Below are 144,179 nucleotides of genomic sequence, written 5' to 3' on the forward strand. Positions count from 1 at the left end.
AAACATGAGAATTAATAATACTTCACTATTTACTTCCAAATTGTTGTGAGACTTGAAGGAAATAAAGTCTGAAAAATATTTGGTAAGTCTTAAAGTGCTAGAGAGAGTCATAGGATCATAGCTAGAACTAGATGGGAAATTGGATATCATTGAATCCAATGGCTTCTTTTGACCTATGAGGAACTGAAGCTCTAGGTAGAGCAAATGACTTGACCAAGGTCACATAGGCAGTCATCAGCAGAGTTTAGATTTGAACCCATCTCTTCTGACTCCAACTCCAGGTCCCTTCCCATAATACCAAACCACCTCACTATATAGACTGCTGACCTCACAGGATACTAGCAATGGTCAAAGGAGATTGGGCACATAAACTATACTAAAGTGCTCTAATCATGGCTGTGTATGAGTTGAAAAGCCATATAAAGGTCTGACAATGATTTAGCTCTTTTCATCATTACCTCCAGACTGAACCTCACCATAGAAGAAATTGGAATGAATTAGAATTTCATCTTGTCCAGAAGTCAATACAAGATTTGGGGATGTGATGCACCTAGTGCCATTTTATCCCCAAATGGAGCACCTGGGAAGATGTCAGCACCGAAATGGAATTCTTCTGCCTCCCCACTATGATAAAGGTAAAAACTGTTTGTAAGTATGTATCTCCCTGATAATAATGATCAGAAGGTTGATTCAAATGGAGAACCCATTCTTTACATGTAATTGAGAAAAAATGTAATATATTTTTAAAAATTGAGCTCCCTTCAAAGTCTATGTTATTCTTTTTTGTCTTGAACCATGTGTCTCCCATCTGTATGGAATAAATTGGCAGGAATTAAATAATAGCAGTGCTGGACTAGGTACACAGATAAGTTTCAAAGAATTTTGTTCCTTTTCAGAAGCTCATGCCAAGTTCAAAAGAGTCCGTGGGTGGTCACCAGGGTCCATGATTTTATAACACAAAGAAAGAAATTTATCTCAGTTTGGATAGGTGCATAGTTCAGGTAGGATCTCAACTCTGCCTGACACTCATTTGTTATTTGACCTTGTGTAAACCAATCTCTGCCTCAAATTTCCTAATGTGTAAACTGGGGCAGGGTGGGAGGAGGACGGGGGATGAGATCACAAGATCACATCTCTGAAAGCTCTTGTCCCCAGAGTGGATCAGTTCCTTTGTGTGTGGCTGGAATTTCCAGTAGACTGCTGTTGGACAAAGTCACTGTTAGCCTTTTAGGTCAGTTCTGCATGTTTGAAGTGAATGAGCTGCTGATTCCCCTAAGTTTAAGACATCTCCTTTGGTTATTTGACTTCAGATTTCAAAGCTGGGCTAAAAGCTAGGACAAAATCCTTGCTTTTCTCCTGGGATCAGAAGCAAACAGTTATGTATGCAGAACATTTTTCTTGCTCAATAAATAGATAAGATCCATGTTTATATTCACTCCCTCCGCTCATCATCTTTGACCTAGAACCAGCTCTGAGATGAGAGAGGTATCAGATGGTGCATATTCCTGTACCCTCTGTTGCCTAAGACATCCCCTGAAGGGGAACTTCAATTTTGCAGGCGTCTGCTGGAGAACTCTCTGACAAAAGCAAAGCAGCTTGACTTCTCCCAGTGATTATTTCATCTTTCCAGAGGTGGAGGAACTAAAAACCAAAAAAAAATATTCCTTGCATGATTCTTCTTAACAAGTAGAAAAGGGCGATGGCTTCTGAAGCTTAGAATCATCCAAAACCAACTAGGGAAAATGAGAAGAACAAAAAGGATTGTTTGTGAAATTTTTATTTGAGGAAAAAGCATGATTAACCAAGGGAAAAGACACTTGATTGTGGTGTATGGGACCGTAATGCAAACAACAGAGAGGGGACAGAGATGGTCATTTCTTTCTTTTTTTTTATTTCCTCTGCCATAGAGAATGACACATGCCCTGAAAATGGTTGTACAAAATGACTGAGAGGTGATGCTCAAGGTAAGTAAGGAGATAGTAAAAGAACATCTGCCTTTACTTAATAATCTAAATCCATTTTTTCAATGAATAAAATGAATAATGAACAAAAATCTTTTTTTTCCCTCCCACCTCAACTCCTAAAGAAAAACAAAACTTTGTAACAACTATGCAATAAAGTAAAACAAGTTTCCACATAGGCCATGTCCAAAAATGTATTTCAGTCTGCACCTTGAGCATATCAGCTCTTTCTCAGGAGGTGGGTAGTATATTTCATCAAGAGTGCCCTGCAATGGTGTTTGTCAGTGTGCTGATCAAAGTTCTTAACTTTTTCAAAGCCAGCTGTTTTTACATTTTTATTATGTAAATTGATCTCTTTTGTTTTGCTCTTACTCTATATCAGTTTCACATCTTCCTATGCTTCTTTGAGACAAGCTCTCTCTTCTTTCCTTATAGGACAGCAATATTTCAACATATTCATATGCAGTCAGTCTTGTTTTAATGTGACACATGATTTTTCCTGAAATTATCCCAATATCTAAAATCATGCAATAAAACACACCAAATTCATTGGGCAAATGGAGCTATGGGCTCAATAACTTGCGCAGTAACCTTAAAAAAAGAATGAGTAAAGTAACAAAAATGGTAGTACACTTTAAATATGGTAAATTGCTAAGAAATTGATAAAAATTACAATAAATGGTCAGTGAGTCTACAGGCTCAGGCTGCTACTCACTCTGGGCCCCAGGCTGATCGGTGGGCCAAATCTCTGGACCTGGAGGCTGGAGACCTTAGGGAAGAAGTTGGAAGGAGAGACAGTAAGGACCAGGATTTTTCTGCTCAAAGCTCCTAAATGCACCATGAAATATACAACATATGCAGCACTTTCCCTTGCCAGAGACCTTGGTGTTGCTTGTGGACGAGGGCATGGCAAGAACTGCAGCTTGTAAGTCATTAGAAAGTAGTTCCATTTTCTGCATTCTTGCTGCTTCTCAGGGAAGAGATCACACAGAAGCAAACTCAGAATTCAAGTTATGCTCCCCATGCTCCCTAATGGACCGATCATATTGGAACAAATTCCAGTTTTCCAAACATGGATTATGAGACAAATGACTGTGCTGTAATTTGTCCAGCCACTCTCCTATTGAAGAACATTCCCTTATTTTCTAGTTCCTGCTACATAAAAAGGGCTGCTCTAAATATTGTTTTTTTGTTTATATGTGTCCTTGATCTCTTTCTTTGATCTCTTTGGGTATAGACCAAGTAGAGTTATTGCTTGGGGACAAGGTATGATTCATTTCCCAACTTTACAGGGAGAGTTGCAAGTCACTTTCTACAATATCTGGACAGCCCCATCAATAATTAACTTGCATCTTTTTCCTCCACAGCTCTTGCTGTGTTTGCATTATTCTTTTTTTGTCTATTTTACTTGGCACATAAACTCATATTACTGTGTCGTTGACCAGTTTGCCTTGGATTAAAAAACCCTAAAATTAGCAATAAATCTCTTATCATTTAGGTTATATAACAAGAGTCCTTCCCGCAATAGAGCATGAGCTTCCACAATTAGAATGTGAGCTTCTTCAGGACAGGGATCACGCACGTTTGCCTTTACATTCACTTCTAGTAGCACTTGCCACAATGTTTGGTATGTTGTAAATACTTAACAAATGCTTGTTGATTGATGCACTAAAGACCTTTATTATGTAATGGACAAGGAAAAGCAGAGGTTTGATGAGGATTTAGAGGATACAATTCAAAACACAAAACTGGTTCCAATGTTGATATCTGGATGCCTAGAAGAATATGATACTCTGGACAGAAATTTTTTAAGATGAAAAGCTAGTTTGGAAAAGGAAATTGAGATGACTGTAGATGTCTAAAAGATAATTAGAGAAATGGGACTAAAGCACCAAAGAGATGCAAGGCGTCAAGATAGAGATTTAAGAGTTATATAGCTAAAGGAAGGAGGCTTGAAGGAGATGAAATAATCAGATTTGATGACTTTCTCTTCTATGTAACTAAAAGAAGAGTTGAATCCAATGCACTTTGCATCAGTAATATCTTAAGAAGGCAAATTTGTAGAATTAAGAATTAAGAATCCTGTAGTCAAAAAATAATCATCAAAGTTCCATCATAAATATTTCAGTGCATAATGTTGGTCTGTAAAGTTATAAAAATATTTGAAAACTATTTCTATATAAGTAGTTTTCTTTGCAATTCTGTGGTTTTTATTGAATGCATATTTAAAATGTGATTCTGAGAAAGAAATCCATCCCTAGGCTTCACCAGATGCTGTAAGAAGGGGGCCATGTCACCAAGAATGTAAGTGACTAAATATCAGAAGAAGTCCTGGGCACATGGTGGGGAGCTTCTCCGTGGACACCTATCACAATCCCAACTTAGTTTAGAAGTTTAAACTTGGTTTAAACTATGGTTTAGAAGATAGCCTTTATGAGACTTTATGGCTAAGAGAATTCATCAGTTAATAGTACTCTGGTAATGTGCTTTCCCTTGTTAGTAACTCTGGTGAGGAACCTTTCAGTGTTGGCATTCTGGGGGTGAGCCTTTCCATGATGTTACTCTGGATATTAGCCTTTGCATGTCAGTGTTCTGGGAATGAGCCATCCCATGTTAGTAATTCTGGGGAGTAGTATTCTTTCCATATCAGTACACTGAGAAACAGGAATTGAGGAATGGGAGAAGGAACTGAACCTTGGTTAATTATGATTACCAAGTTTGGCTTTAGAGAAGTGGTGAGAAAATGTACACCTCTACCTGCTTTGCAGAAATGGGGGACTACAGGTGTTGAACATTCCATGTACTGACAAATGCAATCAATAATATGATGGTCAGTTTGGGGAAACTGCTTTTACTTATTGTTTGTTTTATTTTCTGTTGCAAGAGAAGACCTACTGGATGCCAATAAATTTAATAATTTAAGTGACATGGAATAATGTTTACAACAAAAATATAAACTGCCTATATTAATAGAGGAGGAAATATAATATCTAAATACATGTATTTTGGGAGAAGAAATTGAACAGGCCATAAATGAGCTTCCCAAGAAAAAAGAATCAGGATAAGAAACATTTACAAGTGAATTCTACCAAACATTTAGCAATCAGCTATTTCTGAATGAAATATAAAGATCCTATGAAAAAAAGATGTTGTCAACAACCAGAGAAAGAACCAATAAATTGAAGTATGTTATATGATCTACATCTATCTATCTATATATCTACATACATACACACACATGTATCTAACAATAGCCTTCTCTAGGATGGTTTGGGTAAGGAGGAAAAAGATAAAAGTGCACAACTCAGTACAAAAGGAAAATTAGAAGGAAGCACAGAAAAGTGGGTTAGCTTTGAAAATGATTTGTACCATTAATTGTACAGTTTTTCAAAACAAAAATTAAACAGTGTGAAAGGGAAATTTATAGTTTTGTATTGAACCCTCTTCTTATGTGCTGCTGTATACATGCAAATGTGCTTTTTTGTCTTCACATATTTAAGTTCAAAATGAATAGAAATTCAAAGAATGAAAGACGACTTGCTGGGCAAGGAAACAGGTAAAGATATATTTTGAAATGGAGGCATTATAAAAGTAAACAATATCAATCAAAAAAGTTTTAAAAGACTCAAGGGACAGCTAGATGGTGCAGTGGATAGAGAGCTGAGCCTGGAATCAGGAAGACCTGAATTCCAATCCAACCTCAGACACTTACTAGATGTGTGACCGTGGGCAAATCACTTAACCCTGTTTGCTTCACTTTCCTCATCTGTAAAATGAGCTGGAGAAGGGAAGGACAAACCATTCCAGTATCTTTGCAAAGAACACCCTATGCAGGGTCATGAAGAGTCAGACACAAAGGAACAACTGAACAACAAACAGCCAGTGGAAAAAGATGAACTTTGCTATTGACTGTTCTTGGTCACTTAAATAAAATATTTTCCATATGTAGCAGAATTAAAAATACCACTAACTTTTCAAAATATTTATTCACTTTTTCCTTTCATGGTTAAAATGATGAAAAGGCATTTCCAACATTCTTCAAAATACTAGATTTATCAGTGACTCCCCAGTCCACTCCTTTACTATGGGACAAAATAATCTTTGGGTATATGAGCTGGTACCTGTCATCTCTAGGCCCCAACAATGAGGCAATGGACCTGTGGGGATTTCCCACTCCTGGCCTAATGCCTTGTGTTTTCTTTCCTCATCATCCTGTTTGTGTGGAAAGACAGAAGCAGAGTGGAGGAAACTTCCTCCAGAACCACCTCCTCTGCCGGCCATTGGGAACTTCCTCCAGTTGATTCACAAAAGATCCCCAAATTCCTCTTCGAGGTAAGGGGGCTACAGGGCCTCTTTGATAAAAATCCATGACTACTCAGAAAAGAATAACTGTCTTACAATTCACACACAATACATTCCTCTTCCCTCAACCCCATCCCTTGCCAACTTAGGAAAAGAAATGCAAAAAATGAGAATATGTGGATTGGTTTCATAATGTAAATTGGACAGAGTACTCAGACTGATGAGATCACATGTCTATTAATTTATTGGTGTATACCTGGATACTTGCTCATCGTTCCCATATTGCACTTCTCAGAAGTCCTTGGGCCCAGAGATTGCACCTAACAAAGTGCAAGCCCGTAGGTGAGATGTTCTCTGTTCATCTGCAAAATCCAGGTGGCTTGTTGCAAGGCTGGGGAGCTAACTTTTCTATGGCCTTTAAATCATTCAAGGATTTAATGGAAGACATAAAAAAGAAATAAGACTCCTGAACAATCATGGCAGTACCCTGGTAGAGATGATACCCACCTCATGTTATGTGTGTTTTAGTCTGCACTACTCAAAGTAGTAGTCATGTAAATGAAGTCATGGAGTCATCTAAGGAAGTATAAGGATGTGTTGGCTTCTAGCACCAGTTCCATATAAATCATGTTTATTTGTGAAGAACTAAGTCATGTAAATTTCCTTATTTATGTAGTTGTGCTTCATGTTTCTGTTCTTGGCACCACCATCCTTCTAGTCACCTAGAAGTAAAACGTTAGAATCCCCTTTGGCTCATCCCTGCCTCTCACTCCCCAAATATAATGTGTGACCAAGATTTGTGGATTTTGATTCTTCCTTTCACCATCTGTCAATGGATTCCCTCTTCTTCTCAACCTAGAATGGGTTCTCGTAATGTCTGACTCAGGCTATTGCAGTAGCCCTGTAACTAGTCTCTCTCACCCCAGTTTCAACTATAACCAATCTCTCTTTACATGTGTCTGGAGGAATCTTCGTAATGTGCTGCTATGATGTTAGTTATAACTCCTCTACTCAACTACCAGCAGCAGGTGTGCATTGCCTAACTAGGAGAGACCAGGCAGGGAGTGTTTCAACAATTGGCCTAGCAGCTGCTGTGGGGATGAAAGACCAACACCAGTTCAACAATAAGAATGGTGCCAGCACAGGTTCTTTTGATCTGCTTTCCTAATGAAAGCAATCCTAAGTGGTTAACAATCTTATTTCAATCCAACATACAAAAATCATTCACTTAGTTCAGGGGAAAAAGCCAGCACCCTGAACATCAGAGCAAATATAACCAAATTACAAAGATACATTATAAACAGACCAAATACAATTCATACTTACCAAGAAGGCATCAACATCTGAGTTCACAAGCTGGAGGGCTCTTAACTACAGGTGCCCAGAGTCTCTACATCAATACTCCTCCAAGACTGAGAGCCCCAAGCAAATAGCTCTGTTCTCTCCTTTTATACAGTCTTTGGACATCATCAAACATTATCTGAGGGACCAGAACTTAGGTGCCTACTATTGGCTCTGGTCTTAACAACTCCCCTTAGGGCACTGGGGGCTTCAACCCTACATCTGCTTAGCACCTAATAATTAGGGCTTTGGGCCTGGGGCTTTGTACCTAGTAAGACTCAATCAAAGAGACTTAACTAATTTATTATTCTAAAATAGTAAGACAGTCCCACCTTAGTTACCAATGCAGGGAGGAAAAGACAAAGTCTCACAAAGGCTAACAGTAGTTCACCTTTTTAGCCAGTACTTGTATTGCTCCTTATAGGGAATAGAATGGCTGATTAGGTGAGGTTAAACTAGTTTCTTTATCACAGTCACTGAATTCCTTATCTGTCTGAGGACTCAATCAATCTACACACACTTATTAAATACCTACTATGTGCCGAACACAGTTGCTGGGGTGACAAAGATGAAAAATTAATCATTATTCTCAAGGAGCTTATATTCTCTTGAGGGAGACAACTGGCACATATATGTGCATATATGTATATGTATGGATACATGTATATAGATGTATGTATGTATATACATATGTGTATACATATTTGTATATACGCATATGCATATACAGACTAAATACAAAATGAATATAAGGTAGTTTGGGATCAAGGTTAATAGAAGTTGGGGAATCAGAAAAACCTTCATGTAGAAGGTGGTGCCTAGGCTGCATCTTGAAGCAACTGAGGGTGTTCCTTATGGCAGAGGTAAAGAGGGAAGGTATTTATGACATGGGGAATAGGCATTGCAAAGGCATGAAGATGGAGATGGAATGTCATGTGTGAGTGTATTGGTAATTAAGGTGGGACTTTTTTACTGTTTTAGAATGCTAAATTAAATGGCTTTGATTGAGTCTTACTAGGTACATACCATTGGCTCTGATCTTAGCAACTTCCCTTAGGGCCCTGAGGGCTTTCCCCCTCACCCTCAAACTAGGGGACTGGTTTGCTAACCAGCCTGGGGCTTTGCATGTAGTAAGACTCAATGGAGACATCTAATTAATTTAGCATTCTAAAACAATCAAAAAGTCCCACCTTAATTACCAATACCCTCCAATGAATGTAGACTTTTTTTCTAGTTTCATTGCATAATAAAGGAGAGATACTGGAGAGTATCTTAAGAGGTAGGTAAGATCAAGTGAAGAGTTTTCAAGATTGAGGGATATTTGACCAGGTTTATAAGCAGCAGGAAAGGAGATAGTGGATGAGGAGAAAATGGATAGTTAGATAGAGAGAGTGGATGATGAAAGCCATGAGCTCCCAGAAAAAAGGGAGGGGAAGGCATCAAGGGCACAAGTAAAGGGGTTGGTATTTAAAAAAAGGACACCTTTTCTGATTATGGCACAGAGAGGGGGCTAATGTGGAAGTCATTTGGAGTGTGGAGTTGTGGAGTAGAGAGATCTTGTGACAGATTGCCTCAATTGTATTGTAAAGTATTTAGTGAGGTTGTATCCTGAGCTCAAGGGGGAAATGTCCAGAGGTTTGAGGAGAGCAGAGGTTTGGAACAGCCACTGTGCAGAGTAGGACAGAGACTAGATTAGGTGAGAATAAAAGATGGGATGGCAGCACCATGTTTTAAGACACAGAGGTTGGAGGAAATCCAACTTGTAGTCTGCAGAGAGCTCAAGAAAAAAAAGCACTATTTTGTGGTCAGCACCAGAAGTGTAAAGTACAGAAGGCAGGTGGCAGCTTAGTCTAAGGCTGGGCTTTGGAGAGTGATGAGTATAGTATATAGGACAGGGAGACAAGTGACACACGGCTAGAAGACAGTGTAAAATTGGACTGGATGGCTACCCAGTTATCTGTCAGCATTTTGAAGGGAAGAAAGTGAGGTCAGAGCAGTTGTAAAAGCCTTGGAAAACAGGGAGGGATGGAATGATTAGAGGCTATCCTGAGGATGGCACATGGAGGGGGAGGGAGAGAGAAAGATGGCTGCATGGTAAAGTAGAGGGATAGAATCAGATTAAAGAATACACAGCTTCACATCTGTGCTCTAACACTTACAACCTGTTAAACCTGAAAATTTGGTTGAAGGAAACAACAAAGCTAGGTGATAGAAAAATCCATGTTGTTTATTATTTTCCCTTAAAGCATAACGGAGCTAGCTTACTTGTACGTACAAGGAGTCAGAGTATAAACTCTGGCTGCCTGAACAAAGCAATGAGAAAACTTATATACGTTATTTTAGCAGAGCTAGCAAGCCTGTATGACCTCATTTTTATGACCCCCATGTATGTTTAACCATGATACAAGAAGAGGATTTTCCTGAATGGAATAGATTGTAAATACAACAAATTAGATAGTTGTCAAAGTGTCAATTGGATTTGCAACCCCAGGATCTCTGTGTTTAATTGGCCATTAACATTCCACAACATAGTATATGCCCATAAAATATTAAGATAAGGAAAAGTCACATAATTCAAGATAGTGTCTTTGGTCAAGGTTTTCACCCTTAATGGCCATGGACAGAGCAAGAAATGCTCCATCTGGATTTGTTGATATAAGATAGAGATATCTCTGAGCTTACTCAGAGAACAAAGAGACTGTTAGGATCAGGCTTTTCTTCTGGTTAAGTAGTTCAGGCCCTGAGTCTTATTGAAATTACAAAAATGATATAAAATAGTATAATATTTTCCACAAACCCATGTGCCCATAGGTTTATAACCTCTCTGTGTTTCAGGCAACCCTCTAATCTTTTTTCTATTAAGTTCTAGATGATCCCTCATCTCTCTCAGTATCTTGGGCACAACTCTATTGGTCGCACATTATTCCAAGCTTCTGGCACTAGGGTTTTGGTGTTTAAGTAAAATCATACAGTTACACATACACACACATACACACACATACACACACAAACATACACAGACAGCTAACGTTTCTACTTGGTTTGTTAAGTGTTCTATATGTATGTATATATATATATACATATACATATATATATATACATACACACATACATATATATTATTCATTTTATCCTCAGAAGAAGCCTATGAAGTAAGTGCTATCACTCGCATTTTACAGATGGGGAAACTGAAGCAGGCACAGTTTAGTTCACTTGCCCAGGGTCCCATAGTTAAGCAGGTGTCTGAGAAAGGATTTCAATTCAGATATTTCTGACTCTAAATCCAGCACTCTCTCTAATAAGCCATCTAGCTGTCATGTGAGCACAAACACACTCTGAACCTTCTATAATAATAATAACATCAAATCTATATATATCTCTACAAATATTACAAAGTGCTTTAAATATGCTTAAAACACATAAGTAATTTAAAATTAAAAGAAATTCACAAATTTGAGCATATAATATGCATCCCTCTTGGGATGATATGTTATGTGTTATCCTAAAAGAATGTCTAGGTGAAATATAGCTTCATTCTTATCGAAATTCTCATACCGAGACTCTCAGAATCTCAGAGCATTAAAGGAATTATAGACCATCTGGAAAAATTGGTAGCTGAACAAGAAAACAGTTTCTTCTAAAAGATATCCTAAAGACCCTAAAGTGATCCTCAAGTTTTTCCTTGGAGATGTCCAGCGATAGGGCCTCCAAACACAGCTTATTTCACTTTGGCAAAGCTGTAAGTGTCAGAAAATAGTTTCCTTACACCATGTCTTTGACTCTTCACAATTTCACCATTGCCAGTTCTGTTTTATGGGGCCGACCTGAAAACAAGTCATTTTTTTCTCCTTCACCTAACACGTAGATCCCATAAAAGATGGTAGGTGGTGCAATGGCTAGAATCTTGTCATGAGGAAGACTTGATTTTAAATTCAGCCTCAGACACTTAGTAGCTCTATAAGTCTGGGCAAGTCAGTCAACTTCAGTCTGCTTCAGTTTCATTATCTGTAAAATGGCATTATGATACCACCTACCTTCCAGGGCTTTTATAAGGATATTATAATAATGTATATAAGGTTTTTTGGAAAAAATATACAAATAATATGTAAGGAACTCTATAAAGCCAACATATAAACTAACAAACTAATATATGAATATTATAAATATAAATAAATAATATATAGATAAATGATAGATTTTATAGGCATGGTGCGGCTAACCTCTCAGTAGGCTGCGTTATTGACACTTTGACCACTAAGGAGAGCCAAAAGGCTGATCATTAAGGCTAGCACTTTCTACTTTCATGTTTGGTGCCCAAAGTCTCATCAATCATTTCTCAAGTTACCTTTCCAGATTCCCAATCTAGAGAATAAAAATCACAATATTTAGAATATAGAAACTATTTCAATCACCTTGACTCTGGCTCCTACTCTTTGGGAGAATTCGCTCTCTGTATCCATTGCTTAGGCACACAATCTGAGGATCACTGCTGATTTCACGTTACTGAAATGCAGAAAAACTCTCTGAAGGGGGTAAAGGCAGGCATTTTAATATCTTTTCCCCCTTTATTGCTTTTTCCTTTCCCTTCTCCTCTTCAATTTGGGGGAAGCTCTGAGAACATGGGCAAATGGAAACGATTTTCACAACATCCCCCAGGAACAAAAGCATGGGCAGAATATGGAAGGAGTCTTTGTCTTACCAATCAGATCTTTAAGTAGTATTCAAAGAAGTTCTGCAGATTTTGGTGTCTTGGCATGGTGTGTGTGCGTGTGTGTCCCTCTCTCTTATCTTCCTCATTGGCTGTGTTTCTTTTTGTACATAATTATATTATGAGAGTTTTCCATCCTTCTTGGACAGAATGCTCCTATAGAATTTGAGTCTGGAGTATGTGACTTACCCTTTCTCCAAACTATGGAATCTGTTCTCCTCCGTCTCAGCTGTTTGTTACCTTATAACCTGCTCTCTTCTCCTCTGTCACAAATCCTAAGATGTCATGGTCAGCTCTCCAATGGCCCTTTCATTTCCACCTGAGTGGAAATAAGTAAGAATAAGATCCACAACTGACAGTTCACTTTTTGAAACATGAAATTTTCATTTAGGTAAGTTAAGACATTATGACATTTTGTGGGGGTGGGGGAGAGATAGACAGAGAGAAAGAGAGTCAGACATAGAAAGAGGAGAGACAGAATGTCAAGGGGATAGAGACAAGAGATAGGGAGGTAGAGAGACAGAGACAGATAGAAAGAAACAGAGAGAAAGAGACAGAGATAGAGCAGAGAGACAAAACTAATAGAAAGATAGAGGTAGAGAGACAAAGCAAGCAGAGATAATAATGACTAACACTTTTATAGTGCCTATTATATGCCAGACATTGTGTTAAGTGTCTTACCATTATTATTTCATTTGAGCCTCACAACAACCCTGGGAGGCAGGAGCTATTATTGTCCTCATTTTACAGATGAGAAAAGTGAGACAAACAGAAGTTAAATAAATTGCCCAGGGTCACACAGCTGGTAAGTGACTGAGGCTGAATTTGAACCCAGGACTTTCTTGTTCCAGGCCTACCACTCCACCCACTGTGTCACCTGGCCACTGAGAGATGGAGAGAGGGGAATTCCAGCAGATATCCAGATTTCAAATCTCCAGTCACTACTATCTCATACCTCCTCTTTCCAAACTTCATGGATGTTTCCTCTTTCCATCCAGGTAACTTTAATGACAACATTATTTCTCTTTTCCCCTCTATTGATCTTCACTTTAATTGTTTCCCCTTTGCTTTTCTCTTTTGTGGAACTTCCTCACATGCGGCTGCTCTTCTTCCCCTCCAACCTTACCTGTACTTTGTCCTTTTCTTTTTGAATACTGTATATTCTTATTCCACTCATCGTCTCATCCCACCAAAAAGATTAAATTTCCCTCCTTTAAGAGAATTTATAGTTCCCCTTGTTTGGTTCCCGTACTTTGTGAACAAGGTTTTAGAGATAATGGATTTATTGTGGGATCCTTCCAAAGACTTGACCTCCTGTCAATTTCAAGGTGTTTTTTGCTACTATTCTTCCCATACTGCAGTTACTCTCAGTGATAATGATATAAACAAAAACAAAAAAGGCAGTTTTCTTTCTCCATCTTCCTTTTCAATTTAAAGCTCTTTTAGTTATATTTCAAACTCTGTAGTCATATCAAGCCTTACCAGCCCAATCTGTAGCTTTTGCCCTAGTCACTTGCCAATGCACTAAATTCATGACCTTTGGCTACAAAAAATAACCACCATCCTGAGTAATCACTGAGTAAGCACAGAGATTGAACCTATGAGTTGATTGGTACAGGGAGCTCAAAGGGTAAAAGATTTCCTTTATCAATGCAGGTCTGATTCTTCTTTGCAATTCGTAGTCTTATGGAGCAACCTGAGATGAACTGAGAGGTTTTTCCTGGGCTCACACATTGTGTATATGCCAGAGAAAGGACTTAAATCCTGGGTCCTTCTGACTCTAAGACTAGATTCCTCTTTATTATGCCCACTGCCTCTTGTAATTTTTGCTGCTTGTTATGTGGTTTCTTTGGTGGTATTATTTCATTCTATACTTTATATGAAATTGTATGTTACCAGTCTTTCATTTCCCATAATTAAATTCCAAACTTACAGGACTACGACCTCTTTTCCAAACTCTGCTATCTTCTGCCTCTGGGCATTTGGGTCATCTGTCCCTCAAGCCTAGAATGCCCTCCCTGTTTATTTCAGGCTTGTCAAAAGCTTTTTCCCCCTCCAGGTTCAGTTGAGCCATCACCCTCTTCCTGGTCCTCTTAGCTTTAAGTTCTCTTCCGCCTAAATTTTTCCGAATCTCTTTGTATCTCAACCTTGCCCTCATCACAACCTCTTTAGCATTATGCATACTTTTGTTTCTGTAATAACTTGTAAATTCTATGAGGGCTGGGATTATATTTTTATCTTTCTAGTTGGTGCTTAATTAATAAGGCCGTGTCAAGAGCACTGTCCTTGATGCTGGACATACTGATAACAAAGGGAGACCTTCCTGGACCTCAAGGAGCTCATATTTCACTGGGTGTGTTGGTAACTAAAAATGGGCTCCTTAGCATTTAGTTCAACAAGTGCCCTTGAATAGTTTGGCTTTTGTTCCCTTTGAGTAATTCATTGAGCCTTATTAGGTGCTAAGCCCCAGGCCCAAAACCCTATTAGGTGTAAAACCTTAGTGGGTGTGGATTGGCAACTAAGGTAGGGCCCAAGGTGGGGCTAACTCCAGGGAGGGCCTAGTTTACAAGTCTGGGAGAGCAGAGGCTTTTAGACCACATGGGTTTAATTCCACCTCTTTGTGATGATTCTTGGTCACGTGGGTGAGTCGCATGTGTGACTCATCCCTGATGCTGAAAAAGATATAAAAACCAGGGGTTGGCTGTCTGTTCCTTGGAGCTCTCTTACCTACAGCAGTGGTGGCATGTGACTCTAGGCCGGTCCTTGTTCTGAGCTCCTGGGCTGAACCTAGATGTTGGTAACTATGAAAATAGTATTGGGTCTGTCTGTTGATATTTGTAATTTGTTTGTATTTTATTCTGAAGTTCAGGATACTGGCTTTTTCCCCTGAACTAAGTGAATGCTGTCTGCATGCTGGATTAAAGTAAACTTGTCAACCCCTTTAACCTTGCTTTCCTTATTAAAGCAGATCAAAAGAACCTGTGCTTTTCCAGCGTGGGGCAGCTTTCTGGGTGCTGGCTGTGGGTGGATCTTACACCCCCACAGAAGCTGCTGGCCGGATTCTTGAAACACTGGGGGAGGCAATGTATTCACAGATGAGTTAAGTTATACACACAATAAATACACAGTGATTTGGAGTGAGGCTATCAATTACAGGAAGCAGGAAAGACTACTTGAATGAAGAGGGTCTTCAGCTGTGACTTGAAGAATCATATAGCTTCAAGATATAGAGGTTGCAAGGGAGAGATTTCCAAATGGAGAATACAACCCGAATAAAGAAAGATGTTGGATATTATGAGAGACATTGCAATTTGAGAATATTGATCTTTAATTTTGGTTGCATTGATTTTGTTTGTGCAAAACTTTTTTAATATAATATGAAAAAAATTATTTATTTCATACCTTATAGAGCTCTGTACCTTTTGTTTGGTAATAAGTTCTTCCCTGATCCATAGGTAAAAAATTCCATGCTTCCTTAATTACTTTTTGCATCACCCTTTACTTCTAAATAATGTACCCATTTTGCACGGAATGTTTTACCTATGGATAAGGGAAGAACATTTTTATCTTTACAATATAATGTTTGCATAAAATTTCCTTTTGTTTCTGCTCATTTCGTTTGGAATCAGTTCATATATTTTTTTCTAATCTTCTCTGAATTCATTACTTTCATCACTTCTTTCAGTAAAATACCATTCCATTTCATTATTATACCATGATATTTCAACCATCACCAAATAAATGCCAATGCCCGTTTTCCAGTTCTTTGCCACTACAAAAAGGTACTATGAATATTTTACTCTATAATGTTTTCCTTTATCTCTGAGAATTGATTGTGAAGAATTGATGGTTAAAGGATATGCATAGTTTAGTGCCTTTTGAGTGAGTTCCAAAAGACTTTAGAGGATAACTCCACTAAAATCATATTAATGTGCCAGTTTTTGTGCAGTTACACCAGAATCTGCCATTTCCTTTTTAAAATCATCTTTGTCACTTTGATGAAAATGAGATGTGCTTTAATTTTCAGTTTTTTAATTATTAGTGATTTGTTACAATTTTTCATGTGGCTGTTTGTAATTCTGATGTTTTTCTTTGAAACATATTTGTTCATATCTTGTGTTCATTTGTCATTTCATAAATGGCTCTCATGAATTTGGATCAATTCTTTATAAATCTTGTCAATGATTTTTCAATACCTTTATTTCAAGGTTCTGAAAAATATTCCTGCTACTTTGATATGTCTTTTTATTGAGGGAAGGGATGGCGGTAGACAAAAGATGCTCATTTATCTGCAGAAACTACAGTTGTACTCTACGTTCCGTGTTGTTGTGTTTGTCCTTCCTTCTCAAAGAGGACCATGACATCAGAGAAATGATGACATGACTTGCAGCTGACTTTGAGTGAGGGAGCACTGTGGAAGGTCAGCAGCCTCACTTTCTCCTCCAAAGCTATCTGGTTCCAATGGCCTGATATTCACTAGGATGACTGGTGATGGCCCAGGATGCATTGGGATACCCTGGCCCTTTTAGGCTAAGGTATTTTTGAGTTCTCACTTTGAGTGAGGTAATGCCCTTTTAGCGAATAGGGCCTCTTCAAGAAGTTAATCAGGGGATGGCCCCTGTAATCAAAAACTCAAAAAAAAATCAAAGTGGGAGGGGAAGGCCCTCAATGTTCCTGGCCAAAAGAGAAACAGTTACCATTTAGTATTAATTCACTTAAATGATGTATTTGAAACTGAAGTTGTATCAGTAATCAGACTCTGAAGCAGTTTATTAATTCTATAGTTTTTAAGTGGAATTTCTCTTTCTATTTCTACTCATTTTTGTTAGTAACATACAGAATTTCTCATTATTTATGTAGATTTATTTTACATACTAAATATTTCTGAATTTGTTATTTGGAAAAGGTGTTCTCAGTTAAATGGTAATTGATATTCTCTCCACTAAAGACCTCCTGCTGCATCCTGTCCTGGTATGGAGGTGATCCTGGGTTTCCAAAGTATCTGGGAGGGTCTACCAATGTAGATAGCTTTCTAGAGAAGGATAGGGTATACCCTTGCTATCTATGTATGTTTGAGGAGAGGGGAGTCAGAGGGTAAACTGTATAATGAGCTTTCCTAATACAGGTTTAATTAATGAGTTTACCCCTGTCATTGTTCTCTCAGAACTCCCAAAGAGAATGGTGGAATGACTGATTCAATGTTGATGGAATAGTTTTATTGTTCAAATCTTAGCCAGCTTTTAAGCTTCAGTTTAGATGAGAGAAAGACAGTGGGATGCAGCTGGAAGTTTTCTGGAATTGAATCAGAGGATAGGGATTTCAATCCAAAGTGTGGTATTTGGTATCTCTTCAGTGTTAGGCATGTCACATTGTCTTTTAAATGTTAAAAAGAATTGCTGTGGTCATGTACTACTCCACTTAAGTCAATCCACTAAATCCTTATTAAGTTCCCAAGCACTGTAGAGCAGTGTTAGGTATTCAGAGAGATATAGAGTTTCTAAAAGAAACAATCCGTGCACATGCGGAATTTATATTCTATCAGGAAAACACAAACATATGGCTTTGACATAAATACTACATGATTGGTGCATCAGAAGGTTGCAGAGAAAATCCAACAGGAGGTTCAAGAGCATAGGATCATTAAAGATTTTTTGGAACATGGTAGGCTTCATGAAGTAGGTGACTTTTTAGTACAACTTTGATAGGTGTGTAGGGATTCAACAGGTAAAAAGTGTACCTGAAGAACATTCCAGGAATTGGGAGCAGAGTGAATAAGGCCCCAAGGACAGGGAACTTCAGGGTTTGACTGTGTGATATAGCCACCTTGGCTTGGTCATAAAATACATAGAGGGGAGTTGTATGGAGATCAAGTTGGAGAAATGAGGTGGTGCCAGATTGGAGGGCTTGAAATGCCAGTTATCAATTTCCTACTTCTAAGGAAAGCCTAGCTTGTTTATCTCTGCAGCCACAAACCAACACACTTCCATGTGCCAAATGGTATCGATGGCTATAAAATGAATGGGATGAAGTGGTAGGTGGGTAGGAGGACAGTCTCTGGCTCTTTTAAAATTGAAGAGGATAACTAAGCCCATATTTTTTATAAATGCACCAGCATCCACTCTCTTTTCCAAGAGTGAAAGTATTGGGCTGACTATGGTGCTGAAATTCACACTATCAGTAAAGAGACTTAAAGATGTTAAAGTTTTGTGTTTCTTGCTAAGATGTGTTCACAACCTTCATCACTTCATCATCATCATCATCATCATCATCATCATCTTCTTCTTCTTCTTCTTCTTCTTCTTCTTCTTCTTCTTCTTCTTCTTCTTCTTCTTCTTCTTTTTCTTGTTCTCCTCCTTCATATAAATATTTTTTTAAAAACCTGAGACAATTTACTTTTTTCCTGCAGGTTTCATTTTTGATTTCTTAAAATACAGCTCTGAAAAAAAAACAGAATTTTAAAAAGCCCATCGTGTTTTAAATGGAGCAACTTGACTACTGTCTTGACCTTTGTCTTGCCATTGGACTCTGATGACTCTGGAGGAGTGAGTCTAATGATTTTGTGCAGTTCTGCCTCAAATCCAATTCATGTAAAAGTCAAGACATCATGCTCCCAACGTCATTGGTCCTCTTCTTGAATGAAGGTGAACCACAACAACAAAAGCAGCAAGAACAACAAGAAAAAACAATAACAATGTAAGACCTCTAAGAATTGATGCAGAATGAAATAAACAAAAACAGGAGATCGTTGTACATAGTTGCCTCAATATTGTAATGATGGTCAACTGTGAAAGACTTAGCTACTCTGATCAATACAATGATCCAAGAAAATTCTGAAGAATTCATAATGAAAATTGCTATCTGCCTTGAGAGAGAACTTATGAACTCTGAGTGCAAATTGAAGGAAAATTTTTTTCACTTAATTTTTCTTGCTTTTTCATGACATGGCAAATATGTAAATATCTTTCACATGGCTTCAGGTGTATAATTGATATGTTTCTTGCCTTATCAATAGGTTGGAAGGGATTGAAAGGAAGGAGATAATTTGGAACTCAAAACAAATTTTAATGTTAAAAATAGTTTAAAAATTAAAACAACAAAAATAAAAAGAAACTAGAGCTAAGAGAGGTAAAAGGATGGGGCCAAAGTCCGACAAGTAATAATGTGAAAAGGCAAAATTTCAACCCAGGCCTTCTGACACTAGGCCCAGTGAGATTTGTACCACAAAACTTTACTGAATGACTGAGACTCTCCCCATGGGATTTAATGGCGATCAGATGAAAATTGTGTCAAAATTCAAGGTGCCCACTTCTTTCATTCCTAAACCCTTTGTAATCTAGCCTTTGATCCTATCAGTCAACTCAAACTGTTCTCTTAAAAGTCACTAATCATCTCACCTAAATGTGATGTTCTTTTCAGAGTCTTAACTCTTCTGTATTTATCTGCTGCTTTCAATGGTGCGGAAGATGCTTCCCTTTTGTATATTCTCTCCTCTCTAGGTCATGCTCCCCTCTCTTAGTTCTTTATTTGTCTGACTGATCCTTTGTCTCCTTTATTGGTTTATAATTCACATTTGTGGGGATAGTAACGTTAGCAACAATCATGTCAGCAATAGTTGCTAGAGGAGTTGCCCTAGATAAACATATAGGGAATATATGGTGTTCCCATTATTATGGCAAGTCAGTTTACCTCTCTGGCACTACAGGACCCGTCATGCTGCCTTCATGCTGTTCCCTTTTTGGATGCAGCCTCTCTACAAGGATGGCTGTTTGGCTAGGCTTCATCAGTAGGTCAAGTCATGACTGCCAGGGCTAATTCTGTTCTTTCATAGTTGGCTCTTTTCAGTAATGCCAGAAGTCACATTCCTCAAAGCTTGTTTGACTCCCTAAGGATGCTTCCTGCTGGGCACACTGTCTCCTACATATGTGGGTGTGATTTGTGTTTCATTCTTGAAGAGGACCATGACATCAGGTAGATAATGACATGACTTGCAATTGAATTGTATTTGAGTAAGGGAACAAAGTCAACAGCCTCACTTTCTCCTCCAGAACCATTTGGGTCTGTTGAGGGGGAAAAAAATACCCAAAGATGCAGGGATCCCAAACCAAAGTTCCCAGGGCAAGGCTGTCTGGAATGAGTTTGCAGATCCAAGCATTCTTTAAGTCAAGGAGGCAAAGATTTATTATCCTTTACAGTGGGCAAGGGTTCTTAGTGGACCTGCAACCATGAAGGATTAAAGGTGTGTGTGGGGGTGTTAGGTGTTTTTTGATGGGATTAGGGAGTGGTTAAGGTGTGGTTAAAGAGTGGTTGGTTCTTAAAGGAACATACATATTTGGTATCTACTGCATGGGTGTATTACCCAGAGTTCTCTAGGAAATAGCCCATAAGAGAAATTCCATTAAAATTACTGTAGACATTATAAAATATTCAGGAGTCAACCTGCCAAAATAAACACAAGAACTATATGAACACAATTATAAAACACTTTTCGCACAAATAAGGTCAGATGTAAATAATTGGAAAAACATCATTTGCTCGTGTTTGGGCCAAGCTAATATAATAAAAATGATAAGTTTACCTAAATTAATTTACTTTTTTAGTTCCATACCAATTAAAGTACAAAATTTAATTTATAGAGTTAGAATAAATAATAAGCAAATTCATCTGGAAGAACAAAAGCTCCAGAATATCAAGGGAATTAATGAAAAGAAATGCTAGGAAAGGTGCCCTAGCTATACCAGATCTTAAACTCTATTATAAAACAGCATTCATCAAAACTACTTGGCTCTTCTCAGCAATGCAAGGTTCTAAGACAACTCCAAAAGACTCATGATGGAAAAAGTGATTCACATCCAGAGAAAGAATTATGAAGTCTGAATGCAGATTGAAGCAAACTGTTTGCTCTCTGGTTTTGTTTCTGTTTTGTTTCTTCTTTCTCATGGTTCATTCCATCACTTGTAGTTCTTCTTTACAACTTGACTATTGTGAAAATATGTTTAGTGTGAAGGTATATGTAGAACTGATATAGGACTGCATACTATCTTGGGTGGGGTGGGGCGAGGAGAGGGAGGGGGACAAAACATGAAACTTAAAAACTTCAGGAACTGAATGTTGTAAATTATAAATAAAAATTAATTAATTAATAAAAAATAAAAGAAAACTAAGGTAACACTTGTCTTACTCACCTTACAGAATTTTCATGAGAATTAAGAAAAAACAAAGTCCTAAAGAGAGTCATAGGATCCTAGACCTAGAACTGGATGAGAAAGTGGATGTCATTGTGTTCAAAGGCTTCATTTGATCTATAAGGAACTGAAGCCCTAATTAGGGCAAATGAATTGACGAAAGTCAAATAGGGAATTATCAGCAAAGCTTGGATTTGAAACCAAATCCTATCAATCCAAGTCTAAGTCCCTTCCCAGTATACCAAGCCACCTCATTATGTGCACTGCTGGTCTCCCTGGAAACTTGTAATGGTCAAAGGAGATGGATTAGGTAAACAGAAAACTAATAAAGAAATGTAAACCTGTTCAGAAGTTCATACCAATTTCAAGAGTCACTGAGTGGTCACCAGGGTCCATTTGTTCTATAAACAAAGAAAGAAGTTCATCTCAGATTGAGTGAGTCCATAGTTCAGGCAGCATCTCAGCTCTCCCTGCCAGCCATTGCATACGTGGCCTTGTGTAAATTCTTTCATATCTCTCTGCTCAAATTTCCTAATCTTTGAACTGGGTGGGGAAGATTTGAGGTGGGGAGAATCACAGGATCACAAGGGTACACATTTGAGAACTAGGTCTTCTAGTCCAACACTTTGAGTAATCAGGGAAGGAAACTGAAGTCTAGGGATAGGAAAGGATTTTTTTTTAATTTTTTTTCTTTATTTATTTTTAGTTTACCACACATGGTTCTACATACTTTTGAGTTCCAGTTTTTCTCCCCTCCCTCCCCCCTCCCTCCCCAAGATGGCATGAAGTCTCATATAACTGTCATGTATAACTTCGCATTGAATTAATTTATGCTCTAGTCAAGTCGTGGAGAAGAATTTTGACCAATGGAATGAATCATGAGAAAGAAGAAACAGAACCAAAAAACAAAACAAAAAAAAAAACCCAAAAACAAAAACAAAAGAGAAGCAGAAAAGGCGAGCATGTAGTGTGCCTCAGTCTGTATTCAAACTTCGCAGTTCTTTCTCTGAATGAAGATAGCATTCTCCATCGTGTGTCTCCTGGAGTTGTCCTTGCCCCTTTAGGTTTCTGAGAGAAGCGCAGTATGTCAGCGTTGGTCCTCACGGAATCCACATATCTGTGGCTGTGCACAATGTTCTCCTGGCTCTGCTCCGCTCACTCAGCATTATGTCGTGTAGGTTTTTCCAGGTTGTTATGAAGTCTGCATCATTAGGGATAGGAAAGGATTTGATCAAGGTCAGCATGGTAAGAGGGGGAAAGCCAGGATGATATTTCTGCTATTATTCTGTAGTCACTTAACCACCATGTGGCTCAGTTTCCTCATCCATAAAATGGGGATAATAATACCATCCACCTATTAAGATTTATGAGATACTAAAAAAGGTTTTAGCACAGTGTCTGGAACATAGGAAATGTCACATACTAATAATAATTAATATTATCATCATTGCATATGTCAAAGGTTCTGTGATTGTATCAATGTAGGAACTACCTCTAGCAATGAAAAAGGTAAACCAATTATACTTTTAAAGGATAGGCAGCTCTTCTGTAAGTATTCCTAAAAATCCTCCAAAGAGACAGGATACAGGGGTGGCCTGGTAAATGTTTAAAAGCTGGCTTACCAAGAAAAAAATATACCTGTCACACGTGAATCTGTTGATTCAAGTTGAATCTGCCCTACTAACATTTTTTTTTTCCAGAAGTGTCCATTTTTTTTATTTTTTATTAATTTTTTTTTTATTTTTAGTTTACAACACACGGTTCTACATAATTTTGAGATCCAGATTTTCTCCCCTCCCTCCCCCCTCCCTCCCCAAGACGGCATGGAAACTCATATAACTACCATGTATAACTTCGCATTGAATTAATTTATACACTAGTCAAGTTGTGGAAAAGAATTATGACCAATGGGGTGAATCATGAGAAAGAAGAGACAGAACCAAAAAAAAACCCCAAAAACAAAAACAAAAGAGAAGAAAAAAGGCGAGCATGAAGTGTGCCTCAATCTGCATTCAAACTTCACAGTTCTTTCTCTGGATGAAGACAGCATTCTCCATCGTGAGTCCCCTGGAGTTGTCCTTGCACCTTACGTTGCTGAGAAGAGCACAGTTTGTCAGGGTTGGTCCTCACAGAATCCATATATCTGTGGTTGTGTACAATGTTCTACTGCCTCTGCTCCGCTCACTCAGCATTATATCGTGTAGGTTTTCCCAGATTGTTACGAAGACCGTATCATCCCCATTTCTTATGGCACAATAGTATTACATTACTTTCATATACCACAGTTTGTTCAGCCATTCCCCAATTGATGGGCATCCCTTTGATTTCCATTTCTTGGCTACCACAAAAAGAGCCGCTATAAATATCCTTGTACACATGGGTCCTTTTCCCGCTTGTGTGATTTCTTTGGGATACAACCCTAGAAGTGGTATTGCTGGGTCAAAGGGTATGAATATTTCTATAGCCCTTTGGGCATAATTCCAAATTGCTCTCCAAAATGGCTGGATCAGCTCACAACTCCACCAGCAATGTAGCAATGTTCCAATTTTCCCACATCCTCTCCAGCATTTGTCATCCTCTTGTTTTGTTATTGTAGCCAATCTGACAGGAGAGATGTGGTATCTAAGAGTTGTTTTGATTTGCATTTCTCTAATCAGTAGTGATCCAGAGCATTTTTTCATATGCCTATAGATAGCTTTAATTTCTTCCTCTGAAAACTGCCTGTTCATATCCTTTGACTATTTCTCAATTGGGGAATGGCTTTTATTCCTATATATTTGGCTCAGCTCCCTGTATATTTTAGAAATGAGGCCTTTATCAGAGAAACTAGTTGTAAAGATTTTCTCCCAATTTTCTGCTTCCCTCCTAATTCTTGTTGCATTGGCTTTTTTTGTACAAAAACCTTTCAATTTAACATAATCAAAATTATCTATTTTGCATTTTGTAATGCTCTCTATCTCTTGTTGGGTCATGAATTCTTTACTTTTCCATAAATCTGATAAGTAAACTATTCCTTGCTTTCCCAAATTACTTATAGTATCAGATTTTACTCCTAGATCATGAACCCATTTTGACTTTATTTTGGTGTATGGTGTGAGATATTGGACTATGCCCAGTTTCTGCCCTACCATTTTCCAATTTTCCCAACAGTTTTTGTGAAATAGTGAATTATTAGCCCAGAAGCTGGCCTCCTTTGGCTTATCAAAGAGTAGATTGCTAAACTTGTTGATTTCTCCTACTTGTGTGCCTATCCTATTCCACTGATCCACACCCCTATTTCTTAACCAGTAACAGGCAGTTTTGATGACTGCTGCTCTGTAGTACAGTTTAATATCTGGTATGGCAAGGCCACCTTCTCTAGCATTTCTTTTCATTAATACCCTAGATATTCTAGACCTCTTGTTTATCCAGATGAATTTTGTTATTATTTTGTCCACCTCAGTAAAATAATTTTTGGTAGTTCGATTGGTATGGCACTGAATAGATAGATTAATTTAGGTAAAATTGTCATTTTTATTATGTTAGTTGGGCCTAACCATGAGCAACTGATATTTTTCCATTTATTTACATCTGATTTTACTTACGTGAAAAGTGTGTCATAGTTATGCTCATATAGACCCTGGGTTTGTCTTGGGAAATAGACTCCCAAATATTTTATAGTGTCTATAGTAACATTGAATGGAATTTCTCTTTCTATCTCTTGCTGTTGGGATTTGTCAGTAATGTATAGGAATGCTGACGATTTATGTGGGTTTATTTTATATCCTGCAACTTTGCTAAAGTTGTTTATTATTTCAAGTAGTTTTTTACTTGATTCTCTAGGATTCTCTAAATCATCATATCATCTGCAAAAAGTGATAATTTAGTTTCTTCTTTTCCTATTCTAATTCCTTCAATTTCTTTTTCTCCTCTTATTGCTACAGCTAAAGTTTCGAGTACCAAATTCAATAATAGGGGTGATAATGGACATCCTTGTTTCACCCCCGATCTTATTGGGAATGCATCTAGCTTATCCCCATTACAGATAATGCTTGCCGATGGTTTTAGGTAGATACTATTTATAATTTTAAGGAAGGTTCCACTTATTCCGATGCTTTCTAGTGTTTTTAATAAGAATGGGTATTGTACTTTGTCAAAGGCTTTTTCTGCATCTATTGAGATGATCATATGGTTTCTGCTAGTTTTGTTGTTGATATGGTCAATTATGCTAATAGTTTTCCGAATATTGAACCAGCCTTGCATTCCTGGAATAAATCCTACCTGGTCATAGTGTATTATTCTCGTGATGATTTGCTGCAATCTTTTGCTAATATTTTATTTAAAATTTTTGCATCAATATTCATTAGAGAAATTGGTCTATAATTTTCTTTCTCTGTTTTGACTCTACCTGGTTTGGGTATTAGTACCATATTTGTGTCATAAAAAGAATTTGGTAGGACTCCTTCTTCACCTATTTTCCCAAATAGTCTACAAAGTATAGGAATTAGTTGTTCTTAAATGTTTGATAGAATTCACCTGTAAAACCATCTGGCCCTGGAGATTTTTTCCTAGGGAGTTCATTGACAGCATGCTCAATTTCTTTTTCTGAGATGGGGTCATTAAGAAATTTTACTTCCTTTTCTGTTTACCTGGGCAGTTTATGATTTTGTAGATATTCATCCATATCTCTAAGGTTGTCAAATTTATGGGCATACAGTTGGGCAAAATAATTCCTAATTGTTGTTTTGATTTCCTCTTCATTAGAGGTAACCTCACCCTTCTCATTTTTGATACTAGTAATTTGATTTTCTTCTTTCTTTTTTTTAATCAAATTGGCCAAAGGTTTATCAATTTTATTGGTTTTTTCATAAAACCAGCTCTTTGTTTTATTAATTAATTCAATAGTTTTCTTGGTTTCAATTTTATTAATCTCTCCTTTGATTTTCAGTATTTCTAATTTGGTATTTAATTCGGGGTTTTCAATTTGCTCTTTTTCTAGCTTTTTCAGCTGTATGCCCAGATCATTGATCTCTTTTTTCCCTATTTTATTCATGTAGGCATTTAGGGATATAAAACTTCCCCTGAGAACTGCTTTTGCTGCACCCCATAAGTTTTGGTATGTTGTTTCATTATTGTCATTCTCTTGAATGAAGTTATTGTTTCTCTGATTTGTTCTTTGGCCCACTCATTCTTTAGAATTAAATTATTTAGTTTCCGATTAGTTTTTAGCTTATTTTTCCATGGTTCTTTATTAAAAATTATTCTTATTGCATCATGATCTGAAAAGGATGCTTCGACTACTTCTGCTTTTCTGCACTGGATTGTGAGGTTTTTATGCCCTAGTACATGGTCAATTTTTGAGTATGTGCCATGTACTTTTGAGAAGAAAGTATATTCCTTTTTATCCCCATTCAGTTTTCTCCAGAGGTCTATCATATGTGCCTTTTCTAAAATTCTGTTTACCTCCTTAACTTTTTTCTTATTTATTTTGAGGTTAGATTTATCAAGTTCAGAAAGGGGGAGGTTGAGGTCTCCCAATATTATAGTTTTGCTGTCTATTTCTTCCTGTAACTCCCTTAACCTCTCCTCTAAGAATTTGTATGCCTTACCACTTGGTGCATATATGTTAAGCAATGATATTGCTTCATTGTTTATGGTGCCTTTTAGGAGGATGTAGTGACCTTCCTTATCTCTTTTAATTAAATCTATCTTTACTTTTGCTTTGTCTGAGATTAGGATTGCTACACCTGCTTTTTTTACTTTAGCTGAGGCACAATATATTTTAGTCCAGCCTTTTACTTTACCCTATGTGTATCCCCCCGTTTCAAATGCGTTTCTTGTAAACAGCATATTGTAGGATTATGGTTTTTAATCCATTCTGCTATCTGCTTCTGTTTTATGAGAATGTTCATCCCCTGCACGTTCAGAGTTATGATTTCTATCTGTGTCTTTTTCACCATCCTATTTCCCTCTGTTTATGCTTTTATTTCTCCCTTTCCCCTTCTCCTCCTCAACAAAGTTTTGCCTTTGACCACCGCCTTCCTCAGTTAACCCTCCCTCTTTATTCCCCTCCCTTATCTTACCGTTTCCCACTTGCTACTTCTCCTCTCCCTTCTGACCAGCCCCCTCCCTTTTTCCCCCCTTCCCCTCCTACTTCCTGTAGGACAAGTTAGATTTCTAAACTTATCAGGGTATGTTATTCCCTTCTTGAACTAGATCAGATGACAGTAAAACACAAATACTGCTCTTCTCCCTCCCTTCTTTCCCTCTACTATAATATGTTTTTGTGCCACTTCTTTTGGTGTAATTTACCCTTTTCTACAACCTCCTTACTGCTCCTCTCATAGCCCTCCCTTTATATCTCTTACTTATATTTTATATCTTTACATCAGTTAATTTATACAGGCATTCACAACCTATGTATATTCCTTTCAATTCTCAAAATAACTGTACCATTCTCAAGACTGACTTATATATGTGTATATATATATATATATATATATATATATATATATATATATATATATACAAATGCATACATGCGCATATATATATATATACACACATATACCTATATACACATATGTATACATATACATATATATATATATATACATATAAAACATACATAAGATGATATAATCCCACATAAAGATGTAAACAACCTGCCTTATTGTTTAATAAGGTTTGTGGGGTTTTTCCCCCAGGTTACCTTTTTATGTCTCTCTTGAGTTTTGTTTTTGGAGATCAAATTTTCCATTGAGTTCTGGCCTTTTCATCAGGAAGATCTGGAATTCCCTTATTTCATTGAATGTCCATCACCTTGCCTGAAAAATTATGCTTATTTTTGCTGGGTAGTTGATCCTTGGTTGTAGTCCCAGCTCCTTTGCCCTTCGGAATATCATATTCCAATTTCTCCTGTCTTTTAATGTGGAAGCTGAGAGATCCTGCGTGATCCTGACTGTAGTTCCACGATATTTGAATTGCTTCTTTTTGGCTGCTTGCAGTATTTTCTCCTTGAGTTTATAGTTCTGAAATTTGGCTATAATATTTCTTGGTGTTTTCAGTTTGGGATCTCTTTCAGGGGGTGATCGGTGAATTCTTTCAATGACTATTTTGCCCTCTGGTTCTAGGACCTCTGGGCAGTTGTCTTTGATAATTTCTTCGAAGATACTGTCAAGGCTCCTTTTTTCATCGTGGATTTCTGGTAGACCAATAACTCTTAAATTGTCTCTCCTGGATCTGTTTTCCAGGTCAGTTGTTTTGCCAATCAGATATTTCACATTATTTTCAATTTTTTATTCTTTACATTTTGTTTTACTACTTCCTGGTGCCTCATAGATTCATTAGCTTCCACTTGCTCAACTCTAATTTTTAATGAGTTAGTGTTTTCATGTTGTTTTTGAGTCTCCTTTTCCATTTGGTTGATTTTACCTCTCAGGGTGTCATTTTCTCTCTTTAGATTCTGTATCTCCATAGCCATTTCACCAATCTTATTCTTTAGGGACTTGATTTCGTCTTCTTTTAGCTCCCTAATTTGGTTTTTAAAATCCTCCTTTAGCTCTTCCAGGCGTGCTTTTTGGCCTGGAGACCAGTCCATATTACTTTTTGAGGTATCAAACACGTCTATAGTATCATTGCCGTCCTCTTCCGTATTGATATTTTGCTCCTGCCTGTCTCCATAAAAAGAATCTATTGTCCTCGGTTTTTTTGTGTTCTTCTTCATGTTGGTTTGCCTTTTGCTGGCTTTACCCCAAATTTCTAGCTTTGGGCTTTCTGTCCCAGCTTTCTTATTCTGGGGCTTGTGAGTGTAGAATTATAACCTTCAGTTTCCTGAGGTGTGGGGGAGGGGTCTGTCTCCCTGGCATCTCACTCCCTATGGGTGTTCTCCAGCACTTGCTTTTCAGCAATGGTCTCAGCTGTTTGTTGTTTGAGCTGATGACTGGCGCTTCCCCTGGGGGAGCAAGATTACGTCTGGGCTCCCGGTGTTGACCCCTGCCGACTCTGCCCCTCTGGGACTAATGAGCTTCTAGTATTTGTCCTGTGAGGCACCACTAGTTTCTCCTCTGTTTCAATTCTCTTTTATTTTCCCGAGGAATTCTCTGGGTGAGGGGGGGGAGGGATTAGAGCCTTTTACCTGGCCATTGAGTTTTCCGGGAGTTCAAGAAGCCGAGTTCTTGGGTTTTGCAAGCGTCAGGAGTGGGTGTTTTCACGGCCGGTGGCATTGAGCTGCCTCTCGTCGCTCCCACAGACTGCCGTCCTGTGTTGGGAGTCCTGGGGATCTCCGCCGGTTTCGGGCACCCAGCTTTCTCCCCGCCTGTCTCCCACATGGATTTCCCTGCTGGCCACTTCCGCTTTGGTCTGGAGTAGCTCCGCACCGAGCACTCTCCGAGCCTACAGGATCGTGTCTTCAGCCTTTCAGACTCTCCCGGCTTGGAAATTTGCCCCACTCAGACTGCTCGCAGTTTCTGACTCTCTCAAATCTGTTCAAATTCACTTTTTTACGGCAATCTGACAGACCTTGTGAGAGAGCTCCGGTAAGACACTGCCTTCATGCGGCCATCTTAGGAGTGTCCCTCTCCCTACTAACATTTTTATTATAACTTTTTTAGATCTATAAATAAAACCAGAAACAAAACACTGATTTGTGGCATTTGTCAGTTGTCCAAGGTGTAAATGGTCACACTTAGAATTTAACAACAAGCTCTCTTGAGATGAACAGAACTGGCTCTAGCACATCCTTGGGCAAGATCTTAATTTTTTTATCTTTTTACTTTATTTCTGAAACTCTCAGAATCTCCTTTGTTCCAATAGAGCAAGCAGCTTTGGTGGAATAGCACCTTTAGACAAACTTCCCAGGTAATGGACTTTCTGTGAATGGAAGAAAGGGGGATAAGTGAATGGTGACTAGCTGGGGCCCCACCCAGGTATACACAGTTCATCATGAAGTGCTCTCCATGTGCATTGATGTCACATTAGGTTATATTTGAAACTTTGAGGGTCTGTGGGAAAGTCAAACATGAGGCAAGGCATACATTCTGATGTGATGCTCAGTGTCTTGCACCTGACATGGAAGCAGAGGTCAGTATTAACAGAGAAATACATTCCATATAAGTCCAATGGGGAAGATCAGAAAGTTTAAAGCTACCTATGGCTACAGTCCCAATCTTAGATCCCTGGTTTTTCTCCAAACTAAAATGAGGCAGGTAATCCATAGAAGTCTGTGAGACAGATGGGTTCATGCTCTGTTTGAGGTATCAAATGTAGATGAAGGCATGTACTAAGGATGTTCAGAGGGTGAGTATCATCAAGGGCTGATACAGGAAAATGTACCAACATGAAAGATCACGGTCAGGAAGGCTAAAACTCAGAAGACAATCAAAGATCTAAAAATGTTGGGGACACCAAAGGTTCAAGTAAGAAGAAGCAGAAAAAGATAGATAGTAAGGAGAGATCCTGTGGCAAGTGGGCCACAGCTCAAAGAGGACAGAATGAAGGCAGGACATATTAATGCTTATTTTTGTTGCCATTTCTCTCAAGAAGAACATTCTTCAAGATGGAGAAAGAACAAGCATGGTTAAAGTGTCAATTAAGCCCAGTTTATGTTAGGACATAAGAAGATAGAAGATAACCTCTTAAATGTGAGGTCAAGTCTATAAGGATCTTGGAATCTGGATTCAATAATCACCCCCTCTCAGATTGAATTTGAATATTTACAATCTCCTAAGTTCAACAGACACCCATATGTCAAAAGAAATTTGATTGTTAACAGCCCCTCAGCCCCAAATGATGACCAGGACAAGATACTTGTATACAGCCACTTTCCCTGTGCAATTTAGGGCCTGGTTAGAGTCAGAAATGGATTGCAAAGCAAGAAATGCATAGTCATGTCCTTAATTATATCTTATTTGTTGAAGAAATCAAAGTTAATGAAAAACTAATCCTGTGTGCTACAAGGACTATCTGTTTATTATCTGGACATTTCTACCCCGTATTTTCTACCAATGATTACAAAAGTGCAAAAAAGCAATTCCTTAGTATAGTATCTGAGTCATTGCTCATGAAATATCATCATATGTAAAATAATATATAAAAATCATCTTCTCTCTCTCTCTCTCTCTCTCTCTCTCTCTCTCTCTCTCTCTCTCTCTGTCTCTCTCTCTCTCTTCTTGCCCCTCTCTTAAGAAAGAGACAGAGTAAACTAACAGTTTCACTGATGTACTTTGAAATTTCCCACCATGAGGGTCTTGGGCATACATTTCCATCTTTTTCAAATGCCATTATTTCTCATAATCTTCCTAGAGAAATCTTCCTTCAAAACTTTTGCTACTTTGATGAATATTTAATTGGATGTTTCAATCAGTCAAAACCATTGTTTAGGTAGCTACTACATGCCAGTAACAAACCAAGGTGATAATGATATAAACACACAATTGTTACAGTCTCTGCCCCATCTTCAATAATTTTTTTGTGTTTGAAAGGGGCAAAAACACACATGAAATATGAATATAGAAAATATGAAGCATAATAGCAGGGGCAGAGCCAAGATTGAGGCTTGAAAACAAAGACTCACTTAAGCTCTCCCCCAAATCCTTCTTAACAACTGTAAAAAATGACTATAAACAAATTCTAGAGCTACAGAATGCACTAATTAACAGATGCAAACAAGTCTCCAGCTCAAGATAGCCTGGATGGTCACTGGGACGGTTCTATTGCACCATGCTGGGAGTTGAGCCCAGCCCAATGTGGGTCATGCCAGGACAGACTAGGCCAGAGTAGACTGGACAGAACAGGCCTCAGGGCGCTGAATCACTGAGCTGTGACAGTTACCAGACTTCTCAACACACAAATGCCAAACACAACAGAGCAGGTCAGTAGGAACACTGCTGGATCTGGGTGAAAGAAGTGTATGTTCCAGCCCTAGCCCTGAGGGAGGTGGAGGTGGCTGTGGTGGCAGCAGCAAGAAGTTCCAGCAGCTGCTTCCAGAGCTCCAGTGGCAACAGCTTGTGGAGCTCCAGGCCTACAGAAAGTAGGAGGAATCAAGGGGCTGTTCAGAATGGGAGTGCATAGATCTCTTTGCTGGAGCAGAGTCAAGGTTCTCTTCCTTTGTCTGCTTGGATTGGGGTCATGGTTCTGGTGATTCCTTTTTTTTTCTGGGAGGGAGAAGGAAGGAGAACTGCTGTGGCAAAGTTTTCTGGTGGCTGTGGAGAGGGAGTCTTCCTAGTAGTTACGTGGCAGAAAGGAGTGCCTTCATTCACAGAGCACAGGCCAAGAGAGGAACATCATACCACCTGAGAATAGAAGTAGTTCTGAAAATAGCAGCACAAAAACCCTGAAGCTTGAGACAAAGCACTCTACACTTTGAAAGCAGTCATACCCTGACAAAGCTCAGAAGTCAAGTAATTGGCTGGGAAAATGAGCAAGCAGCGTAAAAGGACTCAAACTATAGAATCTTTCTTTGGTGACTAAGAAGATCAAAATGTACAGCCAAAAGAAGTCAACAAAGTCAAAGATCCTACATCAAAAGCACCCAAGAAAAATACAAATTGGTCTCACACCATGAAACAGCTCAAAAAGGATTTGGAAAATCAAGTAAAAGAAGTAGAGGAAAAATTGGGAAGAGAAATGATAGTGATGTAGGGAAATCATGAAAAACAAGTAAACAACTTGCTAAATGAAACCAAAAAGAAACCTGAATAAAATAAAAAATAGACTAACCCAAATGGCAAAAGAGCTCTGAAAATCCAATGAGGAGAAGAATGTCTTAAAATGCAGAATTAGCAAAATGGAAAAGGAGGTCCAAAAGACCACTGAAGAAAATACTTCCTTAAAAATTAGAATGGGGCAAGTGGAAGCTAGTGACTTTATGAGATATAAGAAATTATAAAACACAACCAAAGGATTGAAAAAATCAAAGACAATGTGAAATATCTCATTGGAGAAACCACTAACCTGGAAAATAGATCGAGGAGAGATAACTTAAAAATTATTGGACTACTCAAAAGCCATGATCAAAAAAGAGCCTAGAGGTTAACTTTCAAGAAATTATCAAGGAGAACTACCTTGATATTCTAGAGCCAGATTGTAAAATAGAAATTGAAAGAATACACTGATTGCTTTTTGAAAAAGATCCAAAAAAGAAAACTCCTAGGAATATTGAGACCAAATTTCAGAATACCCAGGTCAAGGAGGAAAAATTGCAAGCAGCATAAAGAAAAATTCAAGTATTGTGGAAACATGATCTTGATAACACAAGATCTAGCAGCTTCTACGCTAAGGGATTGAAGGCCTTGGAATATGATATTCCCAGAGCTCAAAGGAGCTAAGATTAAAGGCAAGATTCACCTACCCAGCAAAATTGAGTATAATACTACAAGGCAAAATATGGATTTTCAATAAAATAGAGATCTTTCTAGCATTCTTGATTAAAAAACCAGAGCTGGATAGAAAATTTGACTTTCAAATACAAGAATTAAGAGAAGCATGAAAAGGTAAACAGGAAAGAGAAATCATAAGGGACTTACTAGAGTTGAACTCTTTTTTTTTTTTTTAATTTCTTTATTTTTAGTTTACCACACACGGTTCTACATAGTTTTGAGCTCAGGTTTTTCTGCCCTTCCTTCCCCCCTCCCTCCCCCCTCCCTCCCCAAGATGGCATGGAATCTCATATAACTGTCATGTATAACTTTGCATTGAATTAATTTATGCACTAGTCAAGTCGTGGAGAAGAATTTTGACCAATGGAATGAATCATGAGAAAGAAGAAACAGAACCAAAAAAAAAAACTCAAAAACAAAAACAAAAAAGAAGCAAAAAAGGCGAGCATGTAGTGCGCCTCTATCTGTATTCAAACTTCGCAGTTCTTTCTCTGGATGAAGACAGCATTCTCCATCGTGAGAACCGTGGAGTTGTCCTTGCACCTTACGTTGCTGAGAAAAGCACAGTATGTCAGGGTTGGTCCTCACGGAATCCATATATCTGTGGCTGTGCACAACGTTCTCCTGGCTCTGCTCCACTCACTCAGCATTATGTCGTGTACGTTTTTCCAGGTTGTTATGAAGTCTGCATCATCCCCAATTCTTATGGCACAATAGTATTCCATCACCTTCATATACCACAGCTTGTTCAGCCATTCCCCAATTGATGGGTATCACTTTGATTTCCAATTCTTAGCTACCACAAAAAGAGCTGCTATAAATGTCCTTGTACATATGGGTCCTTTTCTCGCTTGTGTGATTTCTTTGGGATACAACCCTAGAAGTGGTATTGCTGGGTCAAAGGTTATGAATATTTCTATAGCCCTTTGGGCATAGTTCCCAACTGCTCTCCAAAATGGCCGGATCAGCTCACAACTCCACCAGCAATGCAACAATGTTCCAATTTCCCCACATCCTTTCCAGCATTTATCATTTTCCTGTTTTGTTATATTAGCCAATCTGACAGGAGAGATGTGATATCTAAGAGTTGTTTTGATTTGCATTTCTCTAATCAGTAGTGATCCAGAGCATTTTTTCATATGCCTATAGATAGCTTTAATTTCTTCCTCTGAAAACTGCCTTTTCATATCCTTTGACCATTTCTCAATTGGGGAATGGCTTGTATTCCTATATATTTGGCTCAGCTCCCTGTATATTTTAGAAATGAGGCCTTTATCAGAGATACTAGTTGCAAAGATTTTCTCCCAATTTTCTGCTTCCCTCCTAATTCTTGTTGCATTGGCTTTTTTTGTACAAAAACATTTCAATTTGACATAATCAAAATTATCCATTCTGCATTTTGTAATGCTCTCTATCTCTTGCTGGGTCATGAATTCTTTACTTTTCCACAAATCTGATAAGTAAACTATTCCTTGCTTTCCCAAATTACTTAGAGTATCAACTTTTACTCCTAAATCATGAACCCATTTTGACTTTATTTTGGTATATGGTGTAAGATATTGGTCTATGTCCAGTTTTTGCCCTACCATTTTCCTATTTTCCCAACAGTTTTTGTGAAATAGTGAATTATTAGCCCAGAAGCTGGCCTCTTTGGGTTTATCAAAGAGTAGATTGCTAAACTTGTTGATTTCACCTACTTGTGTACCTATCCTATTCCACTGATCCACACCCCTGTTTCTTAACCAGTACCAGGCAGTTTTGATGACTGCTGCTGTGTAGTACAGTATAATATCTGGTGTGGCTAAGCCACTATCTCTAGCATGTCTTTTCATTAATATCCAAAATACTCTAGACCTCTTGTTTTTCCAAATGAATTTTGTTATTATTTTGTCCAGCTCAGTAAAAAAAATTTTTGGTAGTTCGATTGGTATGGCACTGAATAGATAGATTAATTTAGGTAAAATTGTCATTTTTATTATATTAGCTCGGCCTAACCATGAGCAACTGATATTTCTCCATTTATTTAGATCTGATTTTATTCGCGTGAAAAGTGTTTCATAGTTATGTTCATATAGGTCCTGGGTTTGATGTAAAGATATAAAATATAAATAAGAGATATAAAGGGAGGGCTATGAGGGAAGTGGTAAGGAGGTAGTAGAAAAGGGTAAATTACACCAAACGAAGTGGCACAAAAACATATTATAGTAGAGGGAAAGAAGGGAGGGAGAAGAGCAGTATTTGAGCTTTACTGTCATCTGATCTAGTTCAAGAAGGGAATAACATACTCTGATAAGTTTAGAAATTTAACTTGTCCTACGGGAAGTGGGAGGGTAAGGGGGGAAAAAGGAGGGGGGTGGGCAGAAGGGAGAGGAGAAGTAGCAAGTGGGTAATGGTAAGACAAGGGAGGGGAATAAAGAGAGAGGGTTAACTGAGGAAAGTGGCGGTCAAAAGCAAAACTTTGTTGAGGAGGAGAAGGGGAAAGGGAGAAATAAAAGCATAAACAGGGGGAATTAGGATGGAGAAAAAGACACAGATAGAAATCATAACTCTGAACGTGCAGGGGATGAACATTCTCATAAAACAGAAGCAGATAGCAGAATGGATTAAAAACCATAATCCTACAATATGCTGTTTACAAGAAACGCATTTGAAATGCAGGGATACGCATAGGGTAAAGTAAAAGGCTGGACTAAAATATATTGTGCCTCAGCTAAAGTAAAAAAAGCAGGTGTAGCAATCCTAATCTCAGACAAAGAAAAAGTAAAGATAGATCTAATTAAAAGAGATAAGGAAGGACATTATATCCTGCTAAAAGGCACCATAAACAATGAAGCAATATCATTGCTTAACATATATGCACCAAGTGGTAAGGCATACAAATTCTTAGAGGAGAGGTTAAGGGAGTTACAGGAAGAAATAGACAGCAAAACTATAATATTGGGAGACCTCAACCTCCCCCTTTCTGAACTTGATAAATCTAACCTCAAAATAAATAAGAAAAAAGTTAAGGAGGTAAACAGAATTTTAGAAAAGGCACATATGATAGACCTCTGGAGAAAACTGAATGGGGATAAAAAGGAATATACTTTCTTCTCAAAAGTACATGGCACATACTCAAAAATTGACCATGTACTAGGGCATAAAAACCTCACAATCCAGTGCAGAAAAGCAGAAGTAGTCAATGCATCCTTTTCAGATCATGATACAATAAGAATCATTTTTAATAAAGTACCATGGAAAAATAAGCTAAAAACTAATTGGATTCCACAAAAAGTCACTAGCTTCCACTTGCTCCAATCTAATTTTTAAAGTAGTATTTTCTTCAGTGGTCTTTTGGACCTCCTTTTCCATTTGGCTAATTCTGCCTTTCAAGGCATTCTTCTCCTCATTGGCTTTTTGGAGCTCTTTTGACATTTGAGTTAGTCTGTTTTTTAAGGTGTTGTTTTCTTCAGTGTATTTTTTGGTATTTTTGGGGGTCTCCTTTAGCAAGTCATTAACTTGTTTTTCATGGTTTTCTCGCATCCTTCTCATTTCTCTTCCCAATTTTTCCTCTACTTCTCTAACTTGCTTTTCCAAATCCTTTTTGAGCTCTTCCATGGCCTGAGACCAGTTCATGTTTTTCTTGGAGTCTGTTGGTGTACGCTCTTGCACTTTATTGACTTCTTTAGGCTGTATGTTTTGGTCTTCTTTGTCAGTAAAGAAAGAATGTAAAGTCTGAGACTGAATCTTGGTGCGTTTTCACTGCCTGGCCATATTCCCAGCCAACTAACTTGACCTTTGAGTTTTTCAGTGGGGTATGACTGCTTGTAGACTAGAGAGTTCTATGTTCCATGTTTGGGGGGGAGGTGCCAGCTCTGCCACACCAGCACTGCTCCTTACCCAAACCCCGACCCGGACTGGGCTTAGATCTTCTGCAGGCCATGCACTCCTGCTCTGATCTGCCACTTCATTACTCCCACCAGGTGGGCCTGGAGCCAGAAGTAACAAGCGCTGTAGCTGCCCCACCTCCGCTGCCCCTGGGGCTGGAAGCCGAACCTTGAACTCTTTCTACTCCCACAGCTTTTCCCCCTAACCTTCTCCGCAGTCTTTGGTGTTTGTGGGTTAAGGAGTCTGGTAACTGCCACAGCTCACTGATTCAGGGCTCTAGGGCCCCCTCTGCCCAGCTTCTGGTCTGGATGGTCCACGCCACCCATGCTGGGCTCTGCTCCACTCCGTTCCCAGCTCCCAGCTCCCAGCTCCCAGCTCCGTGTGGGATAGACCTCACCCAGAGACCATGCAGGCTGTCCTGGGCTAGAGCCCTGCTTCCCTGGGCTGGAGCCCTGCTTCCCTCTGCTGTTTTGTGGGTTCTGCCGGTCTAGAATTGGTTCAGAGCCATTTTTTATAGGTTTTTGGAGGGACTCGGTATGGAGCTCATACTAGTTCCTGCTTAACAGCCGCCATCTTGGCTCCGCCCCCATAACTTGATAAATTTAACCTCAAATTAAACAAGAAGAAAGTTAAGCAGTTCAGTAGAATTTTAGAGAAAGGGAGATATAATAGACCTCTGGAGAAAACTGAATGGGGACAGAAAGGAATATATCTTTTTCTGAGCAGTTAATTATACATACACAAAAATTCACCATGTACTAGGGCATTAAGACCTCACCATCCAGTGCAGAAAATCAATTCTTCCTTTCCAGATCATGATGCAATAAAATTATATGTAGCAAAAGGCTATGGAAAACAGACAAAAATTATTTGGAAACTAAATAATATAACCTTAAAGAATGAGTGAGTCAAACAATAAATCAAAGAAACAATCAATAACTTCATTCAAGGGAATGACAATAATGAGACAACATACCAAACCTCATGGGATGCAACAAAACAGTTCTTATGGGAAGCTTTATATCTCTGAATGCTTGCATGAATAAAATAGAGATCAAGGAGATCAATGAATTGAGAACCCAACTAAAAAGTCTAGAAAAAGAACAAATTGAAAATCTCCAATTAAATACCAAATTAGAAATATTGAAAACCAAAAGAGACATTAATAAAATTGAAATTGAGAAAAATATTGAAATAATGAATAAAACTAAGTATGGTTTAATAAAATAAAACAAGAAAATTGATAAATATTTGGTCAATTTGATTAAAAAAAGAGGAAACTCAAATTAGCAATATCAAAAATGAGAAGGGTGAATTCACCTCCAATGAAGAGGAAATTAAAACAATAATTAGAAATTATTTTGTCCAATTGTACACCCATAAGTTTGACAATTTTAGGGAAATGCATAAATATTTACAAAAATATAAATTGCCCAGATTAACAGAAGATGAAGAAAAATACTTACATAACACTATCTCAAAAAATGCAATGAAACAATCCGTCAATGAAACTCACCAGGAAAAAAACCTCCAGGGCCAGATGTATTTGCAAGTGAATTCTATCAAACATTTAAAGAATAATTAATCCTAAAACTTTATAGGCTATTTGGGAAAATAAGTGAATGAGGAGTCCTACCAAATTCTTTTTTTTGACACAAATATCGTACTAATTCCTAAACCAGGAATGGCCAAAACAGAGAATGAAAATCATAGACCAATTTCCCTAATGAATATAGCAGCAAAAAATTTTAAAAAATATCAGCAAAAAGATTGCAGCAACTTATCTTGAGAATAATACACTAGGACCAGGTGGGATTTATTCCAGGAATGCAATGCTAGTTCAATACAAAGAAAACTATTAGAATAATTGATCATAATAACAACAAAACTAACAGAAATCATATGATTATCTTCATAGATGTAGTAAAAGCTTTTGACAAAATACAATACCCATTGCTATTAAAAACACTAGAAACCATTGGAAGAAATGGAACCTTCCTTAAAATGCTAAATAGCAACTACCTAAAACCATCAGCAAGCATTATATGTAATGTGGATAAGCTAGACGCATTTCCAATACGATAGGGAGTGAAACAAGGATGTCCATTATTACCACTATTATTCAATATGGTGCTAGAAACATTAGCTTCAGCAATAAGTGAAGAGAAAATTGAAGGAATTAGAATAGGTGAAGAAGAAACTAAGTTAGTTCTCTTTGCAGATGATATGATATATATTTAGAGAATCCTAGAGAATCAAGTTAAAAACTACTTGAAATAGTAAATAATTTTAGCAAACTTGTAGTATATAAAATAAACCAACAGAAATCCTCAGCATTCCTATATATCACCTACAAAGCCCAACAGCAAGAGATAGAAGGAGACATTCCATTTAAAATTACTGTAGACATTATAAAATATTTGGGAGTCAACCTGCCAAAATAAACACAGGAACTATATGAACACAATTATAAAACACTTTTCACACAAATGAAGTCAGATCTAAATAATTGGCAAAACATCATTTGCTCATGGTTGGGCCGAGCTAATATAATAAAAATGACAATTTTATCTAAATTAACTTACATTTTTAGTTCCATACCAATTAAAGTATAAAAAATATTTTATAGAGCTAGAAAAAATAATAACCAAGTTCATCTGGAAAAACAAAAGCTCCAGAATATCAAGGAAATTAATGAAAAATAATGCTAGGAAAGGTGCCCAAGCTATACCAGATCTTAAACTCTATTATAAAGCAGCATTCATTAAAAATACTTGCCTCTTCTCAGCAGCGCAAGGTTCTAAGACAACTCCAAAAGACTCATGATGGCAAAAGTGATTCACATCCAGAGAAAGAATTATGGAGTCTGAATGCAGACTGAAGCAAACTATTTGCTCTCCATTTTTGTTTCTGTTTTGTTTCTTCTTTCTCATGGTTCATTCCATTGCTTATAATTCTTCTTTGCAACTTGACTGTTGTGAAAATATGCTTAGTGTGAAAGTATATGTAGAACTGATATCGGATTGCATTCTGTCTTGGGTGTGGGGGCTGAGGAGAGGGAGGGGGAGAAAACATGAAACTTAAAAACTTCAGGAACTGAATGTTGTAAACTAAAAATAAAAATTAATTAATAAAAAAAGAAAAAAATGAGGTGAGTAATGCTTGTCTTACACAACTTACAGAATTTTCGTGAGAATTAAGAAAAAACAATGTCTCTAAAGAGCTGGTAAGCCATAAAATCCTAAAGACAGTTATAGGATCCTAGATCTAGAGATGGTTGAGAAACTGGATGTCATTGTGTTCAAAGGCTTCATTTGACCTATAAGGAACTGAAGCCCTCATTAGGGCAAGTGAATTGACCAAGGTCAAACAGGGAATTATCAGCAGAGCTTGTATTTGAAACCAAATCCTACCAATCCAAGTCTAAGTCCCTTCCCAGTATACCAAGCCACCTCATTATGTGCACTGCTGGTCTCTCAGGAAAGTTGTGATGATCAAAGGAGATTGATTAGGTAAACAGAGAAGCAATAAAGAATGTAAACCTGTTCAGAAGCTCATGCCAAGTTCAAAAGAGTCTGTGAGTGGTCACCAGGGTCCATGTGTTCTATAAACCAAGCAAGAAGTTCATCTCAGATTAAGTGAGTCCATAGTTCAGGCAGGATCCCAGCTCTCCCTGCCAGCCATTGCAGGTGTGGCCTTGTGTAAATTCTTTCATATCTCTCTACTCAAATTTCCTAATCTTTGAACTGGGTGGGGAAGATTTGAGGTGGGGAGAATCATCGGATCACAAGAGTTCACATTTGAGAACTAGGTCTTCCAGTCCAACACTCTGAGTAATCAGGGAAGGAAACTGAAGTCTAGGGATAGGAAAGGATTTGACTGAGGTCAGAATGGTAAGAGGGGGAAAGCCAGGATGGTATTTCTGCTATTATTTTCTAGTCACTTAACCACCATGTGGCTCAGTTTCCTCATCCATAAAATGGGGATAATAATAGCATCTACTTCTTCAGATTGTTGAGATACTAACAGCTTTTAGCACAGTGTCTGGGACATAGGAAATGTCACATACTGATAATAATTAATATTCTTATCATTACATATATCAAAGGTTCTGTGATTGCATCAATGAAGGAACTCCCTCTAACAAGGGAAAAGATGAACCAATTATACTTTTTAAAGGAAAGGTAGCTCTTGTGTAAGTACTCCTAATAATCTTCCAAAGAGACAGGATACAGGGATGGCCTGGTGAATGTTTAACACGAGGCTCACCAAGAAAAAATATACCTGTCACACGTGAATCTGTTGATTCAAGTTGAATCTGCCCTACTAACATTTTTCTTAATCACTTTTTTTAACTCTAGAAATAAAACGAGAAACAAAACACTGATTTGTGGTATTTGTCAGTTGTCCAAGATGTAAATGGTCACACTTAGAATTTAATAACAAGCTCCCTTGAGATGAACAGAGCTGGCTCTAGCACATCCTTGGGCAAGATATTAATTTTTTATCTATTTTATTTCTGAAACTCTCAGAATCTCCCTTGTTCCAATAGAGCAAGCAGCTTTGGTGGAATAACACCTTTAGACAAACTTCCCAGGTGATGGACTTTCTGTGAATGGAAGAGAGGGGAATAAGTGAATGGTGACTAGTTGAGGCCCCACCCAGGTATTCACAGTTCATCATGAAGTAAAGTGCTCTCCGTGTTCATTGATGGCACATTAGATTATATTTGAAACTTTAAATGTCTGTGGGAAAGTCAAGCATGAGGCAAGGCATATTTTTCACCTGACATGGAAGTATTAACAGAGAAATGCATTCCATAGCAATCCAATGGGGAAGACCAGAAAGGATAAAGCTACCTATGGCTACAGTCTAAATCTTAGATCCCTGGGTTTTCTTCAAACTAGATTGAGGCAGGTAATGCATAGAAGTCTCTGAGACAGATGAGTTCATGCTCTGCATGAGGTGTCATAAGTAGATGAAGGCATGTACCAAGGATGTTTGGAGGGTGAGTATCATCAAGGACTGATACAGGAAAAGGCACCAACATGAAAGATCATGGTCAGGAAGGCTAAAACACAGAAGACAATCAAAGATCTAAAAATGTTGGGGACACCAAAGATTCAAGTAAGAAGATGCAGAAAAAGATAGATAGTAAGGAGAGCCCCCAGGGCAAGTGGGCCACATCTCAAAGAGGACAGAATGAAGGCAGGACACATTAGTGCCTATTTTGTTGCCATTTCTCTCAAAAAGAAGGTTCTTCAAGATGGAGAAAGAACAAGCATGGTTAAGGAGTCAATTAAGCCCAGTTTATCTTAGGACTTAAGAAGATAGCAGATAACCTCTTAAATGTGAGGTCAGGTCTATAAGGATCTTCGAATCTGGACTCAATAATCACCCCCTCTCAGGTTGAATTTGAATATTTGCAATCTCCTAAGTTCAGCAGACACCCATAGGTCAAAATAAATTTGATTGCTGACAGCCCATAAGCCCCAAAAATATATTTGCATATCTCCACTTTCCCTGTGCAATTTAGGGCCTGGTTAGAGTCAGGAATAGATTGCAAAGTAAGAAATCCATAGTCATGTCATTAACTACCTCTTATTTGCTGAAGTAATCAAAGTTAATGAAAAACTAAGCCTGTTTGCTACAAGGCTGAGCTGTTTTTTATCTGGACATTTCCACCCCTTGTTTTCTACCAATGGTTATAAAAGTACAAAAGTACAAAAAGAAAACTCATCTGGTACCCCTGAGATTGGTGGTACCATTTCCAAGGGCAATGGATCCTTGGGGGCTCACCACTACTGCCTTCCTGGCTTGTGCCCTTTTCCTGACCTTCTTGTCTATATGGGGTCAAGGTTTCAAAACAGGGAAGCTTCTACCAGGTCCTACTCCTCCTCCATTTGTTGGCAACATCCTGCAATTGAATTCAAAGAACATTACTGCATCATTCTCATGTGTAAAGGGATTGGATTTGGCTTTTGGGTCCTCGCTGCTTGGAGTGTGGGGGGAGACATTAAGGCTTCAGATGTATAATTGTATCAGGAATCATGGTGATTTAGAGTCTTAGGCCATGGATGGTATAAGTTAAGGGTTCTATACCTAATATCTCCATTCACAATGATGTCCAGCATGCATTTACTGTTTCTGTCAAAATTTCAGTAACAGAAGAAATTCGGCAAGAGGACCAAATCTTTACCTTTTGTAATGCATCATACTAGGGTCTGAGGTCACAAAACCAAAAATAAATCAGTCAATTCATAAGAACTTCAGTACCTACTATGTGTTAAGCATTGTGCCAGAAATAGGAGAGAAACATATGGTGAATGAAATAATCTCTCCTTGAAAAGAAATAGTTCCTGTCTTCCAGAATCTTGTGTTCTACTAGAGGGATACAACAAATTCATAGATAAGAAACCAGAAGGTAATTAAAGGACAGAGAAAGCACTTGTAATTGCGGGACTTGAAAAAGTTTCAAGTACGACAGAGCACCTGAGCTGAACCTTCAAGTAAGGAACAGATTCTGATTGGAAGAGAGGGTGGGAATGAACTCCAAGAATGAGAGACAATCTAGGAAAAAGCAAGGAGTTGAGAGATAATACAGTCATCAAAAGAGTTTGGCAAGAATGTTAATTTTGGGATAAGAGGCAACAAAAAGCAAATCTGGAAAATTAAGTTGGATCCAGGTGTGGAGGCATTTAATGTCATATTAAGGAGGCCGTAGGGAGCCCCTATAGACTTTTGAGTAGAGGACTGACAGAGTCAGAACTATGCCACAAGAATATTAAGTTGTTAGTTGTATGGATTGTTCATTGCAAAGGAAAAGTACTAGAAGTACTCTCTTTTTTCTTTTTTTTTCTCTTTCTTTTTTTATTTAATATATTTAGTTTTCCTCATTGATTTTCACAAAAGTATGAATTACAAATTTTCTCCCCATTTCTATCCACCCCCCACTCCAAGATGGAGTATATTCTGGTTGCTCTGTTCCCCAGTCAGCCCTCCGTTCTGTCACCCCACTCCCCTCTCATCCCCTTTTCCCTTCCTTTCTTGTAGGGTAAGATAAATTTCTATGCCCCATTGCCTGTGTAGCTTATTTTCTAGTTGCATGCAAAAACATTTTTTTGAATATCTGTTTTTAAAACTTTGAGTTCCAAATTCTTTCCCCTCTTCCCTTTCCACCCACCCTCACCAAGAAGTCAAGTAATTCAACATAGGCCACATGCTTATCATTACGTATAACCCTTCCACAATACTCATGTTGTGAAAGAATAAATATATTTTGCTCCTTCCTAACTTATCCCCCTTTATTGAATTTTCTCCCTTGACCCTGTTCCCTTTCGAAAGTGTTTGTTTTTGGTTACCTCCACCCCCATCTGCCCTCCCTTCTATCACCTCCCCCTTTTTTTATCTTCTTCCTCTTTTTTTCCTGTGGAGTAAGATACCCAATTGAGTATGTATGGTATTCCCTCCTCAGGTCAAATCTGATGAGAGCAAGATTCACTCATTCCCCCTCACCTGCATTCTCTTCTCTTCCTACAGAATTGCTCTTTTCTTGCCACTTTTATGTGAGATAATTTACCCCATTCTATCTCTCCCTATCTCTCTCTCTCATTAAATTTCCTCTCTCATCCCTTAATTTGATTTTAATTCTTTTAGATATCTTCCCTTCATTTCAACTCACCCTGTGCCCTCTCTCAATCTCTCTCTCTCTTCTCTCTCTCTCTCTCTCTCTCTGTATATATATATATATATATATATATATATATATATATATATATACACACACACATACATATATACATACATACATACACATTAACATACCGATATATATATACATAAACATATATATATATATATATATATATATGTATATGCATATTCCCTTCAGCTACCCTAATACTGAGGTCTTGTGAATCATACACATCATCTTTCCATGTAGGAATGTAAACAAAACAGTTCAACTTTAGTAAGTCCCTTGCAATTTCTTTTTCTTGTTCTTTTTCTTGATTACCTTTTCATGCTTCTCTTGACCCTTGTGTTTGAAAGTCAAATTTTCTATTCAGCTCTGGTCTTTTCACTGAGAAAGCTTCAAAGTCCTCTATTTTATTGAAAATCCATATTTTGCCTTGGAGCATGATACCCAGTTTTGCTGCGTAGGTGATTCTTGATTTTAATCCTAGCTCCATTGACCTCCGGAATATTGTATTCCAAGCCCTTCGATCTCTTAATGTAGAAGCTGCCAGATCTTGGGTTATTCTGATTGGGTGTTTCCACAATACTCAAATTGTTTCCTTTTGGGATCAATTTGAGGAGGAGATCAATGGATTCTTTCAATTTCTATTTTGCCCTGTGGCTCTAAAATATCAGGCAGTTCTCCTTGTTAATTTCTTGAAAGATGATATCTAGGCTCTTTTTTTGATCATGGCTTTCAGGTAGTCCAATAATTTTTAAATTATCTCTCCTGGATCTATTTTACAGGTCAGTGGTTTTTGCAATGAAATATTTCACATTGTCTTCCATTTTTTCGTTCCTTTGGTTCTGTTTTATAATATCTTAATTTCTCACAAAGTCACTAGCTTCCACTTGCTCTAATCTCATTTTTAAGATAGTATTTTCTTCAGTGGTCTTTTGGACCTCCTTTTCCATTTGGCTAATTCTGCCTTTCAAGGCATTCTTCTCCTCATTAGCTTTTTGGAGCTCTTTTGACATTTGAGTTAGTCTATTTTTTAAGGTGTTGTTTTCTTCAGTATATTTTTCAGTATTTTTTGGGTCTTCTTTAGGAAGTCATTGACTTGTTTTTCATGGTTTTCTCGCATGCTTCTCATTTCTCTTCCCAATTTTTCCTCTACTTCTCTAACTTGCTTTTCCCGCTCCTTTTTGAGCTCTTCCATGGCCTGAGACCGGTTCATGTTTTTCTTGGCGGCTTTAGTTGTAAGCTCTCTGACTTTGTTAACTTCTTCTGTCTGTATGTTTTGGTCTTCTTTGTCACCAAAGAAAGATTCCAAAGTCTCTGACTGAATCTGGGTGTGTTTTCGCTGCCTGGCAATATTCCCAGCCAACTGACTTATGTTATGAAGCAGTTTGGGGGGTAAATTCCAACTTTCTACAGTTTAACATTGAACCTCTTCTATTTCTTGGCCTTCTTTTCACAGCTAGCTGAAAAAATATGGCCCCATCTATACTCTTTATATTGGAACCCTGTGTGTCATGGTGCTACATGGATATAATAACATTATGAAGGAAGCTCTAACTGATCAAGTTAATGCATTTACAGACAGAGGAATTGTACCAATAATTGAAGATGTAGTCAAAGGAAAAGGTAAATATAGTTTATTAAAAAGAGTCACTGAAAGGCAAAAGAGAATGTCAGAGTATGTCCTCTCCCACCCCCATCAGAGCATAGTTACTGGTTTCATCTTTATTGTTCTACTCTCAACACCTAGAATAAGACCTGCATGTGTTTCAACAATCCAGCTAGCAGCTGTTGTGGGGGTGAGAGACCAACCCAATCCCAACAACAAGCACACTGCCAAAGCCCAGGTTCTTTTGATCTCCTTTACTAAGGAAAGCAATGTTAAGGGGTTGACAAGCTTACTTTAATTCAGCATACAAATACCATTCACTTAGTTCAGGGGAAAAAGCACTGTGAACTTCGGAGCAAAATACAAAGAAATTACAAATATCGACAGACCTTGTCTGATTCAAATCCCAATAAATAGTTACCAGAGTTTAACAAAGTCCCAACATCCGGGTTTATGAGCTGGAGGGCTCTTAGCTACTGCTGCCCAGAGTCTCCACACCACCAAGAGTGAGAGCCCTGGGCAAAATAGCTGTGTCTTCTCCTCTTATACCATTTCAGATGTCATCAAACATCATCTTAATGACCAGAACGTAGGCTGCTATGATCTTCTCTGGAGTCAGTACCTCCCCCTAGGACCCTGGGAGCTTCACACCCACATAGGTTTAGCATCTAATAGGGGTTAGGGCTTGGGGCTTACCACCTAGTAAGTCTCAATGAAATACACTGAATTAATCAAAAGAATCAAAAGCCAAACACTTTCAGGGCACTTGGTTGAACTGAGTCCTAAGAGCCCATTTTGCTTACCAATGCAGCATGTGGTAGGTACTTCATACCTACCATGCTGCATTGCATTTGGGTTTGAATTGAGTAAAATTAAACTGGATCAATGAATTAAGCCAAAAACCCATAACCATCATGCACACCCTCTCCCATCTCCAGTGTTGGAATGATCAATGTCCTGTTTTTCTCCTTTGTCTAGGAGTTTTTTCTAGTCATGGAGAGAGGTGGAAACAAATCCATAGATTTTAACTCATGATCCTAAGGAATTTTGGGATCAGGAAAAGAAACATTGAAGAGAGAGTACAAGAAAAAGCTCAATGCCTGGTGGAGGAGCTCAAGAAAACAGAATTGGTTTTCAGTTCTTTACACTGAGGCATGTGGGGTCCAATTGCTCAGCCTTCCCCTGTCCTAAATAATACTTGATTTAGGAGTCATTCTAAAATTCTCTGCATTCTTAATCTTCTGGGAGGCATGATGACCAGGTAAAACAACTCTCATCCATCCCTTGAATGAACGCAGAGAATACTGCATTAGGAGAAACCTGGAAAAGAGGAGCTGGAAGTTTCAGTAATCTTATAGCTTGGGCAGTTGGGGAAACAGCCTCTCTCATGGTGGCAGAAGGAGACCAGTACAAGGAGACATCCCAGCAGGCCCCACCTTGGCAGACCAGTAGGAGTTTCTGAGCTCTAAGGGGGTAGAGCTGGCAAACACCAACCCCAGACCTGGTGTGACTTTGCACAGCCAGGTAAATTGGCAGACACCAGCCCAGACAATGACTGAGACCACCCATGCTATAGCGCAGCCCTAGGGGAAGAGACTTCCAGCAGTCTGACCACCAGTCCCCCACACCTTACATGGTGAAATCCCAGGGAAATGCAGAAAGACCTCATTGGACCTTGATTCTTAGCACACACCAGCCAACTCTAGCTCAGCACCAGATGAGTGGCAGCATTACAGCCTCTAGCTGACAAAACCAAAGGCCACAACACCCAAAGCCAGTAACCAGGCTCTAAGTCCCCAGCACAAGAAGTTGCAACAGAGCCCCCTGCACCCCAAAAGCAGAGATCCACTTAAAAAGCCTGGAAAATGGCAACCACCATGAAAAAGGAATCTAGAAAATTAAAAAAAAGACCTTGGAAAACTATTATGGGGACCCAGAACATCAAAATACAAATTCAGCAGAGGACAGCATTAACACTATACCCAAACTTGAAACCTCAAAATGGACTATGAACTGGTCTCAAACCCAAAACATTCCTAGATAAGGTCAAAGAGGATTTTAAAAACCAAATTAGAGAGGTAAAAGAAAAAAAGGAAAAAAAAATCAATGATGATAACAAATCTGTAACAAGTAAAGTTGGCAAAATACTTAAGGAGGTTCAGAATCTCACTGTGGAAATGACTCTTTGAAAAGTAAAATTAGGCAAATGGAAAAAGAGGTACAGAAGCTAAATGAAGAAAACAATTTGTTAAAAATTACAATTGGGGAAGTAGAAGCTAATGACTCTATGAGGCATCAGGAATCAATCAACCAAAATTTATATAAAGAGTGAAAAAAAAATAGAAGACAACGTGAAATATCTGATTGGAAAAACAACTGACCTGGAAAATAGATCCAGGAGAGACAACCAAGAATTATTGGTCTACTGGAAAGCCACGATGAAAAAAAAGAGAGTAGACAGTATCTTCCAAGAAATCATCAAAGAAAATTGCCCCAAGGTCCTAGAACCAGAAGGCAAAATAGTCATAGAAAGAATCCACCAATCACCCCCTGAAAGAGATCTCAAATTGAATAATCCAGGAAATACTTTAGCCAAATTACAGAATTATCAGATCAAGGGGAAAATACTGCAAGCAGCCAGAAAGAAGCAATTCAAATATTGCAGAACTACAGTGAGGATCACACAGGATATTGCAGCTTCTACCTTAAAGAGAGGAAAGATTGTAATATGTTATTCCATAAGGCAAAGGAGCTTGGACGACAACCAAAGATCAACTACCCAGCAAAACTCAGCATAACTTTTCAGGCAAAGAGACATTTATTCAATGAAATAAGAGAATTCCAGACCTTCCTGATGAAAAGACCAGAGTTCAACTGAAAATTTTACCTTCAAATACAAAACTCAAGAGAGACATTAAAAAGGTAAACAGGGAGGGAAAAAAACACCTTGTTATTCAATAAGGACAAAATGTTTACATCCTCCTACAGGATATAGGGTTACATTTTTAAAATATGTTATACATATATGTATATATATATGTTAATCATGAGAATGGTATAGTTATTATGACAATCCAAAGAAATAGACATAGACAGAGAATGTGAGTATAAATTAATTGATGTGATGATAAAATATAATTAAGGGATGCAAAAGAATTGTTCTGGGAGAAGAGGTAAGGAGGAGGTAGAAAAGGATAAATTAAATCACATGAAGAGGCATAAAAACAGATTGTGGTAGAGGGAGAAGAGGAGTGCTAGAGTTTTACTCTCATTGGATTTTGTTCAAGGAGGGAATAACATTCTCTTCTAAGTATAGAAATCAAATTTGTCCTACAAGCAGGAGGAGGGGATAGAAGAAAGAAAGGTAGGTGGTTATAAGGGATGGAAGAAGTAGTAAGAGGAAAAGAGTAAGATAGGAGAGGGGACTAAACAGGAGGAAACATGGAGGGAGGCAGCAGTCACAAGCAAAACTGTTTTGAGGATACGGGAAGGGAGAAGGGAGAAATAAAAACCTAAATGGGGGAATAAAATGGAAAAAAGACACAGATAGTAATCATAATTATGAATGTGAATGTGGTGCACTCTCCCATAAATGGAGGCCGATAGCGGGACGGATTAAAAACCATAATCCTACAATGTGTTGTTTATAAGAAACATATCTGAAGCAAGAGGATACACACAGGGTAAAGGTAAAAGGGTGGAGTAGAATATGCAAAAGCAAAGATAGATCTAATTAAAAGAGATAAGGAAGGAAACTATATCCTGCTAAAAGGTGGCATAGACAATGAAGTAATATCATCACTTAAAGTCTATGAACCAAGTGGCACAGCATCCATATTCTTAGAGGAGAACTTAAGAGAGTTACAGGAAGAAATAGAGAGCAAAACTATACAAGTGGGGGACCTCAACCTCCCCCTCCCTGAATGTGATAAATCTATCCTCAAAATAAACAAGAAGTAGTTAAGGAGGTGAATAGAATTTATAAAAGGTAGATATGATAGACCTCTGGATAAAACTGAATGAGGATAGAAAAGAATATATATTTTTTTTTCTCAGCAGTACATGGGATGTATACTAAAATTGACCATGTACTAGGGCATAAAAACCCCACAATCCTGTGCAGAAAGGCAGAAATAGTCAATGCGTCCCTTTCATATCATGATGCAATAAAATTATTTGTAATAAAGGGCCATAGAAAGATAGACTAAAAACAAATTGAAAACTAAATAATCTAATCCTAAGGAATGAGTGGGTCAAACAACAAATCATAGAAACAGTCAGTAATTTCATTCAAAAGAATCACAATAATGAGACAACATTCCAAAACTTATGGGATGCAGCAAAAGCAGCTCTTAGGGGAAGTTTTATATCTCTGAATGCTTACATGAATAAAATATAGAAGGAGAATAATGAATTGGGCATGCAACCAGAAAAGCTAGAAGAAGAGCATATTGAAAATCCCCAATTAAATAGCAAATTAGAAATATTGCAAACAAAAGGAGAAATTAATAAAATTGAAATCAAGAAACTATTTGAACTGATAAATAAAACTAAGGGCTGGTTATATGAAAAAAAAAACAATAAAATTAGCAAACCTTTAGTAAATTTGATTTTAAAAAAAGAGAGAAGAAAACCAAATTACCAGTATCAAAAATGGAAAGGGTGAATTCACCTCCAATGAAGAAGAAATTAAAACAATAATTAAGAAAATATTTTGCCTAATATATGCCAAGGAATTGGATAATCTTAGAGAAATGGACAAATATCTACAAAAATATGAACTGATCAGATAAACAGAAGAGGAAGAAAAATGTTTGAATAACCCTATCTCAGAAGAAGAAATTGAACAAGCCATCAATGAAACTCCCTAGAAATAAAATCTCCAGGGTTAGATGGTTTTACATGTGAATGCTCTCAGATGTTTAAAGAATAATTAATTCCAATACTTTGTAGACTATTTGGGAAAATAGGTGAAGAAGGAGCCCTATCAAATTCTTTTTATGACACAAATATGGTACTAATTCCTGAACCAGGAAGGGCCAAAACAGAGAAAGAAAGTTACAGACCAATTTTGCTAATGAGTATAGAAGCAAAAAATTTAAATGAAATATTAGCAAAAAGATTACAGGAAATTATTATGGGAATAATACACTATGACCAAGTAGGATTTATTCCAAGAATCCAAGGCTGGTTCAATATTAGGAAAACTATCAACATATTTGATCACATCAACCACAAAACTAGCAGAAAACATATGATTATCTCAATAGATTCAGAAAAAGCTTTTGATAAAGTGCAACACCTATTCCCCTTAAAAACACTAGAAAGCACAGGAATAAACAGAGTCTTCCTTAAAATGAAAAATAGTATCTCCCTCAAATCATCAGCAAGCATTATATATAATGGGAATAAGCTAGATGCATTTCCAATAAAGTCAGGGATGAAACAAGGATGTCCATTATCATCGTTATTATTCAATTTGGTACTAGAAATATCAGCTTTAACAATAAGAGAAGAAAAAGAAATCGAAGGAACTTGAATGGGCAAAGAAGACACATAGTCATCACTTTTTAAGATGATATGATGATATACTTAGACAATCCTAGAAAATCAAGTAAAAAGCTACTTGATATAATAAATAACTTTAGCATAGTTGAAGGATATAAAATAAACCCACATAAATCCTTGGCATTTTTATATGTTACTAACAAAGCCCAACAGCAAGAGATAGAAAGAGAAATTCCTGGGGCAGCTAGGTGGTACAGTGAGTAGAGCACCAGCCCTGGAATCAGGAGGACCTGAGTTCAAATCTGGCCCAGACACTTGACACACTTACTAGCTATGTGACCTTGGGCAAGTCACTTGACCCCAATTGCCCTGCTTTCCCCCCTCCAAAAAAACAAACAAAAAAAACCATAAAAGTAAAAAAAAGAAAGAGAAATTCCATTTAAAGTTACTGCTGACAATATAAATATTTGGAAGTCTACCTGCCAAGAAAAACCAAGGAACTATATGGACACAATTACAAAACACTTCTCACACAAATAAAGTCAGATCTAAATAAGTGGAAAAACATCACTTGCTCATGGCTAGGCCTAGCTAACATAATAAAAATGTCAATTTCCCCTAAATTAATTTACTTATTTAGAGCCATACCAATCAAACTACCAAAAATTATTATAACGAGTTAGATAAAATAATAACAAAATTTGTTTGGAAGAACAAAAGATCCAGAATTTTAAAGGAATTGATGACAAAGCAGCAATAATGAAAACTACTTGATACTGGCTAAGAAATACTTTGGTGGATCAGTGGAATAGGTTAAGTACACAAGACACAGTAGTCAATTACTATAGTAATCTATTCTTTGATAAACCCAAAGACTCCAGCTTCTGGGATAAGAACTCATTATTTGAAAAAATCTGCTGGGAAAACTATAAAATAGCATGGCAGAAACTGGGCATAGACCAATATCTCACATCATATACAAAAATAAAGTCAAAATGGATTCGTGATTTAGATATAAAGGCTGAAACTATAAGCAATTTGAGAGGGAAGGGAATAGTTTACCTGTCAAACTCATGGAGAAGGGAAGAATTCATGTCTAAACAAGAAATAGTGAGCATTATGAAATGCAAAGTGGATAATTCTGATTAAATTAAAAATGAATTTTTTTTTTACAACAAAGCCAATGAAACCAAGATTAGGAGGGAAGTGGAAAACTGGGGAAAGAATTTTTACAGCCAGTGTCTCTGACAAAGGTTTCATCTCTAAAACATACAGAGAGCTGAGTCAAATTTATGAGAATACAAGTCATTACCCAATTGAGAAATGGTCAAATCATACGAACAGGAAATTTTCAGAGGAAGAAATTAAAGATATCTATAGTCATACAAAAATGTTTCCTAAATCTCTATTGATTAGAGAAATGCAAATCAAAACAACTCTTAGGTACCACATCTCTCCTGTCAGATTGACTAACATGTCAAATCAGGAAATGATAAGTGCTGGGGAAGACATGGGAAAATTGGAATATTGTTGCATTGTTGGTGGAGTTGTGAACCTTTCTGGAGAGCAATTTGCAACTATCCCCAAAGGGATTCAAAAATGTGCATGCCCTTTGACCCAGCAATACCACTTCTAGGGCTATATCCCCAAAAGATCATACAAGGGAGACAAGGACCCGTATTTACTAAAATATTTATGGCAGCTCTTTTTGTGGTGGCAAAGAATTGGAAATCGAGGGGATGTCCATCAATTGTGGAATGGCTAAACAAATTGTGGTATATGAATGTAATGGAATACTATTGTGCTATAAGAAATGAGGAGCAGATGGACATTATAAGAACCTGGAGAAACTTATATGATCTGATAATGAGTGAAGGGAGCAGAACCAGGAGAACATTGTACACAACCACAGACACATTGCTCCTATGATGACTAATTTCAATAGACTAGGCTCTTCTCAACAATGCAAGGTACTAAGACAACTCCAAAAGACTCATGATGGAAAAAGTAATTCACATCCAGAGAAAGGATTTCAGAGTCTGAATGCAGATTGAAGCATAGTATTTGCTCCTTCTTTTTATTTTATTTTATTTTTTATTTTGTTTCATATTTCTCATGATTCACTCCATTGGTTATAATTCTTCTTTACAACTTGATTTTTGGGAAAATAAGTTTAATTTGAGGGTATATGTAGAACAAATATCAAATCACATGGCATCCTGCAGGGAAGGGGAAAAAGGGGGAGGAGAAAATTTGGAACTCAAAAACTTGTGGAACTGAATGTTGTAAACTAAAAATAAAATAAGCAGTATATATCTTAAAAGTAAAAAGAATAAAACCCCCTGCCTTGATCTACTGATCAGGTTATTACTCTGTTGGGGTGGAGAACTCCCTTCTCTCTTCTCATTGTCAGGTATTATAAGCTTACTTAGTCTCCTTATTAAGGGTAAAGGAAGTTGTCCAGGACAACATTCAGTAGCCTTAGAGGAATTAAACGCCATATCCAGGTATGGACAGAAGATATGTCTAGTACCTATGCGATTGGAAACATTTCTGTTAAAGTTGTTTATTCCCTCTTTGGAAACTTTTCTCTCCTTTAGGTCAACCCACTGATCCCACCTTCATCCTTGGCTGTGTCGCATGCAATGTGATCTGCTCTATCCTCTTCCATGACTGATTAAAGTACAGTGATGAGAAATTTCAAAGTCTGATGAACTTGTTAACGGATAACTTTCAGCTGCTTAACTCACCATGGGCACAGGTAAGGCCATAGCTCTCTTATTCTGTGGCTGTTTGCTGAGTTTCAGCAACAGCATCAGTGCAGCATAGCCTCTCATCTCTTAGCAAGGTCCCCAATACACATAAACACATACTATCAGGTGCTGAAGGACCTTAACATTATGCAGTATTTTTGGCTCTCAAATAAGATCCAGGTATATATTCTGTTCCCAACAGGCATCGGAACTAGTCATAGGTCATACAAATGTTTAAGTTATATGGAGAAAGGTCTGATTGGTTCCTGTGATATCCCAAGTAGGAGAGTGTTCATAGATATGGCCAAGCAAAATAGTTATCAACAAAAGGCCTGCTCAGGCCATTCTGGAGGAATTAGGGAGATCAGCCAAAACCAAATAAGGAAGTTACTGAAGCCAATAGCCTACACTGATTTTAGAACTATTATAGCCTAAACTCCACAATGCATGGACATGGCAGATCAAGGCCTTCATTCACTGAAGACAGAATTAAGGATCCTCATCAGCCAAAAACATTTGGAGTTTGACTAAAACATTCCTTAGAGTTTGCATTTTGGGATCTCTTTCAGGAGCTGATTAGTGGATCTTTGAATGACCATGTTATCCTCTGGTTCTAGAACCTCAGGGCAATTTTCCCCCATAATTTCTTGAAAGATGCTATCTAGGTTCTTTTTTATTTTATCATGGCTTTCAGGTAGTCAAATAATTCTTACATTATCTCTCCTGGATCTATTCTCCAGGTCAGTTATTTTTTTTCCAATGAGGTATCTTACATTTTCTTCTATTTTATCACTCTTTTTATTTTGTTTGAGTGATTCTTGATGTCTCATGGAGTCATTAGCTAATAACAATGATAAATTGATAAAAGTTATGAACAAATGTTTCTTGAAGAAAAATGTGAACCTACAAACAGCCATATGAAAAATTGTTGCAAATAACTAACAGTAAGAGAAGGAAAACTAAAGGAAATCTCACTCTCATTTGGCAAAGATGATAAAAGAACAAAATGACAAATACTTGTGGAGCTGCAGAAAAACTGGCACCTTAGTATTATGTTGGTGAAGTCTTTTCAGAAAGCTATTTGGAACTGTGCCTCAAAAATAAGTAAACTGTGTGCCCATTCAAATGGCAATTTTTCTCTGAGTTTTAGTGGCAATAAACATCAGGAGAAAATGAAAAGGACTGATATATACAAAAATAGTTACAGGAGATTTGTGGTGTGGTAGAGAAACTGGAACTGAGGGGAATACTCTTCACTTTGGGAATTGTTGGGAAATGTTACATTAATTGGATGGAAGACTATTTTACAGGAAGAAATAATGAAAGGGATAAGTTCAGAGAAGCCTGGGAGGAATTGTATTAAGTGACGCGGAATGAAATTAGTAGAAACAGGAGATCATTTTATACCATTACTACCACACCAGAAAGACAAAAAACTTCTGAAATGCTGAATTATTTTGATCAAAGCTATGGCCAACACTGATTCCAGAGGACCAATGATGAAATGTGCTACACCTTTTCTGACTGAGAGGTAACAGATTGAATATGCAGAATGAGAAATACATTTAAAGAAATAAACAATGTGTGATTTCTGTTTTGCTTGATGATTCTTATTTGTTAAAAGAATTTTTAAAATTTTTAATTCAAGAGGAAGGGAGAGACAAAGTTTGTCCTTTGAAAAACAAAATAAAATATTGAGAAGTTAATTTTACACTTTCTTCTCTAAAGAGAATCTTTCTCTACCTCTCATTTCAAGGGCTGAGCTTCCCTGTTTCTTAGAGTTTTCCTTTTTCTGAAGTTTCTAATTAATTTCTCCTCACAATCCTAATCATTGCCCTTACTAGAACTTGGCAGTACTATACTCTGCTAATGTTCCCTCTCTGGAGGACAAAGAAGCATTGCCTTCTATCCATGTTCCTCTGTCTGTTCAATGCCCATTTCTATCAAATAAATGAGATTCTTACTCTCTAAAGTTCAACAAGGTGAAAGGCTTCTAAGTTCCCTAGTGGGCATTTAGAACAGGCTCGGGATTTGGCTTTGGTTCCAAGATAGAGGGGAAGAACTGAAGAATTGAGGCCAGAGGCACCATCCCTATACTGCAGGACTAGAGGTTATTACAAAAAATAAGCTATTACTACCAAAAAATTGTACAGGCGAAGAAGAAAGAATCCAAACATAGAAAGTTATTAGGGGAATAGAGAAAACCAGGGTTCATCTTCAGAGGAGGATATTGAAGCAAAAAAAAAATCTTCTTCCGTTCCAAAGAGTAAAGTTGAATTATTACCTGCCCAAAAAGAATTTATAGAACTGTAAAAATATTTTACATAGGGAGGAGGAGCCAAGACGGCAGCTGGAAAGCAGTGAGCTCCCTGCCGAGTTCCTCCAAAAACCTATAAAAAATGGCTCTGAACCAATTCTAAAACTGCAGAACCCATAAAACAGCAGAGGGAAGCAGGGCTCCAGCCCAGAACAGCCTGGATGGTCTCTGGGTGAGGTCTATCCCACACGGAGGTGGGAGCTGGGAGCTGGGAGCTGAGAGCAGAGCAGATCCCGGCATGAGCTGCTGGGACCAACCAGACCAGGAGCCGGGCAGAGCTTGCCCTAGCGCCCTGAATCAGTGAGCTGCGGCAGTTACCGGACTTCTCAACCCACAAACATCAAAAACAGCAGGGAAGGCTAGTGGGAAATGCTGCAGGAGTGCAAGGAGTTCACAGGTTGGCCATCGCCCAAGGGGCAGCAGAGGTGGGGCAGCTACAGCTGTTGTTGCTTCCAGCCCCAGGCCCACCTGGTGGGAGGAATTAAGTGGCGGATCAGAGCAGGAGTGCACTGCCTGCTAAAGATCTAAGCCCAGTTCGGGTTAAGGGTTCTTGGGGAAGGAGGAGTGCTGGCATGGCAGAGCTGGCCCATCCCCCCCTAAATGTGGAACATAGAACTCTTTAGTCTACAAGCAGTCATACCCCGCTGAAAAACTCAAGGGTCAAGTTAGTTGGTTGGGAATATGGCCAGGCAGCAAAAACGCACCAAGATTCAGTCTCAGACTTTGCATTCTTTCTTTGCTGACAAAGAGGACCAAAACATACAGCCTAAAGAAGTCAATAAAATGCAAGAGCCTACACCAGAAGCCTCCAAGAAAAACATGAACTGGTCCCAGGCCATGGAAGAGCTCAAAAAGGATTTGGAAAAGTAAGTTAGAGAAGTAGAGGAAAAATTGGGAAGAGAAATGAGAAGGATGCGAGAAAACCATGAAAAACAAGTCAATGATTTCCTAAAGGAGAACCAAAATAATACTGAAAAATACAGTGAAGAAAACAACACCTTAAAAAATAGACTAACTCCAATGGCAAAAGAGCTCCAAAAAGCCAATGAGGAGAAGAATGCCTTGAAAGGCAGAATTAGCCAAATGGAAAAGGAGGTCCAAAAGACCACTGAAGAAAATCCTACCTTAAAAATTAGACTGGAGCAAGTGGAAACTAGTGATTTTATGAGAAATCGAGATATTATAAAACAGAATCAAAGGAATGAAGAAATGGAAGACATTGTGAAATATCTCATTGGAAAAACCACTGACCTGGAAAATAGATCCAGGAGAGATAATTTAAAAATTATTGGACTACCTGAAAGCCATGATCAAAAAAAGAGCATAGATATCATCTTTCAATAAATTATCAAGGAGAACTGCCATGATATTTTAGAGCCACAGGGCAAAATAGAAATTGAAAGAATCCATCGATTGCCTCCTCAAATACATCCCAAAAAGAAATCTCCAAGGAATATTGTCACCAAATTCCAGAGCTCCCAGATCAAGGAGAAAATACTGCAAGCAGCCAGAAAGAAACAATTTGAATTTTGTGGAAACTCAATCAGAATAACCCAACATGTGGCAGCTTCTACATTAAGAGATCGAAGGGCTTGGAATATGATATTCTGGAGGTCAATGGAGCTAGGATTAAAACGTAGAATCACCTGCCCAGCAAAACTGAGTATCATGCTCCAAGGCAAAATATGGATTTTCAATAAAATAGAGGACTTTCAAGCTTTCTCAGTGAAAAGACCAGAGCTGAATAGAAAATTTGACTTTCAAGCGCAAGAATCAGGAAAAGCATGAAAAGGTAAACAAGAAAAAGAAATCATAAGGGACTTACTATATTTGAACTGCTTTGTTTACATTCCTACATAGAAAGATGATGTGTATGATTCATGAGACCTCAATATCATAGTAGCTGAAAGGAATATGCATATATATGTATATTATATATATATATATGCACATTTATGTATATATATATAAGTGAATGTGCATGTATGTATGTATGTATGTGTGTGTGTGTGTGTGTATATATATATATATATATATATATATATAGAGAGAGAGAGAGAGAGAGAGAGAGAGAGAAAGAGAGAGAGAGAGAGCGTACACAGGGTCAGTTGAAGATGAAGGGAAGATATCTAAAAGAAATAAAATCAAATTAAGGGATGAGAGAAGAATATATTGAGGGAGGGAGATAGGGAGAGATAGAATGGGGTGGATTATCTCGCATGAAGTTGTCAAGAGGAAGCAGTTCTGTGGGAGGAGGGGACAGGGCAGGTGAGGGGGGAATGAGTGAATCTTGCTCTCATCAAATTTGGTCTGAGGAGGTTATACCATACATACTCAATTGGGTATCTTACCCCACAGGAAAGAAGAAGGAAGAAGATAAAAAAGGGGGCAGATGACAGAGGAGAGGACAGATGGGGGTCGAGGTAATCAAAAACAAAAACTTTGGAAAGGGGACAGGGTCAAGGGAGAAAATTCAATAAAGCGGGATGGGTTGGGAAGGAGTAAAATATAGTTAGTCTGTCACAACATGAGTATTGTAGAAGGGTTATACATAATGATACACATGTGGCCTATGTTGAATTGCTTGACCTCTTAGGGAGGGTGTGTGGGAAGGGAAGAGGGGAGAGAATGTGGAGCTCAAAGTTTTAAAAACAGATGTCCAAAAACAAAAAAAAAAAAGTTTTTGCATGCAACTAGAAAATAAGATACGCAGGCAATGGGGCATAGAAATTTATCTTGCCCTACAAGAAAGGAATGGAAAAGTGGATGGGAGGGGAGTGGGGTGACAGAAGGGAGGGCTGAATGGGCAACAGGGCAACCAGAATATACATCATCGTGGAGTTGGGGGGAGGGTAGAAATGGGGAGAAAATTTGTAATTCAAACTCTTGTGAAAATCAATGCTGAAAAATAAATATGTTAAATAAATAAATTTTTAAAAATTACAAAAAATATTTTAAATATAAAATGAGAGAGATTGAGGAAAAACTAAAACAAAGTGAGAACAGTCCAAGAAAACAAGAAGATTATGAAAAGAAAGTCAGCCAATTAGAAGAGGACATCTAGAATCTTAAGGAAGAAAATGACACCTTAAAAAGTTGAATTGGGCAATGGGAACTGAGTGAAGTTATAAGAGATCAAGAAATAACGAAACAAATTATAAAGGATGAAAAAAAATAGAAAGGAAAGTGAAACATAAGAAAAAGAACTGATCTGGTAAACAGATCAAAAAGCGAAAATATAAGAATAACCACACTGCCTAAAAGCTATGATAAAAAAGGAATCTCGATACAATAATGCAAGAACTAATTAAAGAAAATTCTCCTGAAGCATTAGAATGAGGGAGGAAGTATAAACAGTAAAAATCTATCGATCACCATTTGAAAGAGATCTATGAAGAAAATTCATAAGAACATTATACTCAAATTCTGAAAGCCCAACTCAAGGATGAAATATTAAAAACAACAAGACAAAAACAATTTAAACATGATGGTGCCACAATTACAATCACATGAGACTTAGCTGCAGATACCCTAAAGGAGTACAGGTCTTGGAACACTATATATTGAAGAACAAAAGGACTCCTATTCTGGCTGAAAACATCATACTTAGCAAAGTTAAGCATAATCTGTAATGGAAAAAAATGGACACTTGATCAACTGTCAGACTTTCACGACTTTGTTTAAAAAAAATAAACTCTAAACTTAATAGAAGATTTGACATAAAAAAGCCAAGAGGAACATAAGACATATGCCAAAGACTAATTACAAGGGCTTCAATAAGGACAGACCATTTTCTTTTTACGTATGAAAATGTAAAATGTACATCTAAAATTGTCAGTAGTAATTGGGTAGTTCATTAGCATGACTGGGGTAGATCTGTCTATGATATGACTTTAAAAAGTAAAACCATTTAGGAACAGCTAAAAAGAGTAATTATTTTATACAAATGAGGTACAAGAGGAAGAATTGACACAGGAATTAGATGGGGGAGGAGGGCTGGTAGTTCTGGTAACCTACTGGTATTGGGAATGGGTTTAAGAAGGAACAACACATATATATGTAGCAGAGTATAAAAGTCTTCTAAAGTTAGAAGAAATAAAATGGTAAGAGAATACACAAGATGGCAGCTGGAAAGCAGGGACTTGTGTGAGCTCCCCCCAGGTCCCTCCAAAAAACTATCAAAATCGCTCTGAACAAATTCTAGAATTGCAGAACCCACAAAATAACAGACAGAAGCAGGGCTCCAGCCCAGGACAGCCTGGATGGTTGCTGGGTAAGGTGGGTCACACAGAGCTGGGAGAGGAGTGGAGCAGAGCCCAGGATGAGCAGTGCCTGAACCACCCAGACAAGGAGCCAGGCAGAACAGGCCACAGCACCCTGAATCAGTGAGCTGTGGCAGTTACCAGACTTCTCAATCCACAAACACCAAAGACAACAGAGAAGAACAGCAGAACGCATGAAAGAGCAGAGGGAAGCAGGGCTCCAGCCCAGGACAGCCTGGATGATTGCTGGGTAAGGCCTATCATGCACAGCACTGGGAGCAGAGCAGAGCAGAGTTCAGCGTGGGCTGTGCCTGACCAACCAGACCAGTAGCCAGGCAGAACAAGCCCTAGCACCCTGAATCAGTGAGCTGTGTCAGTTACCAGACTTCTCAACCCACAAACAAAAAGGACAAAAGAGAAGGTTAGTGGGAAAAGCTGCCTGGGACATAAAGAAAGGAGTTCAGGTTCAGCCAATGCCCCAGGGACAGTGGGGGGTGGTGCAGCTACAGAACCACAGCTGCAGTTACTTCTGGCCCCAGGCCGACCTGGTGGGAGGAATTCAGTGGCAGATCAGAGCAGGAGGGCAGAGCCTACTTAAGATCTGAGTCCTGTCCAGGGTTGGTGGTCCTTGGGGGAGGAGGAGTACTGGTGTGACAAGACTTGCTCTATAGAAATAGCTCTGAAAACAACAGCACATCCCCTCAAGCTTGGAACAAAGTACTCTCTACTCTACAAGCAATCATACCCTGCCAAAAAACTCAAGGGTCAAGTAGTTGGCTGGAACATGGCTAGGCAATGAAAACCCACTAATATTCAATTTTAGATTTTGGAATCTTTCTTTGGTAACAAAGAAAACCAAAACATATGGCCAGAAGAAGTCAGCAAAGTCAAAGAGCCTACATCAAAAGCCTCCAAGAAAAAGATGAACTGGTGTCAGGCCACGGAAGACCTCAAAAAGGATGTGGAAAAGCAAGTTAGAGAAGTAGATGAAAAATTGGGAAGAGAAATGAGAATGATGTGAGAAAACCATGAAAAACAAGCCAATGAATTGCTAAAGGAGACCCAAAAAATACTGAAGAAAACAACACCATAAAAAATTGACTAAATCAAATGACAAAAGAGCTACAAAAAAGCCAATGAGGAGAAGACTGACTTGAAAGGCAGAATTAGTCACATGAAAAAGGAGGTCCAAAAGACCACTGAAGAAAACACTACCTTAAAAATTAGATTGGAGCAAGGTAGAAACAAGTGACTTTATGAGAAATCAAGATATTATAAACCAGAACCAAAGGAATGAAAAAGTTGAAGATAATGTGAAATATTCCATTGGAAAAACTACTGACCTAGAAAATAGATCCAGGAGAGATAATTTAAAAATTATTGGACTACCTGAAAGCCATGATCATAAAAAGACCCTAGATATCATCTTTCAAGAAATTATTAAGGAAAACTGCCCTGATATTCTGGAGACAGAGGGTAAAATAGAAATTGAAACAATCTACCTATCACCTCCTCAAATAGATCCCAAAGAGAAAACTCCTAGGCATATTGTCACCAAATTCCAGAGCTCCCAGATCAAGGAGAAAATAGTGAAAGCAGCCAGAAAGAAACAATTTGAGTATTGTCGAAACATAATCAGGATAACACAAGATCTAGCAGCTTCTACATTAAGGGATCAAAGGGCTTGGAATAGGACATTCCGGAGGTCAATGGAGCTAGAATTAAAACCTAGAATCACCTACCCAGCAAAACTGAGTATCATGCTCCAAGGCAAAATATGTATTTTCAATAAAATAGAGAACTTTCAAGCTTTCTCAGTGAAAAGACCAGAGCTGAATAGAAAATTTCACTTTCAAACACAAGAATCAAGAGAAGCTTAAGAGGTAAACAAGAAAGAGAAATCATAAAGGACTTACTAAAGTGGAAGTGTTTTGTTTACATTCTTACATGGAAAGATCATGTGCATGATTCATTAGGCCTCAGTATTAGGGTAGCTGAAGGGAATATGCATATATATATATATATATACATATATATATATATGTATATATATATATACATAGACAGAAGGCACAGGGTGAGTTGTATATGAAGGGATGATATCTAAAAAAGTAAAATCAAATTAAGGGACGAGAGATATATGTTGAGGAAGGGAGAAAGGGAGAGATAGAATAGGATAAATTATCTCACATAAAAGTGGCAAGAAAAAGCAGTTCCATTGGGAGGGAAGAGGGAGCAGGTGAGTGGGAATGAGTGAATCTTGCCCTCATCAGATTTGACCTTAGGAGGGAATAACATACACACTGAATTGGGTATCTTACCCCACAGGAAATAAGGAGGAAGAAGATAAAAAATGGGGTACAGTAGAAGGGAGGGCAGATGGGGGAGGAGGTAATCAAAAACAAACACTTTCAAAAAAGGACAGGGTCAAGGGAGAAAATTGAATAAAGGGTGATAGGTTAGGAAGGAGCAAAATATAGTTAGTTTTTCACAACATGAGTATTGTGAAAGGGTTTTGCATAATGATCTGCATGTGGCCTATGTTGAATTGCTTGACTTCTTAAGGAGGGTTGGTGGGGAGGGAAGAGGGGAGAGAATTTGGAACTCAAAGTTTTAAAAACAGATCTTCACAAAAAAAAGTTTTTGCATGCAAATAGGAAATAAGATACACAGGAAATGGGGTGTAGAAATTTATCTTGCCCTACAAGTAAGTAAGGGAAAAGGGGATGGGAGGGGAGTGGGGTGACAGAAGTGAGGGCTTACTGGGGAACAGGGCAACCAGAATATATGCCATCTTGGAGTGTGGGGGAGGGTAGAAATGGGGAGAAAATTTGTAATTCAAACTCTTGTGAAAATCAATCCTGAAAACAAAATATATTAAATAAATTAAATAAATCACTTAGAAAAAAAAAACTTTGAAAAAAAAGAAGTAACAATACATATATATCTAGCAGAGTATAAAAGTCTTCTAAAGTCAGAAGAAATCAGGTGGTACGGTCATAAGGTGTGGGGAGAAAATAAGGGAGCAATCTCTGGAGGGGAGGGTGAAGGAATAGGTCACAGAAGGCTATACAAGCATGTTTCGATTTATGGGAATGGGAGGATAGGGAAGGGATCCTGGGAGGGACAAGTGATAGGAGGGCAAGGTATTGGGTAGAAATAAAGTAGAAGAGTCAGGAGGGATAGGAAATAAGAGATTTGTGCAAACAAAAACAAATATGAGGAGGAGAAATTGTTAGGGAAAGAATATGTCAATATATGTATGTATTTATGTGTATATATGTATATGTGTATGTATATATCTCTACCTATATACAAATATATGTGCACTTAATTGTAGCCATGTGGGAGGTGGTGGAGGAAGGGGCAGGGAAAAACAAAGGAAAAAGTTCACATCGGAGAACAAAAGAAAACTTAGAAGGAAGCTAAGAAAATATGGATCGCTCTCAACACAATGCGTAGTATTTTTCATACAGGCTTTCTTGAAATAGGAATGTATTACTACAAATTTTGAATCCTCTCTTATGTTCCACTGTGCAAATTAAATGCTTTTTTTCTTCTTTTCTGACTCTGTATTTGTTTTAATATTCAAGTTTATGATATGTTTCTTTTTTTTTTCTTTTCTCTATTCTGTATTTCAGTTCTGGTGTTTAAATTAAATTTAAAAATAGACAGGTCTTGATTTTATCTTCCAAATGTTTCAAAAAAATTTAAACAAAAGTAAATATTGTATGTTGAATTGACTATGGGAAAACCAGTATATTGTCAAATTGTTGATGTAGGCGTGAATTGTCCAGGCAACCTGGAAAGCCATTTGGATCTATCACTCCCAAATTAGTAAATCATATATGTCCTTTGAAACATCAATGCTATTATTTGACCAGTGCCTCCAAAAAAAAATAAAAAATTCACAATTAGAAGTCATATGCAAAAAAATTGAAATTAGTTTTTTTTTTTTCCTTCGGAGGGAGAGACTGCAAAGTACTGGAATCTAAGGGACTGCTCATCAATTGGGAGATTATCTGAACAAATTACCATAGGTGAATATATTTTAATTCCACTGTGTTTTGAGAAATGATAAAAGTGAGAGCTTTGCAACTAGGAAGACTTTATAAATGGATGCAAAGCAGAAGCAATTTGTACTATTTTGATGCCAATTACTGATTAAAGAACTTTCCTGTCCATTCAATATGCCACAGGTAGGGCCAATTAAGGGAGTCTTGATTAGATGCAGGCCTACACCCTTGTGATTCCAGTCAATGATTAAAGACCTTTCCAGCCCATTCAATAGGCCTGGGTGGGGAGGGGCTAGTTAAGGGAAGCTCAATTACAGGTTTGTTTGTAGGCAGGCCTACACCCTTTATGTGTTAGGCACTAAGCCCCAGGCTTACACTGTTTATTTGCTAAGTACTAAGCCCTGAGCCTATACCCTTTTTCTTATTGGGTATGAAGCCCTCAGGCCTTAAAAAGAGTATACATACCCAGAAGGTAGTCATTAAGGGTAGAATTTGAAATTCAGCCCAAGGAGAAGAAGTAAGAACTCCAAGATGACAGAGCTGCACAGAGAGTGCAGAACAAAGAGTGAAGACCAGAGAGCTGCAGAGATGAGAGGACTGAGGGGGGAGAGAACACAGGCAAGCAGACAGTTAATATTAGTGAGTGATTACTGGAAGGGCCCAGTGGGAACAGAGAAGGGGGAAGATTAGAGGATGACTTGGTTCTTTGCTGTAATACTGTGTATAATTTCATGTTGTTACATTGAGGTGGACTTACTGGCTTTGGAGTAGGACTATTGCTATGTTAGGTTGGAGTTATTGGTCTTGTGGTTTGATCCTCTGGTGTCTAAATAAATGATATACTTCCTCTGCCTTCTACCTAGAGAATCTCTTATACTTTGCGATTTCAAACTGTATCGGAATATTCATGGTCATCGTCAAGATCAGGAAACTGATACAACTATAACAAAAATGGTGGAAAGACAAACACTATATAAGGCTCAAGTACTCTGATCAGTGTAAGGACCCACCATGATTCCAGAAGAACCAGGATGAAATATACTGCTCTCCTTCTGACAGAGAGGGGATGGATTCAAGATGTAGAATGTGACACACATTTCTGGCTATTGCCAAGGTGGGGATTTGTTTTGCTTGGCTATGTATACATATTTCAAGGATTTTTTTTCTTTTTTCCCCAATGTATAATGAAGATGAGAGAGAAACATTTTTGTTTAAAATATCTAGTTAAACTTGAAAAGAAATGCAATGCTTTTGAATAGAACATAATAATTTATAAGTAGAGATATAAAGTTGTGTCTTTATGACAATAAGCTCACATGTGTTTGTTTGGATTTGTGGGGGTGTAGTTCTACAATTTTTTACTAGCATTCAGAATGTACCTCCCTGGGAAGCATAAAATATTTTCTAGAAATGCTGAAGAAATGAAACGTTTTGTTTTGGAAAGAGAGAAGGAGCATCTAAAGATACTGGACCCCAGCAATCCTCAAGACTACATTGACTGTTACCCTTTTGAAATGCAGCAGGTAGGATGCATGGGGGTAGCACCTTGCTCTCTGATCAAGGCTGATATTCCAAGGATTCTTACATGCCACTCTCTTCAAAGCAAAGGAAGGGACATATAAGTATCTATGTCCCCCAAGGATACCATCAGTTTTTTAGTAACTGGGCTTTATTTCTTCCCACCCAATGAAGAAAAGATAAACAAAACCTATGTTAATATGTAAGCATAATCAAGAAAAATAAATTTCCATACTGGCCATGTCGAAAAATAAGTGTCTCATTCTGCATACCAGTCCATCGACTCTCTCTAAGAAGGCAGGTAGCATTTTTCATCACTGATCTTTTGTACTCTTGATTGATAATTGAATGTATGTTGGCTCATTAATTTTTCAAAATCGTTCACTTTTATAACATTGATGGCTGTAAGTCCATCTTATTTCATGAATGACTAAGCTCATAGTATTAGGATTACTTATTTAGGTCTATAACCTAAGCTCCTTTGATTTTAATATTGTTGTTTTCCAATCTCCTCTTTGAATTTTTCAGAGAAAAGGAGTAGTTCTAACCTACCCAAATATCTTTTCCTTGATAAGTGATGGGCTCTATCTTCATTGCCCAAAATACTTGTTTAGCACTGAAGATTTAATGTTTGCTTACTACAGTTTTTCATATTTTAAACTTGATGCTTTTTTCTGTTGGATAGTCTCTGAAGTCTATATATTTTGTTCTTAGTTTTAACAATTGTTCATTTTCATTAGTGAGGTATTACATTCAGTATTTAACATTAATTATGTATTTTTAAAATATGAAAGATCCTTGAATTATTTCATGTTTTATCTTGAAGATCACTTTGGCTTGTAGAAAGTCAATGTGGCCCAAATATTGTTCTCTCTTCATTTCGTCAAAATTTCTGTATTTTCTAGTACTAAATCTACTAGTTTCACTTTAAAAGAATCTATTAAACTTTAGACATATTGTTCATCAAACGTTCTACATTGTCTATTCACAATTTCACTTTAAAGACCTGTTATTTCTGCCCACTCTTCATACTTATTTTTTTCTTTTTATTCTTTTTTGTTTTGAAACAATCTAATAATCAAAGCTGTAGCATTTACATCATGCTTTAAAAATTTCAAAGCACATTACAAATATTACCTCATGTGTACTTCACAACCCAGGAGGTAAATGCTATTAACATCCATTAATATCCCCATTTTAGAAATGAGGAAACAAGGCAGACAGACTTGCTGAGGGTCAAAGGCTAGAAAAGCTTGAAGCTGGATTTGAACTCATGTCTTCCTAACTCCAAGTCCAACACTCCATCCATTTGGCCACCTAGCTCCCTCTAGGCTATTGTTCCTTTATTTCTGAGAGTCATATAATAATTGTTCATTGTTCTCTCATTTATTAGAGATGTCTCAATAAATGTTCTTAATTGTATAGTCCATATTCATTGTTTTATATCCTGGTCTAGATTATTTGCTCTTTTTTCCTCTTCATGAGTGTCCCTGCCAGTCCATTTTAGTAGAAAATGAGCTTCTACTCAAACTTTGCTTCAACCATCCCTCTTTTTAAATCATAGACAGCTTCATTTCTGTTACAGGTAGCACAGTATTAGGTCTTCGTCTATTTGGGCCATTCATCATCCACCCCATTTGTTTTCCCCTGTTTTTAAACCATAGATAAGCTTAATTTCTGTTCTAGGTAAATAATATTAGGCCTTCTCCCATTTGGGGCCATTATGTTATCTACTCCTTTTCATTTTACCCTATGTGACCTTGAAAAATAAATGAATGCTCCTCTCTCGGGCACAATTTTTTTCTATAAAATGAGTGTGTTGGGCCAAGTGGTCTCCAAGGTTCTTTCAAGTTCTAAAACCTATGAGCTTGCATATTTCACAGAATTGCACAGAATTTGTGAGTTAGAAAGGACATCAGCAGCCACCTAACTTTAAGGGCTGTTGCAAAAATGGATTAGAATGCTTTTGGTTCTTCACTCCCCAGAGATAGAACTCATAACAAATGTTTGAAATTATAGAGACACATTTCATTTCCACATGAGGTGAATAATGTCTAAGACTAGATTGAAATTCTTCATTAAGTAATAAATTTCCCATCTGTGGAAGCCTTGAATCTGAAGTTGGATGATCACTTAAGGGAGATTTTGAAAAGGAAATGTTTGATCAGTCACAGTTTGCCTGGATGAAGTTCATTTCCCTTCCGAGATTTAAAATTCTGCATTCTCCACCGCAAAGTATTTCTCTCACCTCCCCACTCTGAAATTGGAAATTCCCTGTTGTTGTTCTTTACTAAGATGCTGCCATGTTTTATGGTGAAAATATCAGTATAAAAGTTCACTTCCCAGGTTATTAAGGTTTCAATTGAATTACTTGATCAAGTCCCCTCTGTACCATACATATTGGTAGTAAATAGAGAGCTCAAAGGATTCCAGCCATATCTTGTTACATGTGAGGAAAAAAGGTGCCCTAAGGAGTTAAATGACTTCCCCATGGACACAAATATATATCTTGGCTAAGGCTAAATATGAATCCAGGTCTTCCAGATTTAAAGTCTAGTGCTCTGTGCCATGTTGTTTGAGAGGAAGAAGGTTGCCGGGGAAGGGCAAACCTATGTTTGAACAGTGGAAGCCTAAGGGCATTAGGAAGGTTCTTGTCTCTTAGAGTAGGGAAATGAAGGTGAGGGAGGATTCCTAGGACAAACTTTATGTACTTCATATGGTTTCAAATGGCTTTCCCTGCTATCTCATTATTTCATCAATTTTGTATTTCTCATTTAGGAAAAAGATAATGCCCAGTTTGAATTTGACTTAGAAAATCTGTTAATGACTGCAGCAGACTTAGTTGGTGCAGGAACAGAGACAACAAGACTTTCTCTGAGATATGGCCTGCTGCTCATACTGAAACTTCCTGAGATACTAGGTAAAGTAGAAGTGCCATGTTTATGGACCAGACTTGCATTCCCAGCCCTGTGTCTTGCTTAGCAGCTGGCCCCACTTTCCCACTTTTTGAATTTACATGACTTCCACACAGATCAGAAACACGTCAGACAGTAGCATATTTAATACAAAACACTTGAACAAAATGGGATAGTTATTTAAGTATGTGAAGGTCTGTCATGTGGAATGTGATTAACTTTAGCAAACATGTATGAAGTTCCCACTGCACACCTTCAGTTCTATGCTTATGATGGAAAGGCTCAGATAAAACGTGCCCTTTCCCCAAATGGCTTACATTCTACCAGGGCTAGTTCTACTGGATCCAAAGAGGCAGAACTAGAAGCCATGGAAAGAAGTTGCAAACTGACCAGTGGAGATTTCAGTAAGGAAAGACTTGCCAACTATTAGAAATCTCCCAAAGCCAACTCGTTTGCCCTGGACATGATGGATTCTTGCTTGCTGGAAGTCTTCAAGCCAAGGCTGGATGACCATTTGTTCACTCCATTAGAAACAGGAGTCCTGTTCAACTATGTATGGCCCTGGGTGAAAAATGTCATTTCTAATGCTGAGATTCTACGCTGCAGCAACTTAGGATATTGATGGAGGAGCTGAGATACATAGCCGGTAAATGGTTTAAATCAAGAATGATAATGTCATAGCCACTATCATATTCAAATGAAGACATCTGCTTTCCTTGACAATAACAGTTGGTATCAATATAAAGGATGTAAGATTTACAAATCACTTGACATAGTTTTTCATTTCATGTCTTCTAAATGAGGTGGAGTTATTAGCCCTATTTTACAAACCATAGTCTCATAGATTTAGAGGTGTAGGGAACATTACAGGATGGATAATTTATTGTCCTCATTTTTCAGATGTTAAAAAAGAGGCTTATTTAGGTTTAATGACTTGCCTGAATTTATACAGATGGTGTTTAAGGAGGAATGTAAACAAAGTTCTTCCTGACGTGTATCCACTAAGCCACAGAAAATTATCCCATTGCTGATGCAAAGACCTTTGCTTCCTGAACTGTATAGAAGTAGGACACTGAGCAAAAGTGTGAAATATTTTAGGTCATATGATCAGGCAGATACTCCACACAAGCTCTGTTGGACATTCCCAAGAGAACAGGAAGCTGAGTGGTTATTCTTGTTTTTGTCTCTGCAGCAAAAATTCATGAGAAAATTGTTCATGTGATTGGACATAATCTAGTTCCTTCTAAAAAGGGCACACAAGATATGCCCTATATGGATGCAGTGGTCTATGAAGCGCAAAGATTCATTGACCTCACACCTCTCAATGTGCCCCATGCAGTGACCAAAGAGATGCAGTTCCAAAAATATGTCCTCCTCAAGGTAAACACTTATGGGGCCATGGAATCTAGTGTTGGAAGACATCATAAATATCATCTGGTCTTTTGATCTCATTTTAGAAATGAGAAAAGCAAGTCCCATTGTCATGATCTCATAGAAAGTTCCTCTTAAGGCAGTCTTTTGTTACATATAATTAACTTGAATGTGGTGATGAATGAAGAATGAGAGAAAAGGGTATATTTATTTTGGTTCATCCTAATTCTCATTCACCATAGCAACAGTGGAAAGATAATGCACAGGGACAATAATAAAATGATGTTGCTAAAGAGAAATTTTTGATTATGCCATTTTCTCTTACGAGACAGTGAAGTAGATAGTGTAAATACTCTTTTCTTTCCCTTTGTGTGGATGGATATACTGAATTTCCAGTCTAATGGCATGCCCAATTTTATTTAAAATGTTGGAGCTGAGACAAGAACCTAGGCCTTTACACTCTAAAATCTTACTTTCTGGGGGGGTACTACATAAACTTTGAATTAAATTGAATTGGACTGAAGGTTCCTAGCAATGGCTGAGCAGAACTATTCCCCCTCACACAAAGAAGAAGGGAGAATTCCAATTTCACAGTTAATATGCCCCATTTCAAATCATCAAGGCTTCAGCAACAACCAACTATGTGAAAATTCCCAGGCCAAGTATTGTCAACAAAAGGCAATAATAGAAGGGTATTTGATGACTGAGAACTTTAATCTCCTGGAGGGAGCTCAATTTGGAACCAAACAAGTCCACTGAAAGTATTATTTCTTGCCTTCAGACCCAAGCCGTGATTTGGTTGGTAGAGTGCCTTACTGCTGAAGAAGCTCCCCCAGGAGGAAGTCTGGTCTGCCACTAGAGGCTTTAATCATTGTCTCGGCCACTGAAAATTCATGTCTTGCCAGGAATCACACAGGCAACAGATATAGACATGAAGTATAGACCAAGAAACTAAGGGAAGAAAGAACACAAAGAGCTCAGGGCCTTAGCCAAGAATTCATGTAGGAAGGAGTTCCCAAGCCAATCCTTAAAGAAAGCTAGGGATTCTAAAAAGCTGAAGAGTGCAAGAAGTGCCTTCCGTGTGTGGGACATGGCCATTCTAAAACCACCAAGACCACAGAGGGAGCCTTGTGAACGGGGAACACCAGTTGAATCAGTTTAGCTGGAACCCCAAGGACGACATGATGGGTTCAATAACTGGTACATCAACCTAGAAAGCTAGACAAGAGTCCATGTAGATTCTCAATGCCCAGACATCCCAGCCTATACCACACACAAAGAAGTATGTGTTTTGTATTAGGGATGATAGGGAGCCACTGAAGATTCTTCGGACTGGCATACAAAGGTTATTCATGATGATAACTGATTCTCCCCTGGAATTTCTTTCCTCTAGGGAACAACAATCCTCCCACTGCTCTCCCTAGTCTTATATGACAGCAAAGAGTCTCCCAACCCTGACCAGTTAGACCCACCTCACTTCCCGGATAAGAATGGGGAATTCAAGAAAAATGACTACTTCATGCCATTTTCCATTGGTAAAAAGAAACCCTTCCCATCTCTCCCTCTCCCTCTAAGAGGATAATTCTGTTCCCCCTCCCACTCTTCTCTGGCTGAGACTTCTCCTGGCAGTTCTTCTGAGGACACATCATCATGCTGAGGCATGTGATACAATGTCTTTTCTAGTATTCTTATGTCTTGGCTTCTTCTCAGACCCCTCAATAGATGAGTTGATCCTCTTGCTGGTCTACCTGCCTCCTTACTTTAGTGGAACTCTGACTCCATTGCCAGATCCACTACACAAGGGGTCACCATGAGAAGAAAGGCGTGAAGAGGCCATTCCTTTCTTCCCTAAATGGCTGAAATATAGCTCACAATAATGGAACTCACCATTTCTGCCCATCTGCATCCTTCTCTTTTGCTCCTTTCCCAACTCTTGTCCTTGTTCAGTGAGGCCATTTCATCTTGTCTGACACTGTGATAGTCTGTGAAGATTTCAAAGCACAATTTAATTTCTTTCCAGGAAAACAGTCATGTCTTGGAGAAGGCCTGGCAAGGAAGGAGTTGCTTTTGTTCTTTTTCATCATTCTACAGACCTTCACCCTCAAGCCTGTTGAAAATCCAAATGAAATTAGCATCAAGACCAATCATGTTGGAACCAATATTCTACCATATTACCAAATATGCTTTCTTCCTCAGGAAGGAATAAGATCAAGTTGATTAGTTAAATTATACAGCTGGTTTCATCTTTTGCACTCAATTCTTTCAGGTTTTTACTGGAATGCTCTCGATGGAAAGAAAAATTCCCACTTAATGATTAAAATGTGTCTTAATTTCCAGAGAAAAGTCAGGCTAACAGAGTATCTTGTATATCTTTATGTAATAGGGGCTATCTTTTGGATATTCACGTGCCACCCTCTTACCAATGTCTCCAACCATACTCTAATTCACACCTTCAATTCCAGTTTTAGGGAATGGTAGAAGATCTGTAAACTATCCCTCCAAGAAAACATATATTAATTGGGAATTTTCAAACATTCTCATGTATTATCTTATTTTCCATTGCATATATCTTGTTTGTGAATGCAGAGTACAATAAACACAGTTGTGTTGCTAATAATTCCTAATGTGCAAATGTGTACCTGCACTTCCACACATTGAGGATTCATGACTTCAGAAACAGCATGGTAATATGTAAGGAGGCCTGACTTTGGGGGCAGAGGACCTGGGACCAGTCTTGCCTCTAATGCTAACAATTTGTGTAGCCTTGGACAAGTCACTTCCTAATTATTATCATGTCAGATTCTTTGTCTCTATAATGAATGGATTGGACTACATGGACTTAGAGTTCCCTCCTGACTCTCCATCTATGGTACCTTAATCAGTGGAGATAGTCAGTCCACCCATCCTTGCTTTAGTGGACCATTTTCAAAGGTTTAATTCAAAGAAGAAGCAACCCCTGGTGACAGCCACATTAGTGATGGACTTCTCTGTTATTAGATAGGACGGTCACCAGATGACTAAGTCACTGTCCATTGATGGACCCCAAACCTTTCTAGTGTTCCTTAAGTCCTAACCACCCAAGATCTCTTCCATGCTATAACATAACACAATACATTAAACTGTCAAGAAGCTATGCTTTTGTTGGTAAAGTGCCAGAACAGTAAGAACTCAGCTGTAACTCACTAGCTAAATCTCAGAGGGTTACCTGAAGTTCTTAGACTATATGGGATTTATTCATGGCCACACAGCTCTAAAGAGTTATTTGAAGAATTCAGATCATATTTTCAGACTCCAAATCCAGCATTCTGTCCACTATAACACACTATCATCTTTTCCTGTGGCTCACACTTTCTGCATCCATCCTTTTTCCTTCACTTCCATGACTCCCTGTTTTCCTAGGTCCTCCCTTCATCTCTTGCCTCACTTTCTTCCTTTCAGTCTCTTGACCCCATGGTGAACCAGTTCCATTTTCAGTTGACCTCCATGTCAAAATTCCTTGCTCTCTTGCCCTATGGAGACATACATCCCTTACCAAGTTCCAGCAAGGAATTACTCCTACCACATACCTTCTCTGTTACCATAGGCTTGCTAAACACAGAACTCTTCTCTGGCTCACTACATAACCTCTTCAGCATCTTTTTTTAAGATTTCTCTTTTATACTTAGTCCTCTCACAACCCCTTTTCCTCTCACAAGAAAAGTGAACTAAATATTTCACTAAAAGTAAGAATATACTTTTTCTGTACACTTGTATAATCTAAATCACTTCTCCATTACACATAAATTTCTTTTCTTTTGTTCCAGTATGGCAGATGGAGGTGGAGGAATAGAAAAAGATGTTAACATTTCTCCTTGTAACCACCAGCCCCTCTACTTGGGCCCTAAATCAAAGCTCTTCCTTTCTCCTCTGAGTCTTGTGCTTTCTATCCACCCTAGTCTTTCCCTAATTTTCAGTGTCTCTATGTCAACTACTTTCTTCCCTACCGCATATACACAGGCATAACTCCCTCATTCTTAGAAGAAAACATAAAAAAACACATCTAATTCCGGAGACTCGCTGGCTGCCTCTTACTGTCTCTGTGTTACTCAACATTCTTGGCCCTTCAAAATGACAAAACATCCTTTTTTGAATATGTGCTTAGTTAAAAACAGCTCTTCCGGCTAATGGGAGGAGGAGGGTTTGCTTTAACTTCTGGGAGGCACAGGACATCCAGGTCCTTTTTGACTGGCTTTTCATCTTAAAAATACAGAGGTGCTGGGTTACACATGGCCAGTAGGAAAGCCACCTGGGAATCCCTCTACATGCTCTGTTCAATGCCAACTATATTGCCCCTTTCTGTCTCTCCTCATTTTCATGGTCAATCTCCTAGAAAAAAATGATCTTTCCATTAGTCTCTACTTTTTTACTTCCTACTTAACTCCCTGCCCTGCAATCTGGCTTCCATTTTCGTTACTCAAAAGAAACTGCTCTCTCTCTCTCTCTCTCTGTCTCTCAGATTGAAGTGTCTTTTTTTATTACTGATTATTAAATACACAATAAGAAAAAAGAAACATATTATAAACTTAAATATTGAAACTTAAATGCAGAATAAGAAAAGGGGGGAAAGCATGTCAAGTTTCTTTTCTTTGCTTCTCTGTTACTTTATTTTCTTCTCTCACTTCTTACTTTGTCCTTTTTCCCTCTCCTTTGCCCAGAAGAGTACAATTAAGTGCAGATATATTAATATATAGATATGGATATATTGATACAAATACATTTGTATACATATATGTACATTCATATATTGACATATATTTTTGTTAAAAAATAATCTAGTTGCCTTCTTGCTTTTGTTTCTGCATGTCTCTTTGGGGGAAAAAAAGGGAGGGGGGTGGTCAGAAGGGAGAAGAGAAGTAGCAAGTGGGAAACGGTAAGATAAGGGAGGGGAATAAAGAGAGAGGGCAAACTGAGGAAGGTGGCAGTCAAAAGCAAAACTTGAGGAGGAGAAGGGGAAAGGGAGAAATAAAAGCCTAAACAGGGGGAAAAAAGGATGGAGAAAAAGACACAGAAATCATAGCTCTGAATGTGAATGGGATGAAATCTCCCATAAAACAGAAGTGGATAGCAGAATGTATTAAAAACCATAATCCTACAATATGCTGTTTACAAGAAACACATTTGAAACAGGGGGATACACACAGGGTAAAGGTAAAAGGCCGGAGTGAAATATATTGCTCCTCAGGTAAAGTAAAAAAAGCTGGTGTAGCAATCCTAATCTCAGACAAAGTAAAAGTAAGGTTAGATTTAAATAAGAGATAAGGAAGGACAGTATATCCTGCTAAAAGGCACCATCAACAATGAAGCAAAATCATTGCTTAACATATATGCACCAAGTGGTAAGACATACAAATTCTTAGAGGAGAGGTTAAGGGAGTTACAGGAAGAAATAGAGAGCAAAACTATAATATTGGGAGACCTCAACCACCCCCTTTCTAAAATTGATAAATCTAACCTCAAAATAAATAAGAAAAAGTTAAGGAGGTAAACAGAATTTTAGAAAAGGCAGATATGATTGACCTCTGGAGAAAACTGAATGGGGATAAAAAGGAATATACTTTCTTCTCAGAGGTACATGGCACATACTCAAAAATCGACCATGTACTAGCACATAAAAACCTCACAATCCAGTGCAGAAAGGCAGAAGTAGTCACACCGCACTTTTCAGATCACGATGCAATAGGAATTATTTGTAACAAAGAACCATGGAAAAACAAGCTAAAAATTAATTGGAAACTAAATAATCTAATTCTAAAGAATGAGTGGGCCAAAGAATAAATCAGAGAAACAATTAATAACTTCATTCAAGAGAATGACAATAATGAGACAACACAACAAAACTTATGGGATGCAGCAAAAGCAGTTCTCAGGGGATGTTTCATATCCCTAAATGCTTACATGAATAAATTAGGGAAAAAGGAGATCAATGATCTGGGCATGCAGCTGAAAAATTTAGAAAAAGAGCAAATTGAAAATCCCCGATTAAGTACCAAATTGAAATGCTGAAAATCAAAGGGGAGATTAATAAAATTGAAACCAAGAAAACTATTGAATTAATAAAGAAAAGAAATAGCTGGTTTTATGAAAAAACCAATGAAATTGATAAACCTATGGTCAATTTGATTAAAAACAAAAGAAAGAAGAAAATCAAATTACCAGTATCAAAAATGAAACGGGTGAGTTCACCTCTAACGAAGAGGAAATCAAAACAATACTTAAGAATTATTTTGCCCAATTGTATGCCCATAAATTTGACAACCTTAGAAATATGGATAAATATCTACAAAAACATACACTGCCCAGGTTAACAGGAAAGAAAGTAAAATTTCTAAATAAACCCATCTCAGAAAAAAGAAACTGAGCATGCCATCAATGAACTCCCTAAGAAAAAAATCTCCAGGGCCAGATGGTTTTGCATGTGAAATCTATCAAACATTTAAAGAAAAAATAATTCCAATACTTTGCAAACTATTTGGGAAAATAGGTGAAGAAGGAGTCCTACCAAATTCTTTTTATGACACAAATATGGTACTAATACCCAAACCAGGTAGAGTCAAAACAGAGAAAGAAAATTGCAGACCAATTTATCTAATTAATATTGATGCAAAAATTTTAATTAAATATTAGCAAAAAGATTGCAGCAACTTATCACAAGAATAATACACTATGACCAGGTAGGATTTATTCCAGGAATGCAAGGCTCTTTCAATATTAGGAAAACTATTAGCATAATAGACCATATCAACAACAAAACTAGCAATAACCGTATGATCATCTCAATAGATGCAGAAAAACCTTTGACAAAATACAACACCCATTCCTATTAAAAACACTAGAAAGCATAGGAATAAATGGAACCTTCCTTAAAATAATAAAAAAGCATCTACCTAAAACCACCAACAAGCATTATTTGTAATGGGGATAAGGTAGATGCATTCCCAATAAGATCAGGGGTGAAACAAGGCTGTCCATTATCACCCCTACTATTCAATTTGGTACTAGAAAGGTTAGCTGTAGCAATAAGAGAAGAAAAAGAAATTGTAGAAATTAGAATAGGAAAAGAAGAAACTAAATTATCACTTTTTGCAGATGATATGATGATTTATTTAGAGAATCCTAGTGAATCAACTAAAAAACTACTTGAAATAATAAACAACTTTAGCAAAGTTGCAGGATATAAAATAAAACCACATAAATCCTCAGCATTCCTATACATTACTGACAAAGCCCAACAGCAAGAGATAGAAAGAGAAATTCCATTCAGAGTTACTGTAGACACCATAAAATATTTGGGAGTCTACTTGCCAAGAAAAACCCAGGGCCTATATGAACATAACTACCGAACACTTTTCACGCAAATAAAGTCAGACCTAAATATATGGAAAAATATCAATTGCTCATGGTTAGGCTGAGCTAATATAATAAAAATGACAATTTTGCCTAAATTAATCTATCTATTCAGTGCCATAGCCATCAAACTACCAAAAAATTATTTTACTGAGCTGCACAAAATAATCACAAAATTCATCTGGAAAAACAAGAGGTCTAGAATATCTAGGGTATTAATGAAAAGAAATGCTAGAGAAGGTGGCCTATCCATACCGGATATTAAACTGTACTACAGAGCAGCAGTCATCAAAACTACCTGGTGCTGGCTAAGAAACAGAGGTGTGGATCAGTGGAATAGGATAGGAATACAAGATGGAGAAGTCAACAAATATAGCAATCTACTCTTTGATAAACCCAAAGAGGCCAGCTTCTGGGCTAATAATTCACTCTTTCACAAAAACTGTTGGGAAAATTGGAAAATGGTAGGGCAGAAACTGGGCATAGACCAATATCTTACACCATATACCAAAATAAAGTCAAAATGTGTTCATGACTTAGAAGTAAAGGCTGATACTATAAGGAATTTGGGAGAGGAAAGAATAGTTTACTTATCAGATTTATGGAAAAGTAAAGAATTCATGACCCAACAAGAGACAGAGCGCATTACAAAATGCAAGATGGCTAATTTTGTTTATGTTAAATTGAAATATTTTGTACAAAAAAAAGCCAATGCAGCAAAAATTAGGAGGGAAGCAGAAAATTGGGAGAAAATCTTTACAACTAGTATCTCTGATAAAGGCCTCATTTCTAAAATATACAGGGAACTGAGCCAAATATATAGGAATACAAGCCATTCCCCAATTGAGAAATGGTCAAAGGATATGGACAGGCAGTTTTCAGAGGAAGAAATTAAAGTTATCTATAGGCATATGAAAAAATGCTCTGGATCACTACTGATTAGAGAAATGCAAATCAAAACAACTCTTAGATACCACATCTCTCCTGTCAGATTGGCTAAAATAACAAAACGGGAAAATGATAAATGCTGGAAAGGATGTGGGGAAATTGGAACATTGTTACATTGCTGGTGGAGTTGTGAGCTGATCCAGTCATTTTGGAGAGTAATTTGGAACTATGCCCAAAGGGCTATAAAAATACCCTTTGACCCAGCAATACCACTTCTAGGGTTGTATCCCAAAGAAACCACACAAGCAGGAAAAGGACCCATATGTACAAGGATATTTATAGCGGCTCTTTTTGTGGTAGCCAAGAATTGGAAAGCAAAGGGATGCCCATCGATTGGGGAATGGCTGAACAAGCTGTGGTATATGAAGGTGATGGAATACTATTGTGACATAAGAAATGGGGATGATGCAGACTTCGGAACAACCTGGAAAAACCTACACGACATAAAGCTGAGTGAGCGGAGCAGAGCCAGGAGAACGTTGTGCACAGCCACAGATATATGGATTCTGTGAGGACCCTGACAGAATTCGCTCTTCTCAGCAACACAAGGTGCAAGCACAACTCCAAAGGACTCATGATGGAGAATGCTATCTACATCCAGAGAAAGAAGTATGATGTTAGAATGCAGATTGAGGCACACTTCATGCTTGCCTTTTTTTCTTCTCTTTTGTTTTTGTTTTTGGGGTTTTTTTTGTTCTGTTTCTTCTTTCTCATGATTCATTCCATTGGTCATAATTCTTCTCCCCAACTTGACTAGTGTATAAATTAATTTAATGAGAAGTTATACGTGGTATTTTATGAGATTCCATGCTGTCTTTGAGAGGGAGGGCGGAGGGAGGGGAGAAAATTTGAAACTCAAAATTATGTAGAACCATGTGTTGTAAACTAAAAAAAATAAAAATAAAAATAAAAAAAGAAAAACTCCTAAGAATATTGTAGCCAAATTCAGATTTCCCTGGTCAAGGAGAAAATATTAAACGCATCCAGAAACAGATTCATTATTGTGGAAACACAATTAGAATAATACAAGATCTAGCAGCTTCTGCATTAAGGGATCAAAATGCTTGGAATATGATATTCTCGAGGTAAAACGAGCTAGGATTAAAATCAAGTTTCACCCAGCCAGCAAAACTGAGTATAATACTTCAGGGGGAAAATTGGACATTCAGTGAAATAGAGGACTTTAAAACATTCCTAATCGAAAGACCAGAGCTGAACAGAAAATTCGACTTTCTCATACAAGAATCAAGAGAAGCATGAAAAGGTAAACAGGAAAGAGAAAACATAAGAGACTTATTAAAGTTAAACTATTTATGTTCCTACATGGAAAGATGATATTTGTAACTCCTGAGACCTTTGTCAGTATCAGGGTAGTTGAAGAGAATATATATATATATATATATATATATATATATATATATATATATATATATATATACATACATACATATATATCCTCAGTGGGCACAGGGTGAGTTGAATATGAAGGAATGATATTTAAAAAAATTAAAATTAAAGTGTGAGAGAGGAATATATTGGGAGAAGTAGAAAGGGAGCAATAGAATGGAGTAAATTATCTCACAGAAAAGAGGCAAGCCATTATAATGAAAGGGAAGTAGGAGAAAATGAAAGGGAATGAGTGAACCTTACTGTTGTCAGATTTAGCTTAAGGTGGGAATAAGATACATGCTCAACTGGGTATCTTATCCTACAGGAAAGTATGGTGAAAGAACTAAAGGGGGTGATGATAGAAGGCAGGGCGGATAGGTGGAGGGGGTAATCACAATCAAATAGTTTTGCAAAGAGACAAAGTCAAAGAAGAAAACAGAGTATACTGAGGGGCAGATTAGGATGGAGGAAAATAAGGTTAGCTTTTCACAACAAGATTATTTTAGAAGTTTTTTTTTTTTGCATAACAACACATGTATGACCTATGCTTAATTGCCTGCCTTCTCAATGAAGGTGGGTGGGGAGTGAAGAAGGGATAGAATTTGGATCTCAAAGTTTAAAACCAAATGGTAAAATCTGTTTTTAGAGGCACCTGGGAAACAAAATATACAGACAATGGGGTAAATCTCTCTTGTCCTACAAGAAAGTAAGGGGGAATGGGATAAGGAAGGGGTGGTAACAGAAGGGAGGGAAGACTGGGGAAAGGGGTAATCAGAATGCTTGTCATCTTGGGGTGAGGTGAGGGGAGAGATGGGGAGAAAATTTGTAACTCAAAATCTTGTGGAAATGAATGTTGAAAAAAGAAGAAGAAGAAGAAGAAGAAGAAGAAGAAGAAGAAGAAGAAGAAGAAGAAGAAGAAGAAGAAGAAGAAGAAGAAGAAGAAGAAGAAGAAGAAGAAGAAGAAGAAGAAGAAGAAGAAGAAGGAGAAGAAGAACAAGAAGAACAAGAACAAGAACAAGAAGAACAAGAAAAAGAACAGGAAAAAGAAGAACAAGAACAAGAAGAACAAGAACAAGAAGGACAAGAAGAACAAGAACAAGAAGAAGAACAAGAGCAAGAACAAGAACAAAAAGAAGAAGAACAACAAGAAGAAGTAGAAGAAGAAGAACAAGAACAAGAAGAGGAACAAGAAGAAGAACAAGAAGAAGAACAAGACCAAGAAGAACAACAAGAAGAAAGGGATAGATACTGGAGAGGGTACTTAGGGCAATTGAGCCACTACTCAAAGAGGACAGAAAGAACGCAGAGCATGTCAATGTTTGTTTTGCTGCCATCTTCTCTCTCAATAAGAATGCCAAAGATGTAAAAAAACAAGCAGGTGAAGAAGTCAATTAAGCCCACTGTAGCTTAGGAGATAAAAAGATAACACCTAACCTCTTTAATGTGAGGTCGAGCCTGCAGAATCTGATAATGTGATATCCACCATGCCCTCCTCTGAGGCTCGATTTGGATATTTGCTCTGTCTTTAGTTCAACAAATATGCATTGGTGAACAGAAATTTGATTATTGACAGTCTGAAATCCAAACAAGATGAGCTGGACAAAATCTGTCCCTTCCCTTGCTTTTTCTGTGCAGGTTAGGAACAGATTATTTAGGAACTGATTTCAAAACAAATCTGTAAACTTTGCCTTCCTTGGTTGTTAAGCTAATCAATGTTAATGGAAAACTAATCCTGCTTACCTACAAGGACAACCTGTTTGTTGACTGGGGTTCCCTCTCCCTTGTTTTCTAGCAATGATTACAAAAGTTTGCCATCTGAGCTTGTACCTCTGAGAGCTGTAAGACCATCTCTCAGGGTAATGGATCTTTGAGGACTCACCACAGATGCCCTCCTGGCTTGTGTTCTTTTCCTAATCTTCTTTACTCTATGGAGCCAAAAATTCAAAACAGGAAAACTGCCACCAGGTCCAACTCCTCTTCCTTTTATTGGCCACGTCCTGCAGTTGGATTTCAAAAACATACCTGCATCATTTTCACAGGTAAAGGGTCTATATTTGGGGTTTGACTTGTGGGGTGACTCACAAAGTCTTCAAATGAATAATTGAATCAAGACTCATGGAGATTTAGAGTCCTAGGTCATGGGTAATGTGAGGTAAGGGCTCTTTGAGTGATATCTCCATTAGTAATGAGGTCATGCAAGCAGGATTGTTTTGTCAAAACTTTGGTAGCAGAAGAAATTCAACAACAGGATCAAATCTTTGTCTTTTGTAATGCATCATATTGGACTCTGTGAATACAAAGACAAAAAGCAACCATTCAGTTAATGAAACTTTCTCTACTGACCATGTGCCAGGTACTGTACCAGACACAGGAAAGAAAAATGGTGAATAAAACAATCTCTCCGTGAAACGGGATAGTTCCTGTCCTCCAGGAACTCCTACTCTACTAGAAGGCTACAACAAATCCATAGATAAGTAAGTAGAAGATACTGAGAGAACAGAGAAAGCACTTGTAATTGGAGAACCCCAAAAAAGTGTCAAGTAGGAAGCTGAGCTTGACCTTGAAGGAAGGAACAGATTCTGATTGGAAGAGAGGATGGTAATGAGTTCCAGGCATAGGAGACAGTCTGGACAAAAGCAAAGAGTAGGGAGGTAATATAGCAAGGATTTGAGTTGCACAAGAATTTAAAGTTGGGGATGGGGGTGTGAGAAACGTGGTTTTGGGGATCACTGAACTTCCCCAAATTGTGAGAACACGCGGCTTTGGAGATCACTGGACTTCCTAGGCAGGGCCATAGTCCTGAAGAAGAAACCCATGATTATCCCTAAGAAGGCTGTGCAGACCACATGACTCCCAGGGGGAGGTCAAGTGGCAACACCCCTTCTTAATTCTGCGGGGATCACAGAGCCTCCTGGGTCAGACCCTAGGAGGACCCAAGTGATGGCCCCTTTGAACGGTTGTGGGGAAATCACAGGACTTCCTAGGGTTGGACCCTGAGAAAGAACCACGTGATGACCCCTAAGGAAGGCCGTGCAGACCACAGGACTCCCCAGAGGAAGACCAGGTGGTAGCCCCCCTTAGTTCTGTGGGGATCACAGGGCTTCCTAGGGTCAGACCCTAAGAGGACCCAAGTGATGGCCCCTTTGAACGGTGGTGGGGAAATCACAGGACTTCCTAGGGTTGGACCCTGAGAAAGAACCACGTGATGACCCCTAAGAAAGGCCATGCAGACCACAGGACTCCCCGGAGGAAGACCAGGTGGTAGCCCCCCTTAATTCTGCGGGGATCACAGGGCTTCCTAGGGTCAGACCCCAAGAGGACCCAAGTGATGGCCCCTTTGAACAGCAGTAAAATCACAAGGCTCCCGAGACAGGGCCGGAAGACCCAAGTGATGTCCCCTTAAGAAGGCTGTGCAGACCACAAGGTTTCCCAAGGGAACCCAGAGTGCTAGCCCTCTTAACACCGCAGTGGGGATCACAGGATACCCCAAGGCTAGATCCAGGAGTAAGCCCGGGACGAGCTGCCGCTGCTCATTGCTTCCCTTCACTTGACCTTAGGGAGGTCCATGTGATATGCCCCCTTCTCACCCAAAGAACTCAGGACCAGAGTGGGCAGAGGAAGGCGTTTATTACACTTCTCGCGAGAGTGGGTGTAGTGCTCATGGGAACACTCACACCGATACAGCTGCAGGAGCAGGGGTAACCATTCCCTCCACTCCTGCTAGAGTTATGGTTAGTTTACAATCTTTGTTTTTTTACACAGTTTTCCTAGGTTATGCAGTTTATACAGGTAGGATAATAAGGATACAGAAACAAAAGTAAAGTTAATTAGATTTTCCTTGTCTTAATTTAGGATTAAACGATATTCTTTTTCTTCCCCTACTTTCCCCTTTTTAACATATGCAAATCAGTAGGCCTGGACGTTTCTGAGTTTAGGACATCTACATTCCTTACTCCCCTGAGTTCCCTCCTTAACATATGCAAATCAGTAGGCCTGGACTCTTGACCAAGGCCAGAACCTAGATAAGCTTGAACTGGTTCAACCTGGTTCCTCTGACTGCCTTCTTCAAAAGGCAGGCGTATAAGCCTCTAACCTTCACCTGACTGACCTTGAGGCCTGATTTATGCTAAAGCTAGGGTGGAGGAAGCTAGGATGGAGGAGGAGGAGGAAGTATACCTTCAGTTCTGTGGAAACAAAAAACTTCTCCTTCCATTTCTTACAGGGGGTAATACAAAATAAATCTGGACAGTTAGATTAGAGGCAGTTGAGTGTCTTGTTATGAAAGCAGTAGGGAACCCTTGTTGACTTTTCAGTAGAGAAATGAAATGGACAAAACTGTGCCTCAGGAATATTTAGTTGTTAGTTGTGCATATTATTGATGGAAAAAGAGAAATACTAAAAGCAGGTGACTGAACTTGGAGGCCATTGAAAGAAGAGATGAAAATATCATTTATTAAGTAGTTGCTAATATATCAGTATTATGAAGATAACAGAGAGTAAGAGGTTTCAGCTGCATATTGTTTGGAAAGGCCTTGTTCTCTTTAGGGCGAATTAACAAAACTGAAGGGGGCTTTTCAGGGTAAGTATAATGAAACCTATTTAGTTTAGGATTTATAAGGATGTGTAAGAATGATAATAAGCCAAGATGGATAGATCTGCTTGTTATCTCCATAGGGATTATTAGGTCACCAAGAATAATAGTGCAGAAAAAGAAGAGAAGATGGCCTAGGACAGAACCATGGGGAAAAGTCATGGATGTCTGGTTTGATGTGGACTATGATCCAGCAAAGAAGATTGATAAGGACCAATCTGACAGGTAAAAAGGTGGAGAGGAGAGAGAGAGAGAGAGAGAGAGAGAGAGAGAGAGAGAGAGAGAGAGAGAGAGAGAGAGAGAGAGAGATTAGAGAAACACAGAAGAAGAGAATATATGAGAGGAGAGGGTAGACGCCAGTGTCAAATGCTGTAAAGAGGTCTACAAGAATGTGGACTGAGATTAGGCCAGCAGATTTGGCTCTTAAGAGACTTTTAGTAACTTTCTAGAGATCAGATGAAGTTGAGTGTTGATGACTGAATAAATGCGGCAAATATTTCAGAAATAAGAGGGGAAGTTGAAATAGTAATTAAAGTTGGACTTTTTGCTGTTCTTCTAAGTGCCTTTGATGATTCAGGCCTTTGAATGGGGCAGAAAAAGTGAGATTTTTTTGTTTTGGAGTATTTCTCAGCACTGAGACAATTGGGAGCCATTGATTTGTATATGATGTGATACTGGGGTTGGGGAACTTTCCCACACCCAGCCTGGGTGGGGTCAGAGCCCTGAGGGCTCTGAACAGGATATAGTTAAGGAGAGTTTGGCATTTTACTTTTGGGGCAAACTTATGGAAGGGGTGTTGAGACCCTGGGCAAGCTGCAAACTTCGGAGCTTTGCAACCCAGAAGTTGGCACTGGTAAGTATGCATTATGATTTGAATCAGACAAGGTCTGTCTGTTGATGTTTGTAATTTCTGTTTGTATGTGTCTTGAAGTTCAGAGGGCTGATCTTTTCCACCTGAACTGTGAGTGCTATTTGTATATTTGATTAAGCTGAGATTGTTAACCCCTTAAAGTTACTTTCCTTAGTAAATCAGATTGAAGAACCTGTGTTGGCAGCTTTCTGGGTGCTGGTTGTTGGTTGATCTTACAAAGCTGCTAGCAAGATTGTTACTACAGAGGCAACAAGAGGAGACAGCAATCCCCTCTGCATCCTGTGTGGCTTTTTCCATATCCTCCTATAAATCTTCTGTGAGTCATCTAGTCAACATGAATTACTGGCCCTTTTTTATAATCCCTTTGTACAAGATGGGTACCAATGGAGCACATAGCAAAACAGCCTGAGATAAATACTATTCCAGGTAGGGACAGGGATTCCCAAGGAGAAAACTAAAAGAACTGAGAATACTATTTCATTTCTTTGTCCCACAGCTTATGCCTTTGTATACCCCAAATTCATTGACAATATATGATTCCATTTATGCACATATACACATGGACATGGTATATTATGAGGTAATTTTGAGAATAAATTCACCTTCCTAAAGTTTAACACTGTGCTTCTTCATATTTCTTGACATTTTTTTCACAGCTGGCTAAAAAAATATGGACCCATCTATACACTTTATTTTGGAACACAGTAGGTTGTGGTGTTACATGGATATAGCATTATGAAGGAAGCTTTACTTTGTCAAGGAAACGCATTTAAAGACAGAGGAATTATTCCAATGGTTGAAGATGTTCTTAAAGGACAAGGCAAGTTTAGTATATTCAAAACAGTCACTAGGAAGTGAAAGGTATGGCAGAATATATCCAGCAAATGTATTGCGCTATTCTCAGTATCTAGTAAAAGACCTTCATTAGATAAATACTTAATACCTACATGCTGCATTTTATTTTGGTTTGAATTAAATAAAATAAAAATTGATCATTGATTTAAGACCGAAAGCCGGTGGCCACCATGCAAACTATGCCCTCCATTACTACCAGTGTTAGGGTGTTCTCCTTTTCCAAGAGTGCTTTTTGGTCATGGAGAGAGGTGGAATTAACTATGCATATTTTCCATTATTTTTTATGTTTAATTTAATTTATTTAATATATCTAGTTTTCAGCATTGATTTTCACAAGAGTTTGAATTATAAATTTTCTCCCCATTTCTACCCTCCCCCCCACTTCAAGATGGCATATATTCTGGTTGCCCTGTTCCCCAGTCAGCCATCTCTTCTCTCACCCCACACCCCTCCCATCCCCTTTTCCCTTCCTTTCTTTTAGGGCAAGATAAATTTCTACACCCCATTGCCTGTGTATCTTATCTTCTAGTTACATACAAAAACTTTTTTTTTTTATTTTGAACATCTGTTTTTAAAACTTTGAGTTCCAAATTCTCTCCTCTCTTCTCTTCCCACCCACCCTCCCTAAGAAGTCAAGCAATTCAATATAGGCCACATGCATATCATTATGTATAACCCTTCCACAATACTCATGTTGTGAAAGACTAACTATATTTTCCTCCTTCCTAATCTATTCCCCTTTATCCAATTTTCTCCCTTGACCCTGTCCCTTTATGAAAGTGTTTGTTTTTAATTACCTCCACCCCCATCTGCCCTCCCTTCTATCATCCCCCCCTTTTTATCTTCTTCCTCCTTCTTTCCTGTGGGTTAAGATACCCAATTGATTGTGTATGGAATTCCCTCCTCAGCTCACATCTGATGAGAGCAAGATTCACTCATTCCCCCCTCACCTGCCTTCTCTTCTCTTCCTACAGAACTGCTTTTTCTTGTCAATTTTATGTGAGATAATTTACCCCATTCTATCTCTCCCTTTCTCCCTGTCTCAATATATTCCTCTCTCATCCCTTAATTTGATTTTATTTCTTTTAGATATCATCCCTTCATCTTCAACTCACCCTGCGCCATCTCTCTCTCTCTCTCTCTCTCTCTCTCTCTCTCTCTCTCTCTCTATATATATATATATATATATATATATATATGTATATATATATATATACATATATATATACATACACACATACATATATACATACATACACACACACACACACACACACACACACACACACACACACACACATATATATATATATATATATATATATATATATATATATATATATATATATACAAACACACATATATATGCATATTCCCTTCAGCTACCTTAATGCTGAGGTCTCAAGAATCAAACCCATCATCTTTCCATGTAGGAATGTAAACAAAACAGTTCAAGTTTAGTAAGTCCCTTGCAATTTCTTTTTATTGTTCTTTTTCTTGATTAACTTTTCATACTTCTCTTGATTCTTGTGTTTGAAAGTCAAATTTTCTATTCAACTCTTGTCTTTTCACTGAGAAATCTTGAAAGTCCTCTATTTTATTGGAAATCCATATTTTGCCTTGGAGCATGATACTCAGTTTTGCTGGGTAGGTGATTCTTGGTTTTAATCCTAGCTCTTTTGGCCTCTGGAATATCGTATTCCAAGCCTTGTGATGTCTTAATGTAGAAGCTGCTAGATCTTGGGTAATTCTGATCGTGTTTCCACAATACTCGAGTTATTTCTTTCTGGCTGCTTACTGTATATTCTTCTTGATCTGGGAGCTCTGGAATTTGGCGACAATATTCTTAGGAGATTTTTTGGGGGGATTTATTTAAGGAGGCGATCTGTGGATTCTTTCGATTTCTATTTTGCCCTGTGGATCTATAATATCGGGGCAGTTATCATTGATAATTTCTTGAAAGATGATATCTAGGCTCTTTTTTTGATCGTGGCTTTCAGGTAGTCCAATAATTTTTAAATTATCTCTCCTGGGTCTATTTTCCAGGTCAGTGGTTTTTCCAAGGAGATATTTCACATTGTCTTCCATTTTTTCATTCCTTTGGTTCTGTTTTATAATATCCTGATTTCTCATAAAGTCACTAGCTTCCACTTGCTCCCATCGAAATTTTAAGGTAGTCTTTTCTTCAGTGGTCTTTTGGACCTCCTTTTCCATTTGGCTAATTCTCCCTTTCATGGCATTCTTCTCCTCATTGGCTTTTTGGAGCTCTTTCGCCATTTGAGTTCGTCTATTTTTTAAGGTGTTGTTTTCTTCAGTATATTTTTCAGTATTTTTTGAGTCTCCTTTAGGAAGTCATTGACTTCTTTTTCATGATTTTCTCACATTCTTCTCATTTCTCTTCCCAATTTTTCCTCTACTTCTCTAACTTGCTTTTCCAAATCCTTTTTGAGCTCTTCCATGGCCTGAGACCAGTTCATGTTTTTCTTGGAGGCTTTAGTTGTAGGCTCTTTGACTTTGTTGACTTCTTTAGGCTGTATGTTTTGGTCTTCTTTGTCACCAAAGAAAGATTCCAAAATCTGAGAATGAATCTGCGTGCATTTTTGCTGCCTTGCCATGCTCCCGGGCAACTTACTTGACCCTTGAGTTTTTCAGTGGGGTATGACTGCTTGTAGAGTAGAGAGTACTATGTTCTAAGCTTGGGGGGATGCACTGTTGATTTCAGAGCTATTACAGACAGCTCTGCCACACCAGTATTCCTCTTTCCCCAAGGACCCCCAACCTGGACTGGACTTAGATCTTCAGCAGGCTCTACACTCCTGCTCTGATTCACCACTTAATTCCTCCCACCAGGTGGACCTGGGGCCGGAAGCAACTGCAGCTGTAATTCTGTAGCTGCCCGACCTCTGCTGCTCCCAGGACAGTGGCTGAACCATGAACTCCTTCCACTCCCCGCAGCTTTTCCCATTAAAGTTCTCTGTTGTGTTTGTTGTTTGTGGGTTGAGAAGTCTGGTAACTGCTGCAGCTCACTGATTCAGGCTGCTAGGGCACGCTCTGCCCGGCTCCTGGTCTGGTTGGTCTGCACGACCCACGCTGGGCTCTGCTCTGCTCTGCTCCGCTCCCAGCTCCGTGTGTGAAAGACCTCACCCAGCCACCATCCAGGCTGTCTTGGGCTGGAGCCCTGCTTCCCTCTGCTATTTTGTGGGTTCTGCAGTTCTAGAATCAGTTCAGAGCCATTTTTTATAGGTTTTTAGAGGGACTTGGCAGGTAACTCACATTAGTCCCTGCTTTCCAGCCGCCATCTTGTCTCCACTCCCCCAGATTTTCCTTTATGACCCTAAGGAACTTTGGAATTGGAAGAGAAGCATTGAAGAGTGAGTTCAAGAAGAAGCCCAACGCCTGGTTGAAGAGCTCAAGAAAACAAAGGATTGATTTTCACTTCTGTCTTCCTAGACATGAGGGGTCCACTGGCTCACCCAGGCCCAGTCCTAAATACTGCTTACTTTGGGAGTCATTTTAAAGTCTCTGTCTTGTCACACAGACAAACTATTCATTCTCCAGGGGAAGAGAACTCCCATCTTTCTTTTGATACTCAGGTATTATAAGTGTATCTAGTTTCCTTATTAAGGGGAAAAGAAATAGTACAAGAGAACAGCATTCACTCACCTTAGAAGAATTAAACACCATATCCAGGAATGGACAGAAGAGATGTACAGTTCTTACGTGATTGGAGACATTTCTGTTAAAGCTTGTTTTTCATACTTTGGTAACTTTTGTCTGCCTTAGATCAGGCCACTGATCCCACCTTCATCCTTGGGTGTGCCCCATGGAATGTGATCTGCTCTATCCTCTTCCATGATCGATTCAAGTACAATGATGAGAAATTTCTATATCTGATGAAGTTGTTAAAAGAAAACTTTTGGGGGCAGAGCCAAGATGGTGGCTGGAAAGCAGGGACTTGCATAAGCCCCCCCACCCAGACCTCTCCAAACCGTATAAAAATGGCTCTGAACAAATTCTGGAACTGCAGAAACCAGAAAATAGCCCAGGACATCCTGGATGGTCATGGGATAAGGTCTATCACATGGAACTGGGAGCAGAGCAGAGCAGAGCAGGAGCCATGCCCAGACCAAACAGACCAGGAGCCGAGTGGAACAGGCCCTAGAGCCCTGAATCAGTGAGCTGTGGCAGTTAGCGGACTTCTCAACCCACAAACACAAAAGACATCAGAGAAGATTAATGGGAAAAGCTGCTGGGAAAGAGTGAAAGGAGCTTGCAGGTTCAGCCATCAACCCAGAGCAGCAGAGGTGATGCAACCCTTAGGCTGCTTACAGAGCTACAGCTGAAGTTGCTTCCCACCCTAGGCCCTCCTGGTGGGAAGAATTAAGTGGCAGATCTGAGCGGGAGTGCAGGGCCAGTTAAGATCTGAGTCCCATCCCAGTTGGCAGTTCTTGGGGGAGGAGTAGCTCTGATGTGGCAGAGCTTGCTGTGTAGAAATAACTCTGGAAACAACAGTGCAGCCCCTCAAGCTTGGGAGAAAGTATTCTTTACTCTACAAGCAGTCATACCCCAAAGAAAAATTCAAGCGTCAAGTAGATGGCTGGGAACATGGCCAGGCAGTGAAAACCCACTCAGATTCAGACTCAGACTTTGGAATCTTTCTTTGGTGACAAAGAACACCAAAGCATACAGCAAGAAGAAGGCAACAAAGTCAAAGAGCCTATATGAAAGGCTGCAAGAAAAACATCAACTGGTCTCAGGCCATGGAAGAGCTCAAAAAGGATTTGAAAAAGTGAGTTAGAGAAGTGGAGGTAAAATTGGGAAGAGAAATTAGAGTGATGTGAGAAAACCATGAAAAAACAAGTCAGTGACTTGCTAAAGGAGATCCCCCAAAAATATAAAAAAATAACTCCTTAAAAATAGACTAACTCGAATAACAAAAGAGCTCCAAAAAGCCAATGAGGAGAAGAATGCCTTGAAAGGCAGAATTATCTAAATGGAAAAGGACATTCCAAAGACCACTGAAGAAAATACCACCTTAAAAATAAGACTGGAGCAAGTGGAAGCAAGTGACTTTATGAGAAATCAAGATATTATAAAACAGAACTAAAGGAATGAAAAAATGAAAGACAATGTGAAATATCTCATTGGAAAAACCATTGACCTGGAAAATAGATCCAGGAGAGATAATTTAAAAATTATTGGACTACCTGAAAGCCATGATCAAAAGAAAAGCCTAGATATCACCTTTCAAAAAATTATCAAGGAGAACTGCCCTGATATTCTAGGCCCAGAGGGTCAAATAGAAATTGAATGAATCCACCAATCTCCTCTTGAAAAAGATCCCAAAAAGAGAACTCCTAGGAATATTGTCGCCAAACTCCAGAGCTCCTAAATCAAGGAGAAAATATTGCCAGCAGCCAGAAAGAAACAATTTAAGTAATGTGGAAACACAATCAGAAGAACATAAGATCTAGCAGCTTCTACATTAAAGGATTGAGGGGCTTGGAATATGATATTACATTGGTCAAAGGAGCTAGGATTACAACCAAGAATCACCTACCCAGCAAAACTGAGTATCATGCTCCAAGGCAAAATACAGATTTTCAATAAAATAGAGGACTTTCAAGCTTTCTCAGTGAAAAAATCAGAGGTGAATAGAAAATTTGACTTTCAAACACGAGAATTAAGAGAAGCATTAAAAGGTAAACAAGAAATAGAAATCATAATGGACTTAATAAAGTTGAACTGTTTTGTTTACATTCCTACATGGAAAGATAATGTGTAAAAGCTTCCATTAACTAACTCCACCTGAGGCTTATTAAGGGGATTAATGCACAGGGAAGATTTTTTAACCACCACATATGTGTGTGCATATATATATATATATATATATATATATATATATATATATACATATATATATATATACACACACACACATATAAAAATATACATGTATATACATATTTACATATGTACAGAGAGAGAGAGCATAGTGTGAGTGGAATATTATGAAGGGATGATATCTAAAAAAACAAAATCAAATTAAGGGATGTAAGAGGAATATATTGAGAGAGGGAGAAAGGGAGAGATAAAATGGGGCAAATTTTGTCACATACAAGTGGCAAGAAAAAGCAGTTCTGTAGGAAGGGAAGAGGGGGCAGGTGAGGGGGAATGAGTGAATCTTGCTCTCATCAGATTTGACCTGAGATGGGAATAACATACACACTCAGTTCGGTATCTTACCACACAGGAAAGAAGGAGAAGGAGATAAAAAGTGGGATTGAGAGAAAGGAGGGTAGATAAGGGGAGGACGTAATAAAAAACAAACGCTTTCCAAAAGGGACAGGGTCAAGGGAGAAAGTTGAATAAAGGGGTATTGGATAGGAAGGAGAAACATATAGTCAGACTTTCACAACATGAGTATTGTGGAAGGGTTTTACATAATGATACACATGTGGCCTATGTTGAATTGCTTTCCTTTTTAGGGAGGGTGGATGGGGAGGGAAGAGGGGAGAAAATTTGGAGCTCAAAGTTTTAAAAACAGATGTTCAAAAAAAAGTTCTTGCATGCAACTAGGGAATAAGACATACAGGCAATGAGGCATAGAGATTTATCTTGCCCTATAAAAAGTAAGAGAAAAGCGGATGGGGAGACTGGAGTGACAGAAGTGAGGGCTGACTGGGGAACAGGGCAATCAGAATATATGCCATCTTGGAGTGGGGGTAGGGCAGAAATGAGGAGAAATTTTTAATCCAAACTCTTATGAAAATCAATGCTGAAAACTAAAAATATTAAATAAATAAAAAAAATTAAAGGAAACATTCAACTATTTAACATACCATTGTCACAGGTAAGGCCAGTGTAGTGTTCTTATTCTGTGGTCATTTACTCAGTTTCAGCAATAGAATCAGAGTAGCATAGCCTATCATCTCTTAGCAAGGTCCCCAACACTTATGAACATACAACACACATTCACATATCATAGCCTCAAGGACAATAATGTCATACAATATATTTGGTTATCAAATAAGGACTGCCTCGATTTTTTGTTCCCTATAGGCCCTGAAACTAATCCTAGGTCATACAAATATTTAAGTTACATGGAAAAATGTATGAATGTGGCCTGAGATAGCCTAAGTAGGATGGTGTTAATAGATGTGCCCAAGGAAAAAAAACTAATTATCAACAAAGAGCCTGCTGAGACCACATTGGAGTGATTAGGGAGGACTGCTGCCCAAATCTAAGTCAACAAGTCATTTAGGCCAATAGCTTACACTGATCCTGGGAGTGTTATGGCCTAATCTCTGTGGTGGATGTACATGTAGGATTAAAATCTTCATTCTCTGAAGCCATAAATAAAGATCCTCATCCAGCCAAAAACAAGCTTTCTTTTCTTTAACCCATGTTCTGTTCCACTTACAGTCCAAACCCTTCTCTAGTAGAATGTAAGAATTTTGAGACTGAGGATTACTTCATTGTCTATATCGACATGGACTAGCACATGACTTGGTTCATAGTGACTCTTAAATAAAAGCCTAATGGATTTTATTAATGTAATGTCAATTAAATTGAAGTTATTGAATGCCTTAGTGTCTCTGTCTTCTTTTTTATATGTTGGCTTTTCCAAGAATCTATTAATGACTGGAGCAAACTTATTTGCTGCAGGAACAGAGACAACTAGCAGCACTCTAAAATATGGGCTGCTGCTCATTGTGAAACATCCTGAGGTCCAAGGTAAAGTACAAGATTAACCATGCTTACAGACCAGACTTGCTTTTCCAGCCCTGTACCTTGCTCAGGAACCAGCACCATATTTTCACACCTTGGATATTCATTACTCCCACACAGATCAACAACAGGTCAGACAATAGCATATTTAAGAAGATATAGCACTTCTGCAAGATGTAATGGTTATTAAAGTATGTGAAAGACTGTCTTTGGGAATACAATCCATTTTAACAAACTTGTATAGAGCTCCCAGTATGTGCCTCAGTTCTAAGTATAGGATGCAAGGACTTAAATGAAACATCCCCTGTACTCAGATGTCTTACATTCTACCAAGGCAGGTTCTGCAGGATCCAAAGAGGCAGAACCAGCAACCATGGATAGAAGCTGAAATTGACAACTGGGGACTTCATGTAAGGAAGGACGTACCAGCCATTCAAATTCTCCACAAGGACTATTCAGCTGTTCTGGAGTTTCTAAAGCAAAGGTTGAATGGGTTCTCACTTACTGGAGGTTCTCAGGCACAGACTGGACGACCATTTGTTCATTCCCTTAGAAACAGGATTCCTGTTCAACTATGGATGGTCCCAGGTGAAAATCATGCCATTTCCAGGGCTGAGCATCTATGGCTCAGCAACTTAGGATATTGAGACAGGAGATGAGACACATACCTGGTGAATGATTTAAATCAAGATGATAATATCACCAACAGCACTACCAAATCCAAATTAAGACATCTGCTTTCTTTGACAATAACAACTGGCCTAAACATAAAGGTTGTAAGGTTTGCAAATCACCTAACACTGATAATTTCATTTGATACCCTTTAAGGGAGGTACAGACATCATCTCCATTTTAGGAATCATAGGATAATAAATTTAGAGGTGTAGAGAATGTAAGAAGACAGACAATATATGATTCCCATTTCTTAGATGAGGAAAATAAGGCTTAGCTAGATTTAATGACCTGCCTGAATTTATACAGTAGTGTCCAAAGAGGAATGTAAGCAAAGTTCTTCCTGACTCCTATCCACTAGGCCACAGAAAAATATCCCATTGCTCCTCATCTGAGAAACATCTTAGGTCATGTGATCAGGCAAATACTCCACAAAGGCTCTGTTGGGCATTCCCAGACCAGGAACGCCAGTGGACATTCCTGTTCTCCTCCCTGTAGCAAAAATTCATGAGGAAATTGATCATGTAACTGGACATAATCGAGTTCCTTTCATAAGGGACAGACAAGATATGCCCTATCTCGATGTTATGGTGCATGAAGTGCAAAGATTCATTGATCTCCTACCTCTCAGCCTGCACCATGCCGTGAACCACGGCATCCAGTTCCAACAATATTTCCTCCCAAAGGTCAGCATTTGTGGAGCCATGGAATCTAGTGTTGGAAGACATCTCAAATGTCATCTGGTCCAGTGATCACATTTTAGACATGAGAAAATCAAGTCCCATTTTCATGATCTCATAGGAAGTTATCACTTAAGGCTACATACATACAAGCTATTTTGCATGTGGAGTTGAATGAAGAAAGAGTGGAAAGTGTATACTTGTCTCGGTGCTCCCTGCTTCAAATTCACCATGGCAACACTGAAAGGAAAATGTGCAGGGAAATGACAGAGTACGATTGCTCAGGGGAAATTTTTCTTTATGTCATTTCCATTTACTAGACAGTGAAGTAGACTGTGTGTGTAATATTATCTGTCTCACCACACAGATGGAGACATTGCCTATCAGGTTAAATAACTTGCCAAGGTCATTTTAAAATGTTGGACCTGAAACTAAACCCAAGGTCTTCAGATTCTACAATATTGATTTCTGGGGTTGCTAAATAAACATTAATTGAATTAGATTGAAGTTTCCTAGCAATGGCTCAGCAGAACTATTCTACTGCAAAGAAAGAAGGGAGCATTCCACTTAATTTCATTCTTACTAAACCCCTTTGAGTGCATTGTTGAGTTCAAATTAGCCATGCTTTAGCAAAAACCTGCTATGTGAGAATTTCTGAGCCAAGTGCTGTCGACAAGAGGCAAGAATAGAAGGGTATCTGACTAAAGAGGACATTGGTTTCTCCTGGATGGAGCACAATTTGGAGCCAGAAAAGTCAGCCCCAACTATTATTTCTTTCATTACCAGAGTGACTTCCTGCTGAAGTCTACCCCTAGAGGCCTTAAGTATTGCTTCAGGCACTGAAAATTCACATATCCTGCCTGTCCAGAGTCCCACAGGTAGCATGTGTGGATGTGAAATATAGACCAAGGAAATGGGGGGAGAGAGAGCACAAATTGCTCAGGGCCTTAGCCAAGGCTTCCTATAGGAGGGAGTACCCAAGGAGTACTGGGGATTCTAAAAGGCTGAAGTGAGCAAGCAGTGCATTCTAGGCACAGGATATGGCCATTTTAAAGGCACAAAGACCATTGAGGGAGCCAAGTGGATGGAGAAGATCACTTGAACCAGTGTAGCTGGAAACCCAAGGATGGCATGATGGTGATATTAATGGGGACATCAACTTGGAGAGCTAGACTGGGCTCTATGCAGATTCTTCATGGCTTGATCTTCCAGTATATACCATACATAATGAAGAGTGTCTTTAGGACTAGAGACAATAGGGAGCCACTGGACTGTCCTACCAAGGATATTCAGGATAATAACTGAATTTCCCCTGGAATTTCTTCCCTCTAGAGCACAACAATCTTCCTCCTGGACTCTGCACTCTTGAATGAAAGCAAAGAATTTCTCAACCCTGACTAGTTTGACCCCCAGCACTTCCTGGATGTGAATGGGAAATTCAAGAAAAGTGACTACTTTATGCCGTTTTCCACTGGTAAAAAGAAACCCTTCCCATCTCTACTTCTCCCTCTAAAAAGAGAATCCTATTCCCCCTCCCATCCTCCTATGCCCTCATCTCTTCCTAGTAGATCTTCTGGAGAAATACTTCTCCATTGTGGCATATGACACACTGCTTTTCTAGTATTCGCATAGCTTTTCTTCTCCTCAAACCCCTCAACAGATCATCTGAGCCTCTCAGCTGGCTCACCTGCCCCCTTATTTACTGGAAGTCTCACTCCATTGCAGTATCGATTGTACAAGGGCTCACCACGGGAAGAAGGGTATGAAGAGGGAATTCCTTCCTGCCACTAATGGCCATTAATGGCAGAAATATAACTCATAATAAGAGATCTCATCAGTTCTGCCAATCTGCATCCTTTTCTTTTGCTCCTTTTCTTCACTATTGTTGTGGTTCACTGAGTCTGTTTCACTTTGGCTGACACTCTAATATTCCATGAATATTTCTAAGCACAATTTTTGTTTCTTTCTAGGAAAACCATCTTTTCTTGGAGAGGGCCTGGCAAGGATGGAGTTGTTTTTGTTCTTTATCGCCATTCTACAGAACTTCACCCTCAAATGTGGTGGAGATCCAAATGAAATTAACATGAAGCCCAATAGTGTTGGATTCACCAATGTTCCACTATATTACTAACTATGCTTTCTTCTTCACTAAGGAAGAAGACAAAGCTGATTTGCAGAACTATCCAGCTGGTTTAATCTTCTGTTTTTCACTGGAATCCCCTTGATGGAAAGAAATATTCCCTCCTCATGATTAAAGTGGGCCTTAATTTCTGGAGACAAGTCAGTCTAGCAGAGTACACTGTATGTCATTATGTAATAGGGCTTGGTTTGTCAATATTCTTTGCAACCATATCACTAGTGTCTCCAGCCATGCTCCAATTAACACCCTCAATTCCAGTTTTAGGGTGTAGAGGAAGTTCTGCAAACTATTCACATATAAAACCCATATTAGTTTGTACTTTCCTTTTCAAATATCTTTAAATATAATCTTTTTTTATTGTACAGATCTTTTTGTTAATTTGTGGCATAATACACATAGCTGTGTTGCTAATACCTCCTGACACAATAATATGTGCCTGTACTTCCATACAGTGAGGACTCATGATGTCAGAAGCATCATGGTAATGTGGAAACACCCTGACTTCAGGGGCAGAGGACCTGGAACTAGTCCTGCTACTCACACTGACAACTTGCGTAGCCTTGGACAAATCACTTCACTATTTATTCTGACATCTGATTCTTCCTCTCTATAATGAATGGGTTGGATGACATGGGCTCAGAATTCCCTACTGACAAATTATCTATGATAATTTGATGAGTGGAAATAGCCATTCCACCCATCCATGCTTTAGTGGAACATTTTCAAAAGTTATACTCAAAGCATAGCTATCCCCTGGTGACAGCCACACTAGTGATGGACTTCCCTGCTATTGGCTAGGATGGTCAACAGGTGACTAAGTCACCATCCATTTATGGCACATAACTTTCTAGTGCTGTAGAATCTTTTAGAGTTTAGGTCCTAACCACCCGAAATCACTTCCATACTATGACACAACACAACACAACACATCAATCTGTCAAGAATCTATGATTTTGCTGCTAAAATCCTAGAGCAGGTAAGAATTCAACTATAACTCAGCAGTTAATCTTTGAGAGTTGCCTAAAAATCATATACATCATGGAAATTGCCTATGGCCACAAAGATTTAAAATGTTATAAGCAGTACAGAGACGCATATTTTTCAGACTCCAGGTCCAGCATTCTATACACTTTAACACACTGAAATGGAGGTATTATAAAAACAAACAATGTCAATGAAAAAAATTAAAAAACCCAATGGGCATCCTGGCAGTGTAGTGGACAGAGAGTGTTGCCTGGAGTCAGGCAGACCTGAGTTCATAGTAGCTGTGTGACCTTGGGCAAGGCCTTTTGGTTTCTTCATCTTTAAAATGAGCTGGAGAAGGGAAGGACAAACCATTCAAGTATCTTTGCCAAGAAAACCCCAAATAGGGTCATGAGGAGTTAGTCACAGCAGAAACAACTGAAGAACAAACAACAAATGAAAATGTTTGGTCAGTTAAATAAAATAATATTAACCATATGTAGCGTGTTTTTAAAAAACACTTTTTAAAATGTGTATTCACCTTTTAACTTCACAACTAAAAGGATGAGAGAGCATTTCCAGCTTCCTTCAAAATACCAGATTTATCATTGACTCTTCAGTCCCACCCCTTTCCTACAAGATATTATAAACATTGGACATATGAGTTGGCACCCATCAAGTATAGGCCCCACTCATGGAGCAATGGACCTGTGGGGATTTTTCATTCCTTGTCTAGTAGCCAGTGTGTATATAGTGTACATAAATGATTTTTAAAACATAAAGAACCCTAGAAATATTCTCTCTATTTGTTATGCCATCTTTGCCAATGGTGTTCCTTACTGCAGGAATGCTAGTGAGGTGGTAGCTAATCTGAGAGCATAAATTGCTATTAAGTCCTGGGGTACCTGAAATCATGTTGCAGTAACTCTGCTGAAATATCATCCTTTACTTCTCAAGAACTGTCAGGAGCTGATTTTGTCCTGTCCCAGGCAGGAGAGAAGGATAGTAGAGGAAGGAATTAAATAGAGGAAAAACCTGCTAGAGTCAGCAGCAATAATGAGCTTGTTAAAAGCAGGACTGAAAATACAACTGAGCTCAGTCCTGCTACCCTACCCCAGAGGCTAATCTGGGCAAGGACACAGGTCAGCAACTGCCCATATACTCCAACACAAGGATGCTGAGTTAACCTTTGGCTTCAAGGGTCTGCTCAAAAGTGAAGGGGAAAGTTTGACAGAGTGACTGATAGTGGAACAGAAAGAAATCACTGAAACACCAAGGATAATAAGCAAAAGAGACACAGTGAAGTCCTGCTCCATTGCCTCCTCAGGACATGGAGATGACTTCTGACTGCTAAAATAGAAAAATAAACAAAATAAATTTTAAATTTCAGCAGATCATTACAACCAGGAAAAAATTTTTAAGCATGTTCCTACTACTGATTGAGAACCAGATGAGCTCGGTTTAAAGAGGTTTAGCAGCAAGTTGGCCAGGGAGTCATGAATGTTTTGGCTACAGTAAATCAAAGACCACCTGCTAAATTATAGGAGGGTCAGGGTGGTGTTAGTTCTTGCTGGTGGATGAAAGATTTACCTGGAGGAAATTATAGATTGCCAAATATTGAGGCATTTCAGATGTCAGAAGACAAGCCATAGTGGTCTCAAACCATCCCCAGTATTTTGTGCTTTCAGCTAAGATCCTACCAATCAGAAATAACCTTGTGCATGGTCAGAGGTGCTTACCAACTGTCCAAGGTCTTAATGATGTGGGGGTGATTAGGGTTTCTCTTTGCAGCTGTTTGAACAAGAGGTGTCTGAGAAAGTTCAAGGAATTTGAAAATGAGGAGTAAATGATCAGTTTCTCCTATCTAATTTGATATTTACATTTTGGCAGGAAACGGCTCTCTGAATGAGGGATTATGTGGTAATTCTGCATCCCTACTTGGGAAGAGAAGAAGAGAATATCAAGACTTAGTGGGTCCAAATAAGATTTAGTAAAGAATTATCTGTTTAACCAGGTGTCTGAAGCCCCAGAAGGGCTGTAGTGGGGGTGCTTTGCCATCTAAATGGGCACCCAGATTGGGGTGGTGGTGTGGCTGCCCCAAAGCTGACTTCTTGCCTTTCCCTTTTGTGCAGAAGTAGTCCCCTCTCTGATATATATTAGTGAAGATCCCTAGCCTTGGGGGCCTCTGGGATCTATGTGGTTATTTCTTACCTGGGCTCTGTGATCTGTTTGATCTGTTCCATGAGCTTTTGTTGCTGTTGTTGTTGTTGTTGTTGTTGTTAGCATTGAAAAAATTGAAGAAACAGCAAAAAGAGAAAGGGAAGAGAGGAGAGAACTTGGATCACTTTGTGAATGCCCGTGGGACTGTTCTTTGTGCCTTGACTAGCCCCACTACCCTCACCTGCACAGATGATCATGAACTTATATGAAAAGCAAAAGTGCTTGGCCGGAATTTCTCTTTTAACTCCTAACTGTCAATAAACAGTGATCACTCAGAGCCTTTAGAATGGCCAAGTCCCAGTTAATTCAAATAGTGAATTCATTTGAAGCCTTCACAGGCATTTAAATTTGTGCTGCATATTTCCACTGGGTTGGACACAACAACCAGATTTTACATGATTATAACTTGAAATAAGGAGAATTTGAATGCATGTGATCATTTCAGGTGACTGAATGTAATAATCAGTATGTTGCTACAATTCATATATTGGTTTGTTTTCCATCTAAGAAATGAGCCAGCAGGCCATGTCAAAGTTTAGCATATCCCCTAACCCACTGTACATCCAAATTTTTGATCTCAAAGTCCAACCATCTCAACCATTACATTCAGTTGTCGGGGACTGGGTGACAGGGTGGAAAACTGCAGCAAACTTCTATGGGAGGCTATGTTTTTATTTTTTTTAAATTCTCTTTGTTGTTACAAACTGATTCTCCTCCTACCTGCATTACTATTACTTCTCAGTCTACTTTGCTGATACTTACTATGCCATGCGGACAGCTTGTCCCAAGGCACTAATCTTCTTTGCTCTTATCCTTGTCTCTATGTTCTCTCACTGGGAAATCTTATCAGCTCCCATGGATTTTTATCATTGGATCAATATATCCAGCTCTAACCTCCTTTCTGAACTCCAGTGCCACATCACTAACTGCTTATTGGACATTTTGGAACTGTATAAGCTCAATTTCACTGAGGCAAAATTTACTTTCCCCTGAACCCACCCACTTCTGAACTTTCCTATTTATATTAAGGGGACCATTATATTTCTAGCTCATAGTTTCAATATTTATAATTTTGGTGTCATCTCTTCCCTTTCTTTCCACATATCCAATAAGTCACCAAATCTTATTATTCTTCCCCTCCAACATCTCCAGCTTCCTTTAAGACTCAGCTCAAATCCCACATTCTGCAGCAAGCTCTTCTTTGTGCTCCTCCTTCCTCCACCCCCACCTCCACTATAGTATCTTTTCCTTTGAGACTTCCTTCCATTTACTCTGTATTCACTCTGTTATTTGTATACTGATTTAGGTAAATATGGTCTCCTCCATTAGAACAAAAACTTGTTGAAGGCGGGACCCATTTTTCTCTTTTCTTGTATCCTCAGTATTTAACACAGGTATTTAATAAATGTTTATCAATGAACTTATCATTATTTAGCACCAATAGTATGGGAGGTATAGTGTTAGGCCCCAAAGAGTTAGAGCCAAAACTACAACTGTACCAGCCTTAAAAAGACCTTACATTCAGAATTTCCAAATTGCCTACAGAGTAAACCCAAGATTCTCACCCAGGAAATCAAAGCTTATCATAGTAGGGCTCCAATCTAACTTCCTAGCTTTGTCTCATACTTACTCCCTCCAGAAAATCTATGAAACACCCAAACTGGACAGCTCTCCAAGGCCACATGTCCCACTTTTATCTGCTATTTGCTCATTTTCCCAGCCTATTACTGGACTTTTAATTTTGTTAAAGTAGGGCACTCCTTTTAAGGTGGAGGGCATATTGTCCCAAGCTTCAGGGTGCTTGTGAAGCTGTTTTTGGAGATACTTCCAGGGACCTATAAGTTTTCAGTTCTTCCAAGGTAGTGGTGGGATCTAAGGAGAGGTGTTTACTAAACTCCTGGCCTGTGCTCTGGTCTGTGACTGAACACAAACACTCTTTTCTGTCCTGGAACTGTGAGAAGAGTGCCCCCCACTGTGGCACCAAAGTATGCTGTGCTAGTGCTCCTCCTCACCCTGGGACTGCCACCTAGGACAAGACCTAGATCCAAGTATGGGCAAAGCAACAGAGTCCTGCCTCAGTGCTAGCCTAAGACTGGTCCTCCTAACCAGGTGTTTGACCTCCTTACTGTCTACAGGCTGAGAGCTCCAGAATCAGCCACTGCCAACACCACCAATTCAGTCACTCCCAAGGCCTCCTTCTGGTTTGCTGAGGCCGGGGCTCTTCTGGGGTGGCTTGTGCTGGACTGTGCTCTGCTTTCACCCAGTAGAGAGAGAGAGCTTTCCTGCTGAACATCTAAGTTGTCTTGGGTGTCCCTGGGCCAAGACATTGAGAAACCACCACTGATGCCAGGGACTCAGTGCCTTGAGGCCTATTCCAGGTTTGTTGGGGACCACTCTGCCCTGGTCTCCTTGCTTTTATTTTGTTCAATCTTTTTACATCAATATTAAAGCGGGAAATTCATCTATAGTCTTCTTTCTTTGTTTTTACTTTTCCTGGTTTAGGTGCCAGCTTCATATTTGCATCATAAAAAGGAATTTGGTAGGACTCCATCTTTGCCTTTGAGGAGAGGTGTGGTTACTGCTCTCCTCACTGAACTCTTGTCTGACCACTAGAGGAAGATCATTCTCTCTTTTGCATGGAGGTTAGCACTTTTCACTTTCATGTTTGGTGTCCAAACTCTCATTAATACCTCCTCAAGCAACCACTTCTAAATTCCTAATCTTGGGAATAAAAATCATAGCATTAAAAAGATAGAAATTGTTGCAATTATCCAGACTCTGGCTCTTACTCCTAGAGAGAATTCACTTTCTGTATCTGTTGCTTACTCAGACAATAAGAGGATCACTGATAATTTTATATTAATGATATGTAAAAAAAGCTTTCTTAAGGAGTTAAAGGCACATATTTTTATACCTGTCTTTTTCCCTTCTTTGTTTTTCCCGTGTTGTTCCTATCTTCAGTCTGGGATAAGCTCAAAGAAGATGAAGGAAGGAAAAGTATTTTCACAGTATTTCTAAGGAACCAAAGTATAAGACTCTTTGGCTCACCAGACAGAAATTTAAGTAGCATTCCAAATAATTCTGCACGTTATGTGTAGGGATCTTGGCATGGTGTGCATGTATTAGTGTACCTACGCCTCTGTCTTATCTTGCTGACTGGCTTTGTTTTTTTTTCTTTTTTTTTCTACACAATTCAATGCCAAAGCAATTCAATCCCTCTTGTACTGAATGTTCCTATAGGATTTGAGATCACAGGATATTACAGACCCATTCCCCAAACATTATAAAGTGCTATAGTTATGGCTGTGTATGAGATTAAAAGCTAACTCTTCTCATTAGTACCTTCAAAATGAACCTCAGCATAGAAATGGAATGAAATAGAATCCTGTCTTGTCCACAATGATATGCAAAGTTTGAGTGGGTAGTGCACCCAGGGACATTTTTTTTCCCAAATTGGGGCACTAGGAAGACTTCACCATCCAAAAGGAATCATTCTGACTCCCCACTATGGCAGGGTTAAAAACTGTTCATGAGCATGTTTCTCCCTGATAGTAATGACAATAATGATAAAAAGGTTGATTCCAAGTGAACTCCCTCCAGAATCCACATCACTTTCTCTTGTCTTTGCACCATGTATCTTCCATTTGTTTGAAATCAATTAGCAGAAATTAAATAATCGCATTGCTGGAATAGGTACAGAAAAGCTTTAAAGAAATGTAATCCTGCTCAGATGGTCATGCCAAGTTCAAAAGAGGCCATGAGTGGTCACCAGGCTCTATGTCTCCTGTAAACAAAGAAAGAATTTCATCTCAGTTTGGATGAGTCCACAGTTCAGGCATAATCCCAGTTTTAGCTGCTGCTCCTTGAGTTTCTGGCCTTTTGTAAATCCCTTCAGATCACTGTGTTCAAATTTTCTGATCTTTAAATTGGGTTGGTTTTTTATACAGGTGTAGGGTATAATCACAGGATCACAAGAGTTTCATGGTTGAGAACTAGGTCTTTAAGTAATACACTGTCAATAATCAGGGAAGGGAATAGAGGTCTAGAGATAGGAAAGGTCTTGACCAAGATTAGAATGGTAACAGGGGGTAGAGCTATGAAGGTATTTCTGCTATTATTGTCACATCACTTAAGTACCATTTGACTCAGTTTCCATGTGTATAAAATAGAGATAATAATAACAATTATTTACTCAGGTTTGTTGTGAGGATTAAATGAGATAATATTTATAAAGCTTTTACCACACTGCCTGGGATGTAGCAGTGTCATATCAATATTATTATTGTTATTATTACAAATATTATATAAATCAAGGGTTCTGTGATTTTATCAATGAAGGACCTCTCTCTAACAATAGAAAACATGAACCAGTCATACCTTTGGGGGAGAGGCAACTCTTATTTATGTACCCTGAAAAATACTCCACAGGGACAGGGTGCAGGTGTCATCTGGTAAATGTTTAAGAGTCAGCTTCCCAGGGGAAAAGCATATATATCACTATCACACTTCTAATTTGAATCTATAATATTAACATTATCTTCATTGTTTCTTTTAAGTCTAGAAAGAAAACAAAAAATCAAATCCTGATTTGTGGTATTTGTCAGATGTCCAAGATGTAAATGTTCACACAACATTTAACAACCAGCTCTCTGGAGATGGAGTGAGCTGGCTCTAGCACAACACTGGGCAAGAACCTTATTTTTTTCCTTCTTTCTGAAACTCTCAGAATCTCCTTTGTTCCAACATAGCAAGAAATTTTGATGGAATAGCACATTTAGACAAATTTTGCAGGCAATGGACTTTATCTGAATGGAAAAGGGGGTGACAAATGTAGGGTAACTAGCTGCACATTAGATTATCTTTAAAACTTTAAAGATCTGTTAGCAAATCCAACCTGGGGAAAGGCATGCATTCTGATGAGATGCTCACAGCCTCGAATGTGACATGAAAGCAGTGGTCAGTATGAACAGAAAAATGTGTTCCATATTAATCAAAGGGAAAAGACCAGAAAGAATAAAAGTATCTATAGCCATGTTCTCAATCTTAAGTCTGCGGTTTTTCTCCAGTCCATAATGGGGCAGGTAATCCATGGAGGTCTGTTAGAGACCTGGCTTCAATCTCTGCTTGAGGTGTCATTACTAGTTGACTACATATGCCAAGGATGGTTGGAGGGTGAGTATCATAAATGACTGATAATACAAAAGGGACCAGCCTCAAAGATCAGGGTCAGGAAGACCAAGGCTCAGAATACATTCAGGGATGTAAAACTGTTGGAGACACCAAAGGTACAAGCAAGAAGAATAAGAAAGGGAACAGAGGCAAGATGGCAGAATAAAGCCAGGGACTTGCTTGAACTCTCCCCTAAATCCCTCCAAATACCAGCAAAAATGAATCTAAACAAATTCTACAAGTACAGAACTCAAAAATGACAGAGGGAAACAGGTGTCCTGCCCAAAACAGCATTAAACGTCATTGGGAAGGGTCTGTCGCACCATGCTGGGAGCAGAGTGTAGCCTAGTGTAGGCTGTGCCAGAATAGACCAGGCCAGAACAGACAAGGCAGAGCAGAACTCAGAGCATGGAATCACTGGCAGCTGTGGCCTTTTCCAAACTGCTCAACCCACCAACACCAAGGATATCATAAAAGGTCAGTGGGAAAACTCTGTCAGACCTGGGTGAGAGAAGAGTGCTGGCCAGCTTCAGCAATGGGGAGGAAGGAGCAGCTGCTTCTGGAGCTCCAGGCTCACAGATAGTGAAGGGATCAAGCACTTGATCAGAGCGGGAGGGCAGGAATCTCTTTGCTGCCTTTGAGTTAGAATTCCCTTACTTTATCCTGCTTGGATCAGAGTCGCAGTTTCCTAGGTGGCAGTTCTGAGGTGAGGAGGAGCGCTGGTGTGGGAGAGCTTGTTGTAGCTGTATAGAGGGAATCCTCCTTGCAGTTCCAGGGCAGAAAAGAGTGCTTGAGGTCACTCACAAACAACATCATAGGCCAGGAGATGAGTAAACACCTCTCCTTGGATCATGACACCTCAGAAGAAGTGAAAATTTACAGGTGCCTAGAAGTAGCTCTGAAAACAGCTGCACAAGACCCCTGAAGCTTGGGACAAAGCACTCTCTGCTCTGGAAGCAGAATCAGACCTTGAAAAAAAGCTCAAAAGTAAAGTAATTGGCTGGGAAAATGAGCAAGCAATGTAAAAGAACTCGGACTATAGAGTCTTCCTTTGGTGATAAAGAAGATCAAAACATACAACCAGAAAAAGAGAACAAAACCAAAGATCTTACTTCCAAAGCCTCTAAGAAAAATATGAATTGGTCACAACCCATGGAAGAGCTCAAAAATGATTTTGACACTTAAGTGAGAGAAGTAGAGGAAAAATGGGAAGCGAAAAGAGATTGATGCAAGACAATTACGAAAAATGAGTCAACAGCTTGCTAAAGGAAACCCCCCAAAATGCTGAAGAAAATAACACTTTAAAAATTGACTAACCCAAATGACAAAAGAGGTCCAAAAAGCCAATGAGGAGAAGAATGCTTTAAAAAGCAAGGCTGGGCAAATGGAAAAGGAGGTCCAAAAGCTCACTGAAGAAAATAATTCCTTAAAATTAGAGTACAGCAAATGGAAGCTAATCACTGGGAAATCAAGAAATTATAAAACAGAAACAAAAGAACAAAAAAAATAGAAGATAAGGTGAAATATCTCATTGGAAAATCCACTGAACTGGAAAATACATCCAAGAGAGATAATTTAAAAATTATTGGACTTCTTGAAATCCATGATCAAAAAAGAGCCTAGAGATGATGTTTCAAGAACTTACCAAGGAAAACTGACCTGATATTCTATAGCCTGAGGGTAAAAAAGAAAGAATCCATCGATCACTTCTTGAAAAAGATCCCAAAAAGAAAACTCCTAGGAATATTGTAGACAAATTGCAGAGTTCCCACATCAAGGAGAAAACATTACAAGCATCCAGAAAGAAACAATTTGATTATTTTGGAAACATAATCAGAATAATACAAGATCTAGCAGTCTTTACATTAAGGGATCAAAAGGTTGGAATATGGTGTTCCAGAGATTAAGGGAGCTAGGATTAAAACCAAGAAGCACCTATCCAGCAAAACTGAGTATAATACTTCAGAGGGCAAAAAGGGAATTCAATGAAATACAGAACTTTCAAGCATTCTTGATGAAAAACCTAGGGCTAAATAGAAAATTTGTCTTTCAAATACAAGAATCCAGAGAAGCATGAAAAGGTAAACAAGAAAAAGAAATCATAAGAGACTTATTAAAGTTGAAGTCTTTACATTCCTACATGGAAAGATGATATTTGTAACTCATGAGGCCTTTCTCAGTATCAGGATAGACGAAGAGGATATTCATATATATGAACAGAGGGCACAGTTGAATATGAAAGGATGACATCTGAAAAATGAAATTAAGGGATGAGAGAGGAATATATTAGGAGAGGAAGAAAGGGAGAGATAGTTTAGGGTAAATTATCTCACATGAAAGTGGCAAGAAAAAGTTGTTATAATGGAAGAGAAGAGGGATAAGTTAAAAGAGAATGAGTGAACCTTACTGTCATCAGATTTAGATTAATGTGGGAAGAAGATACATGCTCAATTGTGTATCTTACCCTACAGGAAAGCAATGGTGAAAAGGATAAAGGGGATGATGATAGAAGGGAGGGTAGATTGGTGGAGGGAGTAATCAGAATCAAACACTTTTTAAAGGACAAAATAAAAGGAGAAAACAGAATTAATGACAGGCAAATGGGCTGGAGGAAAACATAATCTTTCACAACATAACTATTTGAGAAGTGGTCTGCATAACAACATATGTATAACCTATATCGTATTGTTTGCCTTCTCAATGAAGGTGGGTAGGGAGGGAAAAAGGGGGAGAATTTGAATTCAGATTTTTAAAAACAAATGGTAAAAATTGCTTTTACATGCAACAGGGAAATAAGATATACAGGCAGTGGAGCAAATCTATCTTGTCATATAAGAAAATGAGGAGGAATAAGATAAGGGAAGGTGGTGATAGAAGGGAGGGCAGACTGGGAAAGATGTAATCAGAATGCATGCATGCCACCTTGGAGTGACTGGAGCTGAGAGATGGGGAGAAAATTTGTAAATCAAGATCTTGTGCAAATGAATGTTGAAAACTAAAAATAAATGAATTAATTTGAAAAAGGAAAAAAAAGGAAAAAGAAGAAAAAAGTAGATAGTGGGGAGGGTACCTAGGGCAAGTTGGCCACTACTCAAAAGGGACAGAATGAAGGCAGAGTATGTCAATGCTTATTTGCTGCCACTTTCTCTCTCAACAAGACTATTAAAGACGGAGAAAGAACAAGCATGGTTAAGAAGTCAATTAAGCCCACTGTAGCTTAGGAGATAAAAAGATAACACCTAACATCTTTAATGTGAGGTCAAGTCTGCAGGATCTAACAATCGAATATCCACCATTACCTCCTCTGAGCCTGGATTCGGATATTTGCTCTCTCTAGTTCAACAAATATGCATAGGTGAACAGAAATTTGATTGTTGACAGGCTTTTAACCAAACAGGATGAACTAGACAAAATACTTCCTTTCCTTTGCTTTTTCTATGCATGCTAGGAACAGGTTAGTTAGGAACTGATTTCAAAAGGATTCTGTAAACTTTGCCCTCCTTGGTTGTTAAACTAATCAAAGTTAATGGAAAACCAATCCTTCTTGCCTACAAGTACAACCTGTTTATTGACTGGCCGTTCCCAGCCCTTGCTTCATACCAATGATTATAAAAGTCTGCCATCTCAGTTTGTACTTCTGAGAGCTGTAAGCCCATCTCCCAAGACAATGGATCCTTGGGGACTGACAACAGCTGCCCTCCTGTCTTGTCTTCTTTTCCTGATCTTCTTCTCTCTATGGAGCCAAGAATTCAAAAGGGGGAAACTGCCACCAGGTCCAACTCCTCTTCCTTTAATTGGTAACATCCTGCAATTAGATTTCAAAAACATCCCTGCATCATTGTCACAGGTAAAGGGTCTGGATATGGGGTTTGACTTGTGGGGGGGCACACAAGATCTTCAAAAGAATCATTGAATCAGGATTCATGGTGATTTAGAGTCCTAGGTCATAGATAGAGTGAGGTAAGGGCTCTTTGAGTGATATCTCCATTAGCAATGAGGTCAGGCATGCAGGATTGTTTTCTCAAAACTTTAGTAGCAGAGGAAATTCAACAACAGGATCAAATCTTTATCTTTTGTAATGCATCATACTGGATTCTGTTAATAAAAAGACAAAATCAACCATTCGGTTAATGAGAACATCTGTATCGACCATGTGGCAGTACTATGCCAGACATAGGAAAGAAACATGGTGAATAAAACAATCTGTCCTTGAAATGGGATAGTTCTTGTGCTCCAGGAGGTCATGTTCTACTAGAATGATACAACTAATTCATAGTTAAGTAAGTAGAGGGAAATGAGAGGACAAAGAAAGCACTTTTAATTGAGGGACCCCAAAAAAGTGTCAAGCAGGATGCTGAGTTGTACCTGGAAGGAAGGAACAGATTCTGATTAGAAGAAAGGGTGGGAATGGATTCCAGGCATGGGAGTCAGTCTGGGCAAAAATTTTGATGGAATATAGCAAGAAAGTGAGTTTCACAGGACTTTAAAGTTGGGGATGAGGGTGTGAAACAAAATAAATCTGGATGCTTAAGTTAGAGGCAGCTAGGGAGGTGTTAGGTACCTTGTTACTGAAGCAGTAGAAAGCCCCTGCTGACATGTGAGTAGAGAAATGATATGGACAAAACTGTGCCACAGGAATATTTAATTGTTAGTTGTGCAGATTATTGATTGAAAAAGTGAAATACTAGAAGCAGGTGACTGAACTTGGAGGCCATTGAAAGAAGAGATGAAAATATCATTTATTAAGTAACTGCCAATATATTAGTATTATGAAAATAATACAGAGTAAGAGATTTCAGCTGCATATTGTTTGGAAAGGCCTTGACCTATTTAGGGCAAAGTGACAAGACTGAAGGGGGACTTTTTAGGGTGAGTATAATGCAACCTATTTAGTGTAGGATCTATATGGGTATTAAAGAATGATAATAAACCAAGATGTATAGATCTGGGAGTTATCTCCATAGGGATTATGAGATTACCAAGAATAATAGTGTAGAAAGAGAAGATAAGATGGCCTAGGACAGAAACATGGGGAAAAGTCATGGATTTCTAGTTCAATGTGGAATATGATCCAGAAAAGGAGATTGATAAGGAGCAATGAGACAGGTAAAAGTGTGGAGGGGAGGAAGAGAGAGAGGGAAAGAGAGAGACAGAGAGAGAGACAGAGAGAGAGACAGAGAGAGAGACAGAGAGACAGAGACAGAAATTAGAGAAGCTGAGAAAGAAGAGAATATATGAAAGAAGAGGGTAGTCAACAGTGTCAAGTGTTATAAAGAGGTCTAGAAGAATGTGGATTGAGATAAGGCCATCAGATTTGGCTTTTAAGAGACTATTAGTAACTTTCTAGAGATCAGATGAAGTTCAGTTTTGATGCCAGAATAAATGCTGCAAATATTTCAGAAATGAGAGAGGAGACAGCAATCCCCTTTACATTCTGTGTGGCTTTTTCCCATGTCCTCCTATGAATCTCCCATGGGTCATCTAGCCAACATCAATGCCTTGGCCCTTTTTTATAATCTCTTTGCACTAGATAGGTACCAATGGAGAACACAGGGAAACTGCCTGAGAAAAATTCTATGCCATATAGTGACATGGATTCCCAAGGAGCAAACTAAAAGGAATGAGAATACCATTTCATTGTCCCACAGCTTATGCCTTTGTGTACCCAGAATCCATTGACAACATATGATCCCATGCATGTATGTGTATATATATATATATATATATATATATATATACACATATATATATGTGTGTGTGTGTGTGTGTGTATACGTATATATATACATATACATATACATGTACATATACACACACACACACACACACACACACATATACATTGACATGGCACATTATGAGGTAGTTGTGGGGGCAAATTCAAACTTCCTAAAGTTTCACACTGAATCTCTTCCTATTTCTTGTCATTCTGTTCACAGATGGCTGAAAAATATGGACCCATCTATACTATTTATATTGGAACCGAGCGTGTTGTGGTTCTACATGGATACAGCATTGTAAAGGAAGCTCTAATTGATCAAGGAGATGCCTTTAGTGACAGAGGAATTATTCCAGTGGTTGAAGATACATTCAAAGGACGAGGCAAGTTTAGTATATTCAAAAGAGTCACTGAGAAGTGAAAAAGTATGGCAGAATATAACCAGTAAATGTATTGTGCTGCTCTCAGTATCTAGGAAAAAAACCTTCATTAGATAGATACCTAATACGTGCCATGCTGCATTGTATTTTGTTTGAATTAAATAACAGTAAATTTGATCATTGAATTAAGCCCAAAAACCCGTGGCCACCATGCACACTGTGCCCTCCATTACCTCCAGTGTTAGAATGACCAATGTCCTATTGTTCTCCCTTGTCTAGGAATTATTTTTGGTCATGGAGAGAGCTGGAAACAACTTCGCAGATTTTCCCTCATGACCCTAAGGAACTTTGGGATGGGGAAGAGAAGTATTGAAGAGAGAGTTCAAGAAGAAGCCCAATGCCTGGTGGAGGAGTTCAGGAAAAAAAAGGGTTGGTTTTCAATTCTATATTCCTGACTGTGTGGGGTCCAACTGCACACACAATCCCAGTTTTAAATACTTTGGGAGTCATTTTAAATGTCTTTGTCTTGTCACACTGACCAGCTCTTCACTCTGCTGGGGCAGAGAACTCCCATCTCTCTTCTCATACGCAGGTATCATAAGCTTATCTGGTTTCAGTATAAAGGTTAAAGGAAATTGTCCAAGAGAACAGCATTCACTAGCCTTAGAGGAACTGAACACTATATCCAGGAATGGACAGAAGAGATCTATAGTTCTTACATGATAGGAGACATTTCTGTTAAAGCTATTTTTTCCTCCTTTGGTAACTTTTCTCTGCATTAGGTCAAGCCATTGATCCCACCTTCATCCTTAGCTGCGCCCCATGCAATGTCATATGTTCTATCCTCTTCTGTAATCGATTCAAGTACAATGATGAGAAATTTCTACATCTGATGAAGTTGTTAAAAGAAAATTTTCAGCTGCTTAACTCACCATGGACACAGGTAAGGCCAGAGCGGTCTTCTTATTCTGTGGTCATTTGCTCTGTTTCAGCAACAGAACCAAGTACCATATGCTCTCATCACTTAGCAAGGTCCCCAACACATATGAACGTACAACACATATTCACATATCATACCCTCAAGGACAAAAACATCATGCAATATATTTCAATATCAAATGAGATCAGCATGAATATTTTGTTGCCTATAGGCTTCTAAACTAGTTCTAGGTGATACAAATGTTTAAGTTATATGTAAAAATGTCTGATTGGGGCTTGGAATATTCTAGGTAGAATAGTGTTCATAGATGTGGTCAAATAAAATAATTATGAACAAAGAGCCTGCCCAGACCATATTGGAGGGATAAGGGAGGACCACTGCCCATAACTAAGTGAACAAGTAATTTAGGCCAATAGCTTACTCTGATCTTGGGAGAGCTATGGCCTAGTCTCTATGGTAGATGTACATGTAGCATCAAAGCCTTCATTCACTGAAGCCACAACTAAAGATCCTCATCCAGCCAAAATCAAGCTTTCTTTTCTTTTACCCATGTTCTGTTCCACTTACAGTCTGGGATACAAAACTCTAGATAAACCCTTCTCTAGTAAAATATAAGAATTTTAAGAATGGGACTGCTTCATTGTCTGTATCATCATAGGCCAGCACATGACTTGGTTCATAGTGAGTACTGAATACATGCTTAATGGATTTTATTAACTTGATGTGAATTGAAGTGAATTTATTGAATGTCTTAGTGTCTCCATCTTCTTTTTTAAATGTTGGCTTTTCCAAGGTGAGTAGATTTCCCTTACCTCAAATATCAGCTTCTATTGGACAAGGAAGTTTTATTCTGATTTGTGGTCCCCTCAGTGTGCAGCACAGCACTGGGTAAAGTACTTTTGAGATATTTGTCAAAGTATGCTTAGATCTGAGAGGACTTATAAACATCTTGAGATTTTTCAAGGTAGCTCACTTCTCCTAAGTGTCCAGGGAGGTTAGTCCTCTGACTGTTGTTTTGATTGAGAGATCACAAAATCATGGAATTTAGGGAAAGAAAGGAATTTAATGAATAGAGGTCTTAACTTGGAGTCAGGAAGAATGAATCTGAAACTTACCTCAAACCCTTAACAGTTGTATGACTCTTGGAAAATCACTTCACTTCTCTTATCCTCAGTTTCCTTGTCTATAAAAAATGGAGATGATAAAAGAACCTACCTATCAAAGTTGTTGTGAGACTCAAATGAGCTAATATATGGAAAGCACTTTGGTCACTTATATGGTGATATGTAAATGCTAGCTATTGCTGTTATTATAATTACTGCAGAGAGGAGAAAACGAAGGTGTAAAGAAGTGAGATGATTAACCTCAAGGTCACTGTATATGTCACATGGCATTCATGCTGACCAAGATCTTCTGACTTCAAATACAAAGGTCTTTCCACTTAATCATTCTCTGCTGAAGAACAAACAACCTCATCTTCACAAAATAGACATGAATTCATTGAGCAAAAAATATGAATCTTTAATATCTCTAATTTGTTTTGCTTGATATTTTGAGTTTCAGCACCATGGTCAGCCCAAGCCTCCTTACTCTTGGCAAGGAGAGTGAGTGGTTATAAATTTATGAAAGGATGGCTTTAGTTTCCATCTTTGATTTTCTAGGAGCTAGTAACTACCTTGCTCTTTACCATCCCTCCTTCCCTTTTTATCTTATAACCATCAATAGCACCTGAAGGCTGCAAATACCTTTTTGTGGGCCACAGAGATAAATAAACTAGGTTTCCCCAAGAGGCAGGAAATAGTATCGTGTTTATCTGGCATTCTAGACATTCCAAATATTGCATCATTTTGACTCTTCAGCTTGATTCACATACTACTCCCCTTCACATAATTTATGACTGAGCCACACTGGAACATTCTCTGTCCCAGAGTCAAACATTGTCTTTCTTTGACATTGTAACTTTTATTCCCCTGTCACCTATTCCATGAGTGTCCTTCATGTCCCTTTTTACCTTTTGAATTGCTACACACCCATTAAAGTCAAACTCAAATGCCACCTACTTAGTAGATACTATCTTCTTGCCTGCAATCAGTGATAATCTTATGCTTTACAAACACCCATCAGATTTTATTTGCATTCTTCTGATGCACTGATCATGTGTTATTTATTTAAGAGTCATCTGTGTCTATTTATCTTATTCCCTTTTAGAATATGAACGCTATATGGGCATGGATTGTATTTTTTAGAAACTTTTTTATCTATCTGGACACTTAATATTTTGCTCTACATTGATTAAGTACTTTATAATTATTAATTAAATTGACCCAAGTGGATTCATAATTGATTAGCACAGACTAATTTAGTGGAACTAAATGAGAAAGCTCAGCTTACAGTGTACCTTCTCATTCGACCATACACACACACACGAAATGCTAAGGGCATACCTTAGCTTCTCTTGAAAACCTTTAGACACTGGTAAGAGCTTCCAGATCCTTTGAGACCCTGGTCACTTCCATACTGGGACTAGATGCAATAGGGGTACTTTAGTAGAGGAAATGTCAATTACTGCTTAACCCAAAACTGGTTAGTAACTTTAACAAAGTTATTAATATTTTTGTATGTAACCGAAGTGAACAGGAAGTGATAGAAAGAGAAATTCAATTAACAATCTATTGAACATATAAAATATTTGGGAATCAACTTACCAAGATTAACAATGGAACTATTAGGACATGATAGTTACAAATCTCCCTTTATGAAATGAAAACTGACCTAAATAATTAAAGGAATCTCATTTGCTCATAGGTAGACTGAACTAATATAATTAGAAATGGCAATCCAACCTCAGTTCTTTTAATTATGTAATGCCATACAAATACAAGGATTATTTGAAGATGCTACAAAAAAATGATAATAAAATTCTTCTGAAAGACAAAATGTCAAGAATCTCAAGGGAAATGATGACAAAATAGGAGAAGAAGAGAGCCTAGCAGTATCTGATCCTCAAATGGTTTGTTACTAATTTAGAAGCAGAGAGGTAGGTCAATGAAATAGATGAAGTATACTGCAATTTAAAAAAAAAGCTACCCTGGTAGCCTAATCCTTGATATCCAAAAAGGAAAAAAAAACACCGACTACTGGGGCAGGAACTCACTATTTGATTTTTTAAGTACTGGAAAAACTAGGAAAGATGCTGGCAAAAAGAAAAGCTAAGACCAAGACTTCACAATGTATGCAAAGATTGGCTTCAAAATTATACATGACAGATATAAAAGGTCACATCACATGCACTGTAGAGATATGATGAAGAGAATGCCTTTCAGATATGTAAATAGAGAATTAAAAGTGAATTTAAAGAATCACAGAAGATAAAGGGAGCAATTTTTATATATAAAATTGAAAATTGTTGGCACAAACATAATCCAAGCAGCTACAATTAGAAAAAAGCAGTTACCTGGTGGGAAATGTTTCCAACAATGTTCTGTGGAAAAATATTAATGAAAAGATTTATAAGGAATTGATTCAAATTTATTAGAGCTATTCACCAAATGACAAATAGACAAAATTTGCGATCAAGTGTTTCACCAAGGAAAATGTCAGTGCTACCAACAACCATATGAAATAATTGTTGCAAATCACTAATAATTGGAAAAGTGAAAATAAAGCAAATCTCATTCTCATTTGGCAGAGATGACAAAGAATTAAGTGATAAATATTGGTGGAGCCTCAGGAAAACTGACACATTACTATGATGGAGTTCTTGTGGAAAACTATTTGGAACTGGGCCACAAAAGTCAGTAAACTACACATCCTTTCAAACAGGCGTGTTTCTTAGTTTGAGACCCTATAGACATCAGAGGGAAATGAAAAGGACTCATATTTACAAAAATACTCATATTAACATTTTTGGTGTGGTACAGAACTGGAAACTGAGGGGCATACCCTTCAATTTGGGAATGGTTGAAAAATTTTATTACATTAATTTGATGGAATCCTATTTTACTGAAAGAAATAATGAAAGGAATTAGTTCACAGAAGCCTGGGGAGAACTGCATAATCTGATGCACAGTGAAATGAGCAGAACCAGGAAATCATTTCATACAATTACAACACATTGTAAAAACAAAGAACTTTAAAAGACTGAATGACTCTGATCAATGCAATGACAACCATTGATTCCAGAGGACCCATAATGAAATATATTACTCTTTTTCTAACTGAGAGGTGCCAGACTGAATATGCAGAATGAGATGAACATTTATGGATATGGGCAATGTGGGATTTATGTTTTGTTTTGATGTTCATATTTATTACAAGAATTTTAATAATTTTATATTCTAGAGGCAGGAAGAAACAATGTTTGTTAATTGAAAAACAAAATTTAAAGAAAGAAGTTGATTTTACACTTTCTTCTCTAAAGAGAATCTTTCTCTTCCTCTCACTTCAAGTGCTAAACTTCCCTGACGGTCAGAGCTTTCCTTTTTCTGAAGCTGCTATTTAATTACTCCTCCCCTGAATCCTACTCATTACCCCCACTAGAACTTGGCAGCACTGTTCTCTGCTAATGTCCCATCACTGGAGGAGAAAGAAGCATTGCCTTCTACCCAAGTTTCTCTCTCTGCTCCGTACCCATTTTAGTGAGAGAAATGAGACTGTTGCTTCCTAAACTTCAATAAGAACAATGGCTTCTGACCTCCCTAGTGTTGCTGTATATTACCATGAAACTTATGCTGTCCAGTTAGGATAAAGTGTTTTGTCTACTGATCACTGCTAGAAATTCCTACTCTTTCATATTCAATATCAAGTCTTTCCTGAATGGATGCCTTAAAAAAATATTCTGCCACTTTACTGTACTTTAAAGTCCGTCAAAAATGGCCCCGAATGATTTTCTCATAAAAGTGGACAAGTCTTGATTTTTCCTTTCAAATGATACAAAAAGTAATTAAACAAAGGTAAATATCACATGTTGGAGGGACTATGGGAAAACAAGCATATTGACAAACTGTTGATAAAATTGTGAATCACCCAGGCTATCTGGAAAGCACTTTCTATCTACCACTCCCAAATTAGTAAATCATGCATGTCCTTTGAACCAGCAATACCACTATTTGCCCAGTATACAAAAATATCAAAAAAGAAGATATGCAACATTGAAAGATATGAAGAGGAATTTGAAACAAGTATTTTTTGAGGGGGCTGCAAAGTACCAGAAACTAAGAGCCTGTTAATTCAGTGGGATATAGCTGAACAAATTATTGTATTAAATGCAATTGATCTTCTACAATGTTTTTAAAAATGATGAAAGGGACAGCTTTACACCTTTATGAACTGAGGCCAAGCAAAGTGAGCAGAACCTCAATTTGCTCAATAACAAAACATTGGAAAGACAAACACCACACAAGGCTAAAGTTATCTGATCAATATAAGGACCCACAACGATTCCAGAAGAACCACAATGAAACATGGCGCCCTCCCTCTGCCAGAGAAGGAATGGGCTTACTATGTGGAATATGAGACACATTTCTAGCTATTGTCAAAGTGAGGATAATTTTTCTTGGCAATATACATGCATTTCAAGGGTTTTGTTTTTCTTTTATTTTCAATGTGTAGTGAAGACGAGAGAGAAAACATTTTTTGTTAATAAAATAATTGAACTTGAAAACAAACTCAATGTCATTGAATAGAACTAATAGTTTGTAAGTAGATATATAAAGTTGTCTCTTTATGAAAGTAAACTCACATGTGTTTTTTGGGTGGGGGGGGTCCTAGGTCTACAACCTTTTACCAGCATTTAGAGTGTATCTCCCTGGAAAGCATAAAAGACATACTAGAAATGTGGAGGCAATTAAAGATTTCATTTTGGAAAAAGTGAAGGAGCATCAAAAGGCATTGGATCCCAATAACCCTCAAGACTACATTGACTGTTATCTGTCCAAGATGCAACAGGTAATATGCATGGGGGAAGAAACTTGCTCATTAATCAAGGCTGATATTCTAAGGATTCTTACAGATTACTCTCTTCAAAGGACAGGAAGAAACACCAGAGAGCATTGAGGTATACACATACCCCAAGGATTCCATTGGCTTTCTAGTAACTTGCCTTTTTTCGGTCTGACCCTGTTCTTTATCTGAACTCCATAATTGAAATTGTTGTAATGAGGAGGGGTGTGTCATGGAATTGTCTCAAAAGAGTTCACAGACTCACAACATCTCCAAAAAAAGCAAAGGTATTTATTGAAAATTATATTCTCTTCTTACTAAGAGGAACCAGAAAGTTGCAAGGCAAAAACAGAGATTTTTATAGAGCAGAAAGTACCACCAAATATCCTGAGTCTGATCCAAATATCCTGGATCTGATTCAAGCCATGATTCCATGATTACAAAAACATACACAAAGGCCAAGTAAAAGTGTGCATGCAGTTAAACATAATGCATCTGATAATAATATTATTATAAGAATCTTTACATCATAAGTTCACCTAAAGGACAATCTTTGCTATTACTGTAGGCAAGTCACTTAATATCTAAATGTGAGAAAACGTATTGACTGGAGAAAGAAAAGCTAACCACCCCAATTTCTTTGCAAAGAAAATGTGAAATGGTTTCACAAAAGATCAGGTATAACTGAAATGACTGAACAACAGATGAAAAATCTTCAAACATTATGTAAATGCTAGCTGTAGCTACCTTCCATAAAAGCTCTCAAAATTAATTAATTTCAGTAAGGGGACAGTCTTTATTTTGCTCCAGAGAAAAATGAAGAAGATACAAAAATCTCCCAGAAGCCCACAAACCAATTCAGAGAACAAATAAAACACTTATTGTATCCCATGTTCTCCCCTTACAATGAAAATTTTCTCTTAGTTGCCATCAGGACATCAGTCCACCATTCCAGTTGATCCTTAACTATCTCCTAGTCCTTTATACTTCCACTCAGACTGATGGAAGAAGCTCGGTGGTGGTATGAATAGAGTACTGAGCCTAAAATCAGAAAGATTTGTGTTCCAATCTAGAATCACACACTTCATGGCAGTAGACATGTCACTTAACATTTCTACTCTATTTCTTCAAAAGTAAAATGGAGACAATGATAGCATCTACCTCTTATGGTCTTTGTAAAGACCAAATGAGATAATATAAGGTACTTAGCACAGGGCCTGAAACATAGTAGATGCTTGATAAATGCTGATTTTTTCATTCCTTCACAGTCTTACTCAATGGATAAAACTTCCTCTAGAAGGAACAATCACTTTGGGAGGGCTGAACAAGGCAATTCTCTTTCCCACTGGATCTGAACTATCTGACTAACTCCTGTCAATGGGGGTGGGGGCTAAAGGAGAGAAAAGTAGAAAGTAAGTGTCTTTTTCCCCTCCTCCCAACCCTGTCCTGGCAATAAGCCTTAACCCTTTTTTTCTCTATTCACACCAAAACCACCCTGGTTCAGTTCAATATCATCTCTTACACAGACATTAACAATTCTCTCCTAACAGCTCTCCAAACATTCAGCCTCTCAATCCATTCTTCACAAAATCTGCAAAGTTAACAGGTATAAAGTCCAAGACTCACTGCATCATTACCATGATCAGAAGGCTTCAGGGCTCCTAAGACAAAATGCAAATTCATCTGTTCGGCTTTTAACACCCTTCACAATCTGGTGCCAGCCTCTCTTTCCAGCCTAGTTATATATTTCCCCCCTCACACCTTCCATGTTCCAGGCAAACTGGCCTCCTTGTTGTTCTCTCTACATAATATCCCAACTTTTGCCTCTTTGCCTTCATACAGTCTGACCCCCATTCCTGGAATACTCTTGCTCGCTTTCCTCAACCCTTAGCAGTCCTTCCACATGTATTTACTATCTCCTTCAAGTAGCCTTCTCTTATTCCTCCTGTTGTTAGTGTCACACCCTAAAATCTCTGCGTATTTTTCTTGTATAGATCCCATGTGGACTTATCTTTAAATGTGTTATATTCGTTCAGTAGAAAGTGAACTCCTAGAATGTAGAAACTATCTTATTTTTATCCTTTGCCTTTATATCCCAACTTCTTAGCACTCTCTCTGGCATATAACAGATATTTCTTGTATATTTCTTGGTTAAGTGATTTAATACACTGATAAAAATATTAAACAGCAACAAACTAAATACAGATCATTAAAATGTTCACTAGAAACTTTCTTCCATATTGATATCAACTCCTTTAACCCCCTTCCCTAGATATATTGCCACTTTGTTCCTTTTGCCTGTATTTTTTGCCTTATTTCAGTGGCCCTGAAGCAATGGGAGATTTAGAAAATAATGAATTGACATATAAGTATGGAGTATTAAATTCATTGTTTTCCTTTCCTCATCAATTTATTTACCTTATGCCTGTATGGGTCAAAATTGTCCATGTCAAATATCTGACTCACTTTGAGTTTCTGTTTCAGAAATGCCTAAAATCCACCTTTTTTTCCTAAAAGTCCATCTTATTTTTCTTTATTATAATTATTATTATAGTATTTTATTTTTCTGCAATTACATTTAAAAACAACTTTTAATATTTCTTTTCAAAACTAAGCTCCAAATTGTCTTCTTCCTCCTTCCTCATCCAGCTCTCTCAGAAGGCAAGAAATTCAATATAAGTTATACATATGTCATCATGAAAAACATATTTCCATATTAGTCATATTGGAAAGGAAATATAGACAAAATAAACTCAAGACAAATAAAGTTTTTAAAAGTATACTTGAATCTGTATCCAGTTATCATTAACTTTTTCTCTGAAGTCCATCTTCTTTTATCAAACATTTATTTCTTCCCACCCAATGAAGAAAAGATAAACAAAACCTTTGTTAACATATAAGCATGATCAAGAAAAATAAAAGTCCGTATTGGTCATGTCCAAAAATATGTGTCTCATTCTCCATACTAGTCCATCAACTCTCTTTCAGAAGACGTGTAGCATTCTTCATCACTGGTGCTCTGCACTCAAAATTGAAAATTGAACTGATATTAGTTCATTAATCTTTCCAAATTGCTCATTTTTATTATGTTGATGGCCATAAGTCCATCTGATTCCATGCATGATTAAGCTCAGAATGTCCAAGGCTGGAATGAAATTCTTCATTAGGTAGTAAGTTCCCCATCTGTGTAAGTCTCAAGTTGAGGCTGGATGACAACTTAAGGGAGATTTTTAAAAAGAATTTCTCATCAGTCACAGGTTGGCTGGTAGAAGTTTATGTTCCCTACACATTTTGAAATTCTGTCTTCTCCACCAAAATACATTTCTCTCAATTCCCCATTCTAAAAATCTAAAATTCCTTCTCATTTTTGTTGGTTTACAAAGCTGCTGTATAATTTTGTGGTGGAAATATAGGTATAAGGTATCATTTACTAAGTCATTAAGGTTTAAGTGAATTACTTGATCAGGTCCTCTAACACTATACATATCAATGATAGTAAATAGAGAGCACAAAGGGATCTAACTCTCTCCTCTTATATGTGAGGAAAGTGGAGCCAAGAGGAATTAGGTGACTTTTCCATGGACACATACATACCTCTTAGCTGAGGATAAATTTACATGCAGATCTTCCCAATTCAAAGTCTAGTCCTCTATCCACTATGCCATATTGTTTGAGGGGAAGAAGGTTGCCTGGGAAGGGCAAGCCTGTTGGTGGGCAGTGAAAACCAGAGGGCATTGGGAAGGTTCTAGTCTCTTAGATTAGAGAAATGAAGGTGGGAAGGGCTCCTAGGACAAACTTTATGTACTTCATATGATTACTAAAAGCTTTCCCCGCTGTCTCACATTACTTCATTAATTTTGTACCTCTCCTTTAGGAGAAAGATAATCCCCATTCTGAATTTGACTTGGAGAATCTGTTAGCAACTGGAACAAATTTATTTGTTGCAGGAACAGAGACAACCAGTAGCACTCTAACATATGGCCTGCTGCTCATTCTGAAACATCCTGAGATCCAAGGTAAAGTACAATATTAGCCATGCTTACAGAACAGACTTGCTTTCCCAGCCCTGTACCTTGTTCAGGATCTGGCACCATCTCTTCATCTCTTGGATTTTCATTAGTCCCACACAGATCAGCAACAGGTCAGACTGTAGCATATTTAAGAAAATAGAACACTTGGGCAAGATACAGTAGTTATTAAAGTATGTAAAGGACTGTCTTTGGGAATTCAATCCATTTTAACAAACTTGTGTAAAGCTCCCATCCTGTGCCCTCAGTTCTATGTTTAGGATGCAAAGACTCATATGAAACACCCCTTTCCTCAAATGACTTACATTCTACCATGGTAGCTTCTGCTGGATCCAAAGAGGCAGAACCAGGAACCATGCATAGAGGTTGAAATGGACAAATGGAGGCTTCATGTAAGGAAAGACTTACCAACCATTCAAATTCTCCTGAAAAACCATTCGGCTGCTCTGGAGGTTCTCAAGCAAAGGCTGGATGACCATTTGTTCATTCCATTAGAAACAGGATTCCTGGGGGCAGAGCCCAGATGGCAGCTGGAAAACAGGGACTTGATTAAGTTCTCCCCCAAATCCCTCCAAACACCTGTACAAATGAATATAAAGGAATGCTAGAACTAAAGAACCCATAAAATGACAGAGGGAAAGTGTCTCCAGCCCAAGACAGCCTGCATGTTCACTGGGAAGGGTCTATCCCACTGTACTAGGAGCAGAGCACAGCCCAGCTTGGGCCACATCAGGAGAGACCAGGCAGGGAGTAGACTGAGTGGATCAGGCATCAGGGCCCAGAATCACTGAGCTGTGGCAGTTACCACACTTCTTAACCCACAAACTCCAAAGACAATGGAATAGGTCAGTGGGAAAATTGCTGAATCTGGGTGAGAAAGGTGTGAGGTCTGGCTCCAGCACCTGGAGCTGGTGGTGGCAGCAGTAGGAAGCTGCAGCAGCTGCTTCCAGAGCTCCAGCAGCAGCTTCTTCCAGAACCCCTGGCCCACACAATGGGAGGAATCAAGCTGTGTATCAGAGCAGGAGTGCAGGGATTGCTCTGCTGCTGCAGAGGCGGTGTTCTCTTCCTTTGACCTGCTTGGATCTGGGTCAAGGTCCTGGTTGGCAATTCTTGGGAGAGGAGGAGCAATGGCATGGCTGAGCTTGTGGTGATTATTGAGAGAGAGTCCCCTGGTAGTTGCTTGGCAGAAAGGAGTGCTTCCACTCACAGACCAGAGCAAAGGCCAGGAGAAGAGTATCATGCCACCTCAGAATAGAATTAGCTCTGAAAAGAGTAGCACAATACCCCTGAAGCTTGGGACAAAGCACTCTACACTCTGAAAGCAGTCATACACTGACAAAAAGCTCAAAAGTCAAGTAATTGTCTGGGAAGATGAGCAATGCAGCCCAAAAGGACTGAGACCATAGAATTGTTTTTTTGGTTTTGTTTTTTTGGTTTTTTTTTGGTGATAAAGAAGATCAAAACACACAGCCAGAAGAAGTTAACAAAGTCAATGTGGTACATCAAAAGTCTCCAAGGAAAATATGAATGGTCTCAGGGAATGGAAGAGCTAAAAAAGGAATTGGAAAATCAAGTAAAAGAAGTAGAGGAAAAATTGGTAAGAGAAATGAGAATGATGCAACCAAATCATGAAAAAGAAGTCAATGATTTGCTAAAGGAGATCCAAAAAAACACTGAAGAAAATGACACCTTAAAAATAGACTAACCCAAAAGGCAAAAGATCTCCAAAAATCCAATGAGGAGAAGAATGCTGTAAAAGACAGAATTAGCCAAATGGAAAAAGAGGTCCAAAAGACCACTGAAGAAAATACTACCTTGAAAATTAGAATGGAGCAAGTAGAAACTTGTGACTTTATGAGAATTCAATACATTATGAAACAGAAACAAAAGAATGAAAAAAATGGAAGACAATGTGAAATACCTCCCTGGAAAAACCACTGACCTGAAGAATAGATCCAGGAAAGACAATTTTAAAATTATTGGACTACCTGAAAGCCATGATCAAAAAAAGAGCTTAGACATCATCTTTCAAGAAATTATCGAGAAAAACTCCCTGATATTCTAGAGCCAGAAGGTAAATGAGAAATAGAAAGAATCCAGTGAACACCTCTTGAAAAGGATCCTGAAAAGAAAACTCCTAGGAATATTGTAGCCAAATTCCAGAGTTTCCAGATCCAAGGAGAAAATACTGCAAGCAGTGAAAGAAGAAATTTGAGTATTGTGAAAATACAATCAGGATAACACAAGATCTAGCAACTTCCACATTAAGGGATTGAAGGGCTTGGAATATGATATTCCATTGGTCAAAGGAGCTAGGATTACAACAAAGCATCACCTACCCAGCAAAACTGAGTATAATACTCCAGGGCAATACATGGATTTTCAATAACATAGAGGACCTTCAAGCTTTCTCAATGAAAAGACCAGAGCTGAATAGATAATTTGACTTTCAAATACAAGAATCAAGAGAACCATGAAAAAGTAAATAGGAAAGAGAAATCATAAGGGAATTACTAAAGTTGAATGGTTTTATTTACATTCCTACATGAAAAGATGATATTTGTAACTCATGAGACCTTTCTCAGTATTAGGGGATTTGAAGGGAATATACTTTTACATAGACAGAGGGCACAGGGTGAGTTGAATATGAAAGGGTGATATCTAAAAAAATTAAGGAGTGAGAGAAGAATATATTGGGAGAAGGAGAAAGGGAGAGACGGAATGGGGTAAATTATCTCACATAAAATTAGCAAGAAAAAGCAGTTCTGTTGGAAGGGAAGAGGGGGCAGGTGAGGGGGAATGAGTGAATCTTGTCATCGGAATTGACTTAAGGAGGAATAACTTAATACACTCAGTTGGGTATCTTACTGAACAGGGAAGTAGAGGGGAAGGGGATAAGAGGGGAGGCTGCTAGAAGGGAGGGCAGATTGGGGGAGGAGGTAATCAAAAGCAAACACTTTTGAGACAGATGCAGACTCTGCTTCCCGCCCCCTTGCAAAACAGCAGCGGCGGCGGCGGCGGCGGCTGCGGCGGCGGAGGCGGCGACGGTTCCCCCCGCCCCACCGCGCTGCTGCTGTTGCTGCTGCCGATGCCTCAGCAGCTCGGATAGTTTAGCCCTCCTCGCTTTACCGAGACTACAGGTGGTGGTGGGGAGGTCTTCCCCATTCACGGATCACAGATTCCCTCAGCACACATACAGAAATTCCATGGATATGAAGCGTGTGTGCTTTATGGTACTCCCCTCCTCAAAGTCCCCACCTCCGCTCCCTGGGAAGAGGAGAAGCCGGTGCTACAGTCTTGGTGGGAATCGCTGGCTGGAGAGGAGCAGAGCCCGAGTAACAGCAGCTGGAGGAGGAGGAGGAGGAAGGGTGCCGGTGTGACCCAGCCCCAGGCACGGCCACCACTCGGGCAATCAAAGAAGCTTGGCAACAGCCTGGGCTCCTTGGAGTCGGTTGAGTACCCGATGCTCCGGTGCTGCCCTACAGGACTTCACTCGGCTGGATTCCGCAGCCTACGGAAGTGTTGCAGTAGCAAAACTGTGCCTGTAGCTACTCCCAAAATACCCGGCTTGTTCTCCAGCTACGCTGAAGACTGCTTCATTTTCATCTCAAATTATTGAGTCTGATGATGTGAGATGACCACAGGGTGGATGGTGGATGGACCTCTGGACCTGGACTCAGGAAGTCTCAATTTCAAATTCAGCCTCATACTTACTAGCTATGCGACTCAGGGCACATCATTGATTATATTGATCCTTTAGTCCACTAACCCCACCCTGCCCAAGATGATTTTCAAATAAACTTATCTAACTATGCTTCCCCATTAAAAAAAAAAAAGGTAAACACTTTTCTGAAAAAGGACAGGGTAAAGGGGCAAAAATGAATGAATGGGGACAGGATAGCATGGAGGTAAACATAGTCTTTCACAACATGACAATTGTGGAAGTGTTTTTCATAATGATACATGTGTGGCTTATGTTGAATTGCTTGCTTTCTCAAGGAGGGTGGATGGGGAGGGAAGAAGGGAGAGCATTTCTAAAGTTATAAAAACAAATGCTCCAAAAAAAATTGTTTTTACCTGCAACAGGGAAATAAGATATACAGGCAATGGGGTATAGAAATCTATCTTGCCCCACAAGAAAATAAGGGGAAAGGGAATAAGGGAGGGGGGAATGGGGTGACAGAAGAGAGGGCAGACTGGGGGGAGGGGCAATCAGAACAAATGCCATCTTAACGTGGGGGAGGGTGGAAATGGGCAGAAAATTTGTAGCAAAAATCTTGTGGAAACAGTGTTGAAAATTAAAAATATTAAATAATTAAAAATAAATTGAAAAAATAAAAGTAAAACAAATATATTTATTAAAAAAAGAAACAGGATTCCTGTTCAACTCTGGAAGGTCCTAAACATGTCATTTCTAATGCTGAGAGTCTATGCCTCAGTAACTAAGGATATTGAGACAGGAGATGAGATGCATACCTGGCGAATGATTCAAATCAAGAGGATAATATCATAATCAGCACTATGGAATTCAAATTAAGACATCTACTTCCTTTGACAATAAGAGCTGGCATAAACATAAACGATGTAAAGTTTCCAATTCACCTTACATATAAAATTTCATCCATTGCCCTTTAAGAGAGATGCAGATATATCTACATTTAACCAACCAGAGGATGACTGATTTAGAGGTGTAGAAAACCTTAGAAGACAGATAATTTATGATCCACATTTTTCAGGTGAGGAAAATGAGGCTTAGTTAGGTTTAATGACTTGCCTAAATTTATACAGATGGTGTCCAAAGAAGAATGCAAACACAGTCCTTCCTGACTCCTATCCACAAAGCCACAGAAAAATATCCCATTAGTCCTCATCTGAGAATTATCTAAGATCATGTGATCAGGCAAATACTCCGCACAGTATCTGTTTGGCCTTCCTAGATGAGGAAGCTCAGTGTTTATTCCTCTTTTTGTCCCTGCAGCAAAAATTCATGAAGAAATCGATCGTGTGATTGGACATAATCGAGTTCCTTCCATAAAGGACAGACAAGATATGCCCTATATGGATGCTGTGGTACATGAAGTACAGAGATTTGTTGACCTTCTGCCTCTCAACCTGCCCCATGCAGTGAGCCGGGACATCCAATTCCAACAGTATTTTCTCCCAAAGGTCAGTAGTCATAGGGCCATGGGATCTAGTGTTAGAAGACATCTCAAATATCATCTGGTCCAGTGATCTCATTTTAGACATGAGAAAATCAAGTTCCACTGTCATGATCTCATAGAAAGTTACCCTTTAAGGAAGTTTGTTGGAACGCACAAGTTATGTTGTATGTGCTGTTGAATGAAGAAAGAGTGGGAAGTGTATACTTGTCTTCATTCTCCCTGCTTCAAATTCATCATGGCAACACTCTGGAAAGAAAATGTGCAGGCAAAATAACTGAGCAAGACTGCGCAAGAGTAATTTTTGTTTATGTCTTTTCCTTTTACTAGATACTGAATTAGATTATTACATAATATTATCTGTCCCAATGTGCAGATGGAGACATTGAGTATCAGGTCAAATAACTTGCCAAAGGACATTTTAAAATGTTGGACCTGAAACTAGAACCGAGGTCTTCATATTCTAAAATATTGATTTCTGGGGTTACTAAATAAACAATAATTGAATTAGATTGAATTTTCCTAGCAATGGCTCAGCAGAGCTATTCTACTTCAAAGAAAGAAGAAGGGAGCATTACATCTAATTTCACTCTTAATATACTCCATTGAGTGCATTGTTCAGTTCAAATCATCAATGCTTTAGCAAGAACCTACTTTGTGAGAATTTCTGAACCAAGTGTTGTTGATAAGAGGCAAGAATAGAAGGGTATTTGAACAAAGAAGACATTGTTTCTCCTGGAGGTAGCATAGTTTGGACCAGAAAAGTCAGCCCCAACTCTTATTTCTTTCCTTACCAGAGTGACTTCCTACTGAAGAAATTCCCCCAGAAGGAAAACTGCTCTACCCCTAGAGGATTTAAGCATTGGCTTAGGCACTGAAAATTCACATATCCTGCCTTTTCAGAGTCTGACAGGAGGCAGGTGTGGGTGTGACATATAGAGCAAGGAACTGGGGTGTCAGGGAGATAGAGCACAAGTTGCTCAGGGCCTTAGCCAAGGCTTCCTATAGGAGGGAGTATCCAAGGAGTACTGGGGATTCTAAAAGGCTGAAGTGAGCAAGCAGTGCCTTCTAGCCCCAGGACATGGGCATTTTAAAGGCACAAAGACCACTGAGGGAGCACTGTGGATGGAGAACAGCAGTTGAACCAGTTTAGGTAGAAACCCAAGCAGGGCGTGATGGGGACAATAATGGGAGCATCACCTTGGAAAGCTAGACAGGAGCGTATGATGATTCTTAATGGCTTGACCTTCCAGTCTATACCTTTCACAAAGAAATGTGTATTTAGTACTAGAGACAACAGGGAGCCGCTGGACTGGCATAATAAGTATATTCATGATAGTATCTGACTTTCCCCTGGAATTTCTTCCCTCTAGGGCACAACAATCTTCCCCATGCTCTCCGCAGTCTTGAATGACAGCAAAGAGTTTCCCAACCCTGACCAGTTTGACCCCCAGCATTTCCTGGATGTGAATGGGAAATTCAAGAAAAGTGACTACTTCTTGCCTTTTTCCACTGGTAAAAAGAAACCCTTCCCATCTCTACCTCTCACTCTAAAACGAGAACCCTGTTTCCCCTGCCATCCTTCTCTGGCTTAGCCTCTTCCCAGGAATTCTTCTGAGAAAATACTTCCCCATTGTGATATATAACACACTGCTTTTCTGGTATCCCCATAGCCTGTCTTCTCCTTAAACCTCTCAACAGATCAGCTGAGCCTCTTAGCTGGCTCACCTGTCCCCTCGTTTAGCGGAAGTCTGACTCCATTGCAAGATCCAATGTACAAGGGCTCACCATGGGAAGAATGGTATGAAGAGAGAATTCCTTCCTGTCCCTAGTGACTATTAATGGCTGAAATATAACTCACAACAAGAGTTCTCACTATTTCTGCACATCTGCATCCTTCTCTTTTGCTCCTTTCCTCCACTATTGTTGTGGTCCACTGAGTCTGTTTCACTTTGGCTGACACTCTAATATTCCATGAAGATTTCAAAGCACATTTTTTGTTTCTTTCTAGGAAAACGGTCTTGTCTTGGAGAGGGCCTGGCAAGGATGGAGTTGTTTTTGTTCTTTACCACCATTCTACAGAACTTCACCCTCAAATCTGTTGAAGATCCAAATGAATTTAGCATCAGGACCGATCGTGTTAGGTTCAGTTTTCCACCCTATTACCAACTATGTTTTCTTCCTCGCTAAGGAAGAAGACTAAGTCAATTTGGAAAATTAGCCAACTGGTTTCACCTTCTGTTTTTGACTAGAATCCCCTTGATGGAAAGGAATATTCACTTCTCATGACTAAAATGGGCCTGAATTTGCAGAGACAAAACAGTCTAGCAGAGTACCTTGTATGTCATTATGCAATAGGGACTGGTTTGTCACTATTCTGTGCACTCATTACACTGGTATCTCCAGGCAAGCTCCAATTCACACGTTCAATTTCAGTGTTAGTGTATAGAGGAAGTTCCGCAAAATATCCCCCTAGTAAACTCATAATTGTTTGTACTTTCCTTTTCAAATATCATTAAGGATAATCTTATTTTGTGTTGTACAGCACTTTTTTGTGAATTTTAGGTACATTGAACAGGGCTGTGTTGCAAATAACTCCTGATATGAAAATGTGTGCCTGTGCTTCCATACATGGAGGATTCATGACTTCAGAAGCAGCATGATTATATAGAAGGAGCCCTGACTTTGCAGGGCGGAGGACCTGGAACCAGTCCTGCCTCTCATGCTAACAACTTGTGTGGTCTTGGACGAGTCACTTCCTATTTATTCTCACATCTGATTCTTCCCCTCTGCAATGAATGCGTTGGACTACATGGGCTCAGACTTCCTTACTGACTCTCCATCTATGATATTTTTTTTCAATTTTTTTTTCTTTATTTATTTTTAGTTTACCACACACGGTTCTACATAGTTTTGAGTTCCAGTTTTTCTCCCCTCCCTCCCCAAGACGGCATGAAGTCTCTTATAACTGTCATGTATAACTTCGCATTGAATTAATTTATGCTCTAGTCAAGTCGTGGAGAAGAATTTTGACCAATGGAATGAATCATGAGAAAGAAGAAACAGAACCAAAAACAAAAAAAAAAAACAAAAAAAAACCCAAAAACAAAAACAAAAGAGAAGCAGAAAAGGCGAGCATGTAGTGTGCCTCAGTCTGTATTCAAACTTCGCAGTTCTTTCTCTGAATGAAGATAGCATTCTCCATCGTGAGTCCCCTGGAGTTGTCCTTGCCCCTTTAGGTTGCAGAGAGAAGCGCAGTATGTCAGGGTTGGTCCTCACGGAATCCACATATCTGTGGCTGTGCACATCGTTCTCCTGGCTCTGCTCCGCTCACTCAGCATTATGTCGTGTAGGTTTTTCCAGGTTGTTATGAAGTCTGCATCATCCCCATTTCTTATGGCACAATAGTATTCCACCACCTTCATATGCCACAGCTTGTTCAGCCATTCCCCAATTGATGGGTATCCCTTTGCTTTCCAATTCTTGGCTACCACAAAGAGAGCTGCTATAAATATTCTTGTACATATGGGTCCTTTTCCCGCTTGCGTGATTTCTTTGGGATACAACCCTAGAAGTGGTATTACTGGGTCAAAGGGTATGAACATTTCTATAGCCCTTTGGGCATAGTTCCACACCACCCTCCAAAATGGCTGGATCAGCTCGCAACCATCTATGATATTTTGATCAGTGGAGAGAGTCAATCCACACATCCATGCTTTAGCAGACCATTTTCAAACATTATACCCAAAGGATAGTCATTCCCTGGTGACAGCCTCACTATTGAGGGACTTCTCTTCTGTTGGCTAGGATGGTCGCCAGGTGGCTAAATCATTGTCCATTTATGGCCCCATAACTTCCTAGTGTTGTAGCATCTTCTACAGTTTAGGTCCTAACCCCCCAAGATCACCTCCATACTGCAACACAACACAATACATCAATCTGTCAAGAATCTATGATTTTGTTGGTAAAGTCCCAGAGAAGTAAGAAATCAACTATAACTCAGCAGTTAATTTGAGAGAGTTGCCTGACATTCTTATAAATTATGGCACTTGCCTATGGCCACAAAGCTTTAAAATGTTATAAGCAGAATTCAGACCCATATTTTTGAGACTCCAAGTCCAGCATTCTATACACTAGAAAACAATGAAATGGAGGTATTATAAAAACAAACAATATCAATTTAAAAAATTAGAATGACACAAGGGGTAGCGAGGTGGTGTAGTGCACAGAGAGCTACACCTGGAGTCAGGAAGACCTGAGTTCAAATCCAGCCTCATAGTAGCTGTGTGACCTTGAACAAGTCCTTTTAGTTTCTTCATTCTTAAGATGAGCTGGAGAAGGGAAGAACAAACCATTCAAGTGTCTTTGCCAAGAAAACCCCAAACAGGGTCATGAAGAGCCACAACAGAAACAACTGAACAACAAACAACAAATGAAAATGTTTTCTCATTTAAATAAAATAATATTAACCACAAGTAGCTTCCTTCCAGCTTCCTTCAAAATACCAGATTTATCATTGACTCCTCATTCTCAACCCTTTCCTACAAGACATTATAAACTTTGGACATATGAGCTGGCACCTATCAGGTCTAGGCCCCAACCCCGGGGCAATGGTCCTGTGGGGATTTATCATCCCTGGTCTAGTGTCCAGTGTGTATATAGTGTACATAAAAGATTTTAAAACATAAAGAACCCTAGAAATATCCTCTCCATTTGTTATGCCTTCTTTGCCATTCGTATTCCTGACTGCAGGGATGCTATGTGAGGTGGCAGCTATTCTGAGAGTAAACATTGCTATTAAGTCTGGGGTCCCTGAAATCACGTTCCAGCAACTCCATTTAATGTCTTTCTTTACCTCTCAAGAATTGGCAGGAGATAACTTTGCCTAGTACCACGCAGAAAAGAAGAAGAGTAAAGGGAGGAATTTAGTAGAGGAAAAACCTGCTAGAGTCAGTGACAATAGTGAGCTTGTTGAAAACAGGACTGGAAATTTGACTGAGCTCTGTCTTGCCACCCTGCCCTAGAGGCTATGCTGAGCAGGGACACAGTTTAGAAACTCCCAATATCCTCCAACACAAGGATGCTGAGTTAAACTTTGGATTCAAGGTTCTGCTCACAAGTGAAGGGAAAAGTGATAGCAGTGATTGATAGTGGAAGAGATGGAAATCAATGAAATACCAAGGATAAAAAACAAAAGAGTCACAATGAAGTCCTGCCCCATTGTCTCCTGAGGACATGGAGATGACTTCAGACTGCTAAAATAGAAAAAATAAAATAAAAGAGATTTTGAACTTTAGCATATCCTAACAAACTGGAAAATATTTGTGACCATGCACATACTAATGTCTGAGAATCACATGAGCTAGATTTAAAGAGGTTCAGCAGCAGGTTGGCCAGAGAGTCATAAATGTTGTGGTTACAGTACCTCAAAGACCACCTATGAAGTTATAGGAGGGTCTGGGTGATGTTAGTCGTCACTGGTGGATGAAAGAGTTACCTGAAGGAAATGATAGATTGCAAAATATAGGGACATTTCAGATGTTAGAAGACAAGCCTTACTTGTTCCAAACCATTCCCAATGTTTTGTGCTTTCAGCTAAGTTCTTGCCAATCAGAAATGACCCTGTGCATGGTCAGACTTGGTTAACAGTTGTCCAAAGCTCCTTTGGAATTTTTTGAACAAGAGGTGTCTGAGTAAGTTCAAGGTATTTGAAAATGAAAAGTAAATGATCAGTCTCTCCCATATAATTTGATTTCTACATTTTGGCAGGAAAAGCATCCCTGAAAGAGGGATTATGTGGTAATTCTGTTTCCCCACTTGGGAAGAGAAAAGGAGAAAATCAAGACTTAGTGGTCCAAATAAGATTTACTAAAGAATAGTCTGTTTAACTGTCTGAGGCCCCAAAAGGTCTGTAGTGGCAGTGCTATGCCACTCTAAATGGGCATCCAGATTGGAGGTTGCATGGCTGCCCCAAAGCTGACTTCCTGCCTTTCCGCTTCTGTACTGAAGTAGTCCCATCTCTGACATATATTAGTGAAGATCCCTAGCCTTGGGGGCCTCTAGGATCTATATGGTTATTTCTTACCTCTGCTGCTGATCTGTGCTATGAACTTTTGTTGCTGTTGTTGTTGTTATTTTTGTTGTTGTTAGCATTGTAACAAATTAAAGAAACAGAAGAAAGAGAAAGGGAAGAGAGGAGAGAACTTGGATCACTCTGTGAGTGCCTGTGGGCCTGTTCTTTGTGTCATTGGCTAGCCTCCACTAAAACCCTCCCCTGCACAGCTGGCCATGAGCTTATATGAAGAACAAAAGTGCCAAAGTGCATTCCTGGCCGGAAGTTCTGTTTTAACTCTTAACTGTCATGATACAGTGATCACTCAGAGCCTTTAGCATGGCTAGGTCCCAGTTAATTCTAATAGTGAATTCCTCTGAAGCATTCACAGGCATTTGAATTTGTGCTGCATATTTCCACTGGATTGGACCCAACGACCATATTTTATATGATTATAACTTAAAATATTGAGAATTTGAATGCATGTGATCACTTCAGGAGATTGATTGTTTATAATAGTCAGTATGTTTTGCACCCCCTTATGGAGCATTTTTGTATGCATTATGGGTAGCCAAATATATGGCTCCATTTTGTCTTTGTTTTTGGAAACTGGTTTGTTCCAGATTCAGGATGTTTGTCAGTAATTTCTGCTCTACATAAACCTCATGCTTCATTCCAATAGAATTGGGACTGTGATAGGAACCCATGGAGAAACTTTCCATGCACAGAAGTCCTTTTGGTGTTGCTTAGGTTCCCCTTTCTGTGCTTCAGTTTCTTAATTTGGAGTATTAAGGGTTTGTGTCATATGGTTTCTAGGGAAATTCTTTTTGAAATAGTCTAGAACAAGAGTTCTTTACATTCCTGGTGTCATGGCCTCTTTTCTACTGCATCTGGTGAAGCCTAGGGAGACACCCCTTTCTCAGAATCATCTTTTAAATATGCATCCAATAAAATATAGAGAATTGCAGAAGGAAATAATGTGGAAATAGTTATCTAATTTTTTTTAATATGTTCACAGACCAAGCATTAAAAATCATTTGACTACAGTATTCTCAATTCAGTAAATTTCCCTACTTTGGGTGTTACATGATACAAATAAATTTGTTTCAACTCTCTATTTTAATATGTGGCAGAGAAAGTCACCAAATATGATTACTTCATATCATTGCTTTTAGCTACATAGCCCTCAGATTTCTATCTCAACCCCTTGTCTCTCTTCGGTATTCTAGTTTTACTTCTCCAATAGTTTTTTTAGACCTCTATTGACACTTCAAACTGAATTTATTCTTCCAAACTAGCTTTCTATCTTGAATAATTTCTGCACAGTGTATTATATTCTCCTAGGCATCCAGACATGAACATTGGTGTCAGCTTTGTGTTTTAAGTAGTATCTTCCTCTAAATCACCCAATCAATCTTCAAACTTGTCCCTTTCCTTGTTCATTGCATAGTCCAGTTTTCAGTATATCAGTCAGTAGGCATTTATTAAGCACTAACTGCATGCCAGGCAATGTGGTAAGTGCCACTGGGGATAAAGGTAAAGGCAAAAATGAACCCCGCCCTCAAGAAACTCACATTGTAATTGGAATAACCCATGTTTTATTGGAAGAAGCTTCATCATTTCATGACAGAACTCTTTTTATAGAATGTAAATGGTAAGAGATTTGTTTCTAGTTCAATTTTTATTCCAATTCAAGACAAACTGTTCAACATCAGAGTAACATAAGTTATGCTTCAAACACTGATGCTGAAGAGGTCAAAGTTGCTGAATTCTATGAAGATCTACATTTTATTCTAGAAAAAACATCCAAAAAATATGGCCTTCATCATAGGGGATTGGAAATAGGAAATCAAAAGATAACTGAAATAACAGACAAGTTTGGCCTTGGAGCACAAAGTGATTCAACACAGAGACTGAGAGAGTTTTGTCAAGATAACTCACTGGTCATAGCAAACACTCTATTTCAACAATGTAAAAGGTGACTCTACAAAAGGATATCACCAGTTGGTCCATATCAACATCAGACTGATTATACACTTTTCAACTAAAGGTGGAGAAACTCTATACACTTGGTTAAAACAAGACCTGGGACTGATTGTGGCTCAGATCATGAGCTTCTTATTGCAAAATTAGACTTAAAGAAAGCAGGGAAAACCATGAGTCCACATAGGTATGGCCTAAATAACATCCCTTATGAATATAAAGTGGAGGTGATGAATCAATTATGGAATTACATGTGGTAGATAGAGTACCTGAAGAACTATGGATGGAGTTTCATAATATTGTGTAGGAGGCAGGAAGAAAAAACATCTAAAAGGAAAATAAGACCAAAAAAATAAGATGGCTATACAGGAAAGTATTACAAATAACTAAGGAAAGAAAGAAAGTGAAAGAGTGAGGGAGAAAGAAAATATGTACCCAACTCAATACAGAATTCCAGAGAATAACAAGGAGAGATAAGAAGATTTTCTTATGTGAGCCATGCAAAGAAATAAAAGAAAACAATAGAATGGGAAAGACAGAAGATATCTTCAAGAAAATGAGAGAGATCAAGGGAATGATTCATGCAAAAATGGAAATGATAAAAAACAAAAATGGAAGGGAAGCAGAAGAGATTGAGAAGAGCTGGTGAGAATACCCAGAAGAACTATACTTGGAGTTTACCAGTGCTCTCTCTGGAGGTGGATAGCATTTTTTTTTTCGTCATGAATCCTTTAGAATTGTATTGGATTATTGTAGTGATCAGAGTAGTCAAGTTTTTTTTTCAATTTATCATCATTACAACATTGTTTTTACTGTGCACAATGATTTCTTCTTTCTTCACTTTTTACTTTGCATCAGTTTGTATAGTTCTGTCCATTTTTTCTGAAACCACTCCCCCACTTATAGTTCAATAGTACTCCGTCACAACCATATGCCACAGATTTTTCAGTCCTTCCCCAACTGATGAGAATCCTCTCAATTACTACTTCTTTGTCACCACAAAGAGAGCTGCTATAACTATATTTTTTTTATATCCAGGTCCTGTTAAGAGGATTTTACTGAGCCAGTCTCTGCCCTAAGAATGATGAAATAGCAGGCCAGAGACAAAGTGCCAGTAATCAGATAGCCATTTAATTAATTACATTATGAGGAACAGATTTGCAAATTGGGAATTCTCCTGATCAGAATTCCACCTTGCTGAAGTGAAGAGACAGTTTAGATACATATATCACAGGTGGGAAGGAAGGGGGAAAGGTGGATTACTAACAGTCATTTCCATGGCTCCAGTAAGTTCTCATAAGTAGAAAACAATACAGTTCTGGAGTTCCGTGGGAGCATTATTTTTCAGGTCTTGGGTTTCATTACTTGGTGGGTCACATGACCAGAGTTCTGTGACAGGAAAAGATTCTGCAATCTTTAATTCACTTCATTTCAGGTACACACACAGGGATCATGGGCATTGTCAAGGTAAGATTAATCATGTTAAGCTGCACGGTGAGCATCTGATCCATAAGAGAGGCAATTCTGAAAAATCTAATTATTAGTATATTCATTACACATATGATATCAATTATTATAAAAATCATAATTCCCTTCACATTCCTTTTCCTTTGATCTCTTTGAGATACAGCCCTAGTAGTGGTATTGCTAGATCTAATAAAGGATGTGAAGGGTTTTATATCCCTTTGGGATACTTATGTGATATATGATATGTACACCTTTGGGCATAGTTTCCACGTGTTCTCCAGAATGGTTGGACCAGTTCACTACTCCACTAGGCATACCCATTGAAGAGTTGTGAAAATCAAATGAAATAATATTGGTAATATTGCTTAAAAGCTTTTGGCAGTGTTTGATGTGTAGTCGGCATTATAAAAATGTTTATTTATGGCTGCGGCAGGCCCCCCCAGGGGCTGAGAGGGGCTGCTGATAGAAGACCCATGCCCCATTCCTCCCAGCCACCAATGTTGGGTTCTGGCCTGTTGGCTTTAAAGTGTGACTAGCTAGTGTATTTCTTTTTTTTTGGATTATATTTTTTTATTTTTTTTTAATTTTTATTTTTAGTTTACAACACACGGTTCTACATAATTTTGAGTTCCAGACTTTCTCCCCTCCCTCCTCCCTCTCTCCCTAGGATGGCATGGAATCTCATATAACTACCACGTATAACTTTGCATTGCATTAATTTATACACTAGTAAAGTTGTGGAGAAGAATTTTAACCAATGGAATGAATCATGAGAAAGAAGAAACAGAACCAAAAAAAACAAAAACAAAAACAAAAACAAAAAAAAGCCAAACTAAAAACAAAAACATAAGAGAAGAAAAATAGGGGGAAAAAAAGGAGAGCATGAAGTGTGCCTCAATCTGCATTCAAACTTCATAGTTCTTTCTCTGGATGTAGATAGCATTCTCCATCGTGAGTTCTTTGGAGTTGTCCTTGCACCTTGTGTTGCTGAGATGAGTGAAGTCCATCAGGGTTGGTCCTCACAGAATCCATATATCTGTGGTTGTGTATAATGTTCTCCTGGCTCTGCTCCACTCACTCAGCATTAAGTTGTGTAGGTTTTTCCAGGTTGTTATGAAGTCCCTATCATCCCCATTTCTTATGGCATAATAGTATTCCATTACCTTCATATACCACAGCTTGTTCAGCCCTTTCCCAATTGATGGGCATCCCTTTGATTTCCAATTCTTGGCTACCACAAAAAGAACCACTATAAATATTTTTGTACATATGGGTTCTTTTCCCGCTTGTGTGATTTCTTTGGGATACAGCCCTAGAAGTGGTATTGCTGGGTCAAAGGGTATGAACATTTTTATGGCCCTTTGGGCGTAGTTCCAAATTACTCTCCAAAATGGCTGGATCATCTCACAACTCCACCAGCAATGTAAGAATTGTTCCAATTTTCCCACATCCTCTCTAGCATTTATCATTTTCCTGTTTTGTTATTTTAGCCAATCTGACAGGATAGCTGTTTTGATTTGCATTTCTCTAATCAGTAGTGATTTAGAGCATTTTTTCATATGCCTATAGATAGCTTTAACTTCTTCCTCTGAGAACTGCCTGTTCATATCCTTTGACCATTTCTCAATTGGGGAATTGCTTGTATTCCTATATATTTGGCTCAGTTCCCTGTATATGTTAGAAATGAGGCCTTTATCAGAGATACTAGCTGTAAAGATTTTCTCCCAATTTTCTGCTTCCCTCCTAATTTTTGTTGCATTGGCTTTTTTGTACAAAAACTTTCCAATTTAACATCAAAATTATCCATTTTGCATTTTGTAATGCTCTCTATCTCTTGTTGGGTCATGAATTCTTTACTTTTCCATAAATCTGATAAGTAAACTATTTCTTCCTCTCCCAAATTACTTATAGTATCAGCCTTTACTCCTAAATCATGAACCCATTTTGACTTTATTTTGGTATATAGTATAAGATATTGGTCTATGCCCAGTTTCTGCCCTACCATTTTCCAATTTTCCCAACAGTTTTTGTGAAATAGTGAATTATTAGCCCAGAAGCTGGACTCTTTGGGTTTATCAAAGAGTAGATTGCTATAGTTGTTGACTTCTCCATCTTGTATTCCTATCCTATTCAACCGATCCACACCTCTGTTTCTTAGCCATTACCAGGTAGTTTTGATGACTGCTGCTCTGTAGTACAGTTTAATATCTGGTATGGCTCAGCCAACTTCTCTAGCATTTATTTTCATTAATACCCTAGATATTCTAGACCTCTTGTTTTTCCAGATGAATTATGTTATTATTTTGTCCAGCTCAGTAAAATGATTTTTTGGAAGTTCAGTTGATATGACACTGAATACAAAGATTAATTTAGGTAAAATTGTCAGTTTTATTATATTAGCTTGGCCTAACCATGAGCAACTGATATTTTTCCATTTATTTACATCTGACATTATTCGCGTGAAAAGTGTTTCATAGTTATGGTCATATAGGCCCAGGGTTTGTCTTGGCAAATAAACTCCCAAATATTTTATAGTGTCTACAGTAACTTTGAATGGAATTTCTCTTTCTATCTCTTGCTGTTGGGCTTTGTCAGTAATGTATAGGAATGCTGAGGATTTATGTGGGTTTGTTTTATATCCTGCAACTTTGCTAAAGTTTATTATTTCAAGAAGTTTTTCACTTGATTCTCTAGGATTCTCTAAATAAATCATCATCTCATTTGCAAAAAGTGATAATTTAGTTTCTTCTTTTCCTATTCTAATTCCTTCAATTTCTTTTTCTTCTCTTATTGCTACAGCTAATGTTTCTAGTAGCAAACTGAATAATAGGGGTGATAAGGGACATCCTTGTTTCACCCCTGATCTTATTGGGAATGCATCTAGCTCATGTCCATTACAGATAATGCTTGTTGATGGTTTTAGGTAGATGCTATTTATAATTTTAAGGAAGGTTCCATTTATTCCTATGCATTCTAGTGTTTTCAATAGGAATGGGTGTTGTACTTTTTCAAAGGCTTTTTCTGCATCTACTGAGACAGTCATATGGTTTCTGCTAGTTTTGTTTTTGATACGGTCAATTATGCTAATAGTCTTCCTAGTATAGAACCAGCCTTGAATTCCTGGAATAAATCCTACCTGGTCATAGTGTATTATTCTCCTGATAAGTTGCTGCAATCTTTTTTTTAAATCTTTTTTTTTTATTTCTAGTTTACCACACACAGTTTTACATAATTTTGAGTTCCAGATTTTCTCCCCTCCCTCCCCCCTCTCTCCCCAAGATGGCATGGTATCTCATATAACTACCATGTATAACTTTGAATGGAATTAATTTATACAGTAGTCAAGTTGTGGAAAAGAATTATGACCAATGGAATGAATCATGAGAAAGAAGAGGAAGAACCAAAAAAAAAAAAAAAAACAAAAACAAAAGAGAAGAAAAAAGGCGAGCATGTAGTGTGCCTCAATCTGCATTCAAACTTCACAGTTCTTTCTCTGGATGAAGATAGCATTCTCCATCATGAGTCCCCTGGAATTGTCCTAGCACCTTGCGTTGCTGAGAAGAGCGAAGTCTGTCAGGGTTGGTCCTCATGGAATCCACATATCTGTGGTTGTGTACAATGTTTTCCTTGCCTGAGTTCCTAGAACCTGGGGGCAAAATAATCATCAAAAGTAGACACCGATCACCTCCTGAAAAAGATCCCAAATTGAAGATGCTAAGGAATATGGTAGGCAAATTCCAGAATCATCAGGTCAAGGAGAAAATACTACAAGCAGCCCAAAAAATCAGTTCAAATATTAAGAAACTACAGTCTGGGTCACACAGGATCTTTCAGCTTCCACATAAGGGAATGGAGGCATTGGAATATGATATTCCATAAAGCAAAGGAGTTTGGAATACAACCAAGAATCAACTACCCAGCAAAACTGACCATAATTTTACAGGAATGCAGGTGGATATTCGATGAAATAAGGGATTTCCAGAACTTCCTGATGAAAAGACTAGAGCTCAATGGAAAATGTGATCTTCAAATACAGGACTCAAGAGAGGCATAGAAAGGTAAACAGGAAAAAAAATACAAAAAACAAAACTTTGTTATTCAACAAGGCCAAACTGGTTACATTCCTATATGAAAGGATGGTACTTATTAATCTCGAGAATTGTATATTTATTATGACATTTAAAAGGGGTATACATGGATAGAAGGTGTGGGTATAAATTAACTCATGTGATGATAAAAATCTAACTAAGGGGTACAAAGGCAGTGTAATGAGAGAAGAGGAAAGGAGGAGGCAGAAAAGGGTAAATGACATCACAAGAAAAGGCACAAAAACGTATTATAGTAGAGGGAAAGAAAGGAGGGACATGAGCATTGTTTCAGCTTAACTCATTGTATTTGATTCAAAGAGGGAATAACATATTCTATTAAGTAAAGAAATCTAATTTGTCCTTCAGGCAGTAGCAGGGGAAAGGGGAAAGCAAAGGGGGCAAGTGGTCAGAAGGGAGGGAAGAAGTAGGAAGGGAAAAATGGTCAGATAAGAGAGTGGGTGGATAGAAAGGGAAAATTGAGGAAGTGGTGATCAAAAGCAAAATTCTTTTGAGGAGGGGAAGGGAGAAGGGTGAAATAAAAGCATAAATGTAGAGGGGGATAGGATGGAGAGAAAGACACAGATAGCAATCATAACTGTGAATGTGAATGAGATGAACTCTCCTACAAAATGGAGGCAGATAGCGGAATGGATTAAAAATCATAATCCTACAATTTGTTGTTTAAAAGAAACACATCTGCCCCATCCCCTTTCTCTCCTCAACAAAGTTTTGCTTTTGACTGCTGCCTTCCTCAGTTTACCCTCCTTCTTGATTCCCCTCCCTTATTTTACAGTTTTCCACTTCCTACTTCTTCCCTCTCTTCTGACCAACGCCCTACTTTTTTCCCCATTTCCCCTCCTACTCCCTGTGGGATAAGTTATATTTCTATACTTATCAGGGTATGTTATTACCTCCTTTAACTAAATCTGATGAGAGTGAAGTTCAAATACTGCTCTTCTCTCTCCCTTCTTTTCCTCTACTACAATATGTTTTTGTGCCTCTTCATGTGATATTATTTACCCTTCTCTACTACCTTCTTATCTCTTCTCCCAGAACCATCCCTTTATATCTCTTAATCATATTTTTATCATAATATTGGTTGTTTTTTACTGATATCCACAGTCTGTGA

At 38.4% G+C, this 144,179-nt stretch overlaps 1 protein-coding gene, 1 long non-coding RNA gene and 1 pseudogene across 3 annotated transcripts; all 3 read left to right on the forward strand.

Moving 5' to 3' along the window:
• Positions 1-43,496: 43,496 nt before the first annotated feature.
• On the forward strand, positions 43,497-73,888 carry LOC118828047 (annotated as a pseudogene).
• A 9,241-nt stretch (positions 73,889-83,129) lies between these two features.
• On the forward strand, positions 83,130-99,306 carry LOC118828048. Of its 2 annotated transcripts, XR_005008932.1 has the most exons (4): positions 83,130-83,441; positions 95,388-95,456; positions 96,621-98,276; positions 98,773-99,306. It is a non-coding gene; the product is annotated as an uncharacterized LOC118828048 (long non-coding RNA). The 2 variants fall into 2 exon arrangements; XR_005008931.1 differs by lacking the exon at positions 95,388-95,456 and having other exon boundaries at positions 83,170-83,441; positions 98,135-98,276.
• Positions 99,307-110,905: 11,599 nt separating this feature from the next.
• On the forward strand, positions 110,906-131,990 carry LOC118828045 (cytochrome P450 2C23-like). Its single transcript, XM_036734433.1, has 9 exons — positions 110,906-111,141; positions 113,234-113,396; positions 113,673-113,822; positions 114,176-114,336; positions 120,103-120,279; positions 124,148-124,289; positions 129,280-129,467; positions 130,834-130,975; positions 131,472-131,990. The coding sequence occupies exons 1-9, from the start codon at positions 110,962-110,964 to the stop codon at positions 131,648-131,650; spliced, it is 1,482 nt and encodes a 493-aa protein (XP_036590328.1). The 5' UTR covers positions 110,906-110,961; the 3' UTR covers positions 131,651-131,990.
• Positions 131,991-144,179: the final 12,189 nt, after the last annotated feature.

The sequence above is a fragment of the Trichosurus vulpecula genome, chromosome 8, assembly GCF_011100635.1.
Source record: "Trichosurus vulpecula isolate mTriVul1 chromosome 8, mTriVul1.pri, whole genome shotgun sequence".
In the NCBI taxonomy this organism is placed as follows: Eukaryota; Metazoa; Chordata; class Mammalia; order Diprotodontia; family Phalangeridae; genus Trichosurus; species Trichosurus vulpecula.

Coding starts and splice junctions, on each gene's coding strand:
- LOC118828045 (XM_036734433.1), top strand. CDS start 110,962: ATGGATCCTTGGGGACTGACAACAGCTGCCCTCCTGTCTTGTCTTCTT. Junction 120,280..124,147: donor ATCTGTCCAAGATGCAACAG/GTAATATGCATG, acceptor CCTCTCCTTTAG/GAGAAAGATAATCCCCATTC. Junction 129,468..130,833: donor AACAGTATTTTCTCCCAAAG/GTCAGTAGTCAT, acceptor TCTTCCCTCTAG/GGCACAACAATCTTCCCCAT.